This window comes from Pseudoliparis swirei, chromosome 21, assembly GCF_029220125.1.
Source record: "Pseudoliparis swirei isolate HS2019 ecotype Mariana Trench chromosome 21, NWPU_hadal_v1, whole genome shotgun sequence".
In the NCBI taxonomy this organism is placed as follows: Eukaryota; Metazoa; Chordata; class Actinopteri; order Perciformes; family Liparidae; genus Pseudoliparis; species Pseudoliparis swirei.
Genome location: NC_079408.1, coordinates 1,172,963 through 1,316,442, shown reverse-complemented (window position 1 = coordinate 1,316,442; position 143,480 = coordinate 1,172,963). Strand labels below are relative to the sequence as shown.

Below are 143,480 nucleotides of genomic sequence, written 5' to 3'. Positions count from 1 at the left end.
AAACCCTGTAAACATGTTGCTGTTCATTGCTCTTCAGGCACCACTAGGGGGCACGTGTTGTCCTGCAGTGGATGTTTGGGGTCTTTTCAAAGAGTTCAGAGCCTCTTGAGGAAAGTCACAAACATCGGACCCTTTCATTGAGATCCACAGGCAGCAAGAGGTCTCCTTCAGCCAGCTGGATCTCAAATACATAAACTGTAAGACTTTAGAAGTGAAAGCTGATATGCGCGTGTGTGCACACGCACATGCTAAATCCATCCATCCATTATCAATACCTGTTATCCTCATTAGGGTCGCGGGGGCGCTGGAGCCGATCCCAGCTAACATAGGGCGAAGGCAGGGGACAGCCTGGACAGGCCGCCAGTCCATCGAGGACATGCTAAATCATGCTAAATCATTAAGTCAAAATCATTATTTTGTCTGTTCATAATTAATTTGTCATCATTATTTTGACTTTTTAATAATTCTTCCTTCAAAGAATCTGTGCCATCGTTTTGACTTTTCATCAAAAGTCAAGACAATTATTTTGACATCATTTTTATGACTTTATAATTATTTTGACTTTATGGGGTCACGACCACGTACATACCAACATCTACACAACCCGGCTGGACCGAGGCGCTTCCGGTCAGCCGGTGCCACGTTCACAGCTGACCGGGCCGCCTCTCAGCAGGAGAACAGTTCCACCCGGTGAGGCTGCGGGGGCGCGCCGCCACTCACCTGCGCGTGCACGCCGGCCATTGTTGTTCCCTCGCCCGGTCAACAGCAGCTAGTGGGGCTAGCACCGCTAAGACTGCAGCTCGGAGTCAAGCCTACGGAAGCCCAGGAGGGTCAAAATGCAGGGACCAAAAACACGAAGGAATATATACTTCCTTTTCCTCCTACAAGTATGAAGTAGACATACAATTTCTTATCCTATGATATATATATATTATATATGAAGTAGATAAACTTCCTTTTCCTTCTATGCACAAGTATATAGATACCGTCATGCAATAAGCAGATGTATTAAAGTCTTATTCTGAAGCGTCAAACCGATGACGAGCTTCTATACGGCTTTAGAGGAGATAAACACATTTATACAGACTTGTGGGTGAGGATCGACACGCAGGCATGGAGTTTAACATAATGTGAATGACGCTTTTGTATAATATAACGGGATTCGTTACATGATGTAAACAGTTCAATAACGACAACAAATCACAGATTACAGTTCCTCAGATTTATTGAGAATCAGCTGATCTTTATTGATCTGTATTGATCAGCTCCTCTGCCTCCAGGAGGAGAAACTCTGTGGAGCTCCTGGTTCCAGATCTGCGGGACACAAAAAACAAGTCAGCTGATGGAGTACGGGTCAAAGGTCACAGGGAGAACAGAGGTCGTTCAGACATCCAAGGAAGGATTGGGCCGTCTCTGGTCGTGAGACCTCTGGAGGAAACTACGAATGGAGGAAGAATCGTCATCACAGCGAAAAGAGACGGAAACATGATTCAATAAAGACTTACAGGCAGTGATTGGCCGTATCTGGTTGGGTCCGTTGACCCTCAAAGAGACGGAGTTTCAGTCAGTTGAAGTTGACCAACAAGATGCGTTCAAAGTTTAGACCACCCACGGCATTATTATTAATAGGTTCTAGTGTCTCGTCACTGATTGAGACGAGTCAGCCAATGAGAAGCTGCCGTCTCACCCACAGTGACGAGGTTCATGTTCCCTTCTTCGACAACTCGCCCGTCACTGAGCCGACCGAGCAAGTGCTTTTTGGAAGGGGAAGTCTTCCCGCTGACCTACGACCTCAACCACTACCGTTAGCTAGTAGACATGGTACGGCTGGACCAGAACAATCATTATTTCCATGTTTGCTAGCTATGTTTAGTTTAAGGAGTCAGATAGAAACACAGCATTGTTGCCAGTCCATGTTTCTGTGTCCATGTGGCGAAACCTCTGGAGGAAACTACGAATGGCAGAAGAATTGCAGCAATCCAGAATCATAATGATTAAATATTAGTAACACTCACCGGCTTCATGGCTCTGATTGGTCGTCACATGTCTCCGGTTGGGTCCGTTGGTTTGAACCCATCAGAGACGTTGACCCTGAAAGAGACGGAGAGCCAGTGAGTTGAAGTTGACCAATAAGATGCGTTCAAAGACCTTTCTACTGGTCGCTCAGACATCCAAGGAAGGATTGGGCCGTCTCTGGTCGTGAGACCTCTGGAGGAAACTACGAATGGAGGAAGAATCGTCATCACAGCGAAGACTGACGGATGGAAATATGATTCAATAAAGACTCACCAGCAGTGATTGGTTGTGTCCATTGGTTCGAAAACTGTCAGCAAGACGTTGATCCTGAAAAAGACGGAGAGCCAGTAAGTCGAAGTTTAACCAACAAGATGCATTCAAAGACAATTTTTACTGGTCGCTCAGACATCCAAGGAAGGATTGGGCCGTCTTTGGTCGTTAGACCTCTGGAGGAAACTACGAATGGCGGAAGAATCGTCATCACAGCGGAGACTGAAGGAAGCACGAAATATGAATAAACACTCACCGGCTTCAGGGCTCTGATTGGTCGTCACATGTCTCGGTTGGGTCCGTTGGTTTGAACCCATCAGAGACGTTGACCCTGAAAGAGACGGAGAGCCAGTGAGTTGAAGTTGACCAATAAGATGCATTCAAAGACCTATTAACTGGTCGCTCAGACATCCAAGGACGGATTGGGCCGTCTTTGGTCGTGAGACCTCTGGAGGAAACTACGAATGGCGGAAGAATCGTCATCACAGCGAAGACAGGGGGCAAGAGAAAATAAAAGCTTTATTCTTAAGTTCTCACCTGGAGGTGAAGCATCTTCAACGGGCGAGGCGAACAAATACATTTAAAATCTGAAATAAGAAAAAGCAAATTAGTTTAATATTAGGGAAAAAACTATTAAATCCATTTCGAACCTAGAATATCTGGCTTCATAGGACAGTGAAGAAACATTTAAATCCTATACTGCAGTCAAAGTACCAATAGTACACCAACTCTCATTGTGATGCAGTACAAGTACAAATACCACAGTAAAAGTACCAATACCACACATCTATTAAAGTTTTGACCAAGTGAAAAAGTCTTCAGCTGCAGCGACACGTGCATCAACCACGTGGTCACCCGCTGGAATCTTCCGGAAGTGAAACACCAACGTTGGTTTATAATCAATTAATTTTTTCTCTGTTGCACGTATGAAAATAACCAGATAATTAAACAGTTTCACTTAATCTACAGTTACAGTGAGAACAAAGTTACATAAACTTCTACTAAACTGGCATCTACATTTTATCACGAGGCCTCGCTTCTAAAAGTAATTAATATCTCTTAACGTGACTACATTCTCACAGTTAGATCACATTAAATAACTGATGTTAAAACACTGAAGAGCTCCGCGACGGAGCTGCTCGGCCGCGCCGGTGTCGCGTTAATCTTCAACCATCCGGTAGATTAACGCACCGCCAGTCACGCACGTCGACATCTTATTCTTCCGCATAAGGTGAAGAACACATAACGTGTCATATTAAGAAGAAACGTGTAAGTTTGAAGACATATTTACCGCGAGGACACCGCTGGTGATGTCTGCTGGTAGAGGTGCCGCATCAAAATGAGTCCGGTGACGTTTCCGCTTCATTTTATACCGTCGCGGCGGCTCGACGGCCTCTCGGCGCTTTACCGCCACCTGGTGGCCCGGAGGAACGACTGCGAAGTTTGACCGTAAATCAGTGTTTCAGGGTGCGAGCGCCTCTAGAGACACTTTTGAGTACTGCAAAGGGCACAGACAAAATATACAGGACTGTCTCAGAAAATTAGAATATTGTGATAAAGTTCTTTATTTTCTGTAATGCAATTAAAAAAACAAAAATGTCATGCATTCTGGATTCATTACAAATCAACTGAAATATTGCAAGCCTTTTATTCTTTTAATATTGCTGATTATGGCTTACAGCTTAAGAAAACTCTAAAATCCTATCTCATAAAATTTGAATATTTCCTCAGACCAAGTAAAAAAAAAGATTTATAACAGCTGAGTGTTTGTCAAGGCTCAGGAAACCCTTGCAGGTGTTTCGAGTTAATTAGACAATTCAAGTGATTTGTTTAATACCCTACTAGTATACTTTTTCATGATATTCTAATATTTAGAGATAGGATATTTGAGTTTTCTTAAGCTGTAAGCCATAATCAGCAATATTAAAAGAATAAAAGGCTTGCAATATTTCAGTTGATTTGTAATGAATCCAGAATGCATGACATTTTTGTTTTTTTAATTGCATTACAGAAAATAAAGAACTTTCTCACAATATTCTAATTTTCTGAGACAGTCCTGTATATATATATATATATATATATAATTTAAACTATATATTTCCCTGTGCTTAACTATCTGAAAATAAATAAGAAATAGATTTTTTTAATTATTCATTTATATATATATATATATATATATTACAATTTGTATATGTATATTATAAATAATAATAATAATAATAATAATAGGTAATTAATAAGAAAATAAATTATACTTGGGACTTTTTTATTCATTTGTACAAGTTTGAAATCCATAATAAGCTAAATAAAAATGTATACATTTTTGGACTATACATATACTTTTTTGTAAATGGTCTGTATTGTGAATAAGAATAATAGATAATTAATAAGAAAATAAATTAGACTTTAGAGATGACAAATATATAGTTACTTTTTTTTACGCGTTTCAAATATTTAACAAGCTAAATAAAAATGAAAAAAGTGTATGTCATGAATTGTCATGATATAACAGTAAAGAGAGGTATAACTGGAAAAGGTGCAAAAATAATAGAATAATAAAAATTAGAAAGTAACATTCTCGAAAGTGCGCTCTTGATTTGATTACATATATGTTTATGTAATAAAAAGATAAATTCTCTGACGTGATATTCGAGGAGAGAGAGACATTGCGACACAGAGAGAGAGAGAGAGAAAATCAAACGCCCACACCACCGATGAGCCAATCACCTGCCTCCCCCCCCCCCCCCTCCGGCTCCTCATTGGATGCTGCAGCAAGGCCCGATCGATGCCCCACTCCCCTCCCCCTCCCCCTCCTCAGCCTGGTGCTGCTGCAAGCTGCTGGTGTTGCCGTGACGATGATATCCACCCCCTCCCACACACACACACACACACACACACACACACACAGCGCAGAGGAGAGGCAGCTAACGAGACGCTATCGGGACGCGATGGCTTCAGGCTGGAGAGCAGAGACACCCCCATCGGCGAGGAGAACAGGGTGAGACGGGCTGTGGTTGTTGGGGGGGGGGGGGCAGTTGCATGGATGGATGGAGGGATGGATGGAGGGATGGAGGGATGGAGGGATGGAGGGATGGAGGGATGTCTGGGGATGACAGTAGCATCTGTAGCATGGTGCGCCTTCCTGAGAGGGAGGGAGGGGGAGGAGAGGGAGGGACAGCAGAGAGCGGATGATCCAAGTCAGCATTAGTGTGTGTGTCTGTGTGTGTGTGAGTGTGTGTGTGTGTGTGTGTGTGTGTGTGTGTGTGTGTGTGTGTGTGTGTGTGTGTGAGTGTGTGTGTGTGTGTGTGTGTGTGTGTGTGAGTGTGTGTGTGTGTGTGTGTGTGTGTGTGTGTGAGTGTGTGTGTGAGTGTGTGTGTGTGTGTGTGTGTGTGTGTGTGTGTGTGTGTGTGTGTGTGTGTGTGTGTGTGTGTGTGTGTGTGAGTGTGTGTGTGTGTGTGTGTGTGTGTGTGTGTGTGTGTGTGTGTGTGTGTGTGTGTGAGTGTGTGTGTGTGTGAGTGTGTGTGTGTGTGTGTGTGTGTGTGTGTGTGTGTGTGTGTGTGTGTGTGTGTGTGTGTGTGTGTGTGAGTGTGTGTGTGTGTGTGTGTGTGTGTGTGTGTGTGTGTGTGTGTGTAGGTGTGTGTGTGTGTGTGTGTAGGTGTGTGTGTGTGTGTGTGTGTGTGTGTGTGTGTGAGTGTGTGTGAGTGTGTGTGTGAGTGTGTGTGTGTGTGTGTGTGTGTGTGCTGTCAGGCCCCTGCATGGTAGCATCCTGATGCTAGCAGTAGCAGGAGGTACGTCACGGGGGACAGACACCGACCCACCACCGAGCCGGTTAGTGACTGAGGGAACCTCGAAGTTCTGAAGGTTCTGCTGGACCGGATGATGGTGAGGAGAACCTAGACCACATGAGAACTGCTGCTGAGGGTTCTGCTGGTGAGGGGTCTGTTGAGAGGGTTCTCTTAATGAGGGTTCTGCTGGATTATAACCAAGGGCTTTCATCTAGAACCCACCCAGTAGGTTCTCCCAAGAACCCACCGAGCTGAGGAGGATTCACAGAACCCGTTTCTGGGGTTCTGTGAATCCTTTTAAGGAACTCCTGAAGAACAAACCCTGAAGAAGTATTTCTTTGCCAAGAGAGTTCTCTAAATGAAAAGGGGTTGTCAGAACCAAGTGGTTGCAGAACCTCATCCTTTGAGGAACCCTTTGGATCCCTCAGTCACATCATGTTGTGTTTTTAATGATGATGTAGATTAATGTCTGAAAGACAGAGAGCTTCACTTGTCTCTCGTTCTGTAAGTGACGGGTACACAAACACACACACACACACACACACACACACAGCCACCACACACACACACACAGCCACCACACACACACACACACACACAGCCACCACACACACACACACACACACACACACACACACACACACACACACACACACACAGATACACACACACACAGAGACACATACACACACACACACACACACACACACACACACACACACACACACACACACACACACACACACACACACACACACACACACACACACACACACACACACACACACACACACACAGCCACCACACACACACACACACACACACACACACACACATACACACACACACACACACACACACACACACACACACACACACACACACACACACACACACACACACACACACACACACACACACACACACACACACACACACACACACACACACACACACACACACACACACACACACACACACACACACACACACACACACACACACACACACACACACACACAGCCACCACACACACACACACACACACACTGTGGCCCCATAATCCTTTCCAGCATTGTACTGCAGAGCAGGAGGGGGGGGGGGGGGGGGGGCAAACTCTTATATGCATTTCAGAATAAAATAAAAACAGATATCAGAGAAATAAAGTGTGTGTGTGTGTGTGTGTCTGTGTGTGTTTGGATGTGTGTGTGTTTTTGTGTGTGTGTGTTTGTGTGTGTGTGTGTGTGTTCTGAGCAGAATATGTGGAGTTGAAACAAGATCACAGGCAGCTCATTTGCATAATCCCTCCCCTTTATGAAATATGTGGTATTAAAACAAAAATAATATATATATATATATTTAAATATATATAAATATGTTATATAAATATATATATTTATATAGGTATATATTTAAATATATTTGTATATATAACTATATTTATGTATATATATATATATACATAGACAGAGACAGGAAACTAGAAAGAAGGAAAATGGAGGAAATGGAAAGCGTAGAAATAGATTTAAAATAAGAGAAAATTAATAAAACTTTGATTGAAAACTAAATTAATAGGAAAGAGAGTTGTGTTTTACTTTTTCGTTATAACTTGTAATTTGAACCATCTTTCACAGTAAAAATTCAATATTTACTTTTCAAAATCGCTTCTCTCTGTGGACCATAATACCTCCACAGAACATGGGGAGAAAATACACACACACACACACACACATTGGTCAATTTGGGATTTTAGGATTAAATGGGTCCATGACGGATATTATTCTTATTTTTTTGTCCATCTCTCCCCATGCAAATCGTTACCGTGGAAACCGCAGCCTCAGTCTCTCCCCATCACTTTGAAGACATTTTTTCCCGTGACCTACATTTAAAATCTGCTCCTCGTCTCTGTGTGCTGCCCCCTGGTGGCCGTGTGTGATATGACCACTGCGGCGCAGAGCGTGGGAACAGGAACGTTCTCAGTGAGTAAAGACGAAACGTGTTCGTCCGCCATGTTAATCCTGTCTTCTCTCCCCAGGATGTCCTCCGCCTGAACCCCTCTGGGAACTAGACCCCCCCAACACACCACCACATGAGACCGAAAGAGGAGGAGACGAGCTGTCTGTCTTTCTTCTGGCTTTCTGGCCTTTCAAGAGACTTTTGATTGTTCTGAGAAGAAGAACGTTTGACGTGGAGGAAGTGGAATGACCTCTGACGACGAGAGATCACAGGAAAACAACATTTCATGAAATACATCTGATGTCCTGGAACTCTTGGAACACGACCGCCGTCCTTCGTCTTCTTCGCTGAGATGATGACGTCGTGCCTCTCCTGACATCCAACAAGTGGCCCGACCGGTTGATGTTGACTGTTTCCTGGCGCATGCGGGCGATGGACTAACGTGAGACGAGGTGGTTGGGGGGGTGGAGGGTTGTTTCCAAAAAAGCAAAGTCTCGACCCAGAAGCAGAAGCCTGCGTCCGGCCCCCTTCCCGTGGGGTGAGGGGTGTGTTGGAGGTCCACCCCACCAGATGGAGGCCCAGCAGCATTCGCCCGACAGCAGCAGTGAGGAGTGCACCGTCCTGGAGGCGCCGCCCGGGAGGAACGCCTGTCCGCTGCACGCGGGGAAGGTAGGGATGAGGCTCCACCTCCAGATGTAGACCGCCGCCCTCGCCGTTACTGACGACTCTCTCCCCTCGGGATACGATGTGAGGACGGAGAACGTCTTTCGACTCGAGGCAGAAACCGAACATCAGATGTTCAGCAACATCTGTTCTCTCTTTACATGAGAAACCAAAGACTTGAAGTGGATCCAGGCCTGTTCCTTTATACCAGTCGGTCATTATGTTGAGATCACACTGAAGTCCAAATATCAGCTTCAATTCAATTAAAGTCAGTTTACTTGTATAGCCCATTCTCACAAATTAGAAATTCCCCTCAGAATGCTTTACAATCTGTACACATAGACATCCCTGACCTTTGACCTTTGACCTCACATGGGATCAGGAACAACTCCCAAACAACCCTTCAGGGTAAAAGGTCAGAACCCTTGAGGAGAGAACAGAGGAGGATCCCTCTCCAGGATGGACAGGTGTCATAGATGTCATGTGACCAGAAGGAATCATTACACACTAATTAAAACACAGGAACAACACAATGAAGATGAGTGGATGAAGAGTTGGTAGTCGGCATATTCCACCATCCAGACCTCCACGGTCCATCAGATGGAGGTAGAGAGGAGGAGTGGGCGGAGCTTCCTGTCCAGAGTTTGAAGGCCTCATGTGGCACAAAGTGTCCCGAATGTCCCGCGTCAGCTTCCTTAGAACTCAAAACTGCCTCTTTGACCAATCGTCTCATGTGTCCCATCTGGGCCCCTAAATGGTCGACAGGTTCCCAAACGTTCCAGCGCCATTGGGAACGTTTGGGAACATCATGGGATTCCCCAAGCGTTCCCTTTTCACCTAAATGACGTTTCATGATGTCACTGTTTCGTTTCTCTCGTCTGAAGCTCGATGCGTTGTCTGGGTCTTCGGCCTCAACGAGCTTCACGAGGCCTCAACGAGCTTCACGAGGCCTGAACGAGCTTCACGAGGCCTCAACGAGCTTCACGAGGCCTCAACGAGCTTCACGAGGCCTCAACGACCTTCACGAGGCCTCAACGAGCTTCAAGAGGCCTGAACGAGCTTCACGAGGCCTCAACGACCTTCACGAGGCCTCAACGAGCTTCACGAGGCCTGAACGAACTTCACGAGGCCTCAACGAGCTTCACGAGGCCTCAACGAGCTTCACGAGGCCTGAACGAACTTCACGAGGCCTCAACGAGCTTCACGAGGCCTGAACGAGCTTCACGAGGCCTGAACGAACTTCACGAGGCCTCAACGAGCTTCACGAGGCCTGAACGAGCTTCACGAGGCCTCAACGAGCTTCACGAGGCCTCAACGAGCTTCACGAGGCCTCAACGAGCTTCAGGAGGCCTCAACGAGCTTCACGAGGCCTCAACGAGCCTCACGAGGCCTGAACGAGCTTCACGAGGCCTCAACGAGCTTCACGAGGCCTGAACGAGCTTCACGAGGCCTCAACGAGCTTCACGAGGCTTCAACGAGCTTCACGAGGCCTCAACAAGCTTCACGAGGCCTGAATGAGCTTCACGAGGCCTCAACGAGCTTCACGAGGCCTCAACGAGCTTCACGAGGCCTCAACGAGCTTAACGAGCTTCACGAGGCCTCAACGAGCTTAACGAGCTTCACGAGGCCTCAACGAGCTTAACGAGCTTCACGAAGCCTCAACGAGCTTCACGAGGCCTCAACGAGCTTAACGAGCTTCACGAGGCCTCAACGAGCTTAACGAGGCCTCAACGAGCTTCACGAGGCCTCAACGAGCTTAACGAGGCCTCAACGAGCTTCACGAGGCCTCAACGAGCTTAACGAGCTTCACAAGGCCTCAACGAGCTTCACGAGGCCTCAACGAGCTTCACGAGGCCTCAACGAGCTTCACGAGGACACACTCGGTGTCATGAACTCATCGTCTTCACCAATTTAGGCAAATTCAAAGGAATAGTTCGATATTTTGCAGAATGTGTGTATTTGTTTTTGTCCCTAAGAGACAGAAGAGACATGAGTTCCTTGAAGAGGAAGCTACAGCCAGCAGCAGGTTAGCTTAGCTTAGCATAACGACTGGACTTAGAGGAAGATACAGAAAATCCTGAATATGACCGTAACCCGAGATGTCAACAGTTACGCTGACTGCCTTCTATCCACATCTCTCCTGTAACCTTCATCTTTTCCTCCCGGCCACCAGGTGGCGGAGCTGTTCTGTTCGGCCTGTGAGAGCGCGCTGTGCGAGGACTGCGTGGCGGACCACGAGGAGCACCCGAAGGTGCCCCTCAGCCAGGCCCTGGAGCAGCACCGCAGCCGCCTGCAGGAGCGGCTGGGCGGCGTCCAGAGCAGGTGCTCAACACACACCACTCTGACCCCGAGGCCACGCAGCACTAGACTGTCACTTTCATGACATGAGTGTTTCATCCAGACATTCAGGGGCCAGACAAAGAAATCCGCCATTAAAATGCATTAGGATACAGAATAAAACATTAAATATATTGTTTTGTGATACGTGATGAAGAGTTGATGTGAAGATCACTTATGAAGTCCTTGTGTATCTAAAGTAAAACATAAACATGACTACAATGCGTCTCCTGGGTGTTACATACTGTATACGTCTTAGTATTTGATTGTTATTACGGTTGCATTCATGTCCGAGCAATATATTACGTTTTAAATACTAATAAAACATATTAATGTTTAGCTGTGAATACATTTCAAAAGTACAAAGTACATATTTACAGTCTGTTGGCATGAAATACACATCCTCAAATCCTCAGCTTTATGACACAGGGAATATAAAGCCATACATAACTGTTTATAGAGGTATAGATAAAGAGCTGAAGCTGACACCTGGTGGACATGCAGGGAAATGCAGGACAATGGAACAACAACAGGAATCAGAAGTGACCCCTGCTCCCCTTTCCTCCCGGCAGACTCCCTCAGGTGTCAGACGCCCTGTCCTTCGTGAAGGAGATCCTCCAGCAGCTGACCAATCAGAGGGCTTTCATCGAAGAGGACATCCAGTCGAGCTTCGAGGATCTGCACAAGCAGCTGGACGTCCGGAGGAGCGTTCTGCTGATGGAGCTGGAGGTCACGTACGGACTCAAGCAGAAGGTGACTGTGGCGCCGAGCGCTCTGAATCTTTTACGTTTGTGGAAAGCGACTAAAACATCAAACTCCTCCGCCGGCAGGTCCTCCAGGCTCAAGTGGACAGCCTGGTGCGGGCGGAGGACGACCTGGCGGCCTCCTGCAGCCTGACGGAGGAGGCTCTGGCTGGGGAGGCGGGCGCGGCGAGCATGCAGGCGGAGCGGCAGCTGCAGGAGAGGCTCGGCGGGCTGGCGGGACTCGGCCTGCCGTGTCAGCCGGAGGAGAACGACCAGCTGGACCTGCTGCTGGAGACCGACGGGCTGAGGAAGTCCATCCACAACCTGGGGACCATCGTCACCACCAGGCGAGACGCACGCCGGCCCCGCGCCGCCAGAGCAGCTCCTTCTCTTGCGTTCCACGCCACCTGACCGCCACTTGATTTCCCTCCTCTCCCTCAGTGCGGTGGCGAGCCAGAGCGAAGCCATGGGGGCCGGCCTGGAGCAGTGCATTGTGGGCCACCCGGCCTCGGTCACCATCGTGACCAGGGACAAGTCAGGGGGAGCCTGCAAGAGCGGCAACGCCGTCCTGTCAGCGGAGGTTTGCTTTTCTACGCCCCAGAATCAAACACATGTTGAGCAATACGGGACACCCTTCTTACCCGTGTGTGAACCAGGTCTTCACCCCCGATGGAAGCATCGTGGACGGGGAACTCGTGGACCACAAGAACGGCACCTATGAGTTTGTGTACACGGTGCCGAAGGAGGGCGACTTCTCGCTGGCTCTCCGTCTGTACGACCAGCACATCAAAGGAAGCCCCTTCAAGCTCACCATCAACAGGATCCTAGAAGCAGAGGTGGAGGTGGGTGGAGCTTGTGGGCGGAGCTTGTGAGTGGGCGTCTTTGTCTTCATGAGTGGTGATAATGGTGCATACTTTGATTGCCTGCAAACCAGAGGACTTAAACCAACTTTGCAAAGGTTTGAAATAATACAATTCAGATTGTAGTCCCAAAACTAAAAAACAATCTCTATATTAAACTGGGTGATCCTCTTTCAGGTCAACCCAAAGCTTCCCAAAGCCTCCCAGTGGGAAGGGACCAACACCATGTCAATCTGTAATGCAATTACTTATTTTAAGTGTCTATGTTCTCTAGATTAAAACAATGCACTTATACCACGTTATCACGCACATGGACTAAACATCTACGATTCATGCTCCCACCACCAGGTGTCCCCCTCCACCACCACAGCAACCAGCTCAGCGGCCTACGCCACCCCGTCCACGGGCTCCTCCGAGGGGGCGAAAAGACGAGGGAAGTCCCCCGGCCAGAAGAAAAAGGGATCCAAGAGGGCCAGCAGCGCCCTGGGAACCCCGCGGCGCAAGACCCAGAACCCCATCGAGGACGACCTCATCTTCCGGATCGGTGCGACGTCGCAGCTTCCGAAGCTTAAGCTCTTATAAAAACAACATTTTTAAAGCTTGTAGCTTCACCGCTGGCTGCATGTGTTTGATCTGCAGGAACGAAGGGGAGGAACAAGGGAGAGTTCACCAACCTGCAGGGCGTGGCGGCCTCCTCCACCGGCAGAATACTGATCGCCGACAGCAACAACCAGTGCGTTCAGGTACAACCTCGATGTCACTTGACTTGCTTTTGAAGGTTAAGGGTACGTTTAGGTTGATAAGTTCAGGAATGCATCATGTCCTCACAAGACTCCCAATTTCAGATTTTCTCCAACGAGGGGGAATTCACGACTCGTTTTGGCACTCGGGGGCGGTCGCCGGGGCAACTGCAGCGTCCCACTGGCGTGGCCGTGCACCCCACTGGTGACATCATCATCGCTGACTATGACAACAAGTGGGTCAGCATCTTCACCAGCGAGGGCAAGTACAAGGTAGGCACCCCGACGTGGCTGTGAGGGGACGAAGCTGAAGGAGTTCTTCCCAACGCTTCATGAAGCATCGGGACAGAAATATAAATCATATTTTCTGATGCATAGAAAGTAATTGTTATACTCATATATTTGGGGTCCCTCAGGCGAAGCTCGGCTCTGGGCGCCTCATGGGGCCGAAGGGCGTGTCGGTGGACCGGGACGGTCATGTGATCGTGGTGGACAACAAGGCGTGCACCGTCTTCATCTTCCAGCTCACCGGAAAACTTGTCTCCAAGTTTGGCAGTCGAGGCAACGGTGACAAACAGTTTGCAGGTCGGGTTTATTCCAAGATCGTCTTGTTTTAAGCACTGAAATATAATCTTTGGATTAATGTACCGTCACATGCAACAGAGGAGGATCCCTCTCCAGGATGGACAGGTGTAATAGATGCCATGTGTACAGAAGGAATCATTAGAGTTAAAACACATTCAATGAGTATGACAGAGTGTACGAATAGTTGGTAGTAGTCATGGACCACGATGGAGACCTCCATGATCCATCAGGCAGATGGAGGTAGAGAGGAGGAGTGGGCGGGGCATCAGCAGGGCCATGGCGTAGTTGGTAGTAGGCAAGTTGAGATGCCTTTTGAGGTGTTGGAAGAATCCCTGTAAGCACAACCTGTTCTTGTTGTCTCTTTCGGTCCTGAAGGTCCACACTTTGCAGCGGTGAACAATAACAACGAGATCATCGTGACTGACTTCCATAACCACTCCGTCAAGGTGAGGCCGCGCTGACCGAGTACCTTCCCCCTTGACCCGTTGGTAATGAGGCGATCCCTTCAGTCGTGTGTTATCCAGGCGAACAGGTGCCGATCTCATCTGTGGCTCCATGGATTCATGATGTTTAACTCTCTTCTTTTCCTTGTCAGGTTTTCACACCTGAAGGAGAACTGGTGTTGAAATTTGGCTCCAACGGTGAGGGAAACGGCCAGTTCAACGCTCCCACCGGCGTAGCCGTGGACGTGAACGGGAACATCATCGTAGCTGACTGGGGCAACAGCAGAATACAGGTACAAGGATTCCTCCTTCCAGGGAGTGTTGGGAGTGTTTTCACTACTTGGAGCTCATGTTCTCTCTTGGTTGAAACCCTTCCAGGTGTTCGACGGCAGCGGCTCCTTCCTCTCCTACATCAACACCTCGGCGGACCCTCTGTACGGACCCCAAGGTCTGGCCCTGACCTCTGATGGACACGTGGTCGTGGCTGACTCTGGCAACCACTGCTTCAAAGTCTACCGCTACCTGCAGTGATGGAGGCTTGGGCGGAGACATGGACTGGAGGAAGGTGGAGTCGAGGGATATGGAGCACGATGTCAAGTACCAGGAACTATTGCATGAACCTCGACTCGCAACGGATGGAGAAGGAAAGGGAGAAGCCAAGAAGAAGGATCAGCCATCATCACATCAGTAGACCGCATCCAAACTGCAAATCTAGTCGTGACATCTTTAGTATCATCGTAGTAAACGTCAGAAAAATGAAACAGAGGACTGCAGAGTATGGAGGACAACGATTGGCCTTCGAGCTACATTTAAAGTGTCAAAAAGGAGAAGGATAATCGTGGACGAGGGAGAAGAGAGCGATGGTGGATTCAGGAGTTCGTAGAGTGATGCAACGCTGGAGTAAAGACAGTTATGCAACGGCCAATTCTTGATGTTAAACTCAAACTCTTGAAGTCCGTCTTCCTCCCAGCTGTTTAAAATTGGAAGAGCGGATGGGAAAAAAAGGCTTTAAAAAAGGAAAGAGCAAATCAAGGTTGCAAAAGGAAACCACTGCTTCCTAAACCCACGAGGTGTATACGATGGATAATATACGAAGAAGTATACAAGACGTGAGTGTACGAATGAAGGCTGACGTTTTGGAGAGAATCGAATGGAAGATGAACGTTTTGTAATGATCGGCCTCCTCATGTCGTAACCGAGGAAACGACGGCCAGTGAGCGGAGACACGTCTTAGTGTGACATCACTTCTCGTTGCTTTTGAACCATAACAATAAATCTGTGCACCAACTCTGAGCTAACAACTCTACGAGGTTGTCAAGGCGCTCTTGAGCAAAGCACTTCACTTTAAACTGGTGCGACAGGAAAGAGGACTGCAGCTGTTCTAGAACACTCAGTAAAGATGCTCCAGCAGAAGAATAAAGATTCACTCTCATATGATCACACTAAGACGTGGGCCACTTTCAGCCTGTAGTGCATTGTGTGTCCAATGTCTAAATAAGGAATGTTTATTTAGTTTCTTGCCATATGCTGGTATACTTTAAGGTTTAGGCAATTGACTTAACATTAGAAATGATTGCTTGACTAACTCTGATTGTCTGGATTGGTTGATTGACACGCAGCAGCATCATCTCATCTATGCCCGGTTTGAGTGTTCAGATATTTTTTCTCCTGAGAAATCTGTTGCAAGAAGGGGTGGAAAAATAATAACAATAAGGTCTATGAATCTATTCTATATATTTGAGAGAATACCTTTAAAATATGTTGTGTAAAGCAGGTTGGAACCAGTAGCAATCTCACACATTTGTTTCTGCAGAATTCTCGAATGTTTTCGTATATTTTTAGACATCGGCGAGGGTTCCAGAATGTTCTGAGAGTCCCGAGAGGCGATGGATCGAGTTCCCGTGTCACGGAACGAGCACGCCTCCATGTTCACGGAACGAGCGCGCCTCCGTGTCACGGAACGAGAACGCCTCCGTGTCACGGAACGAGAACGCCTCCGTGTCACGGAACGAGAACGTCTCCGTGTCACGGAACGAGCACGCCTCCGTGTCACGGAACGAGAACGCCTCCGTGTCACGGAACGAGAACGCCTCCGTGTCACGGAACGAGAACGTCTCCGTGTCACGGAACGAGCACGCCTCCGTGTCACGGAACGAGAACGCCTCCGTGTTCACGAAACGAGAACGCCTCCGTGTCACGGAACGAGAACGCCTCCGTGTCACGGAACGAGAACGTTTCCGTGTCACGGAACGAGCACGCCTCCGTGTCACGGAACGAGCACGCCTCCGTGTTCACGGAACGAGCACGCCTCCGTGTCACGGAACGAGCACGCCTCCGTGTTCACGGAAAGAGAACGCCTCCGTGTCACGGGACTGTCGACATCGACCAACCCCGACAGAGTCCAACTGGTTGCCCTCATTTTACAACGTACAGTAATGGGACAACGCATTGAAAACAAAGAGCTTTGCGATGGTAATAATATCAACATGAAGCATTTTAATAGGCAAGAGAAGCATTGAAGTTTCTCACGTCAGCGTTCAACAGATTAAACCTATTGTTGTAAAACATGTGACAGCTGCCCCGTCAAGTTCAACCTCATGTAAGTTATTACCTCTATTTATTTATTTTGTCTCGTAACTTGCCATCTGATTGCCCATTTATATTTCTTCTTTTTGTACATTTTGTCTGTGTTGAATCAAAATATGATTGTTGGCGTTTTAAACGTTTTATCGAACACGTCGACAATCCATGCTTGATTACTTTTTTTTTTGTCAAATGAAAGTCGTCTTGCCGTGAAGGGGAAATAATGAAGCTAGCCCATTAGCAACAACAGCGTGTTAGCATTACATACCTGAAAACCAATGGACAAGAACCACTAAGTACTTTTTGGCTGTTTGGTTTTAAATGCTGAATGTTACCAACGCTGTTTTACAGATAGACAAGACAGAAACAGTATAAGAGTGCATGTTCAATAAAATAAGAAAACATTTAAATGAAAGCTGTCAGTCCAAGAAAGGAGAGAATGTCATTTCATTTATTGTGCCGATCGTCAGTTTGTTAAAAATACATTCACTAACTTACACCGTTAAATCTTCTGATTCTGCTCAGATGTTGGGGGTTTGTTTGGCTCTATTGATAATTGATAGTTTCTAAACATCCGGTTGTGTTTCTGAAAGTGATCCGGGCCTCCTGAGTCCAAGCCTTCTCAGTAATCCTGATTTTAAATTAATGGCGAGCATACATCCTCTCGTTAGGAGACGACACATCCACGTTGAAGAAAGACATTCCTTTTATCAACAGAATAGAACAATATTACAATTGTGATTATAGATATTCACACATGGCTTGGCTGTGTTTGCAGCATGAGATCAACCTTGTTCCTCAATCTAGTAACTTCATCCTCCTGACATGGATAACCCAGTGTTGTGAGACACAGCCCTGCAGCGTCATTGCCTGCTCCTTCTCTCCTTCTCTCCTTCCCTCCTTCTCTCCTTCTGTATTTACTAACTGTTTCCTGTCTTTTTTGGACCGTCTCCTTAATATTCCCACACACTCAATACTAAAATAAAGCATTGATTCCTTAATGGCAGCCTTTTCTTTCTGATCTCAACGTGTCGTCTCTTTCCTTTGTCTCTCAGCGGCGCCCCATGATGTCATCACCTGCCTCTCTGCGTTAGCTCTTTTAAAGTCGTTGCTGATAAATAATCATATGAACAATTAAAATCTGAGCAAAACATCAATCATCAAGATTCATATGTAACAGCATCCAGACGACCTATAGACTAGAACGTGTGTGTCTTTCAATGGAACGGCGTGACGGTGCATGTTTTGCAAAACCTTTGGGATTTAATTTTTTTCGGAGTTATAAAAACATTTAATTTCGATATCTCTGGCTCAGCTTCATCCGTCACTGTGACGGGATTCAAATGACCTGCGAACAGACGGACTTCATTAAATGATCCGCAACACGTTTGGAGGGAAATCGACGATATTTGCTTCCTGATGAGTTTCAGTGTGCAGCGTGAACACCGGCAGAGAAAACACGTGAAACACTGAGTCATGTGTGTGTGTTGGCATGCACACACACACTCACACACACTCACACACTATTTGTATATATGGACTGCACACCTCCACGCAGCAGTCTATTATTTTGAAAAGCCAGAAGAAGAAAGATCAGGAAGCAACACTTGTGGTGAGATGGGAGTTTTGTCATATTAAGATTTTATTGTTGGAAAGTAGATGATTTTATGAGTAATGGGGAAACAAAATAAACTTTAAACATTATTTTTTACAAAATTACAAGATTACAAAAAGGGAAGGCAGTGATTCCTGTTCGACTTTAAAGTCTAAAGCCGTTACATGAGGAAACTGTTTGACGTCTGAACATTAACTGGTTTACACGTTCAGAGCCTCCTCAGGATCACTGGCCTTTCATAGCGCCATCATCAGGTCAACGTTTGTATCGGTCCTTTACTTTTCATGACTACATACACATTGTTCAAGAGTTTGGGGTCACCCAGACAATTTCGTGTTTTCCATGAAAACTCACTTTTATTCATCAAATTAATTTCAAAATTAATATAAAATATAGTCAAGACATTGACGAGGTTATAAATAATGATGTTTATTGTTAATATTAATGTAGTTCTTCTTGTGGCTCAAAGGAAGGCCAGTTTTATAGCTTCTCTCAGCAGCATAACTGTTTTCAGCTGCGCTCAAGTCTTTTAAGGCCATAACACAATGTACCACTAGAACATTGACATGCAGGTGTGGATGACAATCCAGTGGGCTAGTTAAGTATTTATCAAATATTGTGTATGGCGGTTTTCTTTTACTGTGAATTTTAAACCATCAGTGGACACTGAAACTCTCTAAAGCCTGATTATATTTTCTATTCAACACATGAATCTCTGAGTGAACTTGGTCCACAGATGTAGGAAATCATTTGGGCCTTTGTGATTCCTTCATGACAGTGAACAGCGCTCCTTGGTTAATATTTAATCTCAACTGTTCCTCCTCATCGGGGTCACTGAGGTGGAGACGCCAGAGGATGTCATTGAACAGATTACGGCAAATGGCTGACGCTGGAAAGCGCAAGTTGTACGATGTTTTCCTTGAGTAGTCATCTTGGGTAGGGTACCTCACCCGTCTACAGCTCCATACGATCCTCCTCGTGTAACGTCATCCTGTGTGATTGTTGTAACAACTGTGGGGCTGAAAAATCACAGAAAAAAGATTACAATTTCAGATTAAGATCCAGATCCTAAGCAAACTGCTTATATAAGAATCATGATGACACAGACACTTTCTGTTGTCTTTGCAGCACTTCACTCAGAGGATTCCTCCTGGGGAGCGTTTACACCACAGTGATGGGAGCCCTGCTGTTGTGCTGACTGGGGACAACTTCACTGGATGAAACTTGTGTTCACACCAAACCGGAAGGCTCGAATAGACCTGCATTTGAAATTCTCCTCCTGTCATCACTGTTTCCCTGATGTTGTTTCTCACTTGCGGAAACACCTCATCGCAGTTTCTCGTCAATTGCAACTCGCGAATTTCCAGCATTGACCAACGCAGAAGAAACAGAGAATGGGTAAGTCCATGTTTGCCTTACAACATTGCATTGCAGGTAGCTTCAGTTTCATTTGTATCCTATAGAAGGGAAAGCTTTTCAGATACTTATTGACTGCACCATCAGTCAAACATGGCTTTATATAGATCTTCTGACAACTGAAGGCAAAGACTTCACATTTACAGCCATCATACTTTTTGTCTCATGAGTTAAAACGCTACAACAATTAAAAATATGTATGTAACTCTTAAAGTAGAAAAGCATATGGCATGTCATATTTTCGACCACAAAAGTTCAAATCATAGGGGCAGAAAGAGCATCTTCATGTACAGGTAGTTTCCTCATGACCGCTACAACCAAGACCACCAGCTCCTGGGCCAGGAAGCCAAACCAACCTCACAAGCACAAGGTAAGGAGACGGGACACAAAACCTCAACCCTGCTTTTTGGATTCATTGTCGACAATTTTGATGATTTTGGGTTCAAGCCCCACCACAGGTACGTCACACATGAGTCATTGGGATGAGTGATTTCTATTTTATTGCTTGAGCAAACGCCTTGCGTCGCAATTTCAAATAGCAAATGTCTGAATTTCCAGCATCGACCGACACGGAGGGAACAGAACGGGTTCGTCCATGTGTGCCCTGCAGGTGGAGCTAGCTTACTCGGCAAAGCTAGCTAGCTTCACAAGCAAAAACGTATATTTTAAATTTTACAAAATGACATTGCAGGTAGCTTGACTTAAATTTGTATCCAACAGGAGTGAAAGTTTTCAGTGAACTTTTACATCAATACAAGTCAACGTGATTTGTGTTTAATTTGGTTTGAGTGCTGCTGTCTTGAGATCAGATGCTTGTGTGTCAAAGAGGTTTACTAGTTTTATATTGATATCTGTATATCAAAGCATTGACAGCTCTTCTATTCTTTTTCCTCCAGTGTTAAATGTGTTGTTGCTGCTTGGATGGTGGCCAGCACAGCAGCATCAGCATGAAACAATACATGAAGGAAAAGCCCACCAAGTGGGACTGTAAGCTGTTTGTGCTGCAGACTCATCCAACGGCTACACCTGGAACTTCTTCATCTCCTCGGGCAAAAGTGAGTCTGCCACAGGCCACGGGCTGACTTATTCAGCCATCATGGAACGTTTGCCCTTTCGGCTCCTTGGCACTGGCTATTTCTTATATACTGACTATTTGTCCACAAGCCCAATGCTTTTCAAAGATCTGGCCAAAGACCGCATGCTCTGTTGTGGCACGATTAGAAGAAATCATCTTGGGTTCCCGAAAACAGAGGACTGTAAATAGTTATAAGTATGTTGTTACATTTTTTTTCTTAGTGTGGTTTTCCACTTTATAGTATGTCGTTACAATTTGATAACAAGTATTTGTGTTCTTTCAGTTAAATTAAGTGCTTGCTTTCTTTTTATGGGAAAATATAGTTTTATGAATAACAAAAAAAATGCTGGATTTGGATGTATTGAACACCATAAGTAACATACAAGTAAAATATATGGTTTGGTACATGAGAAGATTCAAATGGCACACACCTGCCAACATGTCCATTTTGGAGACCTCACCTGGACTAAAACCTCTAACTTTATTCTGCTTCAAAGTCAAACTTTGCAGAGGGATTATTCACATATTGTACTATGATTTGTGGGAGGTTTAAACTAGGGATGCTCCGATATGATCGGCGCCGATCCATATCTGTCGGATATCCGTGGTCAACTCAGCCGACACTTACATTTCTGTGTCGACTGATGTTGACGGTACATGCATTCGATCGGGAGCGCGCGAGGGTTTTGATAAAGTTAGCGGAAGGATTCACGTGACAACATCCGGTTTTGCAAAGTTAGGGGAAAGAACCACGTGAAAAAACATCCGTTTTTCAAAATAAGATGTCGACAAATCATACACTAGCATATAAAAGTAAACAATGAACTGATTTTGTATCTTTATAGATCGTTTCTGAGATTTAGCTTAAATTATGCAAAGATTAAAACATTTTTACTGTAAAAGTCAGACTTTTGTATGTTAAAAAAGCACGTTTCTGATTATTTTAAGTCCTGTATATAGATTTCCCCAAGAGTTCCAGGAAAAGACTGATGCAGATGTGTTCCATACATATCTGAAATCCCCTACAACAGCAATCAAACAATTTTAATGTACTCAATTTAAATGTATTGTATTTTCATTTTAAATACTTAAAATACAAAACCAATGTTGGTAAGAATAATTCATTTTATAAATAATGCTTCACAATAAATAGAATGCTTCAATCGACACCGTGATCGGTGATCGGTATTATCGGATCGGCAGATACTGATTTCAGTGATCAATGATCGGTGATCGGCACCAAAAAACCTGATCGGAGCATCTCTAGTTTAAACCTTTCAACTGCTTCATTCCAAAGAAATAGTGATCTTGAAAGTGCTTTTTTTCAATTCAGAACTAAAACTTTTGTATTTTTGTTGTGTGCCATTTTTATTTACTTTTAACCAGTAAGATATCGACTGATATGTAAATATCTGTACAAAAGAAAACATTTAACAGTTAAAAAAGTAAAATAATTGTATTCGCCCTAGTGGTTGCAGAGCCTTTTTAGTTTGGGTATGCATTTTCGACCAGAGGCGGAAAAATAGCTTGGTGCCACACTCAACATGGTTAAAGTGATCAATCTAACAAAATCATGACACAATGTTATTGAAAACATTACATTTTAAAGAAATACTTTTGGAAAGTGGGCTTCTGTGTTTCCTTGCTGAGAGTTAGAGTTTGATAACACGGACATGCGTTCCAAGTATGTAAAGTAAAAGCAAAGAAAGCGAGATAAAACAAGGATATGCCATTTTAGCCTTTCAGTTTTTGAATTGATTAAAACAAACATGGAGAAGCAGCGTTCAGTGTTTCTGGATCAAAGTCCCTGAAAGGTGGAGGTCTGCTGAGCCCCTCGGAGACCCTCAGCGCCTTTAAATCCAGATTGAAGACTTTTCTGTTTACTGTTACCTTTAATTAAATCTGATTCAAGGAATGAATTTATGCATTTCATTTCTGAAACTGCACTGCAACTTTAATAGTTTTTACATCTTGTTTTCTTTGGCATTATATTTTATGCTTCAAGTGGTTTTATGTGAAGCACTTTGAAATATCTTGTTGAATTGTGCGATACAAATAAACTTGCCTAATGCACTCACACCCTCTTGTTTCTCTTGCTACCTAACTTTGTAATTTAGAACCTTTCAACGAGTGTATTGTTCACACAGCATGGTGTCACCATGACGTGTTGTAAACAGAGAAGAACTCATCTTGCTGAACATGAACAAATGAAACAAGAGCCTGGAACTTGAATGCTGAAGCGTTTATTGCAGTAAAGTTAAGAAGCTTGTGTGTTTCAGGTTATCATGAAAGAGACTGGTCCACCAGCAGCACATGTGAAAGCAAACGGCAGCAGGTGATGATTACATTGTCTTGGCGCACATGAAATGATGCTTAGCTGCACAGTTGGCATCATTCCAGAGTCCCCAGTCTGGAAAGACAAGACATCACATTCAGGGCATCAGGAGCTTCAGAGTCAAACTTCCTTTCATGGTTCATCAAACACATTGTCAGCATTCAAACTGAATCATCTTGTTGGTCCACACATTTAGTCACATGTCCTGCTTAGAGCAGACGGATAAAGGACCTCATGAGGGATACTTTATGTCTTAAAGTGATCGTTTCAACTTCACTTTTAAACTTAAACCATGTTTTAAGGAAACTGCAAAGATGTGCATACCCATACTAGAACAAGTGTATGTCCTCAACCACAAAGGCTATTTAAATAATAACGGTGTTAGAATAAAGGTAACACTTGTGAAGTGTGTTCAGATGGGTATATAGCAGTAGATATATTGGTGGTTAATAATTATTAAAGATGAAAAAAAGATTAAAAATAAAATCCTTCCAGGAAAAGTCATATTTCTGAACAATCGATTATTACAATTTTTTTACGGCTGGATGCAGTATTGGTGATATGTTGCTGATGCTTTGTCTGAGAAGAAGTTTAAAGATAACGTGTTAATCTGTGGGTTGAGGGGGTTACGTAGCATTAATCTGTTTGCCTGTCGCATATTGGTAAGAGCTTCAGACTTTGCGTATGTTCCATATTTTGAAAAGGAGGTCACCTGTTTTTGAGTAGGTGCACGTTCATGATAGGCGAACATTAGTTTTCTTAGCAGAGCTAAGAGCACAGTGGATAAAACATAACACAAATAGCACCAACGGTAAGACTTACTAGACGGAGGAATTAAATGAACATGGAGACACAGGATACGTGACTTGTCTGTTACACAACCAACAGGGCTGCCCTCACCCTCCAGTGAGGCTTTTTATTGACACTCAATAAACAGTTCACGCCCACACACAGGTGGCTCAAATCAGGTTCATCGGTCACATCAATCAGTTCAAGTTGCCCAATGTCCATTAGTAAATTAGATAGAAATAGTAATAAAGTTATCACACAATATGAGAGCATATCTCAACACCCCCACTTGCTCTTACTTTGTGAAGTTCATAAGTACATTGTTCAGTACATCATTTTCCAAAAATAAATTCGTCAAACTTATTTAACTTAAATTTGGTAGCAGGCTTTGTCATCACATCTGCTACCATTTCCTCAGTAGGGCAGTATTCTAATACAATGTGACCATCGTTCACAGTGGACCTAATGAAATGATACTTGATGTCAATATGCTTACATCTCTGTCGGCTGACAGGATCCTTTGCTAAAGCAATTGTACCTTGGTTGTCTTCGAAAACCTTAGGTTGTGGATACTTCTGTTTATCAAGACCTTCAAGAAGCTGTTTCAGATACAGGCACTCTTGAATTGTGGCTACTAAAGCCATATACTCTGCCTCACAAGTGGACAGTGCAACAGTGGGCTGCTTTTTGGTTTTCCAGGAAACCAGTGTGCCATGTTTTGTTAGGCTCACACAATAACCAGTGGTACTGCGTCTATCATTGTCAGCTGCCCAATCTGCGTCACTGTATGCTTGTAGACCTAAAGTATCACATTTTGTGTAACACAACCCTTTGTCACTTGTACCTTTAAGATACCGGAGAACATGTTTAACTGTAACCCATTGCTCATCAGTTGGCTCTGAAAAGTACTGTGACAGCTTGCTTACAACAAAACTTAAATCAGGTCTCGTACAAACAGACAAATAGATGAGGCTACCGACTACCTCTCTATACTTTCTGACGTCTATCATCATGTCGGCACCATCAGTGTAGTTTAGTTTTTGTTCACAAGGTGTAGACCTTGGTTTGCAATCCTGCATGTCAAATCTTTCCAGGATTTTGTCAACATACTTTGCTTGTGACATTTTCACACAGTTATCAAACTGGTTGAAATCAATACCCAGAAAATGTCTGAGTCTTCCCAAATCTTTCATTTGGAACCTGGATGCAAGCATCGCTTTCACAGACTTTAGCGCATTCTCATCACTTGCAGCAATGATCAAATCGTCAACCCAGATCACCATTAACACCTTGTCGTGTTCCGTTTCTCTTGTGTAAACACAATTGTCTGCTTGATTTTGTACAAAATGATTCTTTGTGAGATAATCATGCAACACTTTGTTCCAATTTCTGCCCGATTGTTTTAGCCCATATAATGAGCGTTCTAGCTTACAGACCAACTTTTCATTGGTGCTAGATTTCACCTCGTAACCCTCTGGTTGTTCCATGTAGATCTCACAGTCTATCGGTGCATTTAAGTAGGCCGTTTTGACATCCATCTGGTGCAAAATCAAGTCGTCCTGTGCTGCTTTCTGCATCAACACTCTGACACTAGTCAGGTTAGCAGTAGGAGAAAATGTCTCCTTGTAGTCAACTCCCAATTTTGACTGTAACCCTTTGCCACATACCTGGCCTTGTATCTCTCAGACCCATCACTGTTTTTCTTTAGAGCATAAACCCATCTACCCCCCACTGCTTTCTTACCCGGAGGCAAGTTGGTTAGAGTAAATGTGTTATTTGCTTTAAGAGACTGCATTTCTTCATCCATGGCATTAACCCACTCTTTTGATTTGTCTGAGCTCATGGCTCCTTCAAAAGTTACAGGTATGTCGCAAGTGACTTTATAACAGTAATCAATGTTACTTTGGACCTGGTCCATTTTTCCAGCAGACTGAGAAACATTGTCACGTAGGTAAAATGGCTTCCTTCTCACTCTAGAAGGGTAAGTTCTCGGCTCATGCTTAACTTCAACTGCTCTCGGTTGGCTACTCTCCTCAGTCTCAATGACTGGAACCTCTTCAGTCTCAAGGACTGGGATTGCATTCTGCCTGAATCTATCTGCTCTGTATTCTACCATCAGATCATCATCATCAGCATCAACATTAGTCTGAGTCTGTTGCTCAACCCCAGGCTGAGAAACAAACTTGACTAATCTATTTCGCTGCACCTTCTCGCTGTCAGGAAAATAGATAAGGTATGCTGGACTGGTTTTGTCATACCCAACAAAAACACCTTCTACACCCCTTGGGTCAAGTTTTTTCTTGTCTTGAACATAAGCAAAACACTGTGAGCCAAACTTTTGCATTTTGGACAGGTTGGGTTGTCTCCCAGTCAACGCCTGTACTGGTGTTTGCTTTGTTCGTTTGTTGAAACAACGGTTTCTAATCACTGCTGCTGTCTGTACAGCATACGGCCACAGACCTTTGGTAGGCCACTCTCAATTAACATGCATCTTGCCATATCAAAAAGTGTGCGCCAATTTCGCTCAGCCGTTCCATTTTGATGTGGAGAATACGGAGCTGAGGTCTCATGCCTAATACCATTTTTAACCATTAAAGATTTGAAACTCTTAGCAGTGTACTCTGTACCATTATCTGATCGCAAACGCTTAATTTTGCCATAAGGCGTTACATCGGCCAGAAACCGCTCAGTGGCTTGCACTGTGTCACTCTTATTTTTAAGGAAATACACAAATACAGCACTGGAAAAATCATCAGTAAACGACAGTGTATACTTAAACCCTCTCTGGACTCTGGGGATATTGGTCCTGCCAAATCTGTGTGGACCAGCCCTAGTGGCTCTGTAGCTCTAGCATCAGGCTTTCTATTTATGGTCTGCACAAATTTGCCCTGAATACATACATCACAGTGTGGAGGTTTACTGGTTGTCCCTTTAATTTGCATGCCCTCGACAACAGGTGGCAACTTCAACACATCCTCATAGTTACAGTGACCCAATACTTCATGCCACGTTTGTAAATCAAGACACCCTTTAACTTGGTCATCACATTTCACATCATTATCTACCGTGTGTAAATAATAAAGCCTGTTGTGTACGTGTATGTGGAATTTCGTACCATTTCTGTGAATCAGAATGTCCTCTCCTTTCTTGAAGATCACCGTCGCGTCACTTGCTGTAGCCGCTTTTACAGAAAAGATGTCTTGCGGATAGGAGGGGATGTACAACGCGTCTTTCAGCGTTGTTCTCAGCTGTCGACCTGTGCTGTCCGTCAGACAGACCACCGCGTCGCCTCGCCGCTCTGCTACGCCGCTGCACCGGGTGCCGTCGGCCAGCTCAACAGTGTGACTCGGCCTTGAACTCGCCGTTGAAACACTTGAACTTGGCGAGGTCTGTAACGATGTGCGAGGTCGCCCCGCAGTCGACCATCAGGCCCCTCACGTTGACATCTTGGCTCGGCTGGACATCTGCTGGCATGTCGCTCAACCGGAACGCATACTCGTCCTCCTCCTCCGTCTCCTCTGAAGCTTTACGGGCGTCATCTCGGCCTCGTCGCTTCTTGCTCCGACAGGTCTCGCTGCTGTGTGTGTCGCTCCTGCAGTGGCTGCACCACACTTTGCGCTGACGAGGTGTCCGTGTGTCCCACACCTGAAACACCCCGGGCTCGCGTCCCCCGTCGCCAGCTGCAGCTGCTGCTGCTGCTGCTCACGTTCGCCTGGACCTGCACCTCGTCTGGTGGGTCTCGCTGCTCGTCGCCCCCGTGCTGTCATCACATTGTCCTCAGTGTCTGGAGCACGCATCTTCTCTGTGTCCTCGTAGCTTCGCAGTTTCGTCTTGAATTCAGGAAACGCTACGGTCTCATCTCTTTGCGTGATGTAGATAACGAACGGTTTAAACGATTCGGGAAGCCCTTTTAGAACCATAGCTACAAGTAGCCCGTCACTCAAAGTCTCGCCTGCGTTTCTCAACGCTGTGCTGACTGTCTCAGCACGTATCTCATACTCGGTTACACTCTCGCTGCTTGACTTCTGGAGCGAGGTGAGCTCAGTATAAAGGCTGATAATTCTTGGCTTTCCTCTGCCTTGGTAATAGTTTCTCAAAATAAGTAGTGCTGCTCTACCATCGTCGGGTGCTTCCCGCATCACCAAGGACAGGCTCTTATCATCCAGAAACTGGATAAGCTCAGCATATGCTTCTTCATTCTTTGCCTCATTCCGCAGCAGTTCCTCTTCGTCCTCTGTCACAGGCACTCTCAGAATGGCTTCTTTCAACCCTTGCAGATGAAGGTGGCCCAAGAACTTAGTCTCCCACAGTTCATACTTATTTTCATCCCCGTCAAATAACAAGCGCGACCAGCGGCTCCCACTCGGCTCTACTGGCTTTCTGCTACTAGTCATGTTTGGTGCCTACACGCACCTAGTCTTAAGTGTTAGTTTTAAATGTTTTGCTCTATATGTTTTCGCCATCACCTGGGCCTATAACCTCTTAGCAGAGCTAAGAGCACAGTGGATAAAACATAACACAAATAGCACCAACGGTAAGACTTACTAGACGGAGGAATTAAATGAACATGGAGACACAAGATACGTGACTTGTCTGTTACACAGCCAACAGGGGGATGCCCTCACCCTCCAGTGAGGCTTTTTATTGACACTCAATAAACAGTTCACGCCCACACACAGGTGGCTCAAATCAGGTTCATCGGTCACATCAATCAGTTCAAGTTGCCCAATGTCCATTAGTAAATTAGATAGAAATAGTAATAAAGTTATCACACAATATGAGAGCATATCTCAACAAGTTTCATCAATCTGTTTTTCTTTACCTTTGTAGTTCATCTCAACGCAGTTCTCTTGTCCACCAGCATTGTTTGGCTGACCAACTGACCAGTGAGCATGCTTCACCTCAGATCCATCAGTGTATGTGAACCCCTCCTGAAGAACACAGAGGTGATCATCAGTGGTGACATGTGACACATTCTCCAACCCGTCGGCTCACAATGAGACGTTTGCTGCTTACCGCGGATCTTATGACTCCAACCCAAAAGGATTTAGGTTTAGGGTTGTCATGTAACGTGATACAAACAGCTTTTCCGACATCTTGTTGAGTTTTGAATGTCACCAGGTCACTGCCGGTGCTGTTGCAGTGTGCCTGAAATCAACAGAAATGGGAGTGTGAGTAGTCAACACCACGTTATCATCACATACAACAGATGAGGATAGATGTATTAGAATTATTATATTTGTCTAATGTGTCAAAAAGTGTGTTTGCTTCACCTGTGCGTCATCGAAGGATTTTGGAGTTTGGAAGTATTTAACACAGCGTGTGGCATCAATGTGGGTCCATCCTCCACCACAAGAAACACGTTTTAGATGTTCACATACAAACTCAAGTTCTTCCGCTGTGGGAAGAAAAGAGCTTTACTCAGCACCTCCATTGGTTTGAGTGTAATGAGGTGTTGGTGATGGTGAGCTACTTACTGTGAGACTGGGCTGAGACGGCGTTCAGGATGCCCACCGCCAGCAGGACAGCAGTTACCACAGTCACATGCATGACTCTCTGCATCCTAGAGGGGAGAATGTAATGATGAGCCTCACAGACTTCAGTGAAGAGAAGAAGCTCACCACAGATGTGTTCTGGTTCCTCGGTGCTCCTCGCTCTGATTGTCAGGTCGCTCCTTCTCTCTCTTTTAAACTCACCCCTGTGCCCTGTGGACATGGCAATGCTCTGTCAATATCCCAAAGGGATCATATGATTTATGATGAGAGCAAACACAGCATTAAAGAAAGCCCTTGCAACTGGAGACAGTCTTGTTGAAGGTGTGGGGAACACTCAGTTCAGGTGACTTGGGGTTTGTTTCATCCCCCGGTCTGATCTGACCGTCACTAGGTTTACTGGACGGTGGAATTAAATATGTTAAAGCGTTTCTTTGGACTCAAACTTCTTCTGCAAACTTTCAGTTACAGCCTCCATTCAACGATCAGAATATTCAGCTCACTCCGGACATCCCTGCCGTAATTTGACTAGTTTCTAATTCGTATACTTTTCAAAATATTATGCCTTTTAAAAAGGATTTTCTCACAATTTAACATAATGGCTAGAATCTTTAAATCCTCTTCAAACTATTTTTAGCTAGGAAAGGAATATTTAAAATGTTGGGATTTGAGTCTGTTGAATATTATTTGCCAACCCCACCCTTCAACTTTACACATCCAGTGTTTGTTAAACCAAACTATCTTTGACGGTTCTCGTTGATTTTAACTGCCTTCGGGCTCTAAATGTTCTTACATATTAGATTAAATCATAATTGAGATCATCCTCAAACATTTGAACAGCTTCTAGGCCTGAAGCGATGTCAAACACAGTGGCGGCTGGCCAATAGTGGGCCACGGGCACCTGAGTCACACAAAAAAAAGTTTACAAAAAGATGAGGTTTAGAAGAATACTATGAAACATTTCCACCACATATTAAACTGACTCAAATCCCAAAATTAATATTTGAAATCTTCCTTCGGTTCCTGTATTCTCATTACTTACTTGCACAGGTATGAATACATGCTCCTGGTGGGTCAAAGCATTTGGGGGGTGGGGGGAAAGAACAATAACGGCCTCCCTAAAATATACTGTACTTTGTATTCATAATGTGTTGATATTGACTTTGTGTAAAACAGAAAAGGTAAAGCATAGAGTGAGTGAACTACAGGAAGTCTATGATGACACTTACTCTATGCAGCAAGGTATAGACCCATTATAAACTCAGAAAAGGTCTGGAAATACCATAAAAGTAAATAGTGATGATATTAACAACTTTATAAGACATCAACTTAGATGAACCTTGAGCTCAAAGTATATTTAAGAGGATTTGAAGATTCTCTCCATTAAATTATTAAATTAAATTAAATTGTTTAACAAAATGATTGTAATCTTAATTTTTTTGAATTTTTTTTAAAATTGAAACATTCGAATGACGGCAGAAATGTCCTGAGTGATCTGAATATTCTGATAGTTGAATCAGATCAGACCGGGGGATGAAACAAACCCCAACTCACCTGAACTGAGTCTTCCTGTTTAACACTTGTCACGTGCAATTTCCTTTTCTTTTACAAAATGACCACACTCTTAAAAAAAAAATCAACTTAAAAAAGTGAGGCAACCAGCTGCAAAGCCTTTTTGAGTTTACTCAACTAAGGGCTAATGTGTTGTGTCAACTTATGATAAGAAGTTCACTCAAAGTGATATCTTAAGTTTGTCAAACGTAACATTACTATTCAGACGTACTTATGTATTTAAGTTAACACTACTTAAAATATTGCATTTGATAGTTACATCTACTCATGTACTTAAGTTCAGAACACTTAAAATATTAAATTGGAGAAACTTTAAATTGTGTGTTCTTGTAGATTAAAAACATACATCAACAGCACTTAACATTTTTTGTTGAGAAATGTTTTGTTGAGAACTTACTTTTAACTTAAAATGTTGTTGAGAGAACTTACTTTTAACTTAAAATGTTTTGTTACTAAATTTCACTGCCCATTATTTGAGTACTCAACATTCTTTGCAACGTTGCCTTCATTTAAATTAATTAAAAATGTACACCGTTTTCTTTGGAAAAGTCAACAGTTAAAGAAAACAAACTTCTTCAAACACAAAATGTTTATTAACAATCACTAAACATTTGTTTGCATAACTATATGAATTCCAGGTGTCAACACTTTAACATAGACAGCACAGGGTCAACATCCTTAAAAATCAAAATGGCTGCATAAAGAAAAAAAAAGAAAACATTCTGTTTTGTGAATCCAAAATCAAGGCCTTGAAACAAGCTTTGGAACATGGTTGTGACACGTGTGTAGCCGTCACGAGTAGGTTCCCCCCCCTAAAGCACCAATAAGCAACAAGTAGCCAGAGGGATATTCGGTAATAAGGTTTATTCCGACAGCAGACTGTGTCTCTGCTCTCCACGCTCCTCTCATCTCCTGTCTGTCCAGCTCCTTTATGGAGACAGACTCAGATAACCAACACAGATCGTCATCAGCTGGACTGATTACTAATCTGATTACCAATCAGTCCAGCTGATGACAATCAGACACCGTTCCCTGAACCACCCCCCCCCCCCCCCCCCGCTCCACCCACTCTGCAGTATTCCCAGTTCAACTCCTTTCACGTAAGATTCCTCCGGGTCTGTATTCTACACAAAAACAAGCATACAGAGACTATAATAAATATTCACTGCCTCTTTTAAATTTTCATTTTTTTCCTTCCTATTCTGTAACAATACAATTTAAAAGTCAAAAGACATTTTTATGAAGATTTTAAAAACTAAAATATACCACTTTCATACAAGAGTCACCTCCTACACATTAGTATTATAGTATTTCAATCTTCATAGTCTGTTAAATTAAATGAATAAATTGAGCAAAATACAGGGAAACATTTGCTCTCACGGTACAGGCTCCCTTTAATTCAATAAGTGACAAAAACCTGAACTGGAGCAAATCTGCCATTAAACAATGGACAATATCCTTCCAAATCGAATCCATATCTAAATATAATAAACAAACAATGGTATCAAAAACCAATGTATTTTAAACAGGGGCTAAAGAAAATATTTTTATATTATTTTATTATTTAATATATAAGATTAAAGTAGTATATATATGTATTTACATATATATATATATGTATTTATATATGTATTTGTATATATATATATATATATATGTGTGTGTGTGTTTACTGACATACATGCGCAGTGGCCTTAGTTACCTCAGCAGATGCCCAAACCACTATATTAAGTTTTCTCAACTTAACATTTTAAGTGGATTCCACTCTTTATTAATGAAATTGACATTTTGAGTTAGTTCAACTTTTTTCAAAGGCATTTGTTGACTCAACTTTAAAAAATGTGTTCGGACAACAAATTTGAAGTTGGGCTTTTTAGAGTGCAGGGGAACGAGATTTTTTACATTTTGCAAAAGGGTTTAGACGCCAGTGTAGTGTCCACAGGATCGGATGGTGAGCAGGGTCAGTGAGTGAGCTCCAGAGGTCCAATGGGGTCACATGGCATGCAGATTTACCCAGGTTTGAGTGCTTCAAAGCAGTCTGGAAGTTATTTTCCAGCCAGAGTTAATTAATCTACCCAATGTTCCTGGTACCTAGGCCTTTATGGCGGGCATGACATTCAGATTTTGGGGGTTTCTCCAGGAAGGGGGTTACTTTCCTGGGCATGTACCCTATATTCGGGCCATCTATCCTGGGTACACATCAGGACATTTGCCTGAACTAGTCGGCCCAGTACTTGTCATTGGAAATGGCAATTTTGAATCGTGATATATCTCACAGAACTCAGATTTTGCACAGACACTCTGAACGATGAGGACATGGGGTTTTGAAGGTCATTTATTCCTAAACATGTAAGAGCTCAGCTTTCTTTTCCAGGGTGTAGCTTCTACCAAATGGGTCCCGACTATGTAGGCGAGTCATCTCTAACACTTAAGATCCCCGTTTGGGTTTTAAAAAATGAAAATCACCAAAACTTCATTCCTTTAAACGTTCACAACTCCTCAGGAAAAGGTCTAAACTGCTTGAAACTAAATGCCAACATTGCCCGGATGCCATGAATGAGATCCTATAAGCGCCAATCTGCAGACCCTTTAGAAAACAATCTTGTGTTAGCAGGATGCTAGCTAATTAAAACCAACAGATCCCTGAATAAAGTCCTCTGGTGTCCAGCCATATCCAGTATTCATTTAAACATGTTTTTATTGCACCCAGCAATAACCCACTTGAGTCGAGAAATTACTCTAAAAGACCCTTTCCCCAGAAAATGGCATTACACCAAATGGAAAAAAGTCGCCCAAATGCCACAAACCAGTCCTTTAATTCTGATTAATTACTTTAAATCCACTTAGAGACGTGGGTCCTTTTCACATTTCAAGAGGGCATCTGAATATGAATACTCTAAAGTTTGGGACCAATCCCTGAAAGTTAAGGGCCCCAAAAACAAGTCCAATGGGTACAATTGGTCATAAACTCCCTTATATTTTAGTGCAAAAAAGGCCATAATATCTCAAATGTTGGTCCCAGACACTCCAGATTCTGCTCAAACACTGGAAGGAGCACAAATTCCCTCCAAATCCTTCAGAATAGAAAATTGGCACAGTGCCAAACTCACCCTAATGTCAGAAATTGTCCCCAATGTCTCAGTATAAATCTTTCAAACCAGTCTTTTAATTCTGAGTACTTACTTTAGATCAATTTAAAGACTTTTCTAAAACAAAGAAGGGCATCTAAACATGAATACTCTATAGTTTGGGAACACTCCCTGCAAGTTAAGGGCCCCCAAAACTGGCACAAAGGGTTTGATTGGGCTTCAGTTCCCTTATATTTTCATATTTTTTGAAAAGTGCAAAAATGGCCATAATCTCCTAAATATTAATCCTAATTCCAAATTGAGGGCAGACAATCATGACATGGCCTACAATGAGGACATTTGGTGAAATCCTCTCCAAAACACCCACATGAGTTAATTGGCCGTCTCAAATTCAGGACTTAGAAAACTTGAGACCCTGTGGAGGTTGTGGGCTGATTTTAGTTTTTTCCCCAGTTTGTAGCCACTTCCAAATGAGGCTAAACCATATGAGCTAGCCGTGCCTAGCACTTAGCATCCCTGCCGGGTAGGGGTTTAAAAACCCAGATTTCACTCCTTTAAAGGTTCACAACTCCTAAGGAAATGGTCCAAGCTGCTTGAAAATCAAACACCAGATTGCTCTGGATGCCCCAAATTTGACACTAGAATCTTAAGTCTGCAGACCCTCTGGAAATCTAACTCCAGTTTAAAGCATGCTAGCTAATTAAAACCAACATATCCTTGAGAGTTCTATGGTGTCCCCATATATCCAGTGATGTGTTAATAAGTCATTTAAACGTGTTTGTATTGCATCCAGCAATATCCACTTGAGTCGAGAAATAAATCTGAATTACCTTTTCAAAATGGTCCCGTTTCCCTTAGAACTATAAACGGACATTTCATTGGCATGAGTTTGGGCCAGACATGTAGGCACAATGTTCTAGACCCGGTAACAAAAGTTCTCATTGTCCTTGGCCCGCTGAAAAAAGTTCTCCTCAGTGACATTTTTTCAAACATAGCTGTCTGAAACAGTCTGGAAATTGCAGGAAATATTAAATCTGAGGTGCTGAACCCCTAAAGAGCCATGTCTCCAAAGCCAGAACTATTTTCTGTTAGCAGCATGCTAGCTAGCTAAAACCAACTAATCCTTGAAAAGAGTCCTCTGGTGTCCACCACGTTTGATTTTCACAAACTTCCAGGATTTCCAGATTATTCAAGGACATCCCATGTTTTTCAAGGACTCTCCATGTTGCCTATTGAAACATATGCCTGGTTGCAACATGTCACCCTTCTGGCATAATTTCCAGCCTTCTGGCATCGTTATTATGTTTTCTAGAAAGAGATTCCATGTTTATCCCATGTTTTCCATGTTTTCCCATTGAAAAGTAGGCCTAAAGGAACAAATCCTCCCTAATAGCAATCTCGGCTTCATAAATGACTCTAGAGCTCCAGCTAGTGTATTTCCCACTTACTCACATGTTGTCTTACAAAATGGAAAAAAGTCTCCCCAATGACACGTCGGAGCCTGTCCGGAAAAACATTGTCATTGTGTGAACTTTTTGTCGTGTCCCAATACAACCCGATAGAAAATGTGTGTCACGAGCCGACGTTCCCTTAACTTTCCTATGAAGACTTAATTTGCAAGATGAAGGGTTTTTCGGCCACCCAGACAAAATGGCAACGCGACTGTATTCTTGCTTGACCTCCGCCAGGGCCCCAGAAGTGTGGTTGATTACTCTGTGGAATTTAGAACACCGGAGTGGATTCCAGATGGAAAGAAGAGGTATTGTCGACCCAAAAGAAAGAGCTTGCCAGTAGCATTTGGGGTTCTGGCGAGCTAACCCTGTTCCCCGAACCAGTCACTCCCACCTAGGTTGCTGATCCAAATCACTCTTTGTCACAAACAACTTTTCTTGCCCCTCCTTGCCTTGTTCGACTCTTGATCTAAGGATAGTTTCCTAGACAGAATTGTGGCCCTCCAGGCTGGTTTTCCCTTAGAACGGTTACAGTTCTCCCTCGCAGCTACTGCCATAGATGGCAAGTCGTTTGCTCAAGTTACCCATCGTTCCACCCCTTTGGCCCTTGTCCTGTCAAGTAACCTTGGTGAGATTATTCAGCTCAAGATAATTTCTTCCCCTAACTCCCTGCTAGTCCTGGGCCATACCTGGTTAAAGTTGCACAACCCAAGCATCGACTGGTCGGCAGCGAGAATCCTTAGCTGGAGCTCTTTTGTCTCTCTAGAGGTCTGTGTAGAGGCAATCCCTTCAATCAGGGTAGAGTTCACACAGCATGGTGTCACCATGAAATATCTTGTAGAACAGAAAATAACTCGTATTGCTCAACATTAACACATTTAACAAGACCCTGGACGTTTATTGCAGTAAAGTTAAGAAGCTTGTTTTTTGCAGGTTATCATGAAACAGACTGGTCCACCAGCAGCAGCTCAGCTGTTGATGTCTACACTGATTTTACATCGTCTTGATGCACATGAAATTATTCTTCTCTGCACAGTTGGCATCATTCCAGAGTCCCCAGTCTGGAAAGACAAGACATCACATTCAGGGCATCAGGAGCTTCAGAGTCAAACTTCCTTTCATGGTTCATCAAACACATTGTCAGCATTCAAACTGAATCATCTTGTTGGTCCACACATTGAGTCACATGTCCTGCTTAGAGCAGACGGATAAAGGACCTCATGCGGGATACTTTATGTCTTAAAGTGATCGTTTCAACTTCACTTTTAAACTTAAACCATGTTTTGAGATGTGCATACCCATACTAGAACAAGTGTATGTCCTCAACCACAAAGGCTATTTAAATAATAACGGTGTTAGAATAAAGGTAAGACTTGTGAAGTGTGTTCAGATGGGTATATAGCAGTAGATATATAACTGGTTAATAGTTATTGAGGAGAATACACAGAAAACAGGACAATCCATATTTCTCAACAATCGCTGCTAAAAAATGTTTCATGCTGGATGCAGTATTTGTAATATGTTGCTGATGCTTTGTCCGAGAAGAAGTTTAAAGATAACGTGTTTGATTGTAGCATTTTGCTAAAGGGCCCAAGAGCTTTAAACGTGGTGCATGTTCCATATTTGTTAGACATATTCATATTTGGTAATGTTTGTCTTCGGTGGTTAAGTTGTGTTTGGAGGATGTACACATAGCATACATATTCCTGTCGCCCAGGCTCTGTTTAATATGTTGTACATCATCATTGTATTGGTTCATGATTATTGGCATGTGTGGAGAGGCGTGTCTCCCCTTAGAATGGGACTCAACAGGAGGTCACCTGTTCATGAGGAGGTGCACTTTCATGATACGTGATCATTAGGCGAATCAATCTTTTTCCTTACCTTTGTAGTTCATCTCAACACAGTTCTCTTGTCCACCAGCGTTGTCTGGCTGACCAGGGTACCAGTTACTATTCTTGAACTCAGATCCATCAGTGTATGTGAACCCCTCCTGAAGAACACAAAGGTGATCATCAGTGATGACATGTGGCACATTCTCTCATCCATCTGCTCACAATGAGACGTTTGCTTACCCCGGATCTTATGACTCCAATCCAAAATAATTCAGGTTCAGGGTTGTCATGTAAAGTGACACAAGTGGCGCGCATCATCTGTGTTGGACTATGGAATGTCACTATTGCACCGCCGGTGGTGTTGCAGTATTCCTGAAATCAACAGAAATGGGAGTGTGAGTCATCACCACCACGTTATCGTCACATACAACAGATGAGGATAGATGTATTTGAATTATTATCTTTGTCCAATATGTCTCAGAAAATGTGTTTTTGCTTCACCTCTGCGTCATCGAAGGATTTTGGAGTTTGGAAGTATTTAACACAGCGTGTGGCATCAATGTGGGTCCATCCGTCACCACAAGAAACACGACTGAAATCATCACATACTGACTGTAGTTCTATATCTGTGGCAAGAAAAGAGTGTTCCTCAGCAAGTACATTGGTTTGAGTGTAATGAGGTGTTGGTGATGGTGAGCTACTTACTGTGAGACTGGGCTGAGACGGCGTTCAGGATGCCCACCGACAGCAGGACAGCAGTTACCACAGTCACATGCATGACTCTCTCCATCCTAGAGGGGAGAATGTAATGATGAGCCTCACAGACTTCAGTGAAGAGAAGAAGCTCACCACAGATGTGTTCTGGTTCCTCGGTGCTCCTCGCTCTGATTGTCAGGTCGCTCCTTCTCTCTCTTTTAAACTCACCCCTGTGCCCTGTGGACATGGCAATGCTCTGTCAATATCCCAAAGGGATCATATGATTTATGATGAGAGCAAACACAGCATGAAAGAAAGCCCTTGCAACTGGGAGACAGTCTTGTTGAAGGTGTGGGGAACACTCAGTTCAGGTGACTTGGGGTTTGTTTCATCCCGCGGTCTGATCTGACCGTCACTAGGTTTACTGGACGGTGGAATTAAATATGTTAAAGCGTTTCTTTGGACTCGAACTTCTTCTGCAAACTTTCAGTTACAGCCTCCATTCAACTATCAGAATATTCAGCTCACTCAGGACATTCCTGCCGTCATTCGGCTTGTTTCTAATTTGTATTATTTTCACAATATTAAGCATTTTAAAAGGATTGTATAACTACTTAACTTAATAGAGATAATCTTGAATTCCTCTTAAACCTACTTTCAGCTTGGAAAGGAATATTTCAAAGTTCATTTCGGAATTTGAGTCAGCTGAATATTATTTGCCAACCTCACCCTTCAACTTTACACATCCGGTGTTTGTTAAACCAAACTATCTTTGGCAGTTCTCATTGATGATAACTGCCTCCTGGCTCTAACATTTTTTACATATGTAAATTCATAATTCAGATGTTCCTCTAACATTTGAACAGCTTCGAGGCCTGAGGCGATGACAAACACCTGAACTGAGTTTAAATGTCATCATCTCACAGAGCGAGAGAGAGAAAAAAGAGATATACAGAGATTATATTTTCTTTCTTTATTAATATTTGTATTTACAAAATTGGAATTTGCTCATGTGCTAATGCGTTGAGATCACAGATAATTTTTTCCAACTCCACCCTTTAAAACTTTGCACATCCAGTGTTTGTTAAACCATACTATATTTGACAGTTCTCGTTGATGTTAACTGCCTCCTGGCTCTTAATGTTCTTACATTTTAGATTAATTCATTATTCAGATGTTCCTCTAACATTTGAACTGCTTCGAGGCCTGAGGCGATGACAAACACCTGACCTGAGCTTGAATTTCATCATCTCACACAGAAAAAGAGAGAGAGAAAATGTATTTCATTATAATAATTTCTATTAAGATATTTTTTCCAATTTCTACAAATGAAGTGCTAATTCATTTATATCAAAGTTTACTTTAAAAATAAATAAATGTAATACTCCATTTTTCTGATAAACCGTGCAAACACTAACTCCTTTTCATCAACAGAACAAACCAAATCATTAAAACATCAACTTTGTTTAAAAGTGTCAGCACCCTTTGGGCAATAGTATCAGGAAACACTCCATACACTGTCATTGTTATGCAGATGATACTCGATTATATCTTTCAATCAAACCAGACTCAGAATCAGCTTGATTGGCCATGAATGTCTGCACAGATATGGAATTTAACTCCCGTACACTTTTATGGAATTTACAACTAACCGGATACATATAAAAAGACATTAAATACATTAGAGTAATATATGTACAATATAAAACAGTGATAATGAATTGGGGATGTATTGAAGAGACCAACCAGCTTGCTAAACTTTAAGCATGTCTTACAGACATAAAAACATGGATGACCTGCAACTTACTGATGTTAAACTGACAAAACTGAAGTTATTTTACTCGGCCCTGAACACCTGGCATTGCCCTGGCATCCAACACCACTGTAAAGAATCGTGGACTGCATTTTTTCATCTACGTAACATTTAAAAAATCAGGCACATTTTGTCTCAAAAAGATGCAGAAAAGCTGTTTCATGCATTTATTACTTTTAGACTGGATTACTGGAACTCCTTATGATCAGGCTGCTCTATAAGTCTCTTAGGTCAACTCCTTATTATCAGGCTGCTCTATAACTCTTAGGTCAACTCCTTATTATCAGGCTGCTCTATATGTCTCTTAAGTCAACTCCTTATTATCAGGCTGCTCTAATAAGTCTCTTAAGTCAACTCCTTATTATCAGGCTGCTCTATAAGTCTCTTAAGTCAACTCCTTATTATCAGGCTGCTCTATAAGTCTCTTAAGTCAACTCCTTATTATCAGGCTGCTCTAATAAGTCTCTTAGGTCAACTCCTTATTATCAGCTGCTCTATAAGTCTCTTAAGTCAACTCCTTATTATCAGGCTGCTCTATAAGTCTCTTAAATCAACTCCTTATTATCAGGCTGCTCTAATAAGTCTCTTAAGTCAACTCCGTATTATCAGGCTGCTCTAATAAGTCTCTTAAGTCAACTCCTTATTATCAGGCTGCTCTATAAGTCTCTTAAGTCAACTCCTTATTATCAGGCTGCTCTAATAAGTCTCTTATGTCAACTCCTTATTATCAGGCTGCTCTATAAGTCTCTTAGGTCAACTCCTTATTATCAGGCTGCTCTAATAAGTCTCTTAAGTCAACTCCTTATTATCAGGCTGCTCTATAAGTCTCTTAAATCAACTCCTTATAATCAGGCTGCTCTAATAAGTCTCTTAGGTCAACTCCTTATGATCAGGCTGCTCTATAAGTCTCTAAAGTCAACTCCTTATGATCAGGCTGCTCTAATAAGTCTCTTAAGTCAACTCCTTATTATCAGGCTGCTCTAATAAGTCTCTTAAGTCAACTCCTTATGATCAGGCTGCTCTAATAAGTCTCTTAAGTCAACTCCTTATTATCAGGCTGCTCTATACATCTCTTAAGTCAACTCCTTATGATCAGGCTACTCTAATAAGTCTCTTAAGTCAACTCCTTATTATCAGGCTGCTCTATAAGTCTCTTAGGTCAACTCCTTATTATCAGGCTGCTCTATATGTCGCTTAAGTCAACTCCTTATTATCAGGCTGCTCTATAAGTCTCTTAAGTCAACTCCTTATTATCAGGCTGCTCTAATAAGTCTCTTAGGTCAACTCCTTATTATCAGCTGCTCTATAAGTCTCTTAAATCAACTCCTTATTATCAGGCTGCTCTATAAGTCTCTTAAGTCAACTCCTTATTATCAGGCTGCTCTATAAGTCTCTTAAGTCAACTCCTTATTATCAGGCTGCTCTATAAGTCTCTTAAGTCAACTCCTTATTATCAGGCTGCTCTAATAAGTCTCTTAAGTCAACTCCGTATTATCAGGCTGCTCTAATAAGTCTCTTAAGTCAACTCCTTATTATCAGGCTGCTCTAATAAGTCTCTTAAGTCAACTCCTTGTTATCAGGCTGCTCTATATGTCTCTTAGGTCAACTCCTTATTATCAGGCTGCTCTATAAGTCTCTTAGGTCAACTCCTTATTATCAGGCTGCTCAATAAGTCTCTAAGTCAACTCCTTATTATCAGGCTGCTCTATAAGTCTCTTAAGTCAACTCCGTATTATCAGGCTGCTCTATAAGTCTTAAGTCAACTCCTTATTATTAGGCTGCTCTAATAAGTCTCTTAAGTCAGCATGGGTGTGATTTGAACATTAGGGGGTGCTCTGATACGTTGTCAAATTTGTGTGGTTTGGGATTTTTTTTGCTGGAATTTGTCATTTTTTGCGGTTAGGTTTAGGGTTATTTATTTTTATTATTAGACTATTTTCTACACAATTTCTAAACCAAGCCTAGTCAAACCACTAAAGGCTCACATGCAACTGAGAGATATACTTGTGTTTAAAGTGTGTTTGGGTCAATATTTCAGCTGAAACTCACATCAGCTGAGTTGGGAATTTAATTTCATCCCCTTAATGCTATTTTTTAGCCACATTTTCGTATAAGCCTGGTGCAGCAGCTGTTGATCAGAAACCCCCTTGTGGCAGCTGTCTCCAATTTGGCCTCGGCTGCTGGTGATTGGCAATCAGTCAGAAGCCGAGGCCACCCTCATAAAAGCTCTCAGTTGAGAGTGGAGAGGGGAGGGAGCAGACGCGTTGTCGTGCGGTCTGCTGTGCGGCAGTGGCGGGCCCGGGGCCCCGGGGCCTTCAGTGAGGTCCTACACAGTCCCACCCGAATTAATCCACCTCTTATTACTATCATTATGATGCCATGGCTCTAGACCAGGGCTGCTCAATACGTCGATCGCGGCGTAGTATTGGTAGATCGCATGACATTAAAAAAAATTGGCCCGCCCCCGTCATTTTCTCTATCGCACGTCTTTGTTCATTTATTAAACTAAACAGCCGTCTGATGTTGATCGTATCTCCACAACAGCATGTCATTTCTCTCGGCTCTCCGTCTCGCGCTCTGCAGAATGCGCGCATCATGACGGAGAAAAAGAAGAAGAAAAAAGTCACTTGCACTCGTTTGTTCACTAAACAGGGCATTGTCGCACCCAAAGCAGATTTCAAGTATATGCTCGACCAAATCGACATCTTCTCCTCCTTCCGCCATTGTGGGTTGAAAAAACAGCTTTGTAGTCCGCGAATTAATTCCTTTATCAAATTCAGTTTCCTAGTTCTGAGGTTCTGCATCTACCTGCCCATAGGACCCGCCTCTCAATATTGGTAATCCAATGAAAAGATGTGCAGCACTCCGCCTGCTAGCTGGCTCCTGTGCCGGTTCCGGGGCCTTCTAGAAGGCCTAGAGGAGCCAACTCTAAAGCTGATTGGTTGACACAACATCGTCATTCCCATTCACTTGAAGCTACCAGCGCCCGCAATGTTGATTCTGAAGGCCTAAGGGCAGATTTTAGCCCCCTGGCAACACACGATGGCTGAATATGATTGGATAAAATATCTAACATAAAGACCAGCCCTCCAAATCTCAACCTGGGGCTGGCAGCAGCACAACCAAGAGGAACGCTATGAAATTAAGAGAATAACTCTTACTCTGGGAAATAATTGAATACATATTTGTGGGAAAATATATGTAGAAAAAAATATATATTCTGATGATGTTTAGGCCAGCAGAGAAGGCCTTGCTGGCCCTGACGGCCCGCCACTGGTGTGCGGTGTGTGTTGGTAAAATAAAGTATGCTATCCAACGGAGCCTTGGTCTTGTCGGCTGATCCTTGGAGCTTTTGGGGGAAACCTACGGTTAACGGCGCGAGAGTTGTTACACCCCTGAAGCCACTGTGTAAGTCAAGCTGTAGTTTAAATTAACTTAGCTGTTTCAACACCAGTGTTTAAACTACCTGGAGTCATTTGGTCTTAATCATCTGGATCAGCAGACTTTGTCTAACAGTAGCCAATGTTACTTTACCATAACCTTATGTAACTTGCATTGGTGTAAATGCTCACTCCAGTGGGATAACTTTAATAATTTGTGTGTGTTGCTTTATAGTCCGGCTGTAAGTCAGACATTGTTGTGGCCTTTATGACGCATATTGAATCGGTTCTCGGTTATATCAGTCTCTAATATGACCAATGTGTCGGTTTGTCTGTTACTTTTATGGTTGATTTGTTAACAGGTGCTTCTCTTTATTTATTTGAGCAGAAGATGCAAGTAGAACTACAATATAATATATAAACTATACCTGTGGATGCAACACTTTGAGCGAATAATTCTGCCTTTCAAAGCAAATGAGCTAAAAAAGAACCCTTAGATGTGAAATACTACTGTACTCTATGTTTTCCATCAATTAAGCAACAGCCTTGGTATCTTGCTGGCCCAGAGCTTTTTGAAGAAATACAATGTTCTGAAAAAGAAGTTGAGATATTAACTCATCAGTCATCACGTTATCTCCAACACCAGGCACGTGCACAGACATTTTGGGGGGCAGGTGCTCAAACCCAAAAAAAGGGCACCCAATGCCAAAAAAAAATTCTGACAGAGTTGAAGCATTAGCAGCAATACACTGATGATGCAATACATCCTCGACCTGCGTTTCCTCTGGCAGCATCAGACCGCTAGCTTACATTTTATTATATACATGAATTATTAGACAGCAACAACAGTACAAGCCTTCTGATTGGCTAATGGGCGTCATGCCAGCCACATATTGCCCTCCTCGCTGGTCTGATACGGATCAGTATTGCCCTCTTACGTCATTTTCAAAATGAGCGATATTGATAGACATCAACAGCCAAGAGCAGTGGTCCTCAAACTAAGGCCCGTGGACCGGATACGGCCGCCTCCACATTTGGCCCGGCCCTCTGAACAAGAGAGGCCGTATGATTTTTTTTTCAGTCTGGCCACGAAAATCCTAGACGAGCCCCTGTTGAATAGAACAGAATAAGAATTCTCTCTCTCTCTTTCTCTCTCTCTTTTCTCTCTCTTCTCTCTTTCTTTCTCTCTCCTCTCTCTTCTCTCTCTCCCTCTCCCTCTCTCTCTTTTCTCTCTCTCCTCTCTTTTCTCTTTCTTTCTCTCTCTTCTCTCTCTTTTCTCTTGAATTCTCTCTTCTCTTCTCTCTCTCTCCCTCTCTCTTCTCTCCCTCTCTCTATTCTTGAAACATAACTAACGTCAGTAAACAGCTGGACGAGGCTTTGAAATCACAGAGTTTTTGTTTGTTTATTTTTTTAGGAAACATCGGACCAGTTGTGACGTCATGTTTTCAGCAGCGTAATGTTGTGGTTGATTTATCACAAAAGAACGTCAGGGGACAAACACCGTCATGACCTGTGTGTCTGGTGCTGCGGGTCAGAGGAGAAGGAGGTGCAGCCGTTCGGTGGCGCGAGGAGACCTGCGCGGAGGAGGAAGTGGAGGAGGAGGAGGGAGGAGCGCGGCGGGGGGGGAGAGGTGGGGGGGGGGGCTCGTGAGCGCCGCGAAGCGGGTCTAGGCGAAATTCTCACAAGAACTCAAATAAATGCCCCGTCGGATATTAAAACACATTGTGGGGACTTGATGACAGAGAGAGTAACTTTTATTCTTAAATACGGATGAATAAAAAAAATGTGTCTCCAGCAAAAAGGGCACTTTACTCATCCAGGGCAAAGGGGAGGAGCTTGAGCACCACTAGGGCTCTACCTGTGCACGTGCCTGCCCAACACCATATTCACACGTAATCATGCACATATGTGTGTCTTTGAGCAATGTGCTGAAAGTCTTAATAAGATGGTGCCTTTCCTTTTCTTCCACATTTGGCAGAAGTTGTGGCAAACCGCGACTTCTGCCCGGCGCTAAAGAATAACTCGTATTGCTGAACATGAACAAATGAAACAACACCCTTAAACTTGAATGCTGAAGCGTTTATTGCAGTAAAGTTAAGAGGCTTGTGTTTTGCAGGTTATCATGAAAGAGACTGGTCCACCGACAGCAAATGTGAAAGCAAACAGCAGCAGTGGATGATTACATCGTCTGGACACACATGAAATTATGCTTATGTGCACAGTTGGCACCATTCAAGTATCCCCATTCTGGAAAGAAATGACAGGAAACATCAGATTCAGCGGCATCAGGAGCTTCAGTGTCAAACATCCTTTCTGTGGATCAAACACCCAGTACCTATAATAGAACAAGTGTATATTCTCAACCATAATGGCTCTTGGAATAATAGTTATTGAAGAAAGTCCTTCCAGGACTATTCATATTTCTCAACAATCGCGGGTAAAAAAAATGTTGGGTTGAATTAAGTATTAGTGATATAGGTTATATATTTTGTAAGACATATTCATATTGGTTAGATTAGGCTTTGATAGTTAACTTGTATTTGGAGCATGTACACATGACATAAATATTATCGTAGACATTTAATATGTTGTACATCATCATAACATTGGGTTTTGATTCTTGACATATACTTGTGTAGAGAGGCGTGTCTCCCCTTAGAATGGGACTCAACAGGAGGTCACCTGTTCATGAGTAGGTGCACTTTCCTGATACGTGATCATTAGGCTCATCAATCTCCTTTTCTTTACCTTTGTGGTTCATTGTAATGCAGTTCTTTTGTTCACCAGCATTGCGTGACTGATCAGGGTACCATTCAGCATGCTCAACCTCTGATCCATCAGTGTTTATGAACCCCTCCTGAGGAACAGAAAGGCGCTCATCAGTGATGACATGTGACACGTTCTCCATGCTGTCTGCTCACAATGAGACGTTTGCTGCTTACCCCGGATCTTTTGACTCCAATCCAAAAAGATGCAAGTTTATGGTTGTCATGATAGCTGATACAAACGGCTTCTATCATCTCATCTTTATCTTGGAATGCCACCAGTTCACTGCCTGTGCTGTTACAGTATTCCTGAAATCAACAAATGGGAGTGGGTCTTCACCACCACGTTCTCATCACATACAACAGATGAGCTTGTGAAGCACACAGTCATGATGGAGTGGCTGTATCCCTTCTCAATATGAAAAGGAGGACATGGGTCATAGGTGGAAGAAGGATTGCCCAAAAGGTTGTTGATGGCTGCATAATCTGCAAGAAGGCAAAGGCAAGGAAATGTCAACAAGATATGAGTGACTTGCTGCCTGAACAAACAGAACCTGCCGCACCATTGACCTCTTTGGACCGTACCAAGTCAGAGATGACGTGAAGAAGAGAGTGAAATTAAAAGTCCGGGGCGTGGTCTTCTGCTGCATGGCCAGTAGAGCCATCCACACAGAGTTAGTGAGCACACTATTGACAGAAGGGTTCCTGATGGCCTACCAAAGGTTCACATTGATCAGGGGGCATCCAAGGAAGATCTGGTCAGATCCAGGTTCAAAGTTCATTGGAGCAAAATCAGTCTTGGATGAACTTTACTGATTTCTAGATAGCTTGAACAAAGAGGCCTTGCAGGAGACCACGCCAAAAATGGGATGTGGAGAATCCAACCAGCCAACTCCACACAGAAATGGTGCTGCAGAAGCTGCTGTACGCATCAAGAAGAGAGCACTCCAGATGCTTTGGAAGGACTCGGAGCAACAACTCTGCCCATAGCAGCCAACCTGACACATGAGCGCCCGATTGATGCCAGAGGACAGAGCCGGGAAGACTGCATCCAATATATCACACCCAACAGGCTCCTTCTTGGACGGGCATCTTAAAGCGGGGATGTCCACACTTTTGACTTTTCTAGCGACCCCTACAAAATACTCAGAGTAATGCTTTCAGAGATGACAACTTTCTGGAAGCATTGGAGCCAACTTGCTGGTCCCAACTTATGTGTGAGAAGCAAGAAAGAAAAGTTAGTTGGGGACGTTGTCTGGCTAAGTGACCAAAATGCGCTGAGGGGACAAGTCATGTTTTTCAGAGTCATCAGTACGAATCCAGACAGTAAAGGCATCATGAGGGACGTCAACATCAGGATCTTCCCATTTAGCAATGTTGCTGTGACGAGATCCACAAGGGAAGCAAGAGCAAGTCATCCGCCTTGAGCGAGCAGAACAGGAAGGTCAAGGCTACCATCCTTCAGAGACGTCAGGCGGTTGTTTGTCCTCCTATTTGCTGAAGAGCATCTCCAGATGATTAGGAGATCTAAACGGGGATTACAAAATGTGCCTTTAAAGTTGCTGATCTACCCAGTGGTTCCATGGGAAGATCAAGTGGGAGGTGTCAGATCAAACATGATTTTGATTATATATTTAAAAAAAGATATAAATAAAAATATTTGTCAATTAATAAAGCAAATTAGAACATGGAGAAATAATCGAAAATTAACTCATAAACAAATCAATTGGTAAGATACTTAGTACTAACTATTCAAAATGTGAAATGGGGTGGAGCTAAAAAGCCACCAGAAGTAACAGCCGGGCGCTTTTTAAACTAGATTGGAAAAAATGCAAAATAAATATCAACCAGTCCAGAGAGGCAGCCGGTAAGAGCGGCTCCACTTGTTCTGTTGGACTACGTCACCACTGTTGGCCCGACGGGTCACGGGCCACAGCCCGCTCACTGTGAAGACAGGGAAGGGTTTGTTGTTGGTGTGAGAATTATCTGGTTTATTTGTGGTTGATTCTGCGTTGACTTTTTTAGTATTTGCTAATATCATGGTGGAGGCATAGCTGGGATAACTGGGATGAAATATATATATTATAAATAGACGGAATGCACTGTTTTTTCTGTTTAAAGGTCCCCCCCCCCCCCCCCCTCTACTTATTTCTGATGGATCAATTCCTCTCAAGTTGGGAAATTCTAACGTCTAAAAAACGTAAACTTGACGGATGTATTAGAATTATTATATTTGTCCAATGTGTGCGAAAATGTGTTTGCTTAACCTGTGCGTCATCGAAGGATTTTGGAGTTTGGAAGTATTTAACACAGAGTTTGGCATTAATGCGGTTCCATCCGTCACCACAGGAAACCACTCCGACACTTTTACATGTTAACTTAGTTTCTTCCGCTGTGGGAAGAAAAGAGTGTTCCTCAGCAAGTACATTGGTTTGAGTGTAATGAGGTGTTGGTGATGGTGAGCTACTTACTGTGAGACTGGGCTGAGACGGCGTTCAGGATGCCCACCGCCAGCAGGACAGCAGTTACCACAGTCACATGCATGACTCTCTCCATCCTAGAGGGGAGAATGTAATGATGAGCCTCACAGACTTCAGTGAAGAGAAAAAGCTCACCACAGATGTGTTCTGGTTCCTCGGTGCTCCTCGCTCTGATTGTCAGGTCGCTCCTTCTCTCTCTTTTAAACTCACCCCTGTGCCCTGTGGACATGGCAATGCTCTGTCAATATCCCAAAGGGATCATATGATTTATGATGAGAGCAAACACAGCATTAAAGAAAGCCCTTGCAACTGGGAGACAGTCTTGTTGAAGGTGTGGGGAACACTCAGTTCAGGTGACTTGGGGTTTGTTTCATCCCCCGGTCTGATCTGACCGTCACTAGGTTTACTGTACGGTGGAATTAAATATGTTAAAGCGTTTCTTTGGACTCAAACTTCTTCTGCAAACTTTCAGTTACAGCCTCCATTCAACTATCAGAATATTCAGCTCACTCAGGATTTTCCTGCCGTCATTACGATTTTTTAAAAATTTGTATCGTTTTAAAATATTAAGGTTTTTACAAATATTTTAAAAACAATGTAACTTAATGAAGAGAATCTTAAGTCCTATTAAATCTACTTTCAGCCTGAAAGTTAATTTCGGGATATGAATTAGTTGAATATTATTTGCCAACCTCACCCTTCAACTTTACACATCCAGTGTTTGTTAAACCAAACTATCTTTAGTGGTTCTCGTTGATGATAACTGCCTCCTGGCTCTAAATGTTCTTACATATTAGATTAAATCATAATTCAGATGTTCAACTAACATTTGAACAGCGTCGAGGCCTGAGGCGATGACAAACACCTGATGCTGAAGGCGCTGGACATTGTTGGGCTGTGTTGGCTGACACGCCTCTTCAATGTCACATGGGGTCAGGAACATGAGGGTCAGGAACATGGGGGTCAGAAACATGAGGGTCAGGAACATGAGGGTCTGGAACATGAGGGTCAGGAACATGGGGGTCAGGAACATGAGGGTCAGGAACATGAGGGTCAAAACATGAGGGTCAGGAACATGGGGGTCAGGAACATGGGGTCAGGAACATGGGGGTCAGGAACATGGGGGTCAGGAACATGAGGGTCAGGAACATGGGGTCAGGAACATGGGTCAGGAACATGAGGGTCAAAACAGGGGGTCAGGATCATGGGGGTCAGGAACATGGGGGTCAGGAACATGGGGGTCTGGAACATGGGGGTCTGGAACATGGGGGTCAGGAACATGAGGGTCTGGAACATGAGGGTCTGGAACATGAGGGTCTGGAACATGAGGGTCTGGAACATGGGTGTCAGGAACATGGGTGTCAGGAACATGGGGGTCTGGAACATGGGGGTCTGGAACATGAGGTCTGGAACATGAGGGTCAGGAACATGAGGGTCAGAAACATGAGGGTCAGGAACATGGGGGTCTGGAACATGGGGGTCTGGAACATGGGGGTCAGAAACATGAGGGTCTGGAACATGGGGGTCAGGAACATGAGGGTCAGGAACATGAGTCAGGAACATGAGGGTCAGGAACATGGGGGTCAGGATCATGGGGGTCAGGAACATGGGGGTCAGGAACATGGGGGTCTGGAACATGGGGGTCAGAAACATGAGGGTCAGGAACATGAGAGTCAGGAACATGAGGGTCAGGAACATGAGGGTCAGGAACATGAGGGTCAGAAACATGAGGGTCAGGAACATGGGGGTCAGGAACATGGGGGTCTGGAACATGAGGGTCTGGAACATGGGGGTCTGGAACATGAGGGTCTGGAACATGGGGGTCAGGAACATGAGGGTCTGGAACAGGGCCCTTGGACTGGCAGACCACGGTGGTGGTTCCCATTTTCAAAGAGGGGGACCGGAGGTTGTGCTCTAACTCTCGTGGTGTCACACGACTCCGCCTCCCAGCGGAAGCTTATACCCGAGTGCTGAGAGGAGGCTCCAACCGTTGGTCGAACATCGTTTTTTTTATTTGCTTGATTTATTCCCTCAGTGCAGAGGTAAACATGAGTTTATGATCTAAATCTGTTGTTTCAAGTCCTCTTCGATCCAGCGTGATGTTGATGGTGGTTTACATTTTCCCTTCATGAAAGTTATTTGTAACATTTTGGTCTCCTGTATACGTCGACAGTAATCCAGTATTTGAGCCTTCTCTTGTTTTGCAAAACCTGAAACTGAAATGTTATTTGACAAAAGCTCAATTCTCTAAAGCCCGAAGAGGAGGAGCACAAGTCGCTTGAATTACAATCTGCTAAAAGGAGTCTGTGGACTTCACAACACGCTCTGACTGGCCTTCAACCCTATAAGCAGCAGCCTGGTTCTCTCTCTCTCTCTCTCTCTCTCTCATTGGTGGTCATTGTAAAAGCCAACTCCAACAGCATGACGCCACCTTCTGGCTGCATTAACCTTCACACCTACAGTACTGTTCAAAAGTTTGGGGTCACACAGACAATTTGGTGTTTTCCATGAAAACTCACTTATTGATCAAATGAATAACAAAATGAATATAAAATCTAGTCAAGACATTGACAAGGTTATAAATATTTGTTATTGTAAATATTCATGTTGTTCTTCTTGTGGCTCAAATGAAGGCCAGTTTTATAGCTTCTTTCAGCTGCGCTCACATAAATAGGGTTTAATGCATTTCCTACCCCTCCATTAGTCTTCTAAGGTGATAACACAATGTACCATTAGAACACTGGAGATGGGCCTCTACACACTATGTAGAGACTTCATTAAACACCAGAGAATAGTCATTACCACATTAACTATGTAGAGACTTCATTACACACCAGAGAATAGTCACTACCACATTAACTATGTAGTGTTTATGATTCATTTAATGTTATCTTCATTGGAAAAAACCTGTTTTTTTGGTGTAAAATAAGAACATTTCTAAGTGACCCCAACCTTTTGTATCACCTCAGTTGACCAGGCCTCTGTTTCTATCTCGACCCGTCTTCAGATCTCTCCTTTGGGATCTTAACTGCGACAACAATGTTGTAGACGACCTTCTTCTTCAACTTCATGGCTCAGCAGAGCTCCCAGTTTGACCTCCTTTCAGAATGTTCATCCATCCTGAAAGTTATTAAGACTTTTCTTGGTGGAAAAAAAGAAATCCCGGTTTCTAAAGAAATGTGTTGTAAATAAAATCTTTATGAGCTGTTACAAGATGTTTTTACAAATATTTCCTTGAAGTTAACCTGCTCTGGAAAAGTGAGCCATTCAACACAATCATTAATGACAACTTTATTAGGATTATTAATGAATTACCAATTTGTTGGTCGTCGAGAATGTAGCTGAGCTAATGGCTATCCACTAGTTTAATGAAATGAAGCACAAAACAGCTGAAAGGGCAGACACGTGACATTGTTTAGGAAGTCAGCTGAGTTTCCTTCATAGGTTGGAAATGAGTAGTTTGATTAGTCCAGCTTTAAAACGGCATTGTGAGAGCCGATTGGTGGAATCAGAAGGTTGCCCTCATGTTGTTTCTGGTGTTTTGGATATCCAGCTCCAGCTGCGTGATCCTCACCTGCACAACAGAAACAATCATGGTATTAGCGACACGTTTCCATGCTTTGCTTTGTGTGTACGTGTTTGAATACGAACATCTTTGGCATTGAGTTGTTCTCTCAGGCCTCTGATTTTGTCTTGCTGTCTGTAATACGCCTGCAGGAGCTGAAATGAAAGCAACAAGACTTTTGGCATTAAGAGGAGGAAGTCCAACCAAAACATCGACACACTCGGTCTCCTCAGATCTGTGAGCCTCGCCTCGCTCTCGCGTGTAGGCGGCGGCCTCTCTGCAGGCTCACAGCAGTGTGGCGTGCAGCAGTGCGTCTCATCGGGCTGCCACCCACACAGGTCGCTCATGTCTCGGGGGTATTTGGCATCCTGGTAGGCCAACTGCTCCTCAAGGAAGGCCTCGAGAGAAAGGATCAGCGAGTTTATACGTCGGCAGCAAAACAGCTGGACAGAACGTTGAGTTCACTGCAAACAATATATATTATTAGAATGTAATAATTATAATATGCCACAATATAGTCTCTAGAGCGATCACAGAATAACTTTTCTTCAGATGTTCAGGTGCCTGTTTTCAGCCTTGATGGAGTTTTTTGACGACCTTTGAATGCGCCTCAGTTGTCTCTGAGTTCCTGCACAGCAACCCCTCAGTGGGCATCACACAATCCTATTTATATTTGAATCTTTACACTTGTCTAAACCGACCGTGGTTGTCTGCTGTAAAATGTTTGTGTGTGCCCCCCCGGGTTGGAAGTTGAAGTCTCTCGGGGTCTTGTCGAGCTGGTCGTCTTTCGGAGGATCTGCAGTTCGATCCTCGTCTCCTCCGGTCCCTGTCGATGTGTCCTTGGGCAAGAATGGGTGTGAATGCATATTTCGTCCTGATGGATCGTGGTGCCTTGCCTGGTAGCTGCCATCAGTGTACGGACGACATGTAGTCACGAGAAAGGCGCTCGACAAGTTCATTGACAGACGGTCTTTGCTTGCACTGTGCAGTGAACATGTTGTGCTGATCATCGCTAGAAGGTCTTGGCATTAAGAACTCAAAGACACGTCCCTCCGGTCGGACATGAACATGTTTCCCTGTTGCAGTGGCAGATCCTTCAGATTTATGATAATCTAAACAAATAGCTGGCTGTAATTTATCTATTCTCCTACCTCTTCCATAAAGTCCAGTGCGGGCCCGGTCACTGCAACAGCAGCCGGATCCATCTGGAACCTCAAGCCACTCAGCTGCCTCACCAGCCCTTTCTCCGCAGGGGTTTCTGGGTACGGGTTGATGACTCGAGTCCCAGGCCTCAAGGACATCAGGACTGGGCCTGATGGAGATCCGTAACATACGCATGGGTCTATCATGTATGTGTCAGTCATTTTGGCTCAAAGACACGAATGCCTGACTGACTTCTGTTGATCCCCAACAGCCACTCCTGAGCCGTCATGGCCGCCTGGTTTCCAGCTGTCATTGGGAACAGATCCTCTTGGAAAGCATCTGACTGGAAGGACGGGGGGGGGGGGGGGACAACAACAACAACATCAACACAACTACTTTCTGTCTTGATCATCAGTAAATGCTGATGACAATACAAGTGAGGTAAACATGTGTGCTCACCTCTTTGCGTGGTACGATCATTGACAACGGTTCCACCAGGTCTTTGATGGCGATCAGGCGGTAAAACCTGAAAACCTCACAGCTGCTCACGTCCAGGCCGCGCTTTGGCATCACCCCTGAGGTGAAGACACGTGTCAAAGCTCATTCTGAAACGGAGCACGTCACTTCACACATTTCTAAAGCCCGTCCCTCGACGACAGAAACAAGGGGATGGGGATGTGTGGATGCTCGGCTCAATGGATGGATTGAGCTTTTACAACGACACCACGGTTGCTTGACTCCAACGATGAACTTCTAAACATTTTATTTACTGATGTTTTCATGACAAACTATAAGATAATCTCTTACACTTTATGGAGCATACTTCCTATCTTTTTTCAAGCGTCTGTTTTTTAAATTGGAATAAATTGATTTCACTGCAGACTTTTGTAATGCTCCATCTCAAAACCCGATCTTCATATGCAAGTAGCCTGTGCTTATGCTGTGATTTGCTCTGCTTCTACTCAAACTGCACACAGAGATGCCATTTCACCGATGTCATGCAGTCCAATAAGGTTGGGATCATTTCTTTGCTCAACATTACAGGTGCCATTCCATTGGTTGGGAAATTTGGAGAAATCCAAGAGCAGGCAAAAGTGTGAGGAGAAGGGCTGAAGTTGGACAAAAACGTATCTGCGGCATTTAATTTGAGAAGAATCGGAGCAAATCCAAGCACAACCACCACATGCAAGAATGGGCTATTTGAGTATTTAAAAAGGGTTTTGAGCAAAAGCACAACAAATATTTGTATTGTTATTATTACCATTTTTTTATTTGTTATTATCAAATCAAGTCATGCCCTCAATTTGAATGTCCACGCTCTTGTAGTTAAGATTTCCATATCTGTTAACCACAGACCATAATTCATCGTTTAAAACATCCAATAAAACAAACTAGTGACTGAGACTCATTTCAGGGCATTAGGACTCAACCCTGCAGCACTCCACGGGACCGGGGGCTGACGTTGGTATTTTCAGGGCAAATGTAAGTTTAAAGGTGAATGGAACAGTAGTGCATCAAGACACAAACATATTCACACAATTCTCAATGTGTGTGTTGATCTCACCGAGTCCTTTCTGTGGCAGCAGAGACCTGACCTCCGACAGGAAGCTGATGTACGGTTTCTCTCTGCTCAGCTCGTAGTACCGGATGTTCCCGTCACCCTAGATCAGACATTGTAAGGGCACATCAGTTTTGTGACACATTGGGTCGTAGCGTATTTAGGCACCTGAGGATCGGTGACATAAAATGTCTGAGTGCATCAACAACCGAGCTGAAAGGCAAGCAGGAGATATATGGTAAAGTCCCAACAGCAGGAACTTCCTTCAATTAAACAGCTCCAAGACTGAAGCCATTCTAGTTGGCACTCCACATCAGGTCCTTTCATCCTCCATCACCAGCATCACCTTCTCCGGTCAGAACATTTCACTCTCGTCAACTGTCACCAATCTGGGTGTTAAAATGGATCCTCACCTGACCTTTGAGGCCCACATCAAACAAACATGCAAGACCTCCTTCTACCACCTCAGAAATATTGCTAAACTCCGTCCCTCACTCAGCCTATCAGATGCTGAAAAGCTTGTCCATGCCTTTGTCTCCTCCAGGCTGGATTACTGTAACGCACTTCTCATTGGGACTTCTGCCAAGAACATCCAGAAGCTGCAATACATCCAGAACAGTGCTGCTAGGATCCTGATGAGAGTGCGGAAGTATGAGCACATCACGCCCATACTCAAATTATTGCATTGGCTCCCGGTCTCACTCAGGATTGACTACAAAATCACCCTCTTCACCTATCAGTGCATTCATGGAAATGCGCCTCATATATCAAAGAACTTCTCACCCCACAAAACTCCACGAGGAGCCTACGCCTGAAAAGGCAAACCTCCTTCTTCCCCAGGACCAAACTGAAAATTATGGGAGACCGAGCCTTCTGCTCCGCTGCTCCGAGACTGTGGAATGCCCTCCCAAACCAGCTGAGGACACCACAGACTGTGGATGTTTTTAAAAAAGGCCTAAAAACACACCTTTTTAGAATAGCTTTTCACTAGATTTGAACATAGACGTCGCTGCTTTTATTCTGTTTTATCTAAACCATTTTTACTTTGTAGCACTTTGAGTTTTGCCCATGCAAATTAAAAAGTGCATTATAAATATAATCTATTATTATTATTATTATCCCAGACGTGTGTGTCGATGTGTTGACCTTTCCTGCCAAGTAGAGCATGTGTGTGTCGGGGTCGTAGAACGGGAAGAGGACTCCTGCACATCCGTCCAACTCCTCTTCAAACAGGGGCTCAGATAAGTCGTCCTGCACACAGAGAATACCCAAATAATTTATGATTTTTCTGGATTCAAAAACAGAACTCTTCGGTATGAAAGGCGAAGGAAATTTGCCGGACTTGAAAATAGACAAATATTAGACTTTGGTGCTCCTCTTAGAGTTGTGTGTACTGCAGTTTAACCCTTGTGTTGCCTGAGGGTCATTTTGACCCGAATCAATATTACACCCTCCCCCCGCCTTAGGGTTAATTTGACCCCATTCAATGTTTAATGTCGGTGTTCTTTCGGTAGTCAACAAACAAACATAAAGTGCCTCACACTTAAACTTGGAAAACAATATTAATTCTAATAATTTTCTGGAGGTTTTAATTGCTGGCGTCAAATTGAACCCAAAGGGTAAAATATGTTAGTAAATATAAAGGTAACAGGAGGGTGAACCATTGAATCGGGTCAAAATGACCCAAAGGCAACACAAGGGTTAATGAATCACGGAACATAATGCATGTCATTAAATCCTCTTGTGTTGTTCGGGATCTCTCGCGCCCCCTTGAAGTCGGACCGGCGACGCCCCGCCCCCACAATGTCCGATTGGCTCTTCTCACACACGTCCATCTCCACCACCTGCTCTGTAAAAGTCTATTTGAGTGAGGACATGTCTCTCTTCAGGCAGTCTTACGGGGTCCCAGAGGACGATCTGTCTGTGGTTCCATGGCGAGCTGCCGGTGGACAGAAGCATCTTCAACCCTCCAATGAATAACACTTTGCTGGCTCTGTGGCTCTTGCTGCTGGACGCCTGCGAGAACATTGTCACAAGTGATGTTTAGTTTCCTCACCTTCAGACAACATGAACACCTCAAAAACACACCTGCAGGATCCTTCCTGTCCGGGGGTCCAGGACTCGAACCCGTCTGTCTTTGGACGTGACCGCCAGCCGGCTGCCGTCGCTGTTGAAGCTGACGGACAGCAGCAGCGCATCAGACGGGCAGCGGTGGTGGACGGGCATCAGAACCACCCGGACCGGGTACCTGAGCACGGCACCGCCCTGAGACACATCCCACAGGAGGACCTGGGGCAACGAGAGAGGCTGTTTACCGCAGCCTGAAGACACACATCTGGGGTGAGTGACATGATCCAGGGTCCAGTGTTCAGCGGTCAGGTGGCACCCTGGTTCTTTAGATACATGCCGAGTGTCAACAATATTTAAATAATTCACAGGGAAAGGATTAAAAAGTACAAAACAATGACGGTTATGGTTTACGATGTTAAAACAGATATACAAAATATTAATCATGAAATAAACTCTGATACGAAAGAGCTGGTTTGTACGTAACTTTGGGACAAATTAAATGTCAGAGTAACGATTTTGACCGCTCGCCCCGACCAATGAGCATTGTCACCTTGTAGTCGTAGGCGGAGCTTAGCAGCAGGTTCTCAGCTGTCGGATGCCACTCAATAAGTGCCACCCTCCTGGAGTGACCAATCAGAGTGGTCCTGGCCTTGGTGAGGTTCTGCTGGACTCCACAGACCGGGATGTCCCAGATCTTCACCTGCACACAAACAGACAGACGGACACACACACACACACAGACACACAGACAGACAGACACACACACACACACACACACACACACACACACACAGGCTCCGGTGGTGTTTCCTGTCCTGCGGGGACATTTGACCTGCAGCCACGCGGCGGGCGGTGCTCACGGTGCAGTCCTCTGAGCACGAGGCGACGCAGTGGTCGTCAAACGGGTTCCACTTGACGTCCAGGACCCGCCCACTGTGGCCGCACACCCTCGGGTGCTGAGGGTCCACCCGCCCCGTCTGAGAGGACGGACATTGGGACAGAAGGGAGACTGAGAGGGAGTCGGTATGTTCGTGACACTATTCATACATCTTGACTTCCTTCTGTCTCCTTTTGAGTTTCTACCGGCGACGACCACCAGGGGTACGCACATGACGTATGGGCAGGACCAGAAAGGACCCGCCCCCGGCGCACTCCGTCACCACGGCGAGGAAGCGGGGATTGGCCGAGCAGCCGTGGGTGTCGTGGACGCTGCGGGCGATCGGCACGCCGCCGTAGCCGCGCTCCCTGGAGGACGGCTTCCCGAACACGTGGCGGAACTTTGAGCCGCCGAACGGAGAACGCCGCGACATCTGAGGGCGGAGGCCACACTTCACTGCTGTGTGTGTGTGTGTGTGTGTGTGTGTGTGTGTGTGTGTGTGTGTGTGTGTCTGTGTCTGTGTGTGTGTGTGTGTGTGTGTGTGTGTGTGTATATCTGTGTGTATATCTGTGTGTGTGTGTGTGTGTGTGTGTGTGTGTGTGTGTGTGTGTGTGTGTGTGTGTGTGTGTGTGTCAGCCCTTCATAATAGTGTTGAGGAATCTTTTGATCTGGCCTCATCAATAATACAGTCAGCTGTCATTGGCTTTCATAATCTTCATAAATCAATAATTAATCAAATTCTGAACGTCTTAATCATTCACACACCTACACACACCTACACACACACCTACACACCTACACACAAACATACACACAAACACACACACACTAAAGCGTGCAGAACAGTTTCTTTGTGTTATTAAATATTCAACATTTATAAACAAACTCCTGTTGTTATAAATTCCTCCTGACATTTGACCTTTCAGTGGCTAGAAGAGATCAGATGACTGTGGAGAGAGGAGGAGGAAGAGGGGAGGAGAAGATGAGAAGATAGAAGGAGAAGTAGAGACAAGGAGGAGAGAAGAATAGGAATAAAGGAGTCAGTGAGTTATTTACTTGGTTAGTTAGTTAGTTAGTTGCTTAGTTACTTGTTTAGCTAGATAGATAGTTAGTTACTTGATTAGTTGGTTAGTTACTTGATTAGTTGATTAGTTAGTTGGTCAGTTTTTGCATGACTCATTGTTCAACATGTCTCCAGATCTTTGAGACATTTCCTCCTGGAGGTTTCTGTGTTTCTCTCTCAGCTTCATCTTCACTGAGGGACACCAGGCTAACCTGAAGGACCACGAGGTCCCGGAGGACCACGAGGTCCCGGAGGACCACGAGGTCCCAAAGGACCACGAGGTCCCGGAAGAACCACGAGGTCCCAAAGGACCACGAGGTCTCGGAGGACCACGAGGTCCCGGAGGACCACGAGGTCCCGGAGGACCACGAGGTCCCGGAGGACCACGAGGTCCCGTAGGACCACGAGGTCCCGTAGGACCACGAGGTCCCGGAGGACCACGAGGTCCCGGAGGACCACGAGGTCCCGGAGGACCACGAGGTCCCGGAGGACCACGAGGTCCCGTAGGACCACGAGGTCCCGGAGGACCACGAGGTCCCATAGGACCACGAGGTCCCGGAGGACCACGAGGTCCCGGAGGACCACGAGGTCCCGGAGGACCACGAGGTCCCGGAGGACCACGAGGTCCCGGAGGACCACGAGGTCCCGGAGGACCCACGAGGTCCCGGAGGACCACGAGGTCCCATAGGACCACGAGGTCCCGGAGGACCACGAGGTCCCGGAGGACCACGAGGTCCCGTAGGACCACGAGGTCCCGGAAGAACCACGAGGTCCCGTAGGACCACGAGGTCCCGGAGGACCACGAGGTCCCGGAGGACCACGAGGTCCCGGAAGAACCACGAGGTCCCGGAGGACCACGAGGTCCCGGAGGACCACGAGGTCCCGTAGGACCACGAGGTCCCAAAGGACCACGAGGTCCCGGAAGAACCACGAGGTCCCGGAGGACCACGAGGTCCCGGAAGAACCACGAGGTCCCATAGGACCACGAGGTCCCAGAGGACCACGAGGTCCCAAAGGACCACGAGGTCCCGGAAGAACCACGAGGTCCCGTAGGACCACGAGGTCCCGTAGGACCACGAGGTCCCGTAGGACCACGAGGTCCCGGAAGAACCACGAGGTCCCGGAGGACCACGAGGTCCCATAGGACCACGAGGTCCCGGAGGACCACGAGGTCCCAAAGGACCACGAGGTCCCGGAAGAACCACGAGGTCCCGGAGGACCACGAGGTCCCGGAAGAACCACGAGGTCCCGGAGGACCACGAGGTCCCATAGGACCACGAGGTCCCGGAGGACCACGAGGTCCCGGAAGAACCACGAGGTCCCGGAAGAACCACGAGGTCCCGGAGGACCACGAGGTCCCAAAGGACCACGAGGTCCCGGAAGAACCACGAGGTCCCGGAGGACCACGAGGTCCCATAGGACCACGAGGTCCCGGAAGAACCACGAGGTCCCGGAAGAACCACGAGGTCCCGGAGGACCACGAGGTCCCGGAAGAACCACGAGGTCCCGGAGGACCACGAGGTCCCAAAGGACCACGAGGTCCCAAAGGACCACGAGGTCCCGGAAGAACCACGAGGTCCCGGAGGACCACGAGGTCCCGGAAGAACCACGAGGTCCACGAGGACCCGGGTCCCGTTCAGCTTCTTCAGAAAGCTCCCGTCTCATCATGAAAGGAACAGACTCACCGTCTCTGGGCATCAAACCGTCGTCCTCTGGGGAGAGAGCGCTGACCCAAAGTCACATGACCTAAAACAACAAGAGAATCACTCCTGTTCCCGACCAGGAAGAGGACCGCCACCTGCTGCTGGACACCACGTGTGTGTCCGTGTGTGTGTGTGTGTCTGTGTGTGTGTGTGTCTGTGTCTGTGTGTGTGTGTGTGTGTGTGTGTGTGTGTGTCAGTATCAGATGTGGAGGCGTGTTTGTGCGCGTGCAGTCGTGCATAAACACGCCTCCTAATGTGGAAGGGGAGGCGACACGTTACGATAAGACACTCACACACTTACACTTGTTCACACACACACACACACACACCTACACACACTCTAAAGTGTGCACAACAGTTTGTTCGTGTTATTAAATATTCAACAGTTATAAACAGACTTCCTGTTGTTATAAATTCCTCCTGACCTTTGACCTTTCAGTGACTAGAAGAGATCAGGTGACTGGAGAGAGGAGGAGGAAGAGGGGGGGGCAGGAGGAGGAGGAAGAGGAGGAGTAGGAGGAGGAGGAGCAGAGAGGAAGAAGAAGAAGTGTTTTCCTGAATGTGAACATGAATCAAAGGATAACGGTGGCCCCCTTGTGGCGATCAGAGAGTACTGCAGTCCAAACCCTTCTCTGCGTAGCCACATCGTCCGCTGGATGACGACATGCGGCTGAACATCGTCATTGATCACGTTGGGGAGAGGACCAGATGAACGACGGTGGCCCACATGGTCTTGGCATAAGCACACACCGATTCCACATGACCTTGAGTGACCTCCGAGCGGCGTAGTCGGGCGTCACTACCACCGGCGTGGATCACAATCTGCCTGTATCTCTGCTTGTCCTTAGCCAGCAGCTTTAAACTGGACTCCACGTCGCCCCCTCTGGCCCCCGGGGGAACACCACTGGTCCGCTCACGTCGAGCTCCCGATAACCAGAGTGTTCCTCAGTGAGTCGCTGCGTGGGGGGAACCGGTCAGGAACGGGAAGTGGTTGTTGCCCTTCTGTTTCCACTTCCTCACCACTCCGTTCCCCTACAGGCGCTCAGGTTCTCCTGCCTTACGAGTTTGCAGCGATTAGAAACCAGTTCCCTCAACGCCTCTCCCACCACAGCTGGAACAGGATTTTCTAGATCGTATTATTTTACCGGAGTTCTTTAATGGTTCTGAGCAGACCCGTCGGGCCTGTTCCACAGAGCAGGTACAGAGAACACCCGGAGGTGGGGAACCTTGAGGTCAAGGACATTCTGCGGTTGAAGAAAGAGAGGTGACTTCACCTCACCTGAGTTTCTCTCCATCTCCTCCCTCTTAAAGAGAGAGACACACATTAATTAGCAGTGGTTTACTAAAAATGGAAATGGGAATCATGTCTTTGACCGGCTGTGACACACAGTTAATGTCAAATTCACTGACGCAACATAACTCCTCTAACATTGGAGATTATATATTAAAAGAGTTTTAATAGCCGCAGCATTGAGTCTCGTCTCCATTGATGACGTTCTCCATTCACCAAGCTCAACACTCAGTTCTCCATCTCAGGATTAGTCCACCCAGAGTTCAGGCTTAGGCTCAGAGTTTTGTTAAACCTGCTTTCTGAAACAGACACAATGTTCATCTCAACACATTTGATCTGCATCATTCAAAAAGTTGTTTTCTAATCAAAAGAGCAATTCTGCTGTTTTTAAGGTATAATATCAAATTTAATTCATTAGAAATGTGCACACAGAACATTTCCTCATACCAGTTGTAATCGTCAGATGGTGAGAGGGAGGGAGAGAGAGGGAGATAGAGAGAGAGAGAGAGGCTCTGAATGCTGTTGCATTAGCGTTGTGTCTGTGTCGAGCAGCAGCTTCTCATGTCTCTCTCTCTGCTGCTGCTGCTGGTCAGCGCCGTCCAGGCTCCTGATTTCTATGGTACGGTGATGACTTACTACCCCGAGCCGCCGGACGCCTCTGGAGCCATCGCGGTACGTTCAGATCCCTCTGGAGCTATTCACCTGACACGAGTAAATGACCTTTAACTGACATTAGGAAATACAAAGAGAAGTCCTAATTCTGGGATGTGTCTCTTAATAATGTTTCACATATACAGCAACACAGTAAACTGTTTTAAAAACACTTTTCTTTGGTTTTTATGGGTGGAGCCTGGACCACCCGATGCCACCTGAATACAGCTCACAAAAAGGAAGCAACAATTCAGATATTTGATTCAAAAAGGAACATTTAATGGAGTATCTGCACATTTCTAAAACATCAATGGAAACATTTGATCCAACAGATGAATCCATATGTGGCTGATTGTGTGTCTGCTAACGAGAAGTGCCTCATGTCCAATGTCTCTGTCTCTCCAACATGGGCAGCTATGCCTAGGAAAGAGATTTCACGTAATGCGTCCAAAGAGTTTCCATGTCCGCCACTCAATGCACCGGGCGAGAGGGAGGGCCGTGGCTCCTCCTGTGGAACGACAACTTCAACTTGAACCTTTTCTTAAACCCAACTACGTTGTTTTATTTAATCTCAAACCTAAACCCAACGAGGTAGTTTCCTCTGAAGATGGACCTTTATTTTGAAAGGACGATATTCACACAACAAGCAGAAGTTGACTCGTGTTTATGGACCTTTGTGGTAAAACATCTGGTGACCTACGAGCCGCGATGAGGCGTTATCACACATTCAGTCCACAGACCGACTGCCGCGGATACGATCCAACTGATCATTCCCTGACATTAAAGAAGGAGTCATCTTCAACCAATCAGATGAGGACAAGTGAAGAAGCAAAGATGGCCACCCATCTGACCTTTGACCCGGCGTGGCTCCACAGGTGGTCTTCCGCTACAAGCTGAGCTTCCACACCTGCTCCCAGAGCGACAGCTGGGCCTGCGTGGGGCAGAGCTGCAGGACTCAGGCCCCCCCGGAGGAGCAGCTGGTGCAGCAGGAGAGCGGCGGGGAGTGGTGTCAGAAGGAAGGAGTCATGACTCGGACGTTTCTCAGCAGCGACCCGCTGCAGCTGCAGTGAGTAACCATGACGATGCAAAACACAGGGAAACAAACACGTGTCGGCGCTTCAGGACCCGACCACCGAGAGCTCAAGGGCACAACGGCAGAGCAACGTGACCTCTAGACACGGGGTAGAGGTCAAGAGGTCAGAGGTCACAGCTCCATGTCATGGCCCTCAAACACGAGAGGAGTTGTCGTGTCCTCGATGCTCGTGTCCTCGATGCTCGTGTCCTCGATGCTCGTGTCCTCGATGCTCGTGTCCTTGATGCTCGTGTCGTGTCCTTGATGCTCGTGTTGTGTCCTTGATGCTCGTGTCGTGTCCTTGATGCTCGTGTCCTTGATGCTTGTGTCGTGTCCTCGATGCTCGTGTCCTCGATGCTCGTGTCCTCGATGCTCGTGTCCTCGATGCTCGTGTTGTGTCCTCGATGCTCGTGTCCTTGATGCTCGTGTCATGTCCTTGATGCTCGTGTCCTCGATGCTCGTGTCCTTGATGCTCGTGTCGTGTCCTTGATGCTCGTGTTGTGTCCTTGATGCTCGTGTCGTGTCCTTGATGCTCGTGTCCTTGATGCTTGTGTCGTGTCCTTGATGCTCGTGTCCTTGATGCTTGTGTCGTGTCCTCGATGCTCGTGTCCTCGATGCTCGTGTCCTCGATGCTCGTGTCCTTGATGCTCGTGTCGTGTCCTTGATGCTCGTGTCGTGTCCTCGATGCTCGTGTCCTTGATGCTTGTGTCGTGTCCTTGATGCTCGTGTCCTTGATGCTCGTGTCCTTGATGCTCGTGTCCTCGATGCTCGTGTCCTTGATGCTCGTGTCCTTGATGCTTGTGTCGTGTCCTTGATGCTCGTGTCCTTGATGCTTGTGTCGTGTCCTCGATGCTCGTGTCCTCGATGCTCGTGTCCTTGATGCTCGTGTCGTGTCCTCGATGCTCGTGTCGTGTCCTCGATGCTCGTGTCCTTGATGCTTGTGTCGTGTCCTTGATGCTCGTGTCCTTGATGCTCGTGTCCTTGATGCTCGTGTCCTTGATGCTCGTGTCCTCGATGCTCGTGTCCTTGATGCTCGTGTCCTTGATGCTTGTGTCGTGTCCTTGATGCTCGTGTCTTTGATGCTTGTGTCGTGTCCTCGATGCTCGTGTCCTTGATGCTCGTGTCCTTGATGCTCGTGTCCTTGATGCTCGTGTCCTTGATGCTCGTGTCCTCGATGCTCGTGTCCTTGATGCTCGTGTCCTTGATGCTTGTGTCGTGTCCTTGATGCTCGTGTCCTTGATGCTCGTGTCCTTGATGCTTGTGTCGTGTCCTTGATGCTCGTGTCCTTGATGCTCGTGTCCTCGATGCTCGTGTCCTCGATGCTCATGTCCTTGATGCTCGTGTCCTTGATGCTTGTGTCGTGTCCTTGATGCTTGTGTCGTGTCCTTGATGCTCGTTTCATGTCCTTGATGCTCGTGTCCTTGATGCTTGTGTCGTGTCCTTGATGCTCGTGTCGTGTCCTTGATGCTTGTGTCGTGTCCTTGATGCTCGTTTCGTGTCCTTGATGCTCGTGTCCTTGATGCTTGTGTCGTGTCCTCGATGCTCGTGTCCTCGATGCTCGTGTCCTCGATGCTCGTGTCCTCGATGCTCGTGTCCTTGACGCTCGTGTCCTTGATGCTCAGGCTGAGGGGTAACGCCTGGGTCAGCAACATAAACCTCATCAGAGAGTGGAGAGCCGTGGTGGCGGTGGAGCTGAGGACGCGCTCGGACACGGGCCGGGTCAACGCGTCGCCCCAGACCACCGTGCTGCCCGCTCTCAGGTCACTGCACAGCTTCACCTGTTCCACCTCAATGAGTCTCAATGTCGCTGCAACGATGAGGAAAAAAGAGGTACATTTGGTTTATTTTTTATTGTTTCACTCTATTTAAACTTACGTCCAGAAATGTTTCTCTCCCTCAGAGTTCCGTCTAACTGTAAGAGAGATTTCCAGCTGTTGGCCTTCGACCCCGACGGCGACGCGGTCCGATGTCGCTACGGAAACACGCGCGCCGCCGAGTGTTTCCCGTGCACGCCGCCCTCCGTGCTCCGCCTCCAATCGGTGAGTAAAACACACACTGACGGCAACCTCCTCCTCATCTGTGTTTACCAACAACCTCCTCCTCATCTGTGTTTACCAACAACCTCCTCCTCATCTGTGTTTACCGACTGTCGAACAAACACATTGACATATTATTTGTACCATCACACTCTATGTGCACCTCGTCCTCAACACTCAGTTGACCCCTTGTTCCATTTCCAGCCGGTTACATGAAGGAATGTGGAGGATCTTGGTGACGTCTCCCCCTTTTCTCTCTGTTTTCCTTATTCTGTCTGAGCATCCAGGTCCTTGATCCCCCATCTAGAGGCTCACTCCCCCATCTAGAGGCTCACTCCCACAACTAGAGGCTCACTCCCCCAACTAGAGGCTCACTCCCCAACTAGAGGCTCACTCCCCAACTAGAGGCTCACTCCCCCAACTAGAGGTTCACTCCCCCAACTAGAGGCTCACTCCCCAACTAGAGGCTCACTCCCCCAACTAGAGGCTCACGCCCCCAACTAGAGGCTCACTCCCCCAACTAGAGGCTCATGCCCCCAACTAGAGGCTCACTCCCCCAACTAGAGGCTCACGCCCCCAACTAGAGGCTCACTCCCCACTAGAGGCTCACTCCCCCAACTAGAGGCTCACTCCCCAACTAGAGGCTCACGCCCCCCAACTACCACTACTCCAACTTCTGGTAAATAAATAAAAACAGCTCGAAGGCGTACATTTGGTTCCAAATGAAATGTTGGCTATTTCATGAACTGACGGGTAACAGGTTATTTGTTGTTTGTTTTGACCTCGTCTCTCTCTCTCTCTCTCTCTCTCTCTCTCTCTCTCTCTCTGCAGTCCTGCACTCTGTCGTTCCTCCCCAACATTGAGGCAGAAGGTCTGTATGCTGTCCAGCTGGTGATGGAGGACTTTCCTCCGGAGGATATCATCTTGACTCACAACAACGGCTCAAGAACAAAGTTAAAGGCCGACGTGGCCATCAGCAGACTTCCCGTCCAGTTTGCAGTCGTTGGTAAGAGTTCTTCTCCTGGAGACCGGATACAAACCAACATGGCCGCCGGAGGTTTCCTCTGCTAGCTAGCGCTAGTTGCATCATGAACAAGTAGAAAGCAGGCTGTGTAGACATGTAGCATACCTTCAGAAGCTAACCTAGCATACAAGTGCTAACATTAGCTAACGGTGCTTTTAAAGTACTCTGCTAACGTTTCACCGTGACGAGCTCCGGTGAACCTGAAGAACATCTGAACCCACGAGGAGCCGTGCAGCAGAGAGGCGGGGCTTAGCGGAGCCTCAGCTTCTGGTTGGGTGTCTCTAGCATTAAGCTTCATGTGAAGCTTCACTTGGTTCCAATAGATATCGTAGATGTCCAGGTGTAGTGACACTCTTGACCTGCTGGTGGCGATAGAGAAGAAGTCATTCAGGTCCTCAGGATTCATCCTCTGGGCACCATGAATGTCTGTAAAGCGTTTAAAGAGCTGCCGACATATTCTAGTGGGGTAGTTGATGAGGATGGAGTAGTGTTTGTAGAAGGTGGGGTAGTTCTGGATGGAGTAGTGTCTGTAGAAGGTGGGGTAGTTCTGGATGGAGTAGTGTCTGTAGAAGGTGGGGTAGTTCTGGATGGAGTAGTGTCTGTAGAAGGTGGGGTAGTTCTAGATGGAGTAGTGTTTGTAGAAGGTGGGGTAGTTCTGGATGGAGTAGTGTCTGTAGAAGGTGGGGTAGTTCTGGATGGAGTAGTGTTTGTAGAAGGTGGGGTAGTTCTAGATGGAGTAGTGTTTGTAGAAGGTGGGGTAGTTCTGGATGGAGTAGTGTCTGTAGAAGGTGGGGTAGTTCTGGATGGAGTAGTGTCTATAGAAGGTGGGGTAGTTTTGGATGGAGTAGTGTTTGTAGAAGGTGGGGTAGTTCTAGATGGAGTAGTGTTTGTAGAAGGTGGGGTAGTTCCGGATGGAGTAGTGTTTGTAGAAGGTGGGGTAGTTCTGGATGGAGTAGTGTTTGTAGAAGGTGGGGTAGTTCTGGATGGAGTAGTGTTTGTAGAAGGTGGGGTAGTTCTGGATGGAGTAGTGTCTGTAGAAGGTGGGGTAGTTCTGGATGGAGTAGTGTCTGTAGAAGGTGGGGTAGTTCTGGATGGAGTAGTGTTTGTAGAAGGTGGGGTAGTTCTGGATGGAGTAGTGTTTGTAGAAGGTGGGGTAGTTCTAGATGGAGTAGTGTTTGTAGAAGGTGGGGTAGTTCTGGATGGAGTAGTGTTTGTAGAAGGTGGGGTAGTTCTGGATGGAGTAGTGTCTGTAGAAGGTGGGGTAGTTCTGGATGGAGTAGTGTTTGTAGAAGGTGGGGTAGTTCTAGATGGAGTAGTGTTTGTAGAAGGTGGGGTAGTTCTGGATGGAGTAGTGTTTGTAGAAGGTGGGGTAGTTCTAGATGGAGTAGTGTTTGTAGAAGGTGGGGTAGTTCTGGATGGAGTAGTGTCTGTAGAAGGTGGGGTAGTTCTAGATGGAGTAGTGTTTGTAGAAGGTGGGGTAGTTCTGGATGGAGTAGTGTTTGTAGAAGGTGGGGTAGTTCTAGATGGAGTAGTGTCTGTAGAAGGTGGGGTAGTTCTGGATGGAGTAGTGTTTGTAGAAGGTGGGGTAGTTCTGGATGGAGTAGTGTTTGTAGAAGGTGGGGTAGTTCTGGATGGAGTAGTGTCTGTAGAAGGTGGGGTAGTTCTGGATGGAGTAGTGTCTGTAGAAGGTGGGGTAGTTCTGGATGGAGTAGTGTTTGTAGAAGGTGGGGTAGTTCTGGATGGAGTAGTGTTTGTAGAAGGTGGGGTAGTTCTAGATGGAGTAGTGTTTGTAGAAGGTGGGGTAGTTCTGGATGGAGTAGTGTCTGTAGAAGGTGGGGTAGTTCTGGATGGAGTAGTGTCTGCAGAAGGTGGGGTAGTTCTGGATGGAGTAGTGTCTGTAGAAGGTGGGGTAGTTCTAGACGGAGTAGTGTTTGTAGAAGGTGGGGTAGTTCTGGATGGAGTAGTGTTTGTAGAAGGTGGGGTAGTTCTGGATGGAGTAGTGTCTGTAGAAGGTGGGGTAGTTCTGGATGGAGTAGTGTCTGTAGAAGGTGGGGTAGTTCTAGATGGAGTAGTGTTTGTAGAAGGTGGGGTAGTTCTGGATGGAGTAGTGTCTGTAGAAGGTGGGGTAGTTCTGGATGGAGTAGTGTTTGTAGAAGGTGGGGTAGTTCTAGATGGAGTAGTGTTTGTAGAAGGTGGGGTAGTTCTGGATGGAGTAGTGTCTGTAGAAGGTGGGGTAGTTCTGGATGGAGTAGTGTCTATAGAAGGTGGGGTAGTTTTGGATGGAGTAGTGTTTGTAGAAGGTGGGGTAGTTCTAGATGGAGTAGTGTTTGTAGAAGGTGGGGTAGTTCCGGATGGAGTAGTGTTTGTAGAAGGTGGGGTAGTTCTGGATGGAGTAGTGTTTGTAGAAGGTGGGGTAGTTCTCGATGGAGTAGTGTTTGTAGAAGGTGGGGTAGTTCTGGATGGAGTAGTGTCTGTAGAAGGTGGGGTAGTTCTGGATGGATTAGTGTCTATAGAAGGTGGGGTAGTTCTGGATGGAGTAGTGTTTGTAGAAGGTGGGGTAGTTCTAGATGGAGTAGTGTTTGTAGAAGGTGGGGTAGTTCTAGATGGAGTAGTGTCTGTAGAAGGTGGGGTAGTTCTGGATGGAGTAGTGTTTGTAGAAGGTGGGGTAGTTCTGGATGGAGTAGTGTTTGTAGAAGGTGGGGTAGTTCTGGATGGAGTAGTGTTTGTAGAAGGTGGGGTAGTTCTGGATGGAGTAGTGTCTGTTGAAGGTGGGGTAGTTCTGGATGGAGTAGTGTTTGTAGAAGGTGGGGTAGTTCTGGATGGAGTAGTGTTTGTAGAAGGTGGGGTAGTTCTAGATGGAGTAGTGTTTGTAGAAGGTGGGGTAGTTCTGGATGGAGTAGTGTTTGTAGAAGGTGGGGTAGTTCTGGATGGAGTAGTGTCTGTAGAAGGTGGGGTAGTTCTAGATGGAGTAGTGTTTGTAGAAGGTGGGGTAGTTCTAGATGGAGTAGTGTTTGTAGAAGGTGGGGTAGTTCTGGATGGAGTAGTGTCTGTAGAAGGTGGGGTAGTTCTAGATGGAGTAGTGTTTGTAGAAGGTGGGGTAGTTCTGGATGGAGTAGTGTCTATAGAAGGTGGGGTAGTTCTAGATGGAGTAGTGTTTGTAGAAGGTGGGGTAGTTCTGGATGGAGTAGTGTCTGTAGCAGGTGGGGTAGTTCTAGATGGAGTAGTGTCTGTAGAAGGTGGGGTAGTTCTGGATGGAGTAGTGTTTGTAGAAGGTGGGGTAGTTCTGGATGGAGTAGTGTTTGTAGAAGGTGGGGTAGTTCTGGATGGAGTAGTGTTTGTAGAAGGTGGGGTAGTTCTGGATGGAGTAGTGTCTGTAGAAGGTGGGGTAGTTCTGGATGGAGTAGTGTCTGTAGAAGGTGGGGTAGTTCTGGATGGAGTAGTGTTTGTAGAAGGTGGGGTAGTTCTAGATGGAGTAGTGTTTGTAGAAGGTGGGGTAGTTCTGGATGGAGTAGTGTCTGTAGAAGGTGGGGTAGTTCTGGATGGAGTAGTGTCTGTAGAAGGTGGGGTAGTTCTGGATGGAGTAGTGTCTGTAGAAGGTGGGGTAGTTCTAGACGGAGTAGTGTTTGTAGAAGGTGGGGTAGTTCTGGATGGAGTAGTGTTTGTAGAAGGTGGGGTAGTTCTGGATGGAGTAGTGTCTGTAGAAGGTGGGGTAGTTCTGGATGGAGTAGTGTCTGTAGAAGGTGGGGTAGTTCTGGATGGAGTAGTGTCTGTAGAAGGTGGGGTAGTTCTGGATGGAGTAGTGTCTGTAGAAGGTGGGGTAGTTCTGGATGGAGTAGTGTCTGTAGAAGGTGGGGTAGTTCTGGATGGAGTAGTGTCTATAGAAGGTGGGGTAGTTCTGGATGGAGTAGTGTCTATAGAAGGTGGGGTAGTTCTGGATGGAGTAGTGTCTGTAGAAGGTGGGGTAGTTCTGGATGGAGTAGTGTCTATAGAAGGTGGGGTAGTTCTGGATGGAGTAGTGTCTGTAGAAGGTGGGGTAGTTCTGGATGGAGTAGTGTCTGTAGAAGGTGGGGTAGTTCTGGATGGAGTAGTGTCTATAGAAGGTGGGGTAGTTCTGGATGGAGTAGTGTTTTTAGAAGGTGGGGTAGTTCTGGATCTAGATATTCTAGTCTGACCGTGAAGGAGGAGCCGACCGGTCCGCCCCTGAGACGGTCCTGCTTGTCTTTGTTGCTCCAGTGGACCCGGCGGTGCCGTCCTGCGCCGAGGGCCTCTACCTGCCCAGGTTCCTGCCTCCGACCCCGGCTAACGGAGCTCGGCTGCAGGCGAGTGTCGGCGTGTCTCTGGAGATCAGCGTCAGCGCGGAGGCCGACGTCTCCAAGTAAGTCCGACGTCAGACGTTCTCCGGTGAGATGGAACACATCCCCATGGAGACGGGGCGGTCTCGTGAGGCGTTCAGGTCTCGTGAGGCGTTCAGGTGCTCAAGGTGCTCACGCGGTTGTGTTGTGTCACCAAAGAACCAGTTTGACCAGAGTGCACCGCATGTCAAACGACCGGCTGCACGGAGGATTGAAACGCATCATTCAGAGCCAAAAGAAACACCACGTCCCAGAATGCATTGTGTTCCAGCACCATGTGGTTCAGGTGGTTGGCTCCACCTCAAGGCGTGTGATCCATAACAATCAGCGGAACAGTTGCATCATGGGAACGGCGCCCGAAGGGGAGTCAGGAGTCAGGGCGGAGTGCTTCAGGGCCACAGTGAGGCTTCGTGGTTGTGGGTTTGATTCCTGAAGCGTAACACGCTCCTCTCTGTGGTTGAAGGGTTTCTGAGCTGCTGGTCAGCGGGCCGTACCAACTCCTCCGCTCCACCCCCGGACCGGGCCGCTTCACCCTGAGCTGGACGCCACGCCCTCTGACGTGTTGTTGACGTGATGACATCACGTGTTGTTGACATGATGACATCACGTGTTGTTGACATAATGAAATCACGTGTTGTTGACTTGATGAAATCACGTGTTGTTGACGTGATGACATCACGTGTTGTTGACTTGATGAAATCACGTGTTGTTGACTTGATGAAATCACGTGTTGTTGACGTGATGACATCACGTGTTGTTGACATAATGAAATCACGTGTTGTTGACTTGATGAAATCCCGTGTTGTTGACGTGATGACATCACGTGTTGTTGACATGATGACATCACGTGTTGTTGACATGATGACATCACGTGTTGTTGACATGATGACATCACGTGTTGTTGACATGATGACATCACGTGTTGTTGACATGATGTCATCACGTGTTGTTGACATGATGACATCACGTGTTGTTGACATAATGAAATCACGTGTTGATGACTTGATGACATCACGTGCTGTTGACATGATGTCATCACGTGTTGTTGACATGATGACATCACGTGTTGTTGACATAATGAAATCACGTGTTGTTGACTTGATGAAATCACGTGTTGACATGATGACATCACGTGCTGTTGACATGATGACATCACGTGTTGTTGACATGTCATCACGTGTTGTTGACATGATGTCATCACGTGTTGTTGACATGATGACATCACGTGTTGTTGACATGATGTCATCACATGTTGACGTGATGACATCACGTGTTGTTGACATGATGACATCACGTGTTGTTGACATGATGACATCACATGTTGTTGACATGTTGACATCACATGTTTTGACATGATGACATCACGTGTTGTTGACGTGATGACATCACGTGTTGTTGACATGATGACATCACGTGTTGTTGACATGATGTCATCACATGTTGACCCCTCATGTCTCTATGATGTCATCACATGTTGACATGATGACATCACATGTTGTTGACATGATGACATCACGTGTTGTTGACATGATGACATCACATGTTGTTGACATGTTGACATCACATGTTTTGACATGATGACATCACGTGTTGTTGACGTGATGACATCACGTTTTGTTGACATGATGACATCACGTGTTGTTGACATGTTGACATCACATGTTTTGACATGATGACATCACGTGTTGTTGACATGATGACATCACGTGTTGTTGACGTGATGACATCACGTGTTGTTGACATGATGACATCACACCCACAACACACTCATCAATGAACCACTACTCCACCCACAACCACTACTCCACCCACAACAACTACCCCGCCACCCACAACCACTACTCCACCCACAACAACTACCCCACCACCCACAACTACCCCACCACCCACAACCACTACTCCACCCACAACAACTACCCCACCACCCACAACCACTACTCCACCCACAACAACTACCCCACCACCCACAACCACTACTCCACCCACAACAACTACCCCACCACCCACAACCACTACTCCACCCACAACAACCACTACTCCACCCACAACAACTACCCCGCCACCCACAACCACTACTCCACCCACAACAACTACCCCACCACCCACAACCACTACTCCACCCACAACAACTACCCCACCACCCACAACCACTACTCCACCCACAAATAACCAACCACTACCCCACCACCCACAACCACTACTCCACCCACAACAACTACCCCACCACCCACAACCACTACTCCACCCACAACAACTACTCCACCCCACAACTACTCCCACCACCCACAACCACTACTCCACCCACAACAACTACTCCCACCACCCACAACCACTACTCCACCCACAACAACTACCCCACCACCCACAACCACTACTCCACCCACAACAACCACTACTCCACCCACAACAACTACCCCACCACCCACAACCACTACTCCACCCACAACAACTACCTCACCACCCACAACCACTACTCCACCCACAACAACTACCCCACCACCCACAACCACTACTCCACCCACAACAACTACCCCACCACCCACAACCACTACTCCACCCACAACAACCACTACTCCACCCACAACAACTACCCCACCACCCACAACCACTACTCCACCCACAACAACTACCCCACCACCCACAACCACTACTCCACCCACAACAACTACCCCACCACCCACAATCACTACTCCACCCACAACAACCACTACTCCACCCACAACAACTACCCCACCAGATACAACCACTACTCCACCCACAACAACTACCCCACCACCCACAACCACTACTCCACCCACAACAACTACCCCACCACCCACAACCACTACTCCACCCACAACCACTGCCCCACCCACAACAACTACCCCACCACCCACAACCACTACTCCACCCACAACAACTACCCCACCACCCACAACCACTACTCCACCCACAACAACTACCCCACCACCCACAATCACTACTCCACCCACAACAACCACTACTCCACCCACAACAACTACCCCACCAGATACAACCACTACTCCACCCACAACAACTACCCCACCACCCACAACCACTACTCCACCCACAACAACTACCCCACCACCCACAACCACTACTCCACCCACAACCACTGCCCCACCCACAACAACTACCCCACCACCCACAACCACTACTCCACCCACAACAACTACCCCACCACCCACAATCACTACTCCACCCACTCCCCTGTCCACAACAGTCACTACATCAACAACATCTGTTTCCTCGGCACCATCTACACCAATAACTACACCTGAAGACACAACCCGGGTACCAGGTGTCTCAACCACGAGTGAGTATGATAAATGGTGATGGTGTACATCGTGTACGATAAGGGGTGGAGCTAAGTGGGAACATGGGTGGTGTGAAGGTGGAGGCCTTTTGAGCTGCATTGTTTGTGCATCTAGGTGTAGCTCTGAGGATGAGACTGTTGTCCTCCACCCCGCTGTCTGAGGACCACATCAGGACCTCCGTCATGCAGCAGGTCAGCAGCATCAGATCTCTGCAGGTTTCATGGCGTGATGGAGCTCTGACACCTGTGAGGAGGAAGTGATCGTATCTGAGCACTTCTGTTCTTCTTCTCCAGATCAGAGATGAACTGGTGAGACGAGGGCTGTCAGTCACGACTCTACGCCTCATCAGTGTGTCGTCAGCGTCCACAGCACAGCGCCCCCTGGTGGTTTAACGTGCACTGACATGGAACCCTGCATAGTATAAAAAAGAAAAGATTATTTTTTAGATCACAGCAGGAATAAAACGAAAACTAAGACTCAAGTCATCATAACCAATGGGCAAAATAAAACATTTATATGTTGTTGTTTTTTTAAGAAAGATATTTATATATAAATATTAAAAATAAATTTAAAATAAGATAAACACAATGAAAAATAGTTTAGAAGAGTCGAGTACATATCTATACGGGATAAGGTGGATAAGGGAGTTATCAGACTTGATTGGCTCTGGACTTCCTGTGGTCCTGAAGTTTGCTTTAAATTGATCTGAAGCGTTCTGTCATGATCCGACGTTTCTGTGTTTTCTTTTGTGTCTTATTTTGAAGTCCTTGTGTCCTCTGTTCCCTGCATTTCCTGTCCCTGTCGAGCCTCGTTTTAAGAGTTTTTAATAAGAACTACAGTTGCAAATGAAGTGAAGATGAAACTATAAGCTCCTGGGACAACACTTCGTGGGCATTATCGTAAAAAGAAGAACGTACATTTCTCAAAACAATAAGTTGCATATGTCCGTTATGTCCGATGTTTAAAATAAATAAAGCAAAATGACAGCAGTGAAATATATTGTGTTTTTATTTCTCTCAACAAAACCCAGTAAAAACAAAATGGCGTCTCTTGGGGAGCAACAGCTAAACTGAACTTTAATAACATTGTTGTACTTTTAGAAAACAGTTCTCATCACGAAACATTCAAATGAGCCCAATTTGTTTGGAAGAGACAACTGCATTATCTTCATCGTAGCTCGTGGCTAGCGCAGGCTAACGGACCGCTAGCTGCCGGAGCTACCTCCAGAACTGCCAGGGCTTCTTCACCTCCTCCTGAGCTGCCGCCAATCCAGGTGCAGAGAGGATGAAGAAGAGGAGGAGAGAAGGGGAGGACAGAAGAAGGCGGAGCTTCAGGGGAGGTGAGGAGCCGGTCGCTCAGCGCCGCCTCGTCCAGGTTTATTTCAACAAACGCTGGAGAGCAGAGCGCGTTAGCATGATGTGACATGTCAACAAATGCACTCTTTACTTCCTGTTTCTGGGAGTTAAAGGTTAACGTTGATATCTGCTCCTTGACTTCTGATTGGCTTAGCACCATGATACAGCTGTATGCTGCTATATGCTGCTATATGCTACTAGTACTGCTATATGCTGCTAGTACTGCTATATGCTGCTAGTACTGCTATATGCTGCTAGTACTGCTATATGCTGCTAGTACCATATGCTACTAGTACTGCTATATGCTGCTAGTACTGCTATATGCTGCTAGTACTGCTATATGCTACTAGTACTGCTATATGCTACTAGTACTGCTATATGCTGCTAGTACTGCTATATGCTGCTAGTACTGCCATATGCCACTAGTACTGCTATATGCCGCCAGTACTGCCATATGCTGCTAGTACCGCTATATGCCACCAGTACCGCTATGCCGCTGCCATATGCCGCTAGTACTGCCATATGCCGCTAGCACTGCTACATGCCGCTAGTACTGCCATATGCCGCTAGTACTGCTATATGCCGCTAGTACTGCCATATGCTCAGTACTGCTATATGCCAGTACTGCCATATGCCGCTAGCACTGCCATATGCTGCTAGTACTGCCATATGCCACTAGTACTGCCATATGCTGCTAGTACTGCTATATGCTGCTAGTACTGCTATATGCTACTAGTACTGCTATATGCTGCTAGTACTGCTATATGCTGCTAGTACTGCTATATGCTGCTAGTACTGCTATATGCTACTAGTACTGCTATATGCTGCTAGTACTGCTATATGCTACTAGTACTGCTATATGCTGCTAGTACTGCATCATCTCACTCTTCCGGTAAGCTTTGGTTGCCAGCTCAACAGCGAGCATGACTTCTTCTTCTCTCCCTCCCGCTCCCTCTTGCTCAGTGTGTCTCATGTATAGTTATCCCCCTGCCTCCCTTAATGATAACGATACATGCAACAAGTGTAGTTTATTTGCTAGGTTGGAGGCAGGTCTAAGTGGGTTAGATGCACGGCTCCGCGCTATCGAAGCTCAGACAGCTATGCTAGTTAGCCCGCCCTCTCCCGTAGTCGGCGCGGAGCTACAGTCAGCTGTTAGCTGTGCCCCGGCGGTAACCGTGCAGCCGGATGGTTGGGTAACTGTTCCAGGAGTAGTAAGTCTACACAGAAGCCCGCCAGCACCAACCACTTCACGTTTCGAACCAGTTTTCCTGCTCAGCGACACACTAGCTGAGGAACACACCCTGGTTATCGGGAGCTCTATAGTCAGGAACGTGAAAATAGCGAAGCCACGGACCAGAGTCGTGTGCCTCCCGTGGGCCAGAGCGGGCGACGTGGAGTCTTGTTTGAAGCTGCTGGCTAAGGACAAGCGGAGATACAGTCAGATTGTAATACACGCCGGTGGTAATGACGCTCGAGCCCGCCGCCCGGAACTCACTAAAATTAATGTGGAATCGGTGTGTGCTTATGCCAAGACGTTGTCGGACACCGTAATTTTCTCTGGCCCTCTCCCAAATTTGCAGACAGACGAATTGTATAGCCGAATGTCGTCTTTCAACCGCTGGCTGTCGAGGTGGTGCCCAGCGAATAATGTGGGCTACGTAGACAACTGGAAGACTTTCTGGGAAAACCTGATCTGATGAGGAGAGACGGCATTCATCCCACGTTGGACGGAGCGCGTCTCATTTCTGCGAATATGACCAAGTTGATCACCGGACTTAATCTATGACAACCCAGGGTTCAGATCAGGAACCGGGAGCAGAGTTGTAGTTTAACACCCTTCTCTGCTCTTCCATTCGAGCAGTTACCCACCCTTGACTTTAGAGTAGAGACTGTGTCTGTCCCACGGCCACTTCAATTAAATAAATCAAAAGTAAGCAGAAGAGGAGTCGTACACAATAACCTTATACAAGTTAACACAATTATTTCAGCAGTGCAACAAAATAGGTCTATTAAATGTGGTCTCCTAAATATTCGATCTCTGTCATCTAAAGCTGTGTTACTGAATGATTTAATATCAGATAATCACATTGATTTATGTTGCCTAACTGAAACCTGGCTGAGCCATGAAGAATATGTCTGCCTGAATGAATCGACTCTCCAAGTCATATTAATACTCACATTCCTCGAGGCACCGGTCGAGGAGGTGGAGTAGCAGCCATCTTTGAATCGAGCCTATTAATTAATCCTCAACCAAAATTACACTACACCTCATTTGAAAGCCTTGTTCTTAGTCTTTCACATCCAACCTGGAAAACACTACAGCCAATTCGATTTGTGATTCTGTACCGGCCACCAGGTCCATATTCAGAGTTTATATCTGAATTCTCAGAATTTATATCAAGTTTGGTTCTTAAAACTGATACAGTTATTATTGTTGGAGATTTTAATATCCATGTGGATGTTGATAATGATTGCCTTAGTGCTGCATTCATCTCCTTGTTGGACTCGATTGGCTTCTGTCAGAGAGTACAGAAACCCACTCACAGCTTTGGCCACACGCTTGATCTTGTTCTTACTTATGGCGTTGACATTGAGCATTTGAACGTCTTCCCACAGAATCCTCTTCTGTCAGACCACAACCTCATAACTTTTGAATTTATACTACCGGAGTGTACTCCGTTAGTCAAAAGTTTCTACACTAGATGTCTAACTGATAGTGCTGTAGCTAAATTTAAAGAAGCGATTCCTTCTGTATTTGATTCGATACCACGCCTCAATATAACAGAGGACTCCTGGTCTAACTTTAGTCCGTCCCAGATTGATCATCTTGTTGACAGTGCCATAGGCTCTCTGAGAATGACACTGGACTCGATAGCCCTCTGAAGAAGAAGACAGTGAGGAAGAGGAGGTTTGCTCCTGGTATAACCCTCAGACCCGCAAACTGAAGCAACGTCACGAAAGCTTGAACGCATATGGCTCAACTAATCTCAAGAATCCCGCTTAGTTTGGCGAGATAGTCTTAAAACATATAAGAAGGCCTCCGTAATGCCAGAGCAGCCTATTACTCATCAATAATAGAAAAATAAGAACAACCCCAGGTTTCTCTTCAGCACTGTAGCCAGGCTGACAGAGAGTCACAGCTCTGTGGAGCCGAGCATTCCTATAAACCTTAGTGGTAATGACTTTATGAACTTCTTTAATGAAAAGATTTTAACTATTAGGGACAAGATTAATAATCTTGCCCATAACCAGTGCCAATCTGTCCTCAAGTGGAATGGCCTTGGAAACCGCTGTATGCCCTGGTGTATATTTGAGGATTTTCTCCTATCAACCGTGACCAATTATTTTCAACGGTTTCTACTTGAACACGTCTACCTGTCTCTTGGACCCCATCCCGACGAGGCTGCTTAAAGACGTTTTGCCTTTAATTGGCGGCTCTCTATTAGATATTATCAATGTGTCTCTGCTAACAGGCCACGTACCACACTCCTTCAAGGTGGCTGTTATTAAACCTCTCCTGAAGAAGCCCACTCTGGATCCAGAGGTATTGGCTAACTACAGACCGATCTCTAACCTCCCTTCCTCTCCAAGATCCTTGAGAAAGTGGTCGCAAATCAGTTGTGCGACTTTCTACATCATAATAGTTTATTTGAGAAATTTCAATCAGGATTTAGAAAACACCACAGCACCGAGACGGCACTGGTGAAAATTACAAATGACCTCTTAATGGCAGCAGATAAAGGACTCTCTCCTGGTCTAGTTAGACCTTAGTGCTGATAGAGGACTCCTCTCTGTACTGGTCTTGTTAGACCTTAGTGCTGATAGAGGACTCCTCTCTGTCCTGGTCTTGTTAGACCTTAGTGCTGCATTCGACACCATTGACCATGACATCCTGTTACAGAGACTGGAGCAGTCGATTGGCATTTCAGGCACGGCACTAATTTGGTTTAAATCCTATTTATCAGATCGATCTCAGTTTGTATTTGTAAACGATGACGCCGATAACCACCAACGTTAATCACGGAGTTCCACAAGGTTCTGTGCTTGGACCAATTTTATTTACCTTATACATGCTTCCTTTGGGCAATATTATCAGGAAACACTCCATAAACTTTCATTGTTATGCAGATGACACTCAACTATATTTATCGATAAAACCAGAGGAGAGCAACCAACTCTGTAAAATTCAAGCATGTCTTAAAGACATAAAACATGGATGACCTGCAACTTTGATGTTAAACTCAGACAAAACCAAGTAATTTTAATCGGCCCTGAGCACCTCAGAGATCAATTATCTGGTGATGTGGATTCTGTAGACGGCATTGCCCTGGCATCCAACACCACTGTAAAGAATCTTGGCGTTATCTTTGATCGACTTGTCCTTTAACTCCCACGTAAAGCAAATCTCAAGGACTGCATTCTTTCATCTACGTAATATTTCAAAAATCAGGCACATCTTGTCTCAAAAAGATGCAGAAAAATTGGTTCACGCGTTCGTTACTTCGAGACTGGATTACTGCAACTCCTTATTATCAGGCTGCTCTAATAAATCTCTTAGGTCCCTCCAGTTGATCCAGAATGCTGCAGCTCGTGTTCTCACTAAAACTAAGAAAAGAGATCACATCACTCCTGCACTAGCTGCTCTGCACTGGCTCCCAGTAAAATCAAGAATCACTTTTAAAATTCTTCTCTTCACCTACAAAGCCTTGATTGGTGATGCTCCATCATATCTTAAGGAGCTTGTCGTACCATATTGCCCCACTAGAGAGCTACGCTCACTAAATGCGGGACTACTTGTAGTTCCTAGAGTCTTAAAAAGTAGAATGGGAGCCAGAGCCTTTAGTTACCAAGCTCCTCTTTCATGGAACCAGCTTCCAATTTCAGTCCGGGAGGCAGACACAGTCACCTCGTTTAAGAGTAGACTTAAGACCTTCCTCTTTGACAGAGCTTATAGTTAGGGCTGAATCAGGTTTGCCCTGGTCCAGCCCCTTGATATGCTGCTATAGGCTGATAGCTGCCGGGGGACGTTTTAGGATGCACTGAGTACCTATCTCCTCTTTTTTCTCTCCTTAAGGATGAATTTTCATCTCTCAATCACACGTTACTAACTCTGCTTTCTCCCGAAGTCCTTTTGACTTTACGTCTCATGGGGTCATCGGACCCTATGAGACGGCATAGATCCCATCTGCCTGATGGATCGTCTGGGTCGTGGAATTCCTGCTCATGACTACGCCACTGTCCTGTTGAGACTCCGCCCACTCCTCCTCCCCACCGCCATCTGCCTGATGGATCGTGGAGGTCTCCATCGTGGAATATGCCTACTATGAACTATTCATACACTCTGTCATATTCATTGAATGTATTTTAACTCTAAATCTGTCCTTCTGTACACATTACATCTATTGCATCTGTCCATCCTAGGAGAGGGATCCTCCTCTGTTGCTCTCCTCCAGGTTTCTTCCCTTTTTTTCCCCCTGAAGGGTTATTTGGGAGTTTTTCCTGGTCCGATGTGAGGTTTTGGGGCAGGGATGTCTATGTGTACAGATTGTAAAGCACTCCGAGACAAATTTGTAATTTGTGAAATTGGGCTATACAAATAAACTGAATTGAATTGAATTGAATATGCTACTAGTACTGCTATATGCTACTAGTACTGCTATATGCTACTAGTACTGCTATATGCTGCTAGTACTGCTATATGCTACTAGTACTGCTATATGCTACTAGTACTGCTATATGCTGCTAGTACTGCTATATGCTACTAGTACTGCTATATGCTGCTAGTACTGCTATATGCTGCTAGTACTGCTATATGCTGCTAGTACTGCTATGCTAGTACTGCTATATGCTGCTAGTACTGCTATATGCTGCTAGTACTGCTAGTACTGCTATATGCTGCTAGTACTGCTATATGCTGCTAGTACTGCTATATGCTACTAGTACTGCTATATGCTGCTAGTACTGCTATATGCTGCTAGTACTGCTATATGCTGCTAGTACTGCTATATGCTACTATATGTTGCTAGTACTTACAGGGCTCTCAAGTCTCACGCATTGAGCGTGAGACTCACGCATTTCGGTCTTATCTCACGCACTCCCGCCACACATCGAATTCCTCACGCTGAAAAAAACTCTCGGCTATTTAATGCTTGAATGCAGGGGTGCTCAATACGCCGATCGATTATTCCGCTGCAGAGCTCCGACGCCGGTCTGCGCGCATTGGGATGGAGCAAAAAAATAGTCACCAACTCTTTTCGGCTCGATGCCGGCGCGCGCAACGGTCAGCTGTATCGGATGCTGATGGAAATGTCACGCTTGCCTGTCTTCAAAACTTGAGAGCCCTGTACTTATATATACAGTACCGTTCAAAAGTTTGGGATCACTTAGAAATGTCATTATTTTTCAAAGAAAAGCATTGTTTTTTTCAATGAAGATAACATTAAATCAATCAGAAATACACTCTCTACATTGTTAATGTGGTAAATGACTATTCTAGGTGGAACGTCTGGTTTCTAATGAAATATCTCCAGAGGTGTATCGAGGCCCATTTCCATCAACTATCACTCCAGTGTTCTGATGGTACATTGTGTTATCGCCTTAGAAGACTAATGGATGATGAGAAAACCCTTGAAAACCCTTGTGCAATTATGTTAGCACAGCTGAAAACAGTTATGCAGGAGATATAAGCTATAAAACTGGCCTTCCTTTGAGCTAGTTGATTATCTGGAGCATCACACTTGTGGATTCGATAAGACTCTCAAAATGGCCAGAAAAAAAGAACTTTCATGTGAAATTCGCCAGTCTATTCTTGTTCTTAGAAATGAAGGCTATTCCATGCGAGAAATTGCAACGAAACTGAAAATGTCCTCCAGCGGTGTGTACTACTCCCTTCAGAGAACAGCACAAACAGGCTCTAACCAGAGCAGAAAGAGAAGTGGGAGGCCCCGGTGCACAACTCAGCAAGAAGACAAGTACATTAGAGTCTCTAGTTTGAGAAATAGACGCCTCACAGGTCCTCAACTGGCAGCTTCTTTAAATGGTACCCCTCAAACGCCAGTGTCAACGTCGACAGTGAAGAGGCGACTCCGGGATGCTGGCCTTCTAGGCAGAGTGGCAAAGAAAAAGCCATATCTGAGACTGGCCAATGAAAAGAAAAGATTGGTATGGGCAAAAGAACACAGGCATTGGACAGAGGAAGATTGGAAAAAGGTGTTCTGGACAGATGAATCCAAGTTTGAGGTGTTTGGATCACACAGAAGAACATTTGTGAGACGCAGAACAGGTGAAAAGATGCTGGAAGAGTGCCTGACACCATCTGTCAAGCATGGTGGAGTAATGTGATGGTCTGGGGCTGCTTTGGTGCTGGGAAAGTGGGAGATTTGTACCAGGTCAAAGGGATTTTAAATAAGGAAGGCTATCACTCCATTTGGCAACGCCATGCCATACCCTGTGGGCAGCGCTTGATTGGAGCCAATGTCCTCCTCCAACAGGACAATGACCCAAAGCACACCTCCACATTGTGCAAGAACTCTTGAGGGAAGAAGCAGGCAGCTTGCTGTCTGTAATGGAGTGGCCAGTCACCAGATCTCAACCATTGAGCTGTTGTGGGAGCAGCTTGACCGTATGGTCCGCAAGAAGTGCCCATCAAGCCAATCCAACTTGTGGAGGTGCTTCAGGAAGCGAGGGGTGACATGTCAACAGATTACCTCAACTAATTAACAGCTAGAATGACAAAGGTCTGCAATGCTGTCATTGCTGCAAAAGGAGCATTCTTTGACGAAAGCAAAGTTTGAAGAACAAAATTAATACTTCAAATACAAATCATTATTTCTAACCTTGTCAATGTCTTGACTATATTTTCTATACATTTTGCAACTCATTTGATAAATAAAAGTGTGAGTTTTCATGGAAAACACAAAATTGTCTGGGTGATCCCAAACTTTTGAACGGTAGTGTACTTCTATATGCTACTAGTACTTCTATATACTTCTATATGCTGCTAGTACTTCTATATACTTCTATATGCTACTAGTACTTCTATATACTTCTATATGCTGCTAGTACTTCTATATACTTCTATATGCTACTAGTACTTCTATATACTTCTATATGCTACTAGTACTTCTATATACTTCTATATGCTGCTAGTACTTCTATATACTTCTATATGCTACTAGTACTTCTATATACTTCTATATGCTACTAGTACTTCTATATACTTCTATATGCTGCTAGTACTTCTATATACTTCTATATGCTGCTAGTACTTCTATATGCTACTAGTACTTCTATATACTTCTATATGCTACTAGTACTTCTATATACTTCTATATGTTGCTAGTAAGAGCCAAATGCATGATTTCATTTGTTATAATAATTTAGTTATAAAAGATTAAAAAAGGTAACTGAATATAAATCCTTTCCATTATGATTTGAAAGAATGTTTAGTTTAACATATATAATTTAGTCTTGTATTTGAAAGCTTAATAATTTGTCTGAATGTGAGCTTCCAATCAGATGACGTCACGTCAGTATAACAGCTGTGTGTTGGACTGAGTCGTGTTTGAGTTCAGAGTGTTGGAAGCGACATAGTTTTTTGACCGTGTGACCGTGTACGATACGATTTTTAAGTAAACATAATTTTGTATGAAACTACTTGTGTCACTCGCGTGTCAATTAATAGCTTTTTAAAGACTGATCTCAATAGTGTGGTACAGAAGAACCAGAACTAGATGGAGTGCCACTACACTACTAGTACTTCTATATACTTCTATATAATACTAGTGTAGTATCTTGACTTCCGGTTCAAGGAAGTGTCGCTTATAAATGATGTCATCCAGGTCAAGGTTCAGATCGGAGAATAAAGATGGACGCATACTGCGCCGCAAAGGATCACGCGAATACCGAGTGTTTTGTTTCGACAATTACATGTCAGTACATACACGTAAATACTACATGGTGTCAGAATAGTTTGCTTCTCATCGAACTGACGACGGAAGATGGAGAACGCAGGCGTCCCCACGGATGGATTGGGAGTCATCTAACCGGCCCGACGCATGGAGAAAGTTCCGCCAACATGTGGAGCTCATGTTGTCCGGCCCGCTACGCGCTAAAGAGGAGGAAGAAAAGTGCAGCTATCTCCTCCTGTGGATCGGTGAGAAAGGCAGAGATGTATACAACACATGGACCCTCACGGCAGATGAGAGAAAGGTCCTCCAAACGTACTGTGGGAAGTGTGAAGGATATGTAACGCCCAAAGCTAACCCCATTTTCACGCGATATAAATTCCATGAAAAGATACAAACGGATTGTGAAAGTTTCGACCAGTTTGTGACTGAAGCTGCTAGTAATTTTCTCTGGCCCTCTCCCAAATTTGCAGACAGACGCATTGTATACCTCACACCGCCCTTTCCCACCTGGAGGGGAGGAACTGTTGTGTGCGAATGCTGGTTGTGGACTACAGCTCAGCGTTCAACACTATTGTTCCCGCCAAGCTCGACACCAAGCTCAGAGGTCTAGGCCTGCACTCTACCATGTGCAGCTGGATACTGGACTTCCTGTCGGGCCGCCGCCAGGTGGTGAGGATGGGCAGTACCACCTCAGAGCCGCTGACCCTCAACACGGGAGCCCCTCAGGGATGCGTGTTGAGCCCTCTCCTCTACTCCCTGTACACCCACGACTGCACGGCCATGCACAGCTCCAACGTCATCATCAAGTTTGCTGACGACACAACAGTGTTGGGGCTGATCACCGACGACGACGAGACAGCCTACAGGGAGGAGGTTGGATCACTGGTACAGTGGGGCCAGGAGAACAGCCTCGTCCTCAACGTCAAGAAGACCAAGGAGCTGATCGTGGACTACAGGAAGCGGAGAGGAGAGCACACCCCCATCTCCATAGACGGAGTTGCAGGAGAGGGTCAGCAGCTTCAAGTTCCTCGGCGTGCACATCTCCGAGGACCTCACATGGACCACGCACACCACTCACGTGGTGAAAAGGCGCCAACAACGCCTGTATTTCCTTAGGCGACTGAGGAAATTCAACATGGCCCCCCGCATCCTCAGATCATTCTACACCAGTACCATCGAGAGTGTTCTGACAGGTTGCATCACCGTCTGGTGGGAACTGCACCGCCCTGGAGCGTAGGGCACTACAGAGGGTGGTGCGGTCGGCACAGTACATCGTTGGAGGTGAGCTTCCCTCCATCCTGGACATATACACCAAGCGGTGCGTGGCCAGGGCCAAACGGATGATGAAAGACAATAACCACCCCGCCACAAACTGTTCACCCTTCTACCGTCAGGCAGGCGATACCGCAGTATCAAGTGTCAGACAAACAGACTGAGGGACAGCTTCTTCAGTCAGGCCATCAGGCTGCTGAACAAGGACTGAGACCCTCATTAACACTACACACCAGAACATATTCTGTGAATATCTATGGCCATGGTGTATATTTTATTACATTGTTTATATATATATATATTGTATATATATATTGTATGTATATACATATATATATATATAGTCTCAAAAAGTGTATATTTTATTACATTGTTTTATATATATATATTGCCATGATGTATATTCTATTACATTGTTTTATATATATATTGTTAATACTTTCTTCTTTTTTGTGTGTGGATATTGTATAGTTTATTCTCATTCTTATTCTTTTTTTAGTCTGCTACTGCTGTCGGGTGTTTTGCACATAAGAATTTCACGAACCGATTATACTTGTATAAAAGGGGATGTGACAATAAAAAAAAACTTGACTTGAAACTTATAGCCGAATGTCGTCTTTCAACCGCTGGCTGTCGAGGTGCCCAGCGAACAATGTGGGCTACGTAGACAACTGGAAGACTTTCTGGGGAAAGCCTGATCTGATGAGGAGAGACGGCATTCATCCCACGTTGGACGGAGCGCGTCTCATTTCTGCGAATATGACCAAGTTGATCACCGGACTTAATCCATGACAACCCAGGGTTCAGATCAGGAACCGGGAGCAGAGTTGTAGTTTAACACCCTTCTCTGCTCTTCCATTCGAGCAGTTACCCACCCATGACTTTAGAGTAGAGACTGTGTCTGTCCCACGGCCACTTCAATTAAATAAATCAAAAGTAAGCAGAAGAGGAGTCGTACACAATAACCTTATACAAGTTAACACCATTATTTCAGCAGTGCAACAAAATAGGTCTATTAAATGTGGTCTCCTAAATATTCGATCTCTGTCATCTAAAGCTGTGTTACTAAATGATTTAATATCAGATAATCACATTGATTTATGTTGCCTAACTGAAACCTGGCTGAGCCATGAAGAATATGTCTGCCTGAATGAATCGACTCCTCCAAGTCATATTAATACTCACATTCCTCGAGGCACCGGTCGAGGAGGTGGAGTAGCAGCCATCTTTGAATCGAGCCTATTAATTAATCCTCAACCAAAATTACACTACACCTCATTTGAAAGCCTTGTTCTTAGTCTTTCACATCCAACCTGGAAAACACTACAGCCAATTCTATTTGTGATTCTGTACCGGCCACCAGGTCCATATTCAGAGTTTATATCTGAATTCTCAGAATTTATATCAAGTTTGGTTCTTAAAACCGATAAAGTTATTATTGTTGGAGATTTTAATATCCATGTGGATGTTGATAATGATTGCCTTAGTGCTGCATTCATCTCCTTGTTGGACTCGATTGGCTTCTGTCAGAGAGTACAGAAACCCACTCACAGCTTTGGCCACACGCTTGATCTTGTTCTTACTTATGGCGATGACATTGAGCATCTGAACGTCTTCCCACAGAATCCTCTTCTGTCAGACCACAACCTCATAACTTTTGAATTTATACTACCGGAGGTACTCCGTTAGTCAAAAGTTTCTACACCAGATGTCTAACTGACAGTGCTGTAGCTAAATTTAAAGAAGCGATTCCTTCTGTATTTGATTCGATACCACGTCTCAATATAACAGAGGACTCCTGGTCTAACTTTAGTCCGTCCCAGATTGATCATCTTGTTGACAGTGCCACAGGCTCTCTGAGAATGACACTGGACTCGATAGCCCCTCTGAAGAAGAAGACAGTGAGGAAGAGGAGGTTTGCTCCCTGGTATAACCCTCAGACCCGCAAACTGAAGCAAACGTCACGAAAGCTTGAACGCATATGGCGTTCAACTAATCTCAAGAATCCCGCTTAGTTTGGCGAGATAGTCTTAAAACATATAAGAAGGCCCTCCGTAATGCCAGAGCAGCCTATTACTCATCAGTAATAGAGAACAATAAGAACAACCCCAGGTTTCTCTTCAGCACTGTAGCCAGGCTGACAGAGAGTCACAGCTCTGTGGAGCCGAGCATTCCTATAAACCTCAGTGGTTATGACTTTATGAACTTCTTTAATGAAAAGATTTTAACTATTAGGACAAGATTAATATTCTCTTGCCCATAACCAGTGCCAATCTGTCCTCAAGTGGAATGGCCTTGGAAACCGCTGAATGCCCTGATGTATATTTGGAGGGCTTTTCTCCCATCAACCGTGACCAATTATCTTCAACGGTTTCTACTTCTAACCTGCCTACCTGTCTCTTGGACCCCATCCCGACGAGGCTGCTTAAAGACGTTTTGCCTTTAATTGGCGGCTCTCTATTAGATATTATCAATGTGTCTCTGCTAACAGGCCACGTACCACACTCCTTCAAGGTGGCTGTTATTAAACCTCTCCTGAAGAAGCCCACTCTGGATCCAGAGGTGTTGGCTAACTACAGACCGATCTCTAACCTCCCCTTCCTCTCCAAGATCCTTGAGAAAGTGGTCGCAAATCAGTTGTGCGACTTTCTACATCATAATAGTTTATTTGAGAAATTTCAATCAGGATTTAGAAAACACCACCGAGACAGCACTGGTGAAAATTACAAATGACCTCTTAATGGCAGCAGATAAAGGACTCCTCTCTGTCCTGGTCTTGTTAGACCTTAGTGCTGATAGAGGACTCCTCTCTGTCCTGGTCTTGTTAGACCTTAGTGCTGATAGAGGACTCATCTCTGTCCTGGTCTTGTTAGACCTTAGTGCTGATAGAGGACTCCTCTCTGTCCTGGTCTTGTTAGACCTTAGTGCTGCATTCGACACCATTGACCATGACATCCTGTTACAGAGACTGGAGCAGTCGATTGGCATTTCAGGCACGGCACTAATTTGGTTTAAATCCTATTTATCAGATCGATCTCAGTTTGTATTTGTAAACGATGCCGCCACGATAACCACCAACGTTAATCACGGAGTTCCACAAGGTTCTGTGCTTGGACCAATTTTATTTACCTTATACATGCTTCCTTTGGGCAATATTATCAGGAAACACTCCATAAACTTTCATTGTTATGCAGATGATACTCAACTATATTTATCGATAAAACCAGAGGAGAGCAACCAACTCGTAAAATTCAAGCATGTCTTAAAGACATAAAACATGGATGACCTGCAATTTCTTGATGTTAAACTCAGACAAAACCGAAGTAATTTTAATCGCCCTGAGCACCTCAGAGATCAATTATCTGGTGATGTGGATTCTGTAGACGGCATTGCCCTGGCATCCAACACCACTGTAAAGAATCTTGGCGTTATCTTTGATCGACTTGTCCTTTAACTCCCACGTGAAGAACATCTCAAGGACTGCATTCTTTCATCTACGTAATATTTCAAAAATCAGGCACATCTTGTCTCAAAAAAGATGCAGAAGAACTGGCTCACGCGTTCATTACTTCTAGACTGGATTACTGCAACTCCTTATTATCAGGCTGCTCTAATAAATCTCTTAGGTCCCTCCAGTTGATCCAGAATGCTGCAGCTCGTGTTCTCACTAAAACTAAGAAAAGAGATCACATCACTCCTGCACTAGCTGCTCTGCACTGGCTCCCAGTAAAATCAAGAATCACTTTTAAAATTCTTCTCTTAACCTACAAAGCCTTGATTGGTGATGCTCCATCATATCTTAAGGAGCTTGTAGTACCATATTGCCTCACTAGAGAGCTACGCTCACTAAATGCGGGACTACTTGTAGTTCCTAGAGTCTTAAAAAGTAGAATGGGAGCCAGAGCCTTTAGTTATCAAGCTCCTCTTTTATGGAACCAGCTTCCACCTTCAGTCCGGGAGGCAGACACAGTCACCTTGTTTAAGAGTAGACTTAAGACCTTCATCTTTGACAGAGTTTATAGTTAGGGCTGAATCAGGTTCACCTGGTCCAGCCCCTTGATATGCTGCTATAGGCTTATAGATGCCGGGGGACGTTTAGGATGCACTGAGTACCTCTCTCCTCTTTTTTTCTCTCTTTAAGGATGAATTTTCATCTCTCAATCACACGTTACTAACTCTGCTTTCTCCCCGGAGTCCTTGACTTCACGCCTCATGGGGTCATCGGACCCTATGAGACGGCATAGATCCTATCTGCCTGATGGATCATTGAGGTCTGGGTCGTGGAGTTCCTGCTCCTGACTACGCCACTGTCCTGTTGAGACTCCGCCTACTGTTGAGACTCCGCCCACTCCTCCTCCCCACCGCCATCTGCCTGATGGATCGTGGAGGTCTCCATCGTGGAATATGCCTACTATGAACTATTCATCCACTCTGTCATATTCATTGAATGTATTTTAACTCTAAATCTGTCCTTCTGTACACATTACATCTATTGCATCTGTCCATCCTGGAGAGGGATCCTCCTCTGTTGCTCTCCTCCAGGTTTCTTCCCTTTTTTCCCCCCTGAAGGGTTATTTGGGAGTTTTTCCTGGTCCGATGTGAGGTTTTGGGGCAGGGATGTCTATGTGTACAGATTGTAAAGCACTCCGAGACAAATTTGTAATTTGTGAAATTGGGCTATACAAATAAACTGAATTGAATTGAATTGAATTGAATCACCAATCAAGGCTTTGTACGTTAAGAGAAGAATTTTAAAAGTGATTCTTGATTTTACTGGGAGCCAGTGCAGAGCAGCTAGTGCAGGAGTGATGTGATCTCTTTTCTTAGTTTTAGTGAGAACACAAGCTGCAGCATTCTGGATCAACTGAGGGACCTAAGAGATTTATTAGAGCAGCCTGATAATAAGGAGTTGCAGTCATCCAGTCTCGAAGTAACGAATGCGTGAACCAATTTTTCTGCATCTTTTTGAAACAAGATGTGCCTGATTTTTGAAATATTACGTAGATGAAAGAATGCAGTCCTTGAGATTTGCTTTACGTGGGAGTTAAAGGACAAGTCCCGATCAAAGATAACGCCAAGATTCTTTACAGTGGTGTTGGATGCCAGGGCAATGCCGTCTACAGAAACCACATCACCAGATAATTGATCTCTGAGGTGCTCAGAGTAAAATTACTTCGGTTTTGTCTGAGTTTAACATCAAGAAGTTGCAGGTCATCCATGTTTTTATGTCTTTAAGACATGCTTGAATTTTACCGAGTTGGTTGCTCTCCTCTGGTTTTATCGATAAATATAGTTGAGTGTCATCTGCATAACAATGAAAGTTCATGGAGTGTTTCCTGATAATATTGCCCAAAGGAAGCATGTATAAGGTAAATAAAATTGGTCCAAGCACAGAACCTTGTGGAACTCCGTGATTAACGTTGGTGGTTATCGAGGCGCCATGCTTACAAATACAAACTGAGATCCATCTGATAAATAGGATTTAAACCAAATTAGTGTGCCTGAAATGCCAATCGACTGCTCCAGTCTCTGTAACAGGTTGTCATGGTCAATGGTGTCGAATGCAGCACTAAGGTCCAACAAGACCAGTACAGAGAGTCCTCTAGTCCCCTATCAGGACTAAGGTCCAACAAGACCAGTACAGAGAGGAGTCCTCTATCAGCACCAAGGTCTAACAAGACCAGGACAGAGAGGAGACCTCTATCAGGACTAAGGTCTAACAAGACCAGTACAGAGAGGAGTCCCCATCAGCACTAAGGTCTAACTAGACCAGGACAGAGAGGAGTCCTCATCAGCACCAAGGTCTAACACAACCAGAGAGAGGAGGAGTGCATCCAAGACCCAGCCCAACAGACCAGGACAGAGAGGAGTCCTCTATCAGGACCAAGGTCTAACAAGACCAGTACAGAGAGGAGTCCTCTATCAGGACCAAGGTCTAACACAAGACTAGTACAGAGGAGTCCCTCATCAGGACCAAGGTCTAACTAGACCAGGACAGAGAGGAGTCCTCTATCAGGACTAAGGTCTAACAAGACCAGTACAGAGAGGAGTCCTCTATCAGGACTAAGGTCTAACAAGACCAGTACAGAGAGGAGTCCTCTATCAGCACTAAGGTCTAACAAGACCAGGACAGAGATGAGTCCTCTATCAGGACTAAGGTCTAACAAAACCAGTACAGAGAGGAGTCCTCGATCAGCACTAAGGTCTAACAAGACCAGTACAGAGATGAGTCCTCTATCAGCACCAAGGTCTAACAAGACCAGTACAGAGATGAGTCCTCATCAGCACCAAGGTCAACAAGACCAGTACAGAGATGAGTCCTCATCAGACTAAGGACCAACAAGACCAGTACAGAGAGGAGTCCTCTATCAGCACCAAGGTCTAACTAGACCAGGACAGAGAGGAGTCCTCTATCAGGACCAAGGTCTAACTAGACCAGTACAGAGAGGAGTCCCTATCAGCACCAAGGTCTAACTAGACCAGTACAGATGAGTCCTCTATCAGCACCAAGGTCTAACAAGACCAGTACAGAGATGAGTCCTCTATCAGGACCAAGGTCTAACTAGACCAGTACAGAGAGGAGTCCTCCATCAGGACCAAGGTCCAACAAGACTAGTACAGAGATGAGTCCTCTATCAGCACTAAGGTCTAACAAGACCAGTACAGAGATGAGTCCTTATCAGGACCAAGGTCTAACAAGACCAGTACAGAGAGGAGTCCTCTATCAGGACTAAGGTCTAACAAGACCAGTACAGAGAGGAGTCCCTATCAGCACCAAGGTCTAACTAGACAAGGAGACAGACAGAGAGTCCTCATTGTGACCAAGGTCTAACAAGACCAGGACAGAGATGAGTCCTCTATCAGCACCAAGGTCTAACAAGACTAGTACAGAGATGAGTCCTCTATCAGGACTAAGGTCTAACTAGACCAGTACAGAGAGGAGTCCTCCATCAGGACCAAGGTCTAACAAGACCAGGACAGAGAGGAGTCCATCAGCACTAAGGTCTAACAAGACCAGTACAGAGAGGAGTCCTCTATCAGGACCAAGGTCTAACAGGACCAGTACAGAGAGGAGTCCTCTATCAGCACTAAGGTCTAACTAGACCAGTACAGAGAGGAGTCCTCTATCAGGACCAAGGTCTAACTAGACCAGTACAGAGGAGTCCTTTATCTGCTGCCATTAAGAGGTCATTTGTAATTTCACCAGTGCCGTCTCGGTGCTGTGGTGTTTTCTAAATCCTGACTGAAACTCCTCAAATAAACTATTATGATGTAGAAAGTCGACAACTGATTTGCACCACTCTCAAGGATCTTGGAGAGGAAGGAGGTTAGAGATCGGTCTGTAGTTAGCCAACACCTCTGGATCCAGAGTGGGCTTCTTCAGGAGAGGTTTAATAACAGCCACTTTGAAGGAGTGTGGTACGTGGCCTGTTAGCAGAGACACATTGATAATATCTAAGAGAGCCGCCAATTAAAGGCAAAACGTCTTTAAGCAGCCTCTGGATGGGGTCCAAGAGACAGGTAAACGGGGTCTAGAGACAGGTAGACGGGTCTAGAGACAGGTAGACGGGGTCCAAGAGACAGGTAGACGGGTCCTAGAGACAGGTAGACGGGGTCTAGAGACAGGTAGACGGGGTCTAGAGACAGGTAGACGGGGTCCTAGAGACAGGTAGACGGGGTCCTAGAGACAGGTAGACGGGGTCTAGAGACAGGTAGACGGGGCCTAGAGACAGGTAGATGGGGTCCTAGAGACAGGTAGACGGGGTCTAGAGACAGGTAGACGGGGTCCAAGAGACAGGTAGACGGGTCCAAGAGACAGGTAGACGGGTCCAAGAGACAGGTAGACGGGGTCTAGAGACAGGTAGACGGGGTCTAGAGACAGGTAGACGGGGTCTAGAGACAGGTAGACGGGTCCAAGAGAAAAACATATAAGAAGGCCCTCCGTAATGCCAGAGCAGCCTATTACTCATCAGTAATAGAGAAAAATAAGAACAACCCCAGGTTTCTCTTCAGCACTGTAGCCAGGCTGACAGAGAGTCACAGCTCTGTGGAGCCGAGCATTCCTATAAACCTCAGTGGTTATGACTTTATGAACTTCTTTAATGAAAAGATTTTAACTATTAGGGACAAGATTAATATTCTCTTGCCCATAACCAGTGCCAATCTGTCCTCAAGTGGAATGGCCTTGGAAACCGCTGAATGCCCTGATGTATATTTGGAGGGCTTTTCTCCCATCAACCGTGACCAATTATCTTCAACGGTTTCTACTTCTAACCCGTCTACCTGTCTCTTGGACCCCATCCCGACGAGGCTGCTTAAAGACGTTTTGCCTTTAATTGGCGGCTCTCTATTAGATATTATCAATGTGTCTCTGCTAACAGGCCACGTACCACACTCCTTCAAGGTGGCTGTTATTAAACCTCTCCTGAAGAAGCCCACTCTGGATCCAGAGGTGTTGGCTAACTACAGACCGATCTCTAACCTCCTTCCTCTCAAGATCCTTGAGAAAGTGGTCGCAAATCAGTTGTGCGACTTTCTACATCATAATAGTTTATTTGAGAAATTTCAATCAGGATTTAGAAAACACCACCGAGACAGCACTGGTGAAAATTACAAATGACCTCTTAATGGCAGCAGATAAAGGACTCCTCTCTGTCCTGGTCTTGTTAGACCTTAGTGCTGATAGAGGACTCCTCTCTGTCCTGGTCTTGTTAGACCTTAGTGCTGATAGAGGACTCATCTCTGTCCTGGTCTTGTTAGACCTTAGTGCTGATAGAGGACTCTCTCTGTCCTGGTCTTGTTAGACCTTAGTGCTGCATTCGACACACTCATTGACCATGACATCCTGTTACAGAGACTGGAGCAGTCGATTGGCATTTCAGGCACGCACTAATTTGGTTTAAATCCTATTTATCAGATCGATCTCAGTTTGTATTTGTAAACGATGACGCCGATAACCACCAACGTTAATCACGGAGTTCCACAAGGTTCTGTGCTTGGACCAATTTTATTTACCTTATACATGCTTCCTTTGGGCAATATTATCAGGAAACACTCCATAAACTTTCATTGTTATGCAGATGATACTCAACTATATTTATCGATAAAACCAGAGGAGAGCAACCAACTCGGTAAAATTCAAGCATGTCTTAAAGACATAAAAACATGGATGACCTGCAATTTCTTGATGTTAAACTCAGACAAAACCGAAGTAATTTTAATCGGCCCTGAGCACCTCAGAGATCAATTATCTGGTGATGTGGATTCTGTAGACGGCATTGCCCTGGCATCCAACACCACTGTAAAGAATCTTGGCGTTATCTTTGATCGGGACTTGTCCTTTAACTCCACGTGAAGAACATCTCAAGGACTGCATTCTTTCATCTACGTAATATTTCAAAAATCAGGCACATCTTGTCTCAAAAAGATGCAGAAAAATTGGTTCACGCGTTCGTTACTTCGAGACTGGATTACTGCAACTCCTTATTATCAGGCTGCTCTAATAAATCTCTTAGGTCCCTCCAGTTGATCCAGAATGCTGCAGCTCGTGTTCTCACTAAAACTAAGAAAAGAGATCACATCACTCCTGCACTAGCTGCTCTGCACTGGCTCCCAGTAAAATCAAGAATCACTTTTAAAATTCTTCTCTTAACCTACAAAGCCTTGATTGGTGATGCTCCATCATATCTTAAGGAGCTTGGCCCACTAGAGAGCTACGCTCACTAAATGCGGGACTACTTGTAGTTCCTAGAGTCTTAAAAGTAGAATGGGAGCCAGAGCCTTTAGTTATCAAGCTCCTCTTTTATGGAACCAGCTTCCACCTTCAGTCCGGGAGGCAGACACAGTCACCTCGTTTAAGAGTAGACTTAAGACCTTCCTCTTTGACAGAGCTTATAGTTAGGGCTGAATCAGGTTCACCTGGTCCAGCCCCTTGATATGCTGCTATAGGCTTATAGATGCCGGGGGACGTTTAGGATGCACTGAGTACCTCTCTCCTCTTTTTTTCTCTCTTTAAGGATGAATTTTCATCTCTCAATCACACGTTACTAACTCTGCTTTCTCCCCGGAGTCCTTTTGACTTCACGTCTCATGGGGTCATCGGACCCTATGAGACGGCATAGATCCTATCTGCCTGATGGATCATTGAGGTCTGGGTCGTGGAGTTCCTGCTCCTGACTACGCCACTGTCCTGTTGAGACTCCGCCTACTGTTGAGACTCCGCCCACTCCTCCTCCCCACCGCCATCTGCCTGATGGATCGTGGAGGTCTCCATCGTGGAATATGCCTACTATGAACTATTCATCCACTCTGTCATATTCATTGAATGTATTTTAACTCTAAATCTGTCCTTCTGTACACATTACATCTATTGCATCTGTCCATCCTGGAGAGGGATCCTCCTCTGTTGCTCTCCTCCAGGTTTCTTCCCTTTTTTCCCCCCTGAAGGGTTATTTGGGAGTTTTCCTGGTCCGATGTGAGGTTTTGGGGCAGGGATGTCTATGTGTACAGATTGTAAAGCACTCCGAGACAAATTTGTAATTTGTGAAATTGGGCTATACAAATAAACTGAATTGAATTGAATTGAATTGAATCACCAATCAAGGCTTTGTACGTTAAGAGAAGAATTTTAAAAGTGATTCTTGATTTTACTGGGAGCCAGTGCAGAGCAGCTAGTGCAGGAGTGATGTGATCTCTTTTCTTAGTTTTAGTGAGAACACAAGCTGCAGCATTCTGGATCAACTGGAGGGACCTAAGAGATTTATTAGAGCAGCCTGATAATAAGGAGTTGCAGTCATCCAGTCTCGAAGTAACGAATGCGTGAACCAATTTTTCTGCATCTTTTTGAAACAAGATGTGCCTGATTTTTGAAATATTACGTAGATGAAAGAATGCAGTCCTTGAGATTTGCTTTACGTGGGAGTTAAAGGACAAGTCCCGATCAAAGATAACGCCAAGATTCTTTACAGTGGTGTTGGATGCCAGGGCAATGCCGTCTACAGAAACCACATCACCAGATAATTGATCTCTGAGGTGCTCAGAGTAAAATTACTTCGGTTTTGTCTGAGTTTAACATCAAGAAGTTGCAGGTCATCCATGTTTTATGTCTTTAAGACATGCTTGAATTTTACCGAGTTGGTTGCTCTCCTCTGGTTTTATCGATAAATATAGTTGAGTGTCATCTGCATAACAATGAAAGTTCATGGAGTGTTTCCTGATAATATTGCCCAAAGGAAGCATGTATAAGGTAAATAAAATTGGTCCAAGCACAGAACCTTGTGGAACTCCGTGATTAACGTTGGTGGTTATCGAGGCGTCATCGTTTACAAATACAAACTGAGATCCATCTGATAAATAGGATTTAAACCAAATTAGTGCCGTGCCTGAAATGCCAATCGACTGCTCCAGTCTCTGTAACAGGATGTCATGGTCAATGGTGTCGAATGCAGCACTAAGGTCTAACAAGACCAGTACAGAGAGGAGTCCTCTATCAGGACTAAGGTCTAACAAGACCAGTACAGAGAGGAGTCCTCTATCAGCACTAAGGTCTAACAAGACCAGGACAGAGAGGAGTCCTCTATCAGGACTAAGGTCTAACAAGACCAGTACAGAGAGGAGTCCTCTATCAGCACTAAGGTCTAACTAGACCAGGACAGAGAGGAGTCCTCTATCAGCACTAAGGTCTAACAAGACCAGGACAGAGAGGAGTCCTCTATCAGGACTAAGGTCTAACAAGACCAGTACAGAGAGGAGTCCTCTATCAGGACGAAGGTCTAACTAGACCAGGACAGAGAGGAGTCCTCTATCAGGACTAAGGTCTAACAAGACCAGTACAGAGAGGAGTCCTCTATCAGGACTAAGGTCTAACTAGACCAGGACAGAGAGGAGTCCTCTATCAGGACTAAGGTCTAACAAGACCAGTACAGAGAGGAGTCCTCTATCAGGACTAAGGTCTAACAAGACCAGTACAGAGAGGAGTCCTCTATCAGCACTAAGGTCTAACAAGACCAGGACAGAGATGAGTCCTCTATCAGGACTAAGGTCTAACAAAACCAGTACAGAGAGGAGTCCTCGATCAGCACTAAGGTCTAACAAGACCAGTACAGAGATGAGTCCTCTATCAGCACTAAGGTCTAACAAGACCAGTACAGAGATGAGTCCTCTATCAGCACTAAGGTCTAACAAGACCAGTACAGAGATGAGTCCTCTATCAGGACTAAGGACTAACAAGACCAGTACAGAGAGGAGTCCTCTATCAGCACTAAGGTCTAACTAGACCAGGACAGAGAGGAGTCCTCTATCAGGACTAAGGTCTAACTAGACCAGTACAGAGAGGAGTCCTCTATCAGCACTAAGGTCTAACTAGACCAGTACAGATGAGTCCTCTATCAGCACTAAGGTCTAACAAGACCAGTACAGAGATGAGTCCTCTATCAGGACTAAGGTCTAACTAGACCAGTACAGAGAGGAGTCCTCCATCAGGACTAAGGTCTAACAAGACCAGTACAGAGATGAGTCCTCTATCAGCACTAAGGTCTAACAAGACCAGTACAGAGATGAGTCCTCTATCAGGACTAAGGTCTAACAAGACCAGTACAGAGAGGAGTCCTCTATCAGGACTAAGGTCTAACAAGACCAGTACAGAGAGGAGTCCTCTATCAGCACTAAGGTCTAACTAGACAAGGACAGAGAGGAGTCCTCTATCAGGACTAAGGTCTAACAAGACCAGGACAGAGATGAGTCCTCTATCAGCACTAAGGTCTAACAAGACCAGTACAGAGATGAGTCCTCTATCAGGACTAAGGTCTAACTAGACCAGTACAGAGAGGAGTCCTCTATCAGCACTAAGGTCTAACTAGACCAGTACAGAGAGGAGTCCTCTATCAGGACTAAGGTCTAACAAGACCAGGACAGAGAGGAGTCCTCTATCAGCACTAAGGTCTAACAAGACCAGTACAGAGAGGAGTCCTCTATCAGGACTAAGGTCTAACAGGACCAGTACAGAGAGGAGTCCTCTATCAGCACTAAGGTCTAACTAGACCAGTACAGAGAGGAGTCCTCTATCAGGACTAAGGTCTAACTAGACCAGTACAGAGAGGAGTCCTTTATCTGCTGCCATTAAGAGGTCATTTGTAATTTTCACCAGTGCCGTCTCGGTGCTGTGGTGTTTTCTAAATCCTGACTGAAACTCCTCAAATAAACTATTATGATGTAGAAAGTCGCACAACTGATTTGCGACCACTTCCTCAAGGATCTTGGAGAGGAAGGGGAGGTTAGAGATCGGTCTGTAGTTAGCCAACACCTCTGGATCCAGAGTGGGCTTCTTCAGGAGAGGTTTAATAACAGCCACTTTGAAGGAGTGTGGTACGTGGCCTGTTAGCAGAGACACATTGATAATATCTAATAGAGAGCCGCCAATTAAAGGCAAAACGTCTTTAAGCAGCCTCGTCGGGATGGGGTCCAAGAGACAGGTAAACGGGGTCTAGAGACAGGTAGACGGGGTCTAGAGACAGGTAGACGGGGTCCAAGAGACAGGTAGACGGGGTCCTAGAGACAGGTAGACGGGGTCTAGAGACAGGTAGACGGGGTCTAGAGACAGGTAGACGGGGTCCTAGAGACAGGTAGACGGGGTCCTAGAGACAGGTAGACGGGGTCTAGAGACAGGTAGACGGGGTCTAGAGACAGGTAGATGGGGTCCTAGAGACAGGTAGACGGGGTCTAGAGACAGGTAGACGGGGTCCAAGAGACAGGTAGACGGGGTCCAAAGACAGGTAGACGGGGTCCTAGAGACAGGTAGACGGGTCTAGAGACAGGTAGACGGGGTCTAGAGACAGGTAGACAGGGTCTAGAGACAGGTAGACGGGGTCCAAGAGACAGGTAGACGGGGTCCAAAGACAGGTAGACGGGGTCCTAGAGACAGGTAGACGGGGTCTAGAGACAGGTAGACGGGGTCTAGAGACAGGTAGACGGGGTCCAAGAGACAGGTAGACGGGGTCCAGAGACAGGTAGACGGGGTCCTAGAGACAGGTAGACGGGGTCTAGAGACAGGTAGACGGGGTCCTAGAGACAGGTAGACGGGGTCCTAGAGACAGGTAGACGGGGTCTAGAGACAGGTAGACGGGGTCCTAGAGACAGGTAGGCGGGGTCTAGAGACAGGTAGACGGGGTCCAAGAGACAGGTAGACAGGGGTCCTAGAGACAGGTAGACAGGTAGACGGGGTCCTAGAGACAGGTAGACAGGGTCCTAGAGACAGGTAGACGGGGTCCTAGAGACAGGTAGACGGGGTCCTAGAGACAGGTAGACGTGGTCTAGAGACAGGTAGACGTGGTCTAGAGACAGGTAGACGGGGTCTAGAGACAGGTAGACGGGGTCTAGAGACAGGTAGACGGGTCCTAGAGACAGGTAGACGGGGTCTAGAGACAGGTAGACGGGGTCCAAGAGACAGGTAGACGGGGTCTAGAGACAGGTAGACGGGGTCCAAGAGACAGGTAGACAGGGTCCTAGAGACAGGTAGACAGGTAGACGGGGTCCTAGAGACAGGTAGACAGGGTCCTAGAGACAGGTAGACGGGGTCCTAGAGACAGGTAGACGGGGTCCTAGAGACAGGTAGACGGGGTCCTAGAGACAGGTAGACGTGCTAGAAGTAGAAACCGTTGAAGATAATTGGTCACGGTTGATGGGAGAAAAGCCCTCCACATATCCACCAGGGCATACAGCGGTTTCCAAGGCCATTCCACTTGAGGACAGATCACTGGTTAAGGGCAAGAGATTATTAATCTTGTCCCTAATAGTTCAAATCTTTCCGTTAAAGAAGTTCATGAAGTCATTACCACTGAGGTCTCTAGGAATACTCGGCTCCACAGAGCTGTGACTCTCTGTCAGCTACAGTGCTGAAGAGAAACCTGGGGTTGTTCTTATTTTTCTCTATGCTGATATAATGGTGTTAACTTGAATAAGGTTATTGTGTACGACTCCTCTTCTGCTTTCTTTTGATAGAATTAATTTAAGTTGAAGTGGCCGTGGGACAGACACAGTCTCTATGGAGCTCTGGGAGGGACTGGGTGAGAGGGGGGGAGGCTCCGGGGGAGGGGTGTGCTATGGGGGACACTGGGTGAGAGGGGGGAGGGCTACTCTGTTTCTGCTTTCACACACACACACCTACACACAACCACACGGACACACACACACCTACACACAACCACACAAACACACACCTACACACAACCACACACACACACACCTACACACACTCTAAAGCGTGCACAACAGTTTGTTTGTGTTATTAAAGATTCAACATTTATAAACAAACTTCCTGTTGTGCCGGTCCCCGTGTCTAATCAGTAATCAGTCCCTTGTCCTGAGTTGAGTGATTGCCGGATGCAGCACACCTGGTCCGAGAGCAGGAAGGCATAAAGGCCTTGAGCTCACCCGGTGCGGGGCGTTGTTCTCCTCACAGGTGGAGTGGTGCTGGTCGTGGGACTTTGCTGCTGGTCCCGTTGCTGTTGGTTTCCTTTGGTTTGGCTGACAACACTTACACTCCTTCACACACACATGCACATGGACACGACTGATGTTACTGACTGCCACACTTCACTACGTTGTGTTCCGTTATTACGTTAAATAAACACTTTTTCCTTAATTTAATGCTGTGTCCGCTCCATATTTGCCATGCCCTAAGAGCCGGGTTGTGACACTGTTGTTATAAATTCCTCCTGACCTTTGACCTTTCAGTGGCTAGAAGAGATCAGGTGACTGGAGAGAGGAGAAGGAGAGGAGGAGGGGAGAAGAAGGAGATGGGGAAGGAGGAGGAGAAGGGGCAGACAGGAGAGATGAGAGGAGCAGGAAGAAGAGAAAGAGGAGGAGGAGGAGCGGAGCGGTGAGAGAAGAAGAAGAAGAAGTGTTTTACTGTGGATGGATGACAGAGATATTAATGTGTGTTATGTTTATTGCTTACCGTATCTTAAACTAAACAATCAGAGGAGCTTTCCGAACTCCGTGTTCCCACCCGAAGATTGTATTATGTGTTTTGGGAGTCGGATAAGGAAGTGTCTGGGACCAGACGGAAGGAATATGTCAACTTGTCCTCAGTTCCGCTTATCCTTTGTTGTGGTTTGTGTGTGTGATAAGCTTTCAATAAAAGGCTTGACCAAGGGGATGCTCGGCGGAATGTCTTGGAGGTCGTGGTGTTCAGAGCACGTGCGACTAAAAGCTTCCCCTTTGGTCCAAAGCTTCGACCAAAGATACTACTTTGTCTGTGATTCATTTCTCACCTCCTTAACGTAAATACTTTAAATGATATAGAGAGGAAAAAACCTATCATAATTGGTGCCGTGACCCGGATCCCAACATACCCATCGGCTGGATTTTTCTTTTTCCTGCGGAGCCACTGACACCTGTGCAGGCCCCGACTGATCATCGGATTAAGAGACCGCTCAGCAGTGGATAATAATTTCTGCGGAGAGGAGATCCAGTCGTGGATTGACGGGATCCGGCGGATCGGAAGACCGAGGGAGACTGACCCAGACAAAGTACGTATGGTTTTGCCCTTTTTGCGAGAAAGAAAGGTTGACTACGGGTCGGTAAAATAAAGAGTGCCCTTTTATGAGGAAGAAAGGAGGAGTACGCGCTGTAAAAAAGGGTTTGCCCTTTTTGCGAAGAAAGAAAGGTTGACTAAGCGTCGTAAAAAATAAGTGTTACGAACTAATACGTATAAAGTGGGAGTTTATATGTGTTTGTTTGTGAAATGCATGCTGTGGCTCTAGTGAATCAGTGTCGGCCGAAACCTTACCGGTCAACATAAACCGACGGCCTGTTCACGTAGACAACCACAGATTGGCAGTTTCTGAGTTCCCCTTGTCTAGATTAAGGTAGTAAAGGTTGATTTGATCCCTTTTCTGCCTGAGTTGGGATAGTGGGGAAAAAGGAATGCGTATTTGTCCCTTTGTCTGATTTGAGGTAGTAAAGGTTGATTTGATCCCTTTATGCCTGAATTGAGATAGTGGGGGTTTATGTTTGTTGGTTCATATTTGTTTGTTTATATTTGTTTGTGGATAAATGCTGTGGCTCTATTGAATCAGCGTCGGCCGAACCCTTCCAGGCCAACATAAACCGACGGCCTGTTCAATTAGACAACCACAGATCTAATACTATACGATCACACCATTAAACAATGGACAATTCTCACGGAAAGCCTGAAGGCGAATTTTCAGGCGACACATTGTTTATGTTCAAACAGGACTCAGATAGTGTGCAATATCTGAAAAAATGGAAAACAAAATACGGCTTTTCCGGCGAACTAAACGTTTTTGAGATAGAAACAATCTGTAAAAATCTAAAAACCATCGCCATAGAAAACAAAAACCCCAGACTCAGCGAATCAAAACACCACGAACTAGAACAAGCAGAACAGTGGTTCCGAGCAGCAAAAGAGAGGGCACAAGCCCAAGTAAAAGACAAATTAAGGGCCGTAGAAAGCACGCGCGGGAAAAATAGTTCACAGGCCCGGTACACAAAAACCGATTTTGGACTGACTGCATACCAGGGGAGGGAAACCACAAGGGGAGGGTACCGGAGAGGCCGAGGAAGAGGCCGGGGACAGACTGAAGGGAGGAGTAGAGGACGAAATGACGAATGTTGGACCTGCGGAGAGGTTGGACATTGGTCACATGACTGCCCCAACCCTAAGTGGGGGCGGAAACCTCGTAGAGAACGAGACTGACTACGAGGAGACTAACAAACAGAAAGATGAAATAACACCACCATATGTTAAAGCTGTGAAAATGTGTGTTTTTCTTTAAATCCCAGCTGTGCTTGATGAACTGTGTGCTTGTTGAAATGAAGTTGTCGTGAGTTATGGCCATTAACTCACGTTCGCCCTGACTTGGATATGTTGCTTTCACGTGTTATAGCTTGATAGATAAATAACTAAATATATGACTTTATGGGACCCCGAACTTAGAGTAGTGACCTGGTTTAAGATAAAGACTAAAGACGTTTCACAGACCCCTGCCGAGGGTCTGCGGCGGTTTGGCGGTTGACAACAAGAGGATCCTCATAAACAACAGGTGTGCAGACGACCTTTTGTCTTAAGACTGTCTGTGATTGGAAAAACTAAATGTTGTTGTCAACAGTCAAATAAGCCTCTACCCATAGTTTAGAAACAGCTTATAAAATAAACGGGGACCGATTGATTAGAAGTGTATCAAATAAAAAACAACTGTGTCACAACCTTGGGGAAGCCAAGAGAGTGTGTGAGTGTTTGTGGGAGTGTGTGTGTGCGCGCGCTCTTGGAGCGTGTGTCATTTGTTATGAACTTGGATGTGTTTCTTTAACTTTTTCAAGAAAAAGGGAAAGCGTGGATTAATAGGGGGGAGATTGATAAACCTGGGAACGCTACCTATATTATTACTATTATTATAACCTTAAAACAATGTGATTCTGAAGCTGGGTAGATGGAATTTAAAAGGAATAAAAGTTCCGCTGGGGAACAATTAAATATCATTATATATAAACCAAAGGTTCTTTACTAATTAGGCCGCCTTATTATGACATTCCTTACCCAAGCACAATGATGACGCTGTGAGTTCAGACAAGACATGGTTCTCCTGCATTTGTTTTGACAGAACACAATCATTTGTTTATTTTTTATTTCTCTCCTTTCTTCTAAAAATTGACTGTTTTGATTGAATTGTCAGTGTTGAAGATATAGTTTTGGGTTTACTATTGATTTCTGATAAACAATAGTTGTTATTTTTACAGTAAGGCCGTACGGCTTACGAGTAATTGATTTCTCAAAACACCGTTTCAAAACTGAGTTTTTACGTTTTATTTTAGTCGGTTTCAAAGGATAGTTTTGGGTTTACTGTTTTTTGGAAAAAATAGTGGTTATTATTACAGTCGTCCGTTGGATGTACGCGTAATCGATTTCTCATAAACTGTTGCGAAACTGACACCTATTTGTGCGATGTGCTAAATGGGCAATTTTGTTTAAAGTAACGAAGTTCCTTCTCTTCTAGAGGTTGACTGGTTATTAAGATTATTATTAGTGAAAAGGACGGATTTGGGAATTCCATCCTATTTCAAAGGGGGAAGGGAGCGACTTAACATGTGTATTAGACAGTGAGAGAGAGAGGAAGATAAAAGGACAGAAAGAAAAGGTTGGTTTGACCTAGAAGCTGGCTCAACAATCTATGTTGACGCCAGAGTGCGCAGAGGAGGGCCAGACGAGTACAGACCAATAGACCAGAGAGAAGTAGGTGTAGAATCAGAATGTGGACTGTCTCAACTGCATTTCAACAGTTCATATAGTATAAAAACAATAGTATAAATACATATACACATATATATATATAGCTCTTCCTTAAACAGAAAAATAGCAATTAAATCAATATATTCTCATAGAATGACAACAACTGCTATCAAAAAGACAAACAAATGAACAATGTAACTTCTTAAAATGCAAATAAATCATTAAATTTTTATGTTTGAAAGATAAACAACGTGTAATTCACTCTTGGTCCGGCGGCAGCTCGTCTGACTGGATCACATTCTCGACTGGAGACAAGGCCAGATTTTCTCTTGCCAATTGTTCTTCCAGCTTGCTGTCCTCCATAGCCGGACATGACCGACAGGAATGCAAGGACAGCTAATGACTTATTAGAGCTTTTGCACTCCATGATGTTGTTAAATGTGCCGCTCACGGTACTTCTTTTGATTCGGTATTGTATTGTATTGTGATGTATCAGGCAGGAGATGTTCATGAACACTCCGTGAAGGGAGTGAGGACATTGATCCTGCAGCCTCCATGAGGGCTCTCGTGGAGGTTGAGTGGACTGCCTCTTAAGAGGAGCAGTTAAGGTTAACAGGGGGGTCCGGTCCCATGCGGGTTGGTGGTAGCATCTGTTTCACTCCTTCCTCAGTTGGTTTTGGTGGCTCATGGTGATTTCCATGGAGCCAGGGGGGGGGTGGTGAAGGCTTTGCAGGCTACCTGGTGGTCGCCATGTGACTTACCCACAGTCAACAATCCTGTGCGAACAGGCGTAAGTCGCACATCGCTCCGATAGGCCATATTCCAGCTCCATGACAGCCAGAGTGTTATGAGATTTCATTCCACCATATTGATGGTTACTCATGCATTGAGTGCCTTATTGCTACAAGCAAAACTAACATTTCTGTCACCAGCGAGACAATTGCAGTAAACAGCTGTGTTACTAGGCCAAGGTCACATAACCATCCAAAGATGTATCACCATTAATCCAGCATCGTGTGTTCCCACAACAACAGATGGTGCATGACTGTGTAAAGATTGCTGATACTATCACTTGGCCGAGAGTTGACCTGAAAGATATCACACTACCCGAAGGGGAGGTGTGGTATGTTGGTGGGTCAGCCCAGAAGGCTGCATGTGAAAAGAAAGAAAAAACCAAGAACTCTATTCAAGGCCGTTGCGATTTTGAGTCATGGGCAATGCCATGTCTCAACAGGAGGGATGGTATCATAGGTATCTATGATAGAACAAAACTACTTAAAAAAAAAATATTTTTTGTAAAGCATGTGTGACATGCATCAAGCACAACCCTAAAGGAAACCTAATCATTCATAGACGACCCTACCGCCTACCACTACGCCTACCACTAACTCACCCAGACTTAGAGCAAGTGGGTGAGAAAGAAACAATAGTGGAGTACATGAACAAGACCATGATGGGGAGAGGAGTCAGGGAAGCAAATGTCTTGCCAGATTCACCTGTCTCGCCCATTATGTCTGTACAGGTCGGTGACGGGGTCTTCACCCGCGTCATCAAGAAAAAGACGCGGAGCAACGCTCGCTGGGAGGGACCATTCCAAGTCCTTCTGACGACTGCAACCGCTGTAAAGAAAGCCGAGAGGACCACTTGGATACATCTTTCCCATTGCAAACTGTTCCCTACAGAAATCCCGGACCAGTGCCCTGATCCCGAGACGACCACGAGCAGAGGGGAAGACTGACTTCAAAGGGGGCTGTCCGCTTAAAAGACAGCCATCTCAACGTCAGTGAAGAAACCAACGATCCCTGCTTTTAGGTGTCGGCTCGGGTGATGAAGCGAGAGGTCCCGAGGAACTCAAACGAGAGGAGCAAGGGAGATCAATGCTCCCGTTTAAGAAAATATAACGTAAACTTTTGATTTAATCTTGTATGCCATAATTGTGTAAACTCCTCACAAGGAACGGACAATTATTGATGTGAAACTGCTGACTAAAAAGTTTTAATTCCCAAAGTCATTTGTGTGGTGTTAATAACAAATTATGTGTAATAATCATGATTCTGCTTGGACTGCTTAACCCAAATACGTAAATCACATGCTGCATAGAAATTAGACAAATAAAATGAGGGCCACCATGCCCATGTTTAAATAATAATGCCCATGTTTAGATAATAAGCAATTAGCATAAACAGGAGGGAACTGACAGAGATATTAATGTGTGTTATGTTTATTGCTTACCGTATCTTAAACTAAACAATCAGAGGAGCTTTCCGAACTCCGTGTTCCCACCCGAAGATTGTATTATGTGTTTTGGGAGTCGGATAAGGAAGTGTCTGGGACCAGACGGAAGGAATATGTCAACTTGTCCTCAGTTCCGCTTATCCTTTGTTGTGGTTTGTGTGTGTGATAAGCTTTCAATAAAAGGCTTGACCAAGGGGATGCTCGATGGAATGTCTTGGAGGTCGTGGTGTTCAGAGCACGTGCGACTAAAAGCTTCCCCTTTGGTCCAAAGCTTCGACCAAAGATACTACTTTGTCTGTGATTCATTTCTCACCTCCTTAACGTAAATACTTTAAATGATATAGAGAGGAAAAAACCTATCAATGGATTAGTCTCCCCCTGAATGGATCATAGGATAACAGTGGACACCTTGTGGTGATCACAGAGTACTGCAGTGCAAACAGCATGCGGTCGTATCTGTGAGGAAATAAAGACGGAGTTTAAAATGAGCTGGAAAGAGAGACAGACAGATGTGTGTGCTTTGACTATAAAATATTAAAGAGAGAAAGTTTGACAGCTTGTTTTAATATCAGACTTCTTCTTAAGGTCAAACCTGAATTACAATACTTTAGTTTCTTTTTCATTACAGTTTTTCTCGATTGATTCCACACAAAAACTGGAACTTATAACCTAATGACCACAACCTGTAACTCATGTGCCAACTCCCTAAACCAATTCTGCTAAACTATAAGCACAAGTATCTGCTTTAAACACAGATTTCAATTGTTAACCACACTTTCTTCAAAACACGAAACACCATCCTCTCTACTTTGCACACGTCATCAATGCCAAAACCTCCTTGTGTTCAGACAGAACACACTGCTGTTCAACTGGCAAAACTTCCATTTCCATGGCTGTTGTGCAATTTGGAATCAAGGCTTTAGCAATATCAGGGCCACAGGTGACGTCCTGATTTGAAGAAGAATGGATGAAAACATGGAAGGTAGAGGAGACTAGAGAGGCAGAGGAGTATTTCTGTTGTCCTTTTTTATTTACACTTTTCTTTCTCTTTTTGTTGACTGTTGTGGTCTATTTTCTATTGTTTGTTCTGTGAAAAAATTAGAAAAAAGAAAAACATTTTTGTTGTATATTTGTGTGTTTTATATTTACAAACATTATACATTTACAATATTTTACAACAGGAGAAAGCATACAGTAACACTGGACATGAAAAGGCATAATGCTCCTGATGAGGCCTTCATACTGGTGTTTTCCCATTTCATCGTGTTTTCCATTGAGCACATCGGTGTTCAATCGATGCTCAGAATGTCGACTCATATAATGGGCTGTGTTTGTCATTTGAAAACAAAATACCCTTTTGAGGTGACATAACGCTGTTCTGAAAGCAGTTGCATTTTGTAGGAGATATAAAGGGTTTTGCATTTTGTGTGAGTGGTTTTGGGATTTGTGTTTAGAGTTTTGAGAAAACGAGGCATGCTTTCAAAAAATTTGTTTAAGCAATCGAGAAAGACTGTAAGATCCACAACTTGGAAATTCATGTTAAATGCGACATTCAAATCAGAGAATGAAGTGCCATCAAATGAAGATTAAAAAATCCAGTAAAACCTCTTGATCCCTTAACTTCATCTTTTATTTACCAATACTTTAGTTTATGACCACATTGCACGCTTGCTAAACTAATGAGCCTCTGCTGTTCTTTGTGTTTCATGCTGGATGTGAAACAGATTCTCAACGTCACGTTGCAGTGGAGGTTCTCCAGCAGAACAGAGTCATTTCTATCTTCTGTGAGACGTTCATCATGTCGGGACCTTTGTCCTGTTTGATCGTCATGAAGGTGTCGAGGTCTCAGAGTCTAGACAAGACGCCTTCAGAGAACACAACATCGGACATAAATGGACAGACAGGGGAGCCATTTCCAAGAGATAGACACATATAGCGACATCCTCACTGAGTCTGAACCCCCTGCTGGCTGATGGCAGCACTGCACGTGAGTTTGAGTCCACCAGGTCTTTGTGAAGGACTGGTCCGTCTGCTGGAGCCAGTTTCTCACACAGGTCTACAGTGGTGACGTGAGGCTTCTACGGTGGGTTGTGATGCCACTGTCTCAGCTGGCTTTGTGTTAGAACAATTATGATGACAACAAAATGGTACGTATGGAAATGTTAAAGGATTTTAGAAACGGTAGAACGGTCCTTCTGTCTTTATGAGAGCTAGAAAGAAGTTCAACACTCCCACCCAGCTCCAACCACGATACACTCTCAATCTAAGATAGAGAAGAGATGGTGAGATCTCATCAGTACCTGCATGTGTTCACCTGGACTATGAACTGGACTGACCATACAAAGAGAAAGAGCAGAGGACACTGAGGTCATCTAGAGGTCAGGGACTCATGAAACTCTTTGGTGGCATCAGCCGTCTTCTATGGAGTGATCTTCTGGAGCATCTCCACAGCTGAACTCATGTATCCTTTCTGTCTGCATTGTGTATACATTATTATTGTTTACTTGTTGTTTTATTGAATGTTTGTTCATCTGATCTTACTTAGTCTTGTATGCACGTTAGCCCTTTGCTGCTGTAATAAAGGATTATCTTATGCAAGATATCATTTATATATATTGTATATATATATACAAATGATATCTTATATTTATATTTATAATTAAGAGACAATATATTTTGTGTGAGATCAAACAAAAATAACCTGTGCTTCAACATTTATAGAAAACAGAAAACAATGATTCTGCCTTGGTTAAATACAACACAATAAAATAATAAATGTTTTACACAGACTGCGTGACACTTGATAAGAGCTGACATTATGTCACTGGGTTGGTGATCAGCAGGTGTTTTTTATTTTTCATTCCCAGCAGTCAGTTTGGGTTTCGTTTCCCACGAAGCCGCCACGCCTTCACTGGTACAACATATATCGTAAAACAGAAAGTAGACGGCACAACGTTGAGCTGCATGAACACAACGAGGTGAGTGAGTCCTGCTCAGCTACGTTCAGGTATCATCTATGAATAGATCAGCTTCATCGTGTGTGTGTGTGTGTGTGTGTCCTAGATGAGTGCAGTCTTCAACCTCCTGCTGCAGCACAGGCTGGACAGTTTCTACAAAACCTTTCTGGAATTGGGGGTGAAAGATGAGAGGGATTTCATTGATGTGACGGAGGACGACTTGAACAAAGTTGGTAAGTGTGTAGGCCGTGAAAGCGGGTTCAATAAAATTGATTCCCGCGATGACCTTTGAACATCTTGAAAGCAGTTCTCCTTTGTGGACGACTTGGCCTTTGATCTTAGACGCGTGGCGCGTACTGCGTGCTAACATCGGATTGCGTAACTCTTTGCATCGGCCTCTTATCAACACAACAAGGGATGTTTTTAGGTCATGCTCCAACTCGTGGGCGTTGTGAATGCAGTTCAAGAGGTTTTCCCCGTATTAAAACAATGAAGGGTGTTTCTGGAACAGGAATGAGTCAGGTGGAGAGGAACCGGTTCACAGCCCTAAAGAAGGCGGTCGGCCGACTCAGAGCTCCTGCGGCTGCAACGCCCGTGAAGAAGTCCTTGGAGTCCTACTGTCTGCAGTACACGTTCCCCAAATGCCCCGAACCGAGATCCATCAACGGTAAGACATCTTCAAACCATTCCCCTCCCCTGCCGAGCGCCTTACGGCCCTTATCGTTGAACCTCGTGATAGGGCCATGACTTCTAGGAAAGGGAGCAGGGAGGGATGGATGGATAGGTAGGTAGATACATAGATAGATAGATGGGTGGATGGATGGATGGATGGGTAGGTAGATACATAGATAGATAGATAGATAGATGGGTGGATGGATGGATAGGTAGGTAGATACATAGATAGGATGGATCTTTTTTATTCATCATAAAAATGATGTGTGTCAAATACTTTGATTGACCACCAAACACCTGCTTTTAACATCTCTCTGTTTCCGAGGATTAGCGTCACTATTGGTGTCTCCCTGGATCACCAAAAGGAAGTCATCATGTCGCATTAAACGAGCCATAATTTAGGGTCATTTTGTATTTTTAGATATGGATCCTGCACAAAACTCAGTTGAAGATCTGATGTTGAGGATTTGTCACCTCGAATGTGAGAATCCATCCAAATCCGTGTGTCTCTACACAGTGGATGGGATGCCTCTGACGGATGATCCCTTCTTCAATACATGTGAGCACGCTAACATTAACAACACCATGTGATCAATCAATAACAACAGGACAGTATTCAGTGTGATTCTGTTCACCTCCAGGGTCCTTGAACGACAGACATATTAAAAATGGAGATGTAATCTACGCCATATTCACACCGAAGAAGAACCTCAGAGCTCCTAAAGTGTCCATGCGAGAGGTTCTGGAAAGCTTAGGATCGGATACGGTTCGATGCCACGTCATGCTCAAGGTGCGTTCAGGCACCCCGCGGGACGGTTCCCTTCCTGTCTTACCACATTTGAACGAGTCCTACTTGGAGGACACGGTGAACATAGAGCTGATCTTTCAATTAGTGGAGAAGGGAGGCTTCAAGCAGAGGGCCGATGGCGCCACCTAGTGGGTCAGAAGTGATGGTTCAGGGGCTATTTGTGTGTGAATCAAAACGTATTATATCTTTAATGTGTGGGAACAAAATATTGACCTGGGAAGCACATGAACCTAGGGGCTTAGGACCTGAGATACTGAGGGCCTTGGATATTTAGGACCCTGGGAACGTAGAACCTTGGTAACTTAGGACTTTGGGAACTCAGGACCCTGGACAATTTAGGACCATGAGAACTTAGTACCCTGGGAACTTAGAAACTTTGGGGACATAACGCTCTGGGGGCGTAGGAGCCTGGCCGTTTGGCGCCCTGAGAACTTAGGACCCTGTAAACTTACCATCTTGGGAACTTAAGAAACTGGAAACTCAGGACCCTTATAATGTAGGACCCTAAAAACAAAAGACCCTTACAATTCAGGACCCTTTCTTGTTTCTTTAGAATATTGTTTTGACACACACACACGTGTGTGTATTGTTTCACCCTGTGTGTCTATGCATATTCTCCATATGTTTTGATGCAGGGGGACTTTGAGGTGACGGTGGATTTGGCAATCGATACGATCGGCAGCTTGAAGAACAAGCTCGCTAGTGAAAGTGGAATCCCAAGAAACGTTCTCCATTACAAGTAATTCTCAGTTATTAATATAATATCAGTAGTGTGGCCACTTTTGTTGCCTGTTTGTCGCCGTGTTTGTTGCCATGTTTGTTGCCATGTTTGTTGCCGTGTTTGTTGCCGTGTTTGTTGCCGTGTTTGTTGCCATGTTTGTTGCCATGTTTGTTGCCGTGTTTGTTGCCGAGTTTATTGCCGTGTTTGTTGCTGTGTTTGTTGCTGTGTTTGTTGCCTGTTTGTTGCCATGTTTGTTGCCGTGTTTGTTGCTGTGTTTGTTGCCATGTTTGTTGCCGTGTTTGTTGCCGTGTTTGTTGCTGTGTTTGTTGCCATGTTTGTTGCCGTGTTTATTGCCGTGTTTGTTGTTGTGTTTGTTGCCATGTTTGTTGCCGTATTTGTTGCCATATTTGTTGCCGTATTTGTTGTTGTGTTTGTTGCCATGTTTGTTGCCGTGTTTGTTGTTGTGTTTGTTGCCATGTTTGTTGCCGTGTTTGTTGCCATGTTTGTTGCCATGTTTGTTGCCGTGTTTGTTGCCGTGTTTGTTGCTGTGTTTGTTGTTGTGTTTGTTGTTGTGTTTGTTGCCATGTTTGTTGCCGTGTTTGTTGTTGTGTTTGTTGCTATGTTTGTTGCCGTGTTTGTTGCCGTGTTTGTTGTTGTGTTTGTTGCCGTGTTTGTTGCTGTGTTTGTTGCCATGTTTGTTGCCATGTTTGTTGCCTGTTTGTTGCCACGTCTGTTGCCTGTTTGTTGCCGTGTTTGTTGTTAGTCAGTATCAGCAATCATGTCCTGATTGCTGATACTGACTCGGCTTATCATGCCTAATCTGTCCAGCGGTGAATGCGACAGTGGCGACTCGTTGGAAGTTTGTGGAATCTCAAAGGCGTCTACGGTTTACTTCTCACTGTCCACGTTTGCTGAGGAGGCTCCGGGCCATGCAGATTTCTTCATGGATGATGTTGAACCCTCGGTGCAACAAACCAGCAAAGGATTAAGTGTATTCTTGTCTTCACTGTATCTGATCGTAAGCAGAATTTCATATATTGTTAGAATTGTGATGAATCTCTTTTTTCCCCACTTCACAGCATAAATGAACACCTCACATATGTGTTTATTTTGCTTTTCCTAATGATATATAACCTAAGTCTCATGTTTTTTTCTTAAATTATTCAGAATCCACGAAACGTACCTTTGCCCGTACTAAATATGCTTTATATTAGGAGTTAAATGAGAGGATCAATCTGAATGTAGATGTTAAGCATGGCTGAACAAAGAATTTGGAAACAGTGGAAAAAGAAATAATGAAAAACTTACTAAAGTAATGAAAATGATAATAAAAAACTTGGACCAAAGTGTTCAGGTTTCACTCGATACGGGACTGGGTAACCTGACCAGGATTAATATTTGTTTATGAACAGCTTTACATAAAATGTAAAAAATAAATAATAAATAAAACAACAAAGATTACTGGAAACAATAATTATTATATGTATGATATTATATACATATATAATTATAATATTTATAATATTATATATACAGTACATGTACATATTAATATTATAAATATTCTAATTATATATAACTATAATATGTATAATGTTATATATACGTGTATATATATAATTATAATATGTATGATATTATATATGTATATATACATGTATCTATATATAATATTATAATTATATATATATAACATAATAATTGAGTGCAATTTTTCTGACCTTTTTATTTATTGAAAGCTGCAATAAAAATGTTTGTTTGTGCAAAATATACATGTATGTATATGTATGTATGTACAGTATATATATATATGTATATATATATATATATAAATATTTATATATTTATATGTATATGCATTGTAATCCCCCAGAACAATAGTAAGAAAGGAAATACAAACTGTGAATATTGTTTATCTTTTAGAAGCCCTTTCCCTTCCGTATTAAAAACAACCAAGTGCACACTGTAGTTTATAATTGTGTTGACATTTTGTATTCAAGAAACACAAGGGTCTTGGAGTTCCAGACAGGGATTTGATTGGATACATCCGGAAACTGACTGGATGCCACCCACTGGCCCAAAGTTTGCACCAGTTAATTGAGAGGAATCAGATCATATCCTGGAATCAGAAGGTAAAGTATCCACAAGATGGTGGATTATTCCTTTTCTTTTTAATGTGAGCACTAATGATATGCAATGAGTATAGTGCTCATTGCATATCATTAAGATAAAGCCTCATGGTTTCATTATTTACCTTGAAAAGTATGTTATTTTCCTTTCCCGTAGATCGCAGTGGTTGAAGGCTTGTACATGCTCTTTCGAGAACTTTTGCCACAGCTTGGAAAAAAACATGGAGAAAAGATCATTGAGGACGCTGATGTGTTTGAGTACTCTACATACTGCTGGGCATATCTTCTGTCAGAAGCAAAGGTATTTACACAATGGTTGGTTTAGAGGCAGAAGTTGACACAAGTAATGAGGTATCCAAGCTGTTTGTGGGATGCAGCCTGTTTCTGGATAGAGTTTCTATAGAATGTTTTTCCAATCAACATGCACGACTCTTTTGACCGTGAATGTCGATTAGTCACTCGCCTAATTCATATGAACTGGATTTTGGTTGTAAGGAACATGATACCTCAGGAACATGATACCTCAGGAACATGATACCTCATGAACATGATACCCTAGGAACATGATACCTCAGGAACATGATACCTCAGGAACATGATACCTCAGGAACATGATACCTCAGGAACATGATATCTCAGGAACATGATACCCTAGGAACATGATACCTCAGGAACATGATACCTCAGGAACATGATACCTCAGGAACATGATACCTCAGGAACATGATATCTCAGGAACATGATACCTCAGGAACATGATACCTCAGGAACATGATATCTCAGGAACATGATACCTCAGGAACATGATATCTCAGGAACATGATACCTCAGGAACATGATACCCTAGGAACATGATACCTCAGGAACATGATACCTCAGGAACATGATACCTCAGGAACATGATACCCTAGGAACATGATACCTCAGGAACATGATACCTCAGGAACATGATACCCTAGGAACATGATACCTCAGGAACATGATACCCTAGGAACATGATACCTCAGGAACATGATACCTCAGGAACATGATACCCTAGGAACATGATACCTCAGGAACATGATACCTCAGGAACATGATACCTCAGGAACATGATACCTCAGGAACATGATACCCTAGGAACATGATACCTCAGGAACATGATACCTCAGGAACATGATACCCTAGGAACATGATACCTCAGGAACATGATACCCTAGGAACATGATACCTCAGGAACATGATACCTCAGGAACATGATATCTCAGGAACATGATACCTCATGAACATGATACCTCAGGAACATGATACCTCAGGAACATGATACCCTAGGAACATGATACCTCAGGAACATGATACCTCAGGAACATGATACCTCAGGAACATGATACCCTAGGAACATGATACCTCAGGAACGTGATACCTCAGGAACATGATACCTCAGGAACATGATACCTCAGGAACATGATACCCTAGGAACATGATACCTCAGGAACGTGATACCTCAGGAACGTGATACCTCAGGAACGTGATACCTCAGGAACGTGATACCTCAGGAACATGATACCTCAGGAACATGATACCTCAGGAACATGATACCTCAGGAACATGATACCTCAGGAACATGATACCTCAGGAACATGATACCTCGTGAACATGATACCTCAGGAACATGATACCTCAGGAACATGATACCTCAGGAACATGATACCCTAGGAACATGATACCTCAGGAACATGATACCCTAGGAACATGATACCTCAGGAACATGATACCTCAGGAACATGATACCTCGTGAACATGATACCCTAGGAACATGATACCTCAGGAACATGATACCTCAGGAACATGATATCTCATGAACATGATACCTCATGAACATGATACCTCAGGAACATGATACCCTAGGAACATGATACCTCAGGAACATGATACCTCGTGAACATGATACCTCAGGAACATGATACCTCAGGAACATGATACCTCATGAACATGATACCTCAGGAACATGATACCTCAGGAACATGATACCCTAGGAACATGATACCTCAGGAACATGATACCCTAGGAACATGATACCTCAGGAACATGATACCTCAGGAACATGATACCTCGTGAACATGATACCCTAGGAACATGATACCTCAGGAACATGATACCCTAGGAACATGATACCTCAGGAACATGATACCTCATGAACATGATACCCTAGGAACATGATACCTCAGGAACATGATACCTCATGAACATGATACCTCATGAACATGATACCTCATGAACATGATACCCTAGGAACATGATACCTCAGGAACATGATACCTCAGGAACATGATACCCTATGAACATGATACCTCATGAACATGATACCCTTGGAACATGATACCTCAGGAACATGATACCTCAGGAACATGATACCTCAGGAACATGATACCCTAGGAACATGATACCTCATGAACATGATACCCTTGGAACATGATACCTCAGGAACATGATACCTCAGGAACATGATACCTCAGGAACATGATACCCTAGGAACATGATACCCTAGGAACATGATACCTCAGGAACATGATACCTCAGGAACATGATACCTCAGGAACATGATACCTCAGGAACATGATACCTCAGGAACGCCTTGCGTGAATTTCCTCAACTTTGGCAGGAATGTACACCTGGATTTGAGGATGAACTGATTAGAGTGTACTGGTAAACAAAAAAAATGCATACTCTAATTCTGTAAAACAATGTTTTTAATCAGATACAGAATGAAGCGATGACATTTTGGACCGACGTGGTTGTAAACTGCAATTTGTCCGGTTGGCGAGGCATCGCACAACAAGGCAGTAATTCTAATTAACTATGACAATTTAAAATACAAACTCAACACACCATGATTCATAGAGCAGTTGTATGGGTGCGCCTCAATACTGCAGTGATCATAGAAATAAAGGTTAGGCTTGAAAGTAAATTCACTGCAATCCGGGCTGTAGGGTGAGTGTTAGTCTTTGTAAAGACAGGATGGGAATGACTAGCTGGTTAGCATGCTTGTTTCAGGAGATATCTCTGCAACACAATAGAAGTCATTGACATAACTTCTTCATATTCTGTTGGTAATGCGTAATACTCTGGCCAGATCTTACACATTGTACATTTTAAGTGCTGTCACAGTCCTAAAGCTTATGTTAACAAATACAGGAATGTACAGTATAACTGTGATGACCTTTAACTGCATACAAAAGTGGTGCAGATTGCCTTTCAGTTGAGTGTTACTGCCTTGAATTATTTTAACAGAAAGAGACGTCAGCACATGACAACTACGCACCGATTTCTCTGATATCCGATGAAGCCAGACGTTTCTGTGATCCAGTCACTGTAACTGGAATACCAGGTGTCTTTGAAAGAGCAGTTTTACTTCAGAAAATCAAAGGTAAATGTAATATGGCTTATATCCTCACATGCGCAAACCTTCCAACACATCTTGCAAAATGTTGTACGTATCACATGTGTTCTATAGGTGTCTGTTTTTTTTTGTTTTTACCATTGTGTAACCATACAGATAGCCAAGATGGTTCAAAGCAAAGCACCAATTTATCTGAACAGTGTAGTTGTTAAGGCAACAATGCTTTATATGAATATTTAAGGTACCTTGGAATATTTGTAGGTAAGTCATAAAAACGCTAATTTAAGACGCTTAACAATAAAAATTGAAGACACATCTGTCTACTCCCTCACAAATGATCTTGCTATCTTGCCTCCAAGGTAAGTGTAATCGCTTCAGAGTAAATAGTTATCTTTCAAATACAGCTGTGGCTAAAAATATGCAAACATATTTTTGCCTCTAAATATCTTACAAATATATTGTTTCCAAATGAATGGTAATTTTTAATTTGTGGCTTAGCTGACAACCACAACTTCCATTAACCTCCAGAAATGATTGCTATTTTGCAATGAAAGTTTTTTTCTTGAGGTGATTATTTGTAACTATATTTTTACTTTCTCTTGTCCTCTTGTTAAGATGGTGAAAAGATTCCAAACTGCCCTGAAAAGGTTTTGAGTGAAATGTTACTCAACAGAGCCACTGATGTGGAGAAGATTTTGCTCAGCGTTCATCCATCAATGAAAACATATGATCTCTGGATTTTCCATGACTATGTGGCTGGGCAGAAGTATGTATTATCATTCATCAAATATCATCTTCATAAAAGTTGCCGCTAAAGATTATATAATTGGCACACACATGTTTGTGTCCAAACATATACAAACAGGTTCCCAAATATAGTACAGAGGTTACTTGATGATTAGGTCAAGTAACATGTTCAATTATTGGTAATTGTCACTTTATATTCATTTTTCTATAGTCTACAGTCATTGATATTTGTAATTGGTTCTGAGTTTGGGAATTGTAGTACACTCTTAGAAATAAAGGGGCTAACTAGAACAATATAGAGTTATTCCACTTGGTATAATGTTTAGAGAAAGATCCCTTCTAATGTAGATTGGTTTTACCCAAAACCCTCTCTGGGAGTTCTTTCCAGAACCTTTCCATCTTCTATGGGTACTTACAAGGACCAATCCATGGGTTTCTACTGAGAACCCCTTTATATTCCAAGAATTTATTCTGGAACCCACCAAGGGTGTTCTACCAAGAACCCTTTTATATTCCAAGGTTCCTTTCAAAACCCTCCCCGGTTATCCTAACAAGAATGATATTGTATTCCATGGTTCCATACAAAACTATCCCCGGGGTTCAAGGTCACAGTTTTTGGAGGTGAAGATTGTGGCGACTACCCATCATACCTTCAACACCCTAACCCTGGTTTTACCTTAAACCACACCGTGCGATCTTAGGCTTGAAGAGGCTCTTTCAAGGGCCGGCCGATGTGTTCTTGCGCAACCTACACCACCCGTGGTTGCCAATCACATTTTTGGAAAAATGTAGCAGAGATTTCATGAAACTAGTTCTGCTATAGCCTTTACTATTTCAATTGTGCAGTGGATTTAAATTATGACAGAAAATTCAGTTATAATCCTAGCTGTGTGAACCAAGTGTCCAGAGAAAGGGTTAGTCTTGAACCATAATTTTATAATTTCCATCAATTGACTACTACCAGAGATCTTTCTTTCCCCTAACATTGGTTCAACTTGACCAAGTTAGCGTTGGATCATTGGACCCACGTCCATCAAGGCTCATGTGCTGCAGCTCAACCCATGACAACCTTGAGTCACAGTTAGGTTTCTTAGGTGCACTAGGATTTTACTTTCAACAATCCCAAGAAGTCAAATAACATCCGGGGAATCCTTTTATTTAAAAAGATTTCTTGAGAAGGAAGTGGTTCTGAACCTCAGCACAGCAGGAAGAACTCATTTGGAACTCTTATTTCTAAGGCTCATGAACATATAATTACAGCTTTCATATGAATACTTCGAAGACCTTTGGAGACATGGCAGAAGAACTGAAAGCTTTCCCTCAACTAAATGTTGCTCCACCGCTGCGTTTGAAGGACTTCGGTGTTGATGACGGACAACTAGTTTACCTGAGTGAAGGTACCTGCCCAATCTGAATGCTTAAATATATGTCTCAAGGACAGCAGTGTATATGATATGAATATTTGCATTTACATGTATCAGTTATAATTAATATTGTTGAGGCACCTGAGTGTCTGAGCGTAATCAATCGAAGGTACAGCAGTAGGTCCATTACCATGCAGAGCTCCATCAGTGATCACAAGAACTCTAAATTATATTCTGAATTGGATCAGAAGCAGCCAGTAAAGAGAAATCGAGAAGTCACCTGAGAACTTTTGGAGGAGTTGATTGAAGAAAATGAGATACAAGATGAACGCGTTATTTATCATTTACCACCTCCGCTTGAGACGCATTGGCCTTGCCATGAGCCTTGCAATGTTTCTCTGCTGGAAAATAGAGGAACCTTCATACCCTTGACATGTTAGTCAGATACATATTTCTCCTTGCTTCCCATTCTAAGGCTCCTGCTGTTCTGTAACTATTTTTGTTTTTGTTTTTTGAAGACAACCTTGGTGTCTATTTGGGTAAAGATAAGGCATGTCCTGCACAACTCAAGGTGTATAATTGTATGACTGGCAAAACCCAAAATGTGGATGTGGATGCGTTAGCAGCTCTGTGAGTATTTCTTGATTTCAAATATAATGTGGTATAGAAGACACAAAAAAACGTATGTCATGCCTTAAAAGAAGATTTCAACAGAATTATAATAATGTCGCTTTGAATGTACATTATTTTAAAGTGACTGCATTTCTCTTCCTCCTTCAACTTGGCAAGAAAGCAAATATTTGAATTGTTCATAAGTGTTTGACGTTTAACTGAAAAATGTGTAACCTGTACAGTTACACTCCATAGCATCACTTTTTAACGAACTGAACTATTACGCTTGTGGGAAGCACGGGATTAACGTAGTGAGTTTAAACAAAAACACTTGTTTGGGTTTTTGCACCAAAAGAAATTGAGTTAAGTTGAGGATAAACACCATGTTTAAATTAGATTTTCGAAGAAAAGCCTAGAAAACTGGTCACAAACGTCAAAGTATCACAGGAACAGCAGTCTCCTGGTTGAAATCCTGAGTTTGTTCAGGTTTTTGTCATCAACATGGTAGGCATTACCTGAACACTTTTGATAATATTCTTAACTTTTCATGCAGCACCGGAGACCAAAGGGATGACTTTTCATTCGTCACAACCAGGACTCCAAAGGAGGCCATACTGGTAATGTTGAGCCTCTATCCTGCCAGTGATTAGGCGCTGGCACTTTTCCCTTTTTGGGGGGGAAATGTGTTTCTTTATTTTAAGCAAGGGTCAAAGGACAGAAGGTAGTGTATGCTGTACATAAAGTAAAATACCCCTGAGGCAAATATGTGATTTGTGATATGGGGCTATATAAATCCAAAAATGTAATTTAGCTTAAAAATCATTCTTTTTACTCAGATGACCCCAAAGTCAAGCTAAGATACAAAGCTTTTTTCATGTAGCATGAGCAGTGTCGAGTTACTGTGGTCCATCCTCAGTCAAGCACTGGCCCAGATAACATTGCTTCCCTATACTGTTGGTGTATTAATTTGGGAAATAAAATGACACCTTCCCTGAGCATATGCTTCAAGTTGAGCTTTATCAACTTATTAATCTCTTGACTTTATTTCCATCAGGTGCTGATAGATACAAGCTCATCCATGACTGAGAAGTGCTATGGAGATTTGGAAATGCAGAAAATCCATGCTGTGAAAGAGCTTTTTGACAACTTTGCAACACGGACCATGGCTTATGATTTCCATCATGTCATTGGCCTTGTGAAGTTTGACTCCACTGTGAAAACTCTCCACACATTTACGGAAACACTCGAAAAGTTCAAGGTAAATGCAGTACACGTTACAGAAACCCTGATAAACATGAAGTGTACTTGTCTGGTTGAATTGTGTAAAGTTAAGACTCACATGATCAGTACTAAAGGTTGAGATGTGTTTTATCATTGGCCATGAAACAATAAGATAATAAAGATAAATAGACAGGTTTTTTTGTACTTTTCTAGGAACACGTGCACAGCCTTCAAGCCAATGGACGCACTACACTTTATGATGCCTTGCATCATGGAGCGCTTGAGTTGGAAAATGCCAAGAAGTTTCCGGACTGCAAACTTCGCATTCTCTGCCTCACAGATGGAAATGACGTTGGGTAATTTACTTCTCGATGCTACTTTAGCATCGTACCGTCGCTAACATGAAGTCAGATGACTATAGTGCAGAGGTTTGTAAGTCACCATTACGTCTCAAGTCTTTCCACTTTAGTGTTGAGTCAAGACTTTCAAGTCCCAAGTCCGAATGCACTCTTCACCAAATGTAACGCAGTTTGTGTCAAAGTATGTTTCGTCATTCGTTTTTTGTAGCTCACGGCAGAGTTTGTGTTCACAAACCAAATTTATTTTTGGTTTCAGTATTTAAACTTGCTCAGTAACCTAATTTTCTAGATGCTGTGGATCTTGGGATATAAGCTTTTATTTAATGGGAATAAACAGCATTGACATTAGTTGATCCAGGAAATTAATTTATTAGTAGCACACTTTTAAAATAAACTACTTTTAGCGGCACAGATGGTATCAAGTATTTTCAAGTCAAATGTCTCAAGTCAAGCCAGACTGATTCAAAGATAAGACTTAGTTTTAAGGACAATTTTAGATTGAGGATTAGGTTCAGTTTAGTTTGGGGAGAGGCATTTGGTTGTGATGGTCAGGGTCAGAGTTCAGAGAATGCATTATGTCAATGAGAAAGCTGTGGTCATATAGTGTGTTGTTTATCATCCTAATGCTATGTCGCTCTGTAATATGAAAAATGAAGAAAAAAAACATGTTATGTTTCTTAACCCTTGTGTTGCCTTAGGGTCATTTTGACCCGAATCAATATTACACCCTCCCCCCGCCTTTGGGTCATTTTGACCCGATTCAATGTTTCACCCTCCTGTTACCTTTATATTTACTAACATATTTTACCCTTTGGGTTCAATTTGACGCCAGCAATTAAAACCTCCAGAAAATTATTAGAATTAATATTGTTTTCCAAGTTTAAGTGTGAGGCACTTTATGTTTGTTTGTTGACTACCGAAAGAACACCGACATTAAACATTGAATGGGGTCAAATTAATCCTAAGGGGAGGGGAGGGTGTAATATTGATTCGGGTCAAAATGACCCTAAGGCAACACAAGGGTTAAGAACATTTTCTTTGTGCATAGGTCTGTAAACAAGCCAGAGGTTGTTGTTGCCAATCTGATCAAATCCAACATCATTGTGGATTCAATTCTCCTTGGAAAAGTAGAGAACAATATTCTGCGGGGAATCAGCAAAGCAACAGGTACGTAATAAAAACCTCAATAGACAGGTGCTCCTCGTATCTTCTGCTATCAAATTAGTTTATTTACTTGAACCACTTTAGCTACAATGGGTATTGTGACAACCCAGGTGGTAACAATATGCTTCTCAATACTTGTGTTCTCGGATAACAACGGTTCATAACGATATGAGCAGTGCACTCCAGAAGTTGCTTCTTCTTTTTTTACCAAATTCTAGTATGTGTTTTTTCGTCGTTTTCTTAAATAGGGGTTTGTGTTTGTATGTTTCAGGATTGTTTTGTTACGTTTTTATGTTGAATGCGTTTTCTTTGTCTAAAATTTCAGGACCGTGTTTTCACTTACATTTTCTTTGTTTTGATAATACATGAATAAAGTCAATCAATCAAACAGAATCATAAAACCCCATGCTAAGGCATATTAAGATTGAATATTACTGATTTCCCCCTCGTATTTTACTAGACAATAAACTGCTGGTGAGACATTTTTTCAACCTCAGCAGGCATAAAGTTTGACCAAATCATGTCCTTACACTCAAAGAATAAAGAGGTTTAAGTCTACGATGTCCATCTCCCTCTGTTGATCTACACTACACACTTTTTTCCGCTTGCCGTATTCGATTGCAATATCCGTTGCAGTTGTCCAAGTTTCAGATTGGAGTTGCTGCGACCTGTACTGGTTGATGAGCAGAGATTCAAAGAGAAACACAACTGCACAATTCTCCCACAAGAGAGGATATCCCCTTGGTAATTTGTAGGTTAAAAGTGGAGAGTGCCATTGAGCTACTTTAATGCTGGAAAGCAGTCGTCGTGATTAATAAGTCATATTTTAACATTCGTGTGTGGTGAGTCACATGGTTGGACGCATCCATTTACTATGGTTTGAAATTGCTGCGTTGAGTCAAGTGGCAACATAAGATTTATCAGGCTGGTAAGCCACCCTCGCTACACACAGGTACATGAGCAATTTTTCGTACTGTAAGGTCACATTGGAAGATATGAATATGATGCATTAGAATTGGTGTGAGATAAATTCATCTATTTTGCTTTCAGGGGGTTGCTGTTTCAAACCGGAGACGAGCAAAGACGGTCTGAAGCTGTTTGAGATCGAGACTGTTCTCTCTCTGGAGATGAGGAAACCCAAGAACAAAGCTGACCCGTCTTCCATCACTCTAGTTAGTGCACCGATTATGAGCTCAATTGATGGATAATCTACGGAGCAAGAGACACACGATTGAAGGAATGAGTTTAAAGCAGGCATCAATCAGCCTGTGCTGTAAGGATGTGCTTGTTCATTGTCCACTTGGTATTTTCAGAGTTTTTTAACAACGACCGGTGCTTGTCACGGGTATGATGAGTTTCCAGAGGCTGTCTTGCCAAGCCAGATGCACAGTAAAGTGACCGGGACAGATAGGTAAGACTCAGAAACATCTCATTCAGGAGGGTTGCTAGTTTTATTTAGCTTCCTTAAGGTCATTTAAGGTGGTGAGTACATATTTAAAATGAATACAGGTAACACTAAGGTAGTTATGTAATAATAAGGTCTTGATTATCTTGATTTCACACTAGTGCTCTGAAAAAGAAGATCCGGGACGCCAAGCTTCGTCCACTGATGGAAAAGGACAAACGTATCCTGCAGGAGCTGAGGAGCCTGCATTGTGACCCACATCCCTACTTCAGTATCTTTCCATCAGAATCTGACTTCAGTGAGTGGCATGGATTTTATTCTACATATTGACACTGGATTGCCAATGAATTGATGGATAATTTACGAACATGTTTCTCTCCCATTCAGGAATGTTATAGTATTGATCATTTTTGAGGTGTTGCATGTTTTTAGCCCATAGTTGAACTTTGAAGCTGCATTCTCTCTCCTGACCACCAGGGGGCAACACCTCTGGTTGTATAGAAGTCTATGCTTCATGTGTTGAAGCTGCATTCTCTCTCCTGACCACCAGGGGGCTCCTCTGGTTGTATAGAAGTCTGTGCTTCATGTGTTAAAGCTGCATTCTCTCTCCTGACCACCAGGGGGCGACTCCTCTGGTTGTATAGAAGTATATGCTCCATGTTTTAGAGCTGCATTCTCTCTCCTGACCACCAGGGGTCTCCTCTGGTTGTATAGAAGTATGTGCTTCATGTGTTAAAGCTGCATTCTCTCTCCTGACCACCAGGGGGCGACTCCTCTGGTTGTATAGAAGTATATGCTTCATGTGTTAGAGCTGCATTCTCTCTCCTGACCACCAGGGGGCGACTCCTCTGGTTGTATAGAAGTCTATGCTTCATGTGTTAAAGCTGCATTCTCTCTCCTGACCACCAGGAGGCGACTCCTCTGGTTGTATAGAAGTCTATGCTTCATGTGTTAGAGCTGCATTCTCTCTCCTGACCACCAGGGGGCGACTCCTCTGGTTGTATAGAAGTATATGCTTCATGTGTTAGAGCTGCATTCTCTCTCCTGACCACCAGGGGGCGACTCCTCTGGTTGTATAGAAGTCTATGCTTCATGTGTTAAAGCTGCATTCTCTCTCCTGACCACCAGGGGGCGACTCCTCTGGTTGTATAGAAGTCTATGCTTCATGTGTTAGAGCTGCATTCTCTCCTGACCACCAGGGGGCGACTCCTCTGGTTGTATAGAAGTCTATGCTTCATGTGTTAGAGCTGCATTCTCTCTCCTGACCACCAGGGGGCGACTCCTCTGGTTGTATAGAAGTCTATGCTTCATGTGTTAGAGCTGCATTCTCTCTCCTGACCACCAGGGGGCGACTCCTCTGGTTGTATAGAAGTCTATGCTTCATGTGTTAGAGCTGCATTCTCTCTCCTGACCACCAGGGGGCGACTCCTCTGGTTGTATACGAGTCTATGCTACATGTGGGGCAGCAAGGTGGCTCAGTGGTTAGCACTGTCGCCTCACAGCAAGAAGGCTCTGGGTTCGAATCCCGGTCGTCCCGGTCGTTCCAGGTCCTTTCTGTGTGGAGTTTGCATGTTCTCCTCGTGTTCTCCTCGTGTTCTCCTTATGTTCTCCTCGTGTCTGCGTGGGTTTTCTCCGGGTCCTCCGGTTTCCCCCACCATCATAAAGACATGCACCGCAGCCTCACCCCGGTTCGTATGGATGTGAATGAGTGTTGGTGGTGGGGGAGGGGCCGGAGGCGCTGATTGGCTGCCACGCTTCCGTCAGTCTGCCCCAGGGCAGCTGTGGCTACTGATGTAGCTCCACCACCGGTATGACTGTGTGTGTCTGACTACTGGACTCTGGACTGTAAAGCGACTTCGGGTGTCTAGAGAAGCGCTATATAAAATAAATGATGATTATTATTATTATGTGTTCATCTCTGTGTGCGTCCCAGAGGGCCTCTGGTCTCTGGCCGGTGACCCTGTTCTGGACCCGTGTGGCCCACGGCGTCTCTAGAGCACTTCTCCGCATTACAATTATGGTCAATTATTTACATACATTGGTTGCAAAAAAACTAAAATGGCAATGACGTCCGTAATCCAAGACGGCGGCGGGCAAATGGCCAAACTCAAGGCTCAAAAGCAGTCAACCTCAAACCAATGGGATATTTGTGGCAACGTAAGATTAGTTACTGCTACATGCCGACGGCCACCAAGGTCTCATTCAGATATTGATGTAACACCACCAACCAGAAGTTTCATACCACTAAAGCCCGATTGCTTACAGGGCCAACATTGTGTCAACTTGTCAATCTCATTTCTAAATTTCTCAGCATTCTGGAAGATTCTCATGGAAGGACCTCCTGACACGCCTTATGAGAGAGGGACCTTTGAGTTGTTCTGCCAGTTTGGTTCCGACTACCCAGTGAAGCCTCCACTCGTCCGCTTCGTCACAAGAGTATCCTTCACAGGAAATGTACATTTATACAAGTAGAACTAATTCAATTATTGACAGTGTCAAATTTAATATCTTACACATTCATAATCATGATATTGACTAATCAAAGCAAAACCCTGTGCATGTTTGATAACCTTCTTTATTCTTCCCCATGGAGGTCCATGAAGTGAACTGCCAATATTTGTACCTTAATAGCAGTGTCATTTTCTTAACACAAGCGAAGGTGTACCACTGTAATATCAACAGTGTGGGGCGCATCTGCCACAACATATTCGACCGGAACTACCACGCCCAAATCACCATGAGAGACGTACTCAATGCTGTGTATGGACTGCTCATCATCCCAGAGCCCGAAGACCCACTGGACAGGTGAGATTCAAGCCCCCGCACAATACACCCATTTCATTACAGGACCGAGTAGTCCGTTTCTTCATTTAACAATTGTAAGGTGCGACTGACTCTCAGCCTCCATCTGAAGTTGTGTATTGGGTGATCCTATGCTTAAAATAAGTCATGTGACCAGAGAAATACACAAACATCACTCTGGAGAAGCGTTTCATAGTCCAAGGGTGTCAGAAGACCCCCAGGGTTCCTCATGAGGCTCCTGAAGGGCCGGCGATGATGTAGTGCAGACGGCTGAATTGTGGGTGTTCACTTTCACCGCCCATATTTTAAACAATCTTCTTTCTTCTTCAAAAATGGTTCTTTGGGTGAAAAGGGTTCTTAAGGGTCTTGCAGAAAACCCTTCAAATAAACCTCTCCTCAGAAAAAGGTTCCTTGGAAGTGAACGGTTCTGAGTAGAACCCCAGACCTTCAGAAAGAACCCTTGTTCAAAACCTCATTTTTCAGAATCCATATTTTGAAAGCAGTAGCGTGGGGCAAAGTTAAACTCCTTCAAGCAGATGAGTTGATGATGTACTTCATGGTAAATTAAACTTTTGAGTGTGTTCTTTGTCTGGGGAAGCATTCTGGCTGAAGAGTTCCTGACCAGCCCCAAGACTTATGAGCAGGAGGCCCAAAAACACACCGAAGGAACCGCCGCACAGTCAATGGACGATATGGAGAAGGTGAAGTCATCCACTATAAAGCAATCCAATGCATTTCAGTACATCGGCAATATATTACAGGGCAATGGCATATCGCTGATGGATACAATATTTGGGAGGCAGGCAATATTTATTTGTTGCGTTAGAATGGAGTTGACCAATGGGTGTCCGGGACTTTAAACCAAAGTTCCATGATCAAACAGTCGGTGTTCACACGGGTATACCTGAAATGACACAAATGAAGGAGAGACAATAGTTTGATTAAAAAATATACATATTTATATACATTTTTATTCTTCTAATCAAACTTCCATGGTAAACAATTTCCTTGACTTTTCCAAAACTTTAAAAAAAAAAAATGTCAAGGACTTTTCCAGGCCTGAAAATAACCATTTTAAATTTGTCATGACTTTTCTAGGTTTTCCATGACCGTACGAAGCCTGAGATTCTGTGATTATTTTGGCCTCTTTATGTACTAAAAGTGCTTTAAAATAAAGTCAAATAAATTAAAGTTATGTTTAAAAACCCAAAACTACATTGTGTCAAGTTTTGAGGGGAATATAATTTATTGTTGTACGTATCACAAATACTCTTCTGAAGAAAGTCTGCAGGAGGAGGAGGATTCTCTGTGTCCCCCTTTTGGTCCTCTTGTATTCAACACGTTTCTGTTGGGTGACCTGTTTACAGAAGTTGGTGGATCCTGAGAAACAGTTCACACCCCAACATCTTATCTGCCCACTCACCAAAAAGATGTTTGTGGATCCGGTGAAGACAAGAAACGGAACGGTGTACGAGCGAAAGGCCATCGAGAAACACCTCAAGACGTAAGTCTGTTCATTCTCGTCCTCAACACAACCCAGGAGGAGAAAGTATGAAACATGTGACACGATGTGGAGGTTTAATGTCACGCCTCCTCCTCTCGCTGCGTTACAGAAGCAAAAGTGATCCAAAGGGTCCAGAAAGTCTGACTAAAGCAGATCTGAAGCCCGCCACCGACATGAAGAAGATGGTGACGGAGCAGCGCCACCGACAGATCCAGGGGGAGTAGAAGAGTTCTTCAGTTTCACAGGAAGGAAATACAGCGTCGCCTGGAAGATATGGAACCTTTGTGTTTTCTTTCTCACATAATGCAATAATAATATACATTTTGTACAAAACTGTTCATGAATTATGGGCTTTTATTAAATGAAAAATAATGATATACTCTTGCATTGAGCTACAAGCCTGGCAGTTAGATCTAAAGTAAAGACTCAAGCACAACCTCGCCATCTTTTATTCACTGCCACTGTTTACTTATTAATATTTGTCTGTGTAATTATCATTTGACACATTTTACACATTGCACTGAAAGTTGACGAGTTTAGAACATTACATTCATAACATCTCAGATCTCGACTGTAACGGGGCTTTGAGATTGGTGGTTGTCTTTTTGTCTTTGTTTACTTGGGAAGTATCTCGGGTGACTCTGGGTCCGTCTTTCAATCAGGGGGTTGGAGGTTCAATCCCCGCCCTAGTCGATGTGTCCTTGAGCAAGGCACTTCACCCTGAGTGTCTCCCTGTCGCTGCTCTACAGTGTCTGAATGTAACAGGACTGTAAGTCGCTCTGTATAAAAGCGTCAGCTAAATGACACGTGATGTAATGAAGTGGCTCACCGACCGTTCCTGTAGCTCGGTTCAGGTAATGCGTCGCCATGGCGACAGGTCATGAAGTGCGAAGACCTTTTGATTGACACATTGACTTCCTTGTGCTAACCTGACATCACAAGCTCCTCTGTGGTCCTCCCTCTGGGTGGACAGGACTCATGGGGACAAGACGCCAGTTCAGCTTCTTGTTCTGTTTGTTTTGGTCAAATAAAGGAAAGTTTAAAATCACTCGATTTACTTTTAAAAAGCAAAGTAGAGCTGTGTTGTCACTGCTCAGTAGTTTATGTTTCGGTTAATTGACTTTTAGAAAACCGTTAAACGTTGTCCGCACGTTAAAGTTCAAAGGTCTTGTCATTTAACGATGGAGGAATTGTTGGGTACCATAAAAATATAACGTTTGGTCAAGTGATGTCAAAATGTGAATTGTATGGTGTTGTAAGGGCCTGAGGGGAAGGCTGGTGGCTGCAGTCGACATTCCAGAAGGCTCCACCCACTCAAGAGCATCAGGTGTGGGAAGAGATGCACCTGATCGAGGTCTCCTCGTCAGGGAGGCAAGCAAAGGGCGAGGAGGGGAACGAGCATATATATATATATATATATATATATATATATCAATAAAGCTGTCCTTTTCAACCCGAGCTGTAAAGGTCGAGCCTCGTTTTAAGAGTTTTTAATAAGAACTACAGTTGCAAATGAAGTGAAGATGAAACTATAAGCTCCTGGGACAACACTTCGTGGGCATTATCGTAAAAAGAAGAACGTACATTTCTCAAAACAATAAGTTGCATATGTCCGTTATGTCCGATGTTTTAAATAAATAAAGCAAAATGACAGCAGTGAAATATATTGTGTTTTTATTTCTCTCAACAAAACCCAGTAAAAACAAAATGGCGTCTCTTGGGGAGCAACAGCTAAACTGAACTTTAATAACATTGTTGTACTTTTAGAAAACAGTTCTCATCACGAAACATTCAAATGAGCCCAATTTGTTTGGAAGAGACAACTGCATTATCTTCATCGTAGCTCGTGGCTAGCGCAGGCTAACGGACCGCTAGCTGCCGGAGCTACCTCCAGAACCGCTCAGGGCTTCTTCACCTCCTCCGGAGCTGCCGTCAATCCAGGTGCAGAGAGGATGAAGAAGAGGAGGAGGAGAGAAGGGGAGGACAGAAGAAGGCGGAGCTTCAGGGGAGGTGAGGAGCCGGTCGCTCAGCGCCGCCTCGTCCAGGTTTATTTCAACAAACGCTGGAGAGCAGAGCGCGTTAGCATGATGTGACATGTCAACAAATGCACTCTTTACTTCCTGTTTCTGGGAGTTAAAGGTTAACGTTGATATCTGCTCCTTGACTTCTGATTGGCTTAGCACCATGTATGCTGCTATATGCTACTAGTACTGCTATATGCTGCTAGTACTGCTATATGCTGCTAGTACTGCTATATGCTACTAGTACTGCTATATGCTGCTAGTACTGCTATATGCTGCTAGTACTGCTATATGCTGCTAGTACTGCTATATGCTGCTAGTACTGATATATGCTGCTATATGCTGCTATATGCTACTAGTACTGCTATATGCTGCTAGTACTGCTGGCAATATGCTTATGGTGCTGCTGTATGCTGCTAACTGTGTGCTGCTGTAACGCTGGTGCTGCTATATTAACGCTGGTGCTGCTATGTGCTGCTAGTGCTGCTGTATGTGCTGAGGTGCTGCGCATGTGCTGCTAGTGCCGCTGTTGCACTGCTTACTGCCAGCTACTGCATATGCTGCTGTATTGTCTGCCATACTGCGCTATACTGCCTGATGCTGCTGCTTGCTAGCCTGCCTATATGTGCTCTGATGCTGCTGCATGCATGCTGCCAGTGCGCTATGCTGCACTGCAATGCCTGCCTGCCTGTACTGCACTGGCTGCTGCGCGTGCATGCCTTGATGCTGCTGTCTGCTGCATGCTGTGCCTGTGCCTATGCCTAGACCGTGCTGTATGCTGCTAGCACTGCATTGCCGCTAGCACCGCTATGCTGCTGTACGCTGAGTGCTGCTATGCGCTGTGCTGCTAGCTGCTGCGCTGACTTCAGCATGCTGCGTGCTCTGCTGCTGTGCTGCTGTGCTGTGCTGTGCTGCTGCTACGGCCTAGCCGTGCACCTGCGTTACATGCCATCGTACCTGCCATAGCACTGCTGCTACATGCCGTTGCTGCTGCTCTATGCTGCCTGCAATGGTGCACATGCTGGTGCATGCTACCGCTGTGCGCATGCTGCTGCTATTGCCTGCTGACAGCTATTTCTATGCTGCTGTCTAGCACTGGCTGCTGCTGTGCTGCTATGTACCGCTATCACAGCTGGTGCCATGTGCTCTGTCTGCATAGCTCGCTAGTTGCCTGCACTGCTATGCGCTGGGCTGCTTACCTGTGCATTGCGCTGGCTGCCGCTATGTGCTGGTGCCAATGCTGCTGCTGTATGGCTACGTTGCTTGCTGTGTGCTGTGCCTATGCACTGTCTGCTTATGCCTGCTGCCATCTGCTGTGCGCTAGCTATGCGCTGGCTGCTGCTTAGCGCACGCTGGCTATGTGCTGCTGCTGCTGACTGCGCCTGCTGCTTGCTGCTGCTACAGCTGGTACTGCTTGCCGTGCGATACTCTGCTCATACTGCTGGCTCGCGCTGTGCTGCTGTGCTGCTGACTGCCTAGCTGCTGCTGTGCTGCTGCTGTGCGCTAGTCACTGCCATGCAGTTGTATCTGGCCGCAGTATGCTGCTGGCCTGCACCGCTGGTCAGCTGCTGTGCTGCCTGCTGTAACCTGGTGCTGCTTGCTGTTGCTGCTATGCTGCTGCTGCTACGCCAGCACTGGCTGCCACTGCTGCTGCTGCTGCTGCCGCTAGTCCGCTGCTGCTGTACTGCCATATGCTCCCATGCTGCATTGCGTGCTGTGCATGCTATGCGCTAGTCGCTGCTGCCACTGCTAAGCTCGCTTATGCTGCCAGCGTGCTGCGTGCTGCTGTCTGCGCCTGGACGCTGTCTATCGTGCCTGCTGCTGCCGATCTTGCTGCTGGTCGCTGTTGCACTGCTGGTGCATGCATGCTGGCCACCTGTCATGCTGTGCATGCCTGCCAGCCTGCTTATGCTGCTGCAGCATGCTCTACTGCTGCGCATGCACTGTGCTATGCTCTGTACTGCTGTATGCTCGCTAGTACCGCTCATGCTCGACTGCATTGCTGCGCCATATGCTCTGCTCTTCGCTACTGCATGCCGTGCTGCTATGCTGTGGCTGCCTGGTGCTCATGCCATGCCTGCATATGCTGCTGCTATGCTGCTGTTGCAGCCTAGTCTATGCTGCACGTCTATCTGCTGTGCTACTACATGCTGCTGCTCTATAATGCCGTCGCTTGCTGCTGGCTGCTGCATATGCCTCGGTCTGCTTGCTATGCTGTCTGTATGCATGATCTGCACGTCTGCTATACTGTGCTGCTGTGCTATGCTAGTGCTCTCATGCTGCTGGATGCCTAGTCAGCTGCTGCTGCTAGTCATGCTGCTGTGCACTATGCGGCCTAGTGCCATGCTAGGCTCGCCAGTGCTATGCTGCTGCTAGCCGCACTATGCAGCTGTGCTACGCTAGCTGCTGTCTAGCATACTTTGCTGTCACTGGGCGTGCTGCAATGCCATTGCTTCTGCTATGCTGCTGACTGTATGCTACTGCCGTGCTGCTGTGCTGCTGTGCATGCCCTGTGCATCTGCCTGCTATGACCTGCTGCATGCTCTACTAGCACCGCTTCATATGCCACTAGTACTGCCATATGCTCTATAGCTGTGTACGCCTGTGCCTGTAGCTCTGTATGCATGCCGGGCTGTGGCTGCATACCGCATTGCCTGCTATGCCTGTGCGCTACTCGCTATCATGGCTGCTGCTGCTGCATTGCTACATGCACTGCATATGCCGCTTCTGACACTATGCTTGCCTGTACTGCTGTTATAGCTGCACTGTACCGTTAGCCGCCAGCTCTACATGCTCATGCTATGTGCATGCGTGCTCCTCTATGCTGCTAGCTGCTACTAATGCCATATGCTACTGACTCCATAGCTTGTGCTCTGCTTACTAGCAGCATAATGCCAGTGACTCTATACTCCTATTGCTACTACTAGCCTATGCATTGCATGCCAGCTCTGCTCAATACTCATTGCGCTACTCTGTCACTTGCCACCAGCTACAGCCATATGCTGCTTAGCACCGCTACACCTATGCCACTGCTACCTGATGCTGCTCATAGTATACAGCAGTGCTCTATGCTTATCTGTGCTCACTATTGACCATACTGCCTGTATGCTCACTATCTGCCATCGTCTATGCTCTTATGCCATTGTACTAATGTCTCATATGCTGCCATAGCTCGCTACATGCTATGCGTCCTAGCACATATCTCACACTATCTGCTAGCCAGTGCTACTATGCCGCGCAACTACCATGCACTAGTGCTGATCTCACTTTCTGCCCGCTGACACATGTGCGTGTGCCCTAACTGCAACATGCTAATGCATGCATAGCATGCCATAGCACTCGCTAGCTGCATGCTATGCTGCTACTAGCTATGCTTCACCCATACGTGCCTGCATGCTAATACTTCTCAGCATATGTCATGCCTAGGCTGCATATCCTAGCTGACCAGCTGCTACATGCACTGGCCTGCTACACAATTGCTGCTGCTTGCTGGTGCAACTGCCTGGTCCATTAGCACCTGCTGCCGTAGCATCAATGCTGCCGCTAGTACATGCTGCTATTGCTGCCAGTGCATATGCCACCAGCTTACCGCTAGCTGCCACTATGCTGCTGTAATGCCCTTACCCATTGCCCTATGCTCTGAGCTGCACACATGATGCCCCGCTGGTGCTGCCTGCACTGCCGCCATGCATGCTACGCCTGTGCCCGTATATCACCAGTACGCTTAATATGCGCCAGCACCAGCACATTACGCCACCAGCATTGCTACATGCGCTAACTGCTACGCACTGCACATATGCTACCAGTACTCTGTATGCTGTGCTATGCCAGCCAGCATGCTAGCACAGCTTGCCAGCACTACGCTGGACCATAGCCACCAGCTACTGCTATGTACTGCCTACATGCACCATACACTCTGCCATATGCCGCCTATTGTCTCCTGACTTCTGCCACCAGCACGCTCCATGCTCACGCACCATGCACGCCATTACATGCACACTCGTACACGCCATGCCGCCAGCAGCTACCATGCACCTTATGCCACCTAGCATGTCTATGGCCTAGCACTGCATGCCACCAGCACTTCCATAGCACTGTCACTGCCCCTAGCTCGCTACATGCCACCGCACTGCCGCTAGCTAATAGCCACTATGCTCTTACATACCACTCAGCCATAATGCCATAGCACTGCACATACTCTGCCACCAGCACCCTACATACTTATGCCTAGCACTCACATACTTATGCTCGCACTGCCATATGCATGCTGGCTGCTACATACATGCCACCAGTGCCATGCTCATGCTGTACAATCCATAGCGCTGCGACCATGCTGCTGCAGCACTGCCACACACCGCCATATGCCGCCAGCCAATATGCCACTAGCACTCGCCATACGTGCATGCCTAGCACCGCACATGCTGCCATGCATGCTACACATGCTTGTCTACTATGCCACTAGCACTATGCTGCAGTACTCTGCTATGCACATGCACTGCTATGACTACCTGCCATGCTGCTGCTACTCATAGCCATGCCATAGCTACCATGCTATGCATGCATATGTACCCATTGCCCTGCTGCCATATACGCATATGCCACTCAGCTGCTACCCTATCGCCAATATGCCTTGCTTCTGACTGATGCTGCTAGCACCCTATGCCATATGCCACTAGCAGCTTCTGACTACATGCCATATGCTGCTAGCTACGCCACATGCTGTCTTAGCCACGCTCATACTTGCCACAGCACTGCCATACCAATGTGCTCATACGCTTATCTATGCTGCCAGTGCTACATTACTGCGTTGCACTGTGCTACATATGCCATACAGTACATGGCTTAGCCTACATACTCCATGCCGCCAGTACGCATATCCCTGCCTTGCCATGTGCCTAGACCGGCCATATGCATGCTGTCTATGCTTCATGCGCACCGCATTGCCATGTGCCTAGCTGGTCACTGCTATGCGCTAGTACTGCTGCATGTGACAACTGCCCGCTATATGCTGCTGCATGTCTGCTGTAGTGCCATACGCTGGCATTGCCACTGCTGCTCATTGCCACTGTACCATATGCCAAGCACTGCTATGCACGCTGTGCTGCCTATGCACTAGTCTGCTGTGCTGCACGCTCAATGCTATGCATAGCTGGTGCTGCAGCAATGGCTGCTGGCCTGCCATATTGCTGCCTAGTCGCATTGCCGCTGTAGCCATATGCCGCTAGCACCTGCTATGCAACTGCCATGCTGCTCATGCATGCCACCTAGCTGCTACAGGTGCCTGCTGTACCGCTATGCCACTGATGCGCATATGCACCTACTGCGCTGTGCACATGTACTGCTACATGCCATCCAGTACTGCTGCTGTAGCCTATCATAGCACTCTGCCATGCTGCCATGCTTCACTGCCATGCGTAGCTGCTATGCCAAGCACGCTACTGACCAGCACTGCTGTTGCTGGCTGCTGCCATGCACATGCACCAGTGCATGCCATAGCCGCCATATGCCACGCACGCATGCGCTGCTGCCTAGCACTGCCATGCCATAGACCGCTGCTGTGTGCCACTGCTGTGCTGCACCGTCATGCATGTGCGCTAGCTGCACTGCTGGCTGCTACGCATGCACTGCTGCTGCCATATGCCACTAGTACCGCTATATGCCGCTAGTACTGCTATATGCCACTAGTACTGCTATATGCCAACTAGTACTGCTATATGCTGTTAGTTCCTGATGGCGCCCGTGCGGACGGCGCCGGTGCGCTGGTGCGCCATGTTTTTGTTGTTTTCGCCTTTAAATACTGTTTTCTGCCAGATTCCCGGAGCTCTTCACCAGAGAAGAGCTCATGAACATCAGGGAACAACTCCAGCGGATTTATTTCCAACGTTTTAACTTCTGTGGAGTTACTGGACATTTTTGTAAAGGTGTGCTCACCTTCCCACGCCGTGAGACGCCGGAGAGGGAACGATCAGGCCGCTTTGTACGGCCACGGAAACGGGATCTCATATAGCGCTGCCGGGCATATTTCTCCAATGTCCGCCACTGTGCAACAAACTGGACTAACTCCAGCTGCTGGTGGGAGAGACAGAGACTTCTCCTCATCCTCTGTCCTGTGCTTTATGGAATCATGGCTATGGATCGATACCAGATTCTGCGCCCAGCTCGCTGGCTTCCAGCTGTTCCGAGCGGACCGACACGGAGCTCTCCGGAAAACAAAGGGTGGAGGAATCTGCTTTACCTCAACAACGGCTGGTGCAACGACGTAACGGTGATTCTACAGCACTGTTCGCCGGACCTGGAATCTTTTATCATTCACTGCAAACCCTTCTACTCCCCACGTGAGTTCGCTTCATTCATCCTGGCCGGAGTTTACATGCCGCCGCAGGGGAACGTGAACGAGGCACAGCGGACCTCGCCAACAGATACGGTGTGTGGAGCGGACCTTCCCGGACTCTTTAGTTATTGTACTGGGATTTTAACAAAGGAAACCTCAGCCACGAACTCCCTAAATATAGACAGTTAATTAAATGCCCTACTAGAGAGAAGAGCATTCTGGACCACTGCTACACAACAATCAGCAGGGCCTATCACGCCATCCCTCGAGCTGCACTGGGAAACTCTGACCACGTCATGGTTCATCAGATTCCCTCATACAGGCAGAGACTAAAGCTCTGCAAACCTGTGGTGAGGAAGTTCAAGAAGTGGACCAGTGAGGCTCTGGAGGACCTACGGGCGTGCTTGGACTGTACTGACTGGGATGTCTTCAGGACTGCTACCAACAGCCTGGATGAGTACACAGAGGCTGTAACTTCCTACATCAGCTTCTGTGAGGACAGCTGTATTCCATCCAGCTCCAGGGTGAGTTATAACAACGACAAACCCTGGTTCACAGCGGAGCTCAGGAAGCTAAGACTGCAGAAGGACCAGGTATTCAGGAGTGGGGACAAGGACCTGTACACAGAGTCAAAATACAGGTTTAGCAAGGCGGTGAGAGATGCTAAACGACTGTACTCTGAGAAACTGCAACAGCAGCTCTCAGCAAACGACTCTGCTTCTGTCTGGAGAGGCTCAGGCAGATCACCAACTACAGGCCCAAATCACCCCACTCCATGAACAATGTGCTTCTGGCAGACGAGCTCAATGAGTTCTACTGCCGCTTTGAAAGACAATGGAGCAGTCCTGAGACAATCCCCCACAGCCCCATCAACAAGCCACAGACCATCAGCCCACCCTCCCCCAGCCCATCAGGGGCTCACACCTCTGGAGCACCCTCCATCTCCTCAGCGACGCCCCTCGTCATCCTGGAGAGAGCCGTCAACAGGCTGTTCAAAAAGCAGAACCCCCGCAAAGCAGCGGGCCCGGACTCCGTCTCCCTCCACCCTGAAGCACTGTGCTGACCAGCTGTCTCCGGTGTTCACCGACATCTTCAACACCTCCCTGGAGACATGCCACGTTCCAGCCTGCTTCAAGGCCTCCACCATCATCCCCGTCCCCAAAAAACCCAAGATCACAGGACTCAATGACTACAGGCCCGTCGCCCTGACCTCTGTGGTCATGAATTCAATTCAATTCAATTCAGTTTATTTGTATAGCCCAATTTCACAAATTACAAATTTGTCTCGGAGTGCTTTACAATCTGTACACATAGACATCCCTGCCCCAAAACCTCACATCGGACCAGGAAAAACTCCCAAATAACCCTTCAGGGGGAAAAAAGGGAAGAAACCTGGAGGAGAGCAACAGAGGAGGATCCCTCTCCTAGGATGGACAGATGCAATAGATGTAATGTGTACAGAAGGACAGATTTAGAGTTAAAATACATTCAATGAATATGACAGAGTGTATGAATAGTTCATAGTAGGCATATTCCACGATGGAGACCTCCACGATCCATCAGGCAGATGGCGTGGGAGGAGGAGTGGGCGGAGTCTCAACAGGACAGTGGCGTAGTCATGAGCAGGAATTTACGACCCAGACGATCCATCAGGCAGATAGATTTATGCCGTCTCATAGGGTCCGATGACCCCATGAGACGAAAGTCAAAAGGACTTCCGGGAGAAAGCAGAGTTAGTAACGGTGATTGAGAGATGAAAATTCATCCTTAAGGAGAGAAAAAGAGGAGATAGGTACTCAGTGCATCCTAAACGCCCCCGCAGCTATAAGCCTATAGCAGCATATCAAGGGGCTGGACCAGGGCAAACCTGATTCAGCCCTAACTATAAGCTCTGTCAAAGAGGAAGGTCTTAAGTCTACTCTAAACGAGGTGACTGTGTCTGCCTCCCGGACTGAAATTGGAAGCTGGTTCCATAAAAGAGGAGCTTGATAACCAAAGGCTCTGGCTCCCATTCTACTTTTTAAGACTCTAGGAACTACAAGTAGTCCCGCATTTAGTGAGCGAGCTCTAGTGGGGCAATATGGTACGACAAGCTCCTTAAGATATGATGGAGCATCACCAATCAAGGCTTTGTAGGTTAAGAGAAGAATTTTAAAAGTGATTCTTGATTTTACTGGGAGCCAGTGCAGAGCAGCTAGTGCAGGAGTGATGTGATCTCTTCTTAGTTTTAGTGAGAACACGAGCTGCAGCATTCTGGATCAACTGAGGGACCTAAGAGATTTATTAGAGCAGCCTGCTAATAAGGAGTTGCAGTAATCCAGTCTCAAGTAACGAACGTGAACCAATTTTTCTGCATCTTTTGAGACAAGATGTGCCTGATTTTTGAAATATTACGTAGATGAAAGAATGCAGTCCTTGAGATTTGCTTTACGTGGAGTTAAAGGACAAGTCCCGATCAAAGATAACGCCAAGATTCTTTACAGTGGTGTTGGATGCTAGGGCAATGCCTACAGAAACCACATCACCAGATAATTGATCTCTGAGGTGCTCAGGGCCGATTAAAATTACTCGGTTTTGTCTGAGTTTAACATCAAGAAGTTGCAGGTCATCCATGTTTTTATGTCTTTAAGACATGCTTGAATTTTACAGAGTTGGTTGCTCTCCTCTGGTTTTATCGATAAATATAGTTGAGTGTCATCTGCATAACAATGAAAGTTTATGGAGTGTTTCCTGATAATATTGCCCAAAGGAAGCATGTATAAGGTAAATAAAATTGGTCCAAGCACAGAACCTTGTGGAACTCCGTGATTAACGCTGGTGGTTATCGAGGCCATCGCTTACAAATACAAACTGAGATCGATCTGATAAATAGGATTTAAACCAAATTAGTGCCGTGCCTGAAATGCCAATCGACTGCTCCAGTCTCTGTAACAGGATGTCATGGTCAATGGTGTCGAATGCAGCACTAAGGTCTAACAAGACCAGGACAGAGAGGAGTCCTTTATCTGCTGCCATTAAGAGGTCATTTGTAATTTTCACCAGTGCCGCCTCGGTGCTGTGGTGTTTTCTAAATCCTGATTGAAATTTCTCAAATAAACTATTATGATGTAGAAAGTCGCACAACTGATTTGTACCACTTTCTCAAGGATCTTGGAGAGGAAGGAGGTTAGAGATCGGTCTGTAGTTAGCCAATACCTCTGGATCCAGAGTGGGCTTCTTCAGGAGAGGTTTAATAACAGCCACCTTGAAGGAGTGTGGCACGTGGCCCGTTAGCAGAGACACATTGATAATATCTAATAGAGAGTCACCAATTAAAGGCAAACGTCTTTAAGCAGCCTCGCCGGGAAGGGGTCCATGAGACAGGTAGACGTGTTCAAGTAGAAACCGTGAAAATAATTGGTCACGTTGATAGGAGAAAACCTCCAAATATACACCAGGCATACAGCGGTTTCCAAGGCCATTCCACTTGAGGACAGATTGGCACTGGTTATGGGCAAGAGATTATTAATCTTGTCCCTAATAGTTAAAATCTTTTCATTAAAGAAGTTCATAAAGTCATTACCACTAAGGTTTATAGGAATGCTCGGCTCCACAGAGCTGTGACTCTCTGTCAGCCTGGCTACAGTGCTGAAGAGAAACCTGGGGTTGTTTTTATTTTTCTATTATTGATGAGTAATAGGCTGCCTGGCATTACGGAGGGCCTTCTTATATGTTTTAAGACTATCTCGCCAAACTAAGCGGGATTCTTCGAGATTAGTTGAACGCCATATGCTCAAGCTTTCGTGACGCTTGCTTCAGTTTATGGGTCTGAGGGTTATACCAGGGAGCAAACCTCCCTTCCTCACTGTCTTCTTCTTCAGAGGCTATCGAGTCCAGTGTCATTCACAGAGAGCCTATGGTACTGTCAACAAGATGATCAATCTGGGACGGACTAAAGTTAGACCAGGAGTCCTCTGTTATATTGAGACGGTATCGAATCAAATACAGAAGGAATCGCTTTAAATTTAGCTACAGCACTGTCAGTTAGACATCTAGTGTAGAAACTTTTGACTAACGGAGTACACCGTAGTATAAATTCAAAAGTTATGAGGTTGTGGTCTGACAGAAGAGGATTCTGTGGGAAGACGCTCAAATGCTCAATGTCAACGCCATAAGTAAGAACAAGATCAAGCGTGTGGCCAAAGCTGTGAGTGGGTTTCTGTACTCTCTGACAGAAGCCAATCGAGTCCAACAAGGAGATGAATGCAGCACTAAGGCAATCATTATCAACATCCACATGGATATTAAAATCTCCAACAATAATAACTTTATCGGTTTTAAGAACCAAACTTGATATAAATTCTGAGAATTCAGATATAAACTCTGAATATGGACCTGGTGGCCGGTACAGAATCACAAATTGTATTGGCTGTAGTGTTTTCCAGGTTGTGAAAGACTAAGAACAAGGCTTTCAAATGAGGTGTAGTGTAATTTTGGTTGAGGATTAATTAATAGGCTCGATTCAAAGATGGTTGTTACTCCACCTCCTCGACCGTGCCTCGAGGAATGTGAGTATTAATATGACTTGAGGAGTCGATTCATTCAGGCAGACATATTCTTCATGGCTCAGCCAGGTTTCAGTTAGGCAACATAAATCAATGTGATTATCTGATATTAAATCATTCAGTAACACAGCTTTAGATGACAGAGATCGAATATTTAGGAGACCACATTTAATAGACCTGTTTTGTTGCACTGCTGAAATAATTGTGTTAACTTGTATAAGGTTATTGTGTACGACCCCTCTTCTGCTTACTTATGCTTTATTTAATTGAAGTGGCCGTGGACAGACACAGTCTCTACTCTAGAGTCATGGGTGGGTAACTGCTCGAATGGAAGAGCAGAGAAGGGTGTTAAACTACAACTCTGCTCCCGGTTCCTGATCTGAACCCTGGGTTGTCATGGATTAAGTCCGGTGATCAACTTGGTCATATTCGCAGAAATGAGACGCGCTCCGTCCAACGTGGGATGAATGCCGTCTCCTCATCAGATCAGGTTTTCCCCAGAAAGTCTTCCAGTTGTCTACGTAGCCCACATTATTCGCTGGGCACCACCTCGACAGCCACCTTTGAACGCTTGGTCCTGTCACACCTCAAGACCATCACCGACCCACTCCTGGACCCCCTGCAGTTCGCCTACAGAGCCAACAGGTCTGCAGACGACACAGTCAACATGGCCCTTCACTACATCCTCCAGCATCTGGACTCCCCAGGAACCTACGCCAGGATCCTGTTTGTGGACTTCAGCTCTGCTTTCAATACAATCATCCCGTCCCTGCTGCAGGACAAGCTCTCCCAGCTGCACGTGCCCGACTCCACCTGCAGGTGGATCACAGACTTCCTGACCGACAGGAAGCAGCACGTGAGGCTGGGGAAACACGTCTCAGGCTCCCGGACCACCAGCACGGGTTCCCCAAGGCTGTGTTCTCTCCTCTGCTGTTCTCCCTGTACACCAACAGCTGCACCTCCAGTCACCAGTCCGTCAAGCTCCTAAAGTTCATGGATGACACCACCTCATTGGGCTCATCTCTGGTGGGACGAGACCGCCACAGGTGGGAGACTGACCACCTGGTGACCTGGTGCAGCCAGAACAACCTGGAGCTCAACGCCTAAAGACAGTGGAGATGGTTGTGGATTTCAGGAGGAATGCAGCCCCACCCGCCCTCTCATCCTGTGTGACTCCCGACGCTGTGGAGTCCTTCCGCCTCCTGGGCTCCATCATC

At 45.0% G+C, this 143,480-nt stretch overlaps 5 protein-coding genes, 4 long non-coding RNA genes and 1 other non-coding gene across 16 annotated transcripts; 4 read left to right on the top strand and 6 right to left on the bottom strand.

Annotated features, from left to right (window-relative positions):
• Positions 1–1,207: 1,207 nt before the first annotated feature.
• LOC130212258 (uncharacterized) lies at positions 1,208–3,643 on the bottom strand. 2 transcript variants are annotated; one of them, XR_008835257.1, is made up of 6 exons: positions 3,578–3,643; positions 2,824–2,873; positions 2,543–2,617; positions 2,290–2,343; positions 2,016–2,091; positions 1,208–1,314 (listed from the first exon to the last, which is right to left on the bottom strand). It is a non-coding gene; the product is annotated as an uncharacterized LOC130212258 (long non-coding RNA). The 2 variants fall into 2 exon arrangements; XR_008835256.1 differs by having other exon boundaries at positions 1,208–2,091; positions 3,578–3,642.
• Positions 2,160–2,251, bottom strand: LOC130212330 (small nucleolar RNA SNORD14). The gene has a single exon (XR_008835294.1). It is a non-coding gene; the product is annotated as a small nucleolar RNA SNORD14 (small nucleolar RNA).
• Positions 3,644–5,158: 1,515 nt separating the features above from the next.
• Positions 5,159–17,972, top strand: trim2b (tripartite motif containing 2b). Its single transcript, XM_056443372.1, has 14 exons — positions 5,159–5,284; positions 8,107–8,696; positions 10,864–11,012; positions 11,600–11,780; positions 11,858–12,117; positions 12,212–12,350; positions 12,427–12,591; positions 13,021–13,174; positions 13,270–13,373; positions 13,476–13,643; positions 13,787–13,955; positions 14,331–14,401; positions 14,551–14,691; positions 14,777–17,972. The coding sequence occupies exons 2-14, from the start codon at positions 8,598–8,600 to the stop codon at positions 14,927–14,929; spliced, it is 1,953 nt and encodes a 650-aa protein (XP_056299347.1). The 5' UTR covers positions 5,159–5,284; positions 8,107–8,597; the 3' UTR covers positions 14,930–17,972.
• Positions 17,973–23,310: 5,338 nt separating this feature from the next.
• Positions 23,311–29,803, bottom strand: LOC130212252 (C-type isolectin Sp-CL4-like). Its single transcript, XM_056443448.1, has 5 exons — positions 29,689–29,803; positions 29,485–29,609; positions 29,228–29,359; positions 29,034–29,142; positions 23,311–23,497 (listed from the first exon to the last, which is right to left on the bottom strand). Exons 1-5 carry the CDS (start codon positions 29,771–29,773, stop codon positions 23,430–23,432), a joined length of 519 nt encoding a protein of 172 aa, XP_056299423.1. The 5' UTR covers positions 29,774–29,803; the 3' UTR covers positions 23,311–23,429.
• Positions 29,804–36,688: 6,885 nt separating this feature from the next.
• LOC130212251 (C-type isolectin Sp-CL4-like) lies at positions 36,689–38,518 on the bottom strand. The gene is made up of 5 exons (XM_056443447.1): positions 38,356–38,518; positions 38,152–38,276; positions 37,891–38,022; positions 37,700–37,808; positions 36,689–36,876 (listed from the first exon to the last, which is right to left on the bottom strand). Exons 1-5 carry the CDS (start codon positions 38,438–38,440, stop codon positions 36,809–36,811), a joined length of 519 nt encoding a protein of 172 aa, XP_056299422.1. The 5' UTR covers positions 38,441–38,518; the 3' UTR covers positions 36,689–36,808.
• Positions 38,519–46,293: 7,775 nt separating this feature from the next.
• On the bottom strand, positions 46,294–48,927 carry LOC130212269 (uncharacterized). Its single transcript, XR_008835268.1, has 3 exons — positions 48,776–48,927; positions 46,482–46,613; positions 46,294–46,396 (listed from the first exon to the last, which is right to left on the bottom strand). It is a non-coding gene; the product is annotated as an uncharacterized LOC130212269 (long non-coding RNA).
• Positions 48,928–52,059: 3,132 nt separating this feature from the next.
• LOC130212214 (coronin-2B-like) lies at positions 52,060–101,793 on the bottom strand. 6 transcript variants are annotated; one of them, XM_056443390.1, is made up of 16 exons: positions 60,746–60,910; positions 58,917–58,944; positions 58,230–58,430; positions 57,981–58,097; positions 57,671–57,820; positions 57,139–57,339; positions 56,950–57,066; positions 56,197–56,301; positions 55,057–55,153; positions 53,952–54,067; positions 53,745–53,835; positions 53,501–53,661; positions 53,051–53,188; positions 52,639–52,747; positions 52,436–52,504; positions 52,060–52,358 (listed from the first exon to the last, which is right to left on the bottom strand). In XM_056443390.1, the coding sequence occupies exons 3-16, from the start codon at positions 58,428–58,430 to the stop codon at positions 52,249–52,251; spliced, it is 1,782 nt and encodes a 593-aa protein (XP_056299365.1). In that variant the 5' UTR covers positions 58,917–58,944; positions 60,746–60,910; the 3' UTR covers positions 52,060–52,248. The 6 variants fall into 6 exon arrangements, with proteins under 6 accessions (XP_056299365.1, XP_056299367.1, XP_056299364.1 ...); XM_056443392.1 differs by lacking the exons at positions 58,917–58,944; positions 60,746–60,910 and adding an exon at positions 101,758–101,793 and having other exon boundaries at positions 52,598–52,747; XM_056443389.1 differs by lacking the exons at positions 58,917–58,944; positions 60,746–60,910 and adding an exon at positions 101,758–101,793.
• Positions 74,419–74,952, top strand: LOC130212266 (uncharacterized). Its single transcript, XR_008835265.1, has 3 exons — positions 74,419–74,505; positions 74,621–74,697; positions 74,800–74,952. It is a non-coding gene; the product is annotated as an uncharacterized LOC130212266 (long non-coding RNA).
• A 166-nt stretch (positions 101,794–101,959) lies between the features above and the next one.
• Positions 101,960–107,726, top strand: LOC130212260 (uncharacterized). Its single transcript, XR_008835259.1, has 2 exons — positions 101,960–104,104; positions 106,323–107,726. It is a non-coding gene; the product is annotated as an uncharacterized LOC130212260 (long non-coding RNA).
• Positions 107,727–110,586: 2,860 nt separating this feature from the next.
• On the top strand, positions 110,587–131,023 carry LOC130212098 (uncharacterized). Its single transcript, XM_056443233.1, has 24 exons — positions 110,587–110,713; positions 110,992–111,147; positions 111,574–111,711; positions 111,794–111,942; positions 112,596–112,699; positions 113,510–113,699; positions 114,682–114,813; positions 114,968–115,111; positions 118,081–118,216; positions 118,805–118,955; positions 120,197–120,333; positions 120,819–120,930; positions 121,466–121,529; positions 121,967–122,170; positions 122,347–122,489; positions 123,541–123,659; positions 124,707–124,828; positions 124,970–125,067; positions 125,223–125,359; positions 127,373–127,497; positions 127,721–127,866; positions 128,462–128,564; positions 129,231–129,367; positions 129,477–131,023. Exons 1-24 carry the CDS (start codon positions 110,587–110,589, stop codon positions 129,589–129,591), a joined length of 3,189 nt encoding a protein of 1,062 aa, XP_056299208.1. The 3' UTR covers positions 129,592–131,023.
• The last annotated feature ends 12,457 nt before the right edge of the window (positions 131,024–143,480 follow it).

What these genes read in the sequence shown, in the direction of transcription:
- trim2b (XM_056443372.1), top strand. Translation starts at nt 8,598, where the DNA reads ATGGAGGCCCAGCAGCATTCGCCCGACAGCAGCAGTGAGGAGTGCACC. An exon ending in CGACCTCATCTTCCGGATCG is followed by an intron (nt 13,175 to 13,269) that starts GTGCGACGTCGC and finishes TTTGATCTGCAG; the next exon opens with GAACGAAGGGGAGGAACAAG. An exon ending in GCAACAACCAGTGCGTTCAG is followed by an intron (nt 13,374 to 13,475) that starts GTACAACCTCGA and finishes TCCCAATTTCAG; the next exon opens with ATTTTCTCCAACGAGGGGGA.
- LOC130212252 (XM_056443448.1), bottom strand. Translation starts at nt 29,773, where the DNA reads ATGCAGAGAGTCATGCATGTGACTGTGGTAACTGCTGTCCTGCTGGCG. An exon ending in TTGGAGTCATAAGATCCGCG is followed by an intron (nt 29,143 to 29,227) that starts GTAAGCAGCAAA and finishes TGTGTTCTTCAG; the next exon opens with GAGGGGTTCACATACACTGA. An exon ending in CGTTGAGATGAACTACAAAG is followed by an intron (nt 23,498 to 29,033) that starts GTAAAGAAAAAC and finishes TTGTCTTTCCAG; the next exon opens with ACTGGGGACTCTGGAATGAT.
- LOC130212251 (XM_056443447.1), bottom strand. Translation starts at nt 38,440, where the DNA reads ATGGAGAGAGTCATGCATGTGACTGTGGTAACTGCTGTCCTGCTGTCG. An exon ending in CGTCTCAGCCCAGTCTCACA is followed by an intron (nt 38,277 to 38,355) that starts GTAAGTAGCTCA and finishes TTCTTGCCACAG; the next exon opens with ATATAGAACTACAGTCAGTA. An exon ending in TGTTGAGATGAACTACAAAG is followed by an intron (nt 36,877 to 37,699) that starts GTAAGGAAAAAG and finishes TTGTCTTTCCAG; the next exon opens with ACTGGGGACTCTGGAATGAT.
- LOC130212214 (XM_056443389.1), bottom strand. Translation starts at nt 58,430, where the DNA reads ATGTCGCGGCGTTCTCCGTTCGGCGGCTCAAAGTTCCGCCACGTGTTC. An exon ending in GCTCCGCCTACGACTACAAG is followed by an intron (nt 57,340 to 57,670) that starts GTGACAATGCTC and finishes TCGTTGCCCCAG; the next exon opens with GTCCTCCTGTGGGATGTGTC. An exon ending in GGACAGGAAGGATCCTGCAG is followed by an intron (nt 57,067 to 57,138) that starts GTGTGTTTTTGA and finishes ATGTTCTCGCAG; the next exon opens with GCGTCCAGCAGCAAGAGCCA.
- LOC130212098 (XM_056443233.1), top strand. Translation starts at nt 110,587, where the DNA reads ATGAGTGCAGTCTTCAACCTCCTGCTGCAGCACAGGCTGGACAGTTTC. An exon ending in ACTAGTTTACCTGAGTGAAG is followed by an intron (nt 120,334 to 120,818) that starts GTACCTGCCCAA and finishes TGTTTTTTGAAG; the next exon opens with ACAACCTTGGTGTCTATTTG. An exon ending in GTGGATGCGTTAGCAGCTCT is followed by an intron (nt 120,931 to 121,465) that starts GTGAGTATTTCT and finishes CTTTTCATGCAG; the next exon opens with CACCGGAGACCAAAGGGATG.